Source organism: Pelobates fuscus, chromosome 9, assembly GCF_036172605.1.
Source record: "Pelobates fuscus isolate aPelFus1 chromosome 9, aPelFus1.pri, whole genome shotgun sequence".
In the NCBI taxonomy this organism is placed as follows: Eukaryota; Metazoa; Chordata; class Amphibia; order Anura; family Pelobatidae; genus Pelobates; species Pelobates fuscus.
The window spans coordinates 21,928,543-22,072,721 of NC_086325.1; the positions used below are offsets into that span (position 1 = coordinate 21,928,543).

At 43.2% G+C, this 144,179-nt stretch overlaps 1 protein-coding gene across 1 annotated transcript; it reads right to left on the reverse strand.

The window, feature by feature from the left end:
* Positions 1 to 19,005: 19,005 nt before the first annotated feature.
* LOC134572483 (complement factor B-like) lies at positions 19,006 to 118,413 on the reverse strand. Its single transcript, XM_063431472.1, has 18 exons — positions 118,178 to 118,413; positions 108,230 to 108,421; positions 105,356 to 105,541; positions 102,483 to 102,656; positions 91,520 to 91,618; positions 91,130 to 91,263; positions 88,632 to 88,770; positions 84,327 to 84,458; positions 76,137 to 76,226; positions 73,867 to 74,004; positions 71,111 to 71,250; positions 65,588 to 65,708; positions 54,215 to 54,356; positions 50,903 to 50,982; positions 49,353 to 49,456; positions 35,441 to 35,573; positions 27,090 to 27,139; positions 19,006 to 19,398 (listed from the first exon to the last, which is right to left on the reverse strand). The coding sequence occupies exons 1-18, from the start codon at positions 118,215 to 118,217 to the stop codon at positions 19,237 to 19,239; spliced, it is 2,256 nt and encodes a 751-aa protein (XP_063287542.1). The 5' UTR covers positions 118,218 to 118,413; the 3' UTR covers positions 19,006 to 19,236.
* Between the last annotated feature and the right edge of the window lie 25,766 nt (positions 118,414 to 144,179).

A 144,179-nucleotide genomic window follows, 5' to 3' on the forward strand; every position in this document is an offset into this window, starting at 1 on the left:
TTAGTATACGGCTGGTTTGGACACACTCTCATTGTGTGCGTTATGAATTTATGCTCGGATGAGACATCCCACCGGGTAGGACAGGAAGGTACGAAGATCCTCCTCGGTTTCCATTGCGATTTTGGTGGTGGTCTTCGGGGCATTCCTTGAGATTGGAGATCTCCCTGCAAGGCCGCATCACCGAATGGCCCTGGCACGATCGGAGGAGCCGCCTTACGGATCATGAGTTGAGACTTGGTGTCAGTTTTCTTCTCACGACCCTAAGTCCTAGTTCGGATTTCGAAGCTATACAACTACAGGAATGTGGCTAATAGGTCGGCTTGCCAGCTCATGGACCGACTTCTAGGAAACAGGTTAGTACACCAGGTGCAATGGATTTACCGGCGGAGGGTGCCTTTTTCCGTATTTGAGATACTTCGTCGGTTGGCATCTCCTTTGACCCGTCGGCTGTCGTTTATCGTATTTGGAATGTCCAATTAGGATTACTCTGATATTTCCTGGAATAATTACCAGCGACACAAACAGCGTTGGATTGGTGAACTGAGCGTTGAAACAGCAAATACGAAGCCTCCTGTCATGTTATAAAATTGTAGATTATGCTAGCTTTAGTGTACCTATAATCTTAATTTTATTAATGACAGGAGGCGAGTATTTCCCACCCACTCTTGTCCCTCCCTTGTTTAATGTTATAGTTTAAATTATCAGGTAAGTGTGCAACTCTGTTTGTTGTCTCTGCTACCTGTCTCTTGTTCCTTATGTCTGTTTTTTTCCATAAGTAGGGTTGGGATATTTTCATATTAGGTTAATTTGGTTGCTACGTTGAGTACCTACATGTTTATTCAGAGTACATTTCATTGGATAATCAACCTGTTCGATTCTGTTTTCTCTCGTTTCAGTTTACAGTCCATCTACACTATCTAGTTTGACGGTTACACTTGGATGGTGGACATCGTTATATTCATCGTATCTAGGACTTTGTTTCTTCCCCATGATGTTCTCTGCCTTTTATTCTGTTTTGTCGCAGCTTGAAAGAGGAAATGATGCATGGGGAGGGGAGTTTTATAGTACCTAACTTTTTTCTGATTGGTTGTTTTCTGTGCTGCTGTGGAGTTCTAGTAAAGAGAGACTTAAGCAAATACTCGCCTCCTGTCATTAATAAAATTAAGATTATAGGTACACTAAAGCTAGCATAATCTACAATTTTAAAACGTTAGTCCCATAAAATGAAGTTTTGCAACACTGAAATCCAGCATTGGGAGAGATGCACATTGTAAATAAGCAGATTTAGATCATCCCCAGAAAAAGTGAGATATAGTTACCCTATTATCTTAATTAGCATTGTTTATATAGCACCAACATTTTGTGCAACACTTTACAATTATAGAAAGGCGATAGATAGGGTTGAAAAAGGCCTTTCTCAAATTATATGATTGGTAAACCCTAAATGTAGTACACCCTATGAATGGTACATCCTATAGTACACACTATAAGTAATACATCCTATAAGTGGTACACACTATAAGTAATACACCCTATGAGCGGTACACACTATAAGTAGTATATCCACACAGATGATAGGATATCCCATTACTTACCCGCTACATGGATGAAAAGGTGTATGAGAAGCATCTTCATTGCAGACCGTGATGTCTGGTAAGAATATACAGCAATTCTCCAATATTGTATTAATGTATTTTTTTTTTTTATAAATTAATAATCTCTCCCAAGTAAAAATGAAATTCCCCCTGTATAACATCCACACTCTCACCTGCTCTCACTATCACACACACACCTTCATTCTCCTGCTTTTTGAAGGGTTGATGTATTTTTACAAAGCGGAGGAGGGATAGAGAAATGAACTTTGGGAAGAGAAGATTAGATCAGTTCAGTTTCCGTTAATTCTAAAATAAATACTTTGGTTTCACAACAGGTGATTGTGCAGGGGGTGAATGTTTTATTACACAATCAGAGACAAACACACGAGGTTGGTTGGATCATTTGGTTTTGGGACTTTTGTCTGGCTGAGACTAATGGGAATTATACTCCACAGCATCATGAAGGAGGCTGGCTGGCTGACTGGACTACAAAAACATAGGAGAATGAGCCTCCTTTCCTCTTTCCTCTACCCTATATCTAGCCCTTCTCAAAGCTAAACAATCCATTTCCTTAGTCCCATTAAAAGCCTAAGCCTGAAAGGAAAAAAAAAAGTTTTCCTTAATCCAACGTTTCACTTCACTTTAAAACTAAACACCCCATGTACCCCAATACTAAATATCACTATATCCCTAAACCCAGTCATCAAAAACACCTCCTATGCCACCACTATAACTTCTCTAAGACTTTAACCCTTATAAAACGAAACACCCTAAATCTGACAACAAGCCCTCTCAGACCTTAAATCACCTTTACCCTAACCAGGGCCGGATTAACATAGGGGCTGATGGAGCTGCAGCTCCAGGCCCATGGAATAGGCCCATTGATTTTGAAAAAAAAAATGTTTTTTTTTTTTTTTTTACACATTACTCTTAGGGTTGCCACACGACTGGTATTTTATGGTATTTGAGGCTGCCTGGCCAGTGCCAGTATTGCAGTAAAACCGGCAATACAAATGCCGGCATATTTCTATGTATAAACAGAGATTACTCTGCAAAACCTGCGCCGGCCAGTAGGGGTCACTGTGTGTGGAGAGAGGCAGGGATAGGTAGTTACAGCATATCTCTGCCTCTCTATACACATTGATCTGATCCATGGGGGATCAGCCACACAGCCCAGATAGTCCAGACAGCAGCCCCCAGCCTGCAGAGACAGCCTACAGCTCAGGGAAATGAGGCATGGGGTAAAGGCTTCAGGGAGACATGGTGACACTAGGGGACACTGGGTGACCTGGGAACACTGAGACACTTGGGGACACTGAGAGACCTGAGGACACTGGGAGACATGGGGACACTGAGACACTGTGTCCCTAGCGTCTGTGTCCCCATGTTTCCTAATGTTCCCAAGTCTCTCAGTGTCCCTAGTGTCTCAGTGTACGCATATCTCCCACTGTCCCTATGTCTCAGTGTCTCCCAGTGTCCCCTAGTGTCAAAATGTCTCACAGTGCTACCATGTCTCTTAAGTGTCCCCTAGTGTCCAAGTGACACTGGGCAACATGGGGACACGAGGGGACACTGGGAGACATGGGGCACTGAAACATTGTGATACATTGGGACACTGTGATACATACAAGACACTGAGACATGGGGACACGAGGGGACACTGGGACACATGGGGCACTGAAACACGTTGATACATAGGGGACACAGACACTAGGATACTGGGAGACATGAGGACACTGGAAGACTAGGGGACACTAAGACACTGGGAGACAGGGAGACACTGGTAACAATCCATCTTTTATGCAGCAGAATAAATGTGAGTAGTTTTTCGGTGATTTTACAGAATTTTCTTTTAGGTCACTTATTTACATGCATACATAATTAATTATGCAAATTAGTAAGGCCGGTATTTTTTTCAAAGAAAGGTGGCAACCCTAACTATCCTTCAAATACTCTTGCTTAAGTATGGAAACTTTAGAGGGATGTAGGGGAACAAAACTTGTGCGGACGGGCTGACAATGAAATTAGTTAAGGTAAAGCTGACTTTGTGCACAATGCAAATGATCTTGCTGCTTCAGTCTCTCTAACACTGTGACATGTTCCCTTTCTTCTACACTCACTACACACTTTTCCTATGTCCCAGACTGTATACCAGGAGCTTCTGCCTGCTAGTAATGAGGTTAGGAGAGGAATGGACCAGCGAGTGCTACGGGACAGTCCTTAGAAATCGTGGCACGAACTCATCGTTAGACACATTTATGCCAAGCTCAGGGTGCTGTCTGCATAGTTTGCCCTTAGTTGGCCAGCTGCATGATTGGCAGGCAGCCTGACATGCATTCATGCCATTCTGGCCTTCCAATTCTTTAGGCAGGCACGCCTGCTTTTTAAGGCATGTTTGCCTGTTTCGGCAGTTCTGATTACATGATTTGCGTCAGTGGCCCACCCTTTTACCCCGTCCTGCTTCACTGGACACTGCTGTTAGAGATATGCATTTACTTGAAAGATAAAAGCATAAATTAGAGAAGGATTAGCATAGAGTGTGTTTTCTCATAGCTGCACCCTATGAATTTCCCTTCAGCACCACTTCCGCCAGATACATGACGATTGGTAGGTATGACTGTTTTAGTGTTTTTGGTCGATAAGATTCTGTAATTAGGCACATCATAATTGTCAGCACCAGGCCCACTGGGCTCTTAATCTGGCCCTGATTAGAGCTGATCCTTTGTACATATTTTTACCATCATTATATATTGCAAGGCTGTTACCATAGGAGGTTGTGTCTGCAGTCTGGTTTCCTTAGTTTATTTGTTTCATATTTTAAGGCCAATTCTGTTTGCTTGTACTAGTTGCTGACCGGGCCTTGCTAGATATAGTGACTAGTTTGTTGATCCTGAGCTTCTGACCTTACCTGTTATAAGCATGTCTTTGTCCTGTTTGCCTTTCCAAATCCCTGGCCTGATCTGTCCTTACTCCTGACCCTAAGTCTTGTCTGATCGTGTTCTTTCACACCAAGTTGCTTCAAATATTGTCTGATCCCATCTGTCGATTCTGAATTGGTGACTGTTCCTGACTATCTGACATGTCTAGTCCCGTCCAGTTATTTTTGATGAGATTTCATATTCCTGACTGCAAGTATAATACTGTCTACAAATATTACATGCCTGATTCATAATTTTCTTGATTGTGTGAGGCCTGTTCCTGAACATGTTCATTTATCAAAGGCATTTTCCATCGACCTTGCCATTTGTCCAAGTGGAGTATGAACTCCTGGTGAACACCACTAATGATGCAATCCACCAAGATAAACTGGATATATGATGTGTCTGCTTGTTCAGTGAGCTGACAAAATCATCAGTTATCTATCGTACACACCATTGAATAAAACACTCACACCTATATCTTGTGTAAATCTTTTTCATGAGGTGTTACATTTTCTTTTAAATCATATTAAAGATTTAGCATATTACATCGTAAAGCACAGTTTTATTTCTCCTCTACTCTCTTTCTCTACACTGACTGCCAAGTACAAAGCCTGTAACAATGATAGACATGGAGCTAAGATGGTGGCACCCATAGAGAAAAGTAAACATATTATTACAAATCAGTTTCCCTTTAAGGTGCGTCTCAGAAGATCAGATGCAAAAATAATACGAAGCAACTCATGTTCATAATTTTTTATTCATCATCATCGATGTTGGTTAAGGTACACTATTTTCAATATACGGTAATAAAAATAATATGAGGACCTATACATACACGTATTTAACCTTTAATTGCCACAGAGTACTCTGGCAGCAGTAGGGTTAATAGCACTGCGAGTCATGTGTGAGCAACAAATAGGAACCGCCAGCATCACACTGCGATGGGGGTGCGGAGGGGTGATTGATGAACCCCAGCTTGTGAAAGACAATGTGAGAGTTGCTATGACTGGAAAATGGACAGACACACAGCTTCCTTTTTGTCCATTAGCTTTGTAAGATATATGGCTCGTGTAGTCATAAAAAAATTATACTTAGATCATGGCAGAATTTAATGTTAGAAAAGGAACCATAATACTTTAATCATTTACTAGACATTACGTATTGATGTATTCCAGTATTAAACAGTTTCTGTTGTGAATGAGGGGTACGTTGTAACAGTGTTGGCATTTATTGTCTAAGTCCTGGGAAGAGATTCACAAAGTTGTGACATGTTGGAGGATTATCTCTCTGACTCTCGGATTCCTGCTATTCTCTATAGCATATTTACTAAACTATCTCAATATGGCCATAAAGATAATGAGAACTACTGCAAATCACTACATCGTGAATCGAGTGAGTTCAGGTCTCTGATGGCTGTAAACGGTCAGTTATAGAGCAGTATAACTGACAGTGTGTGGTTTGCTTCTCTGTATATGTGGTGCTAATCAAAGGTGAAGTCAACATATAGCATATTAATAAAAAATTACTTTTATTTGAAAGGGTTCTTTGTACTAATCAAAGCCCTGCCTTATCCACCTCTATAGAGAGATATGTTAGAAAGATACAAGTGACTGTTTCCACCAGATACCATTTTCTTCTAAAACGATAGCGTTGATGTAGAATTATTGAAAATCTTTATTTTCTATTGAATCTGTGTTGAATATTGCACTAACTCCATTTTAACCCACACCTCCATGACAGACCCTCCATTTTGTCCACATTACATGACAGAATTTCCTAACAGCATTTAGTGTGATGAATAGAGACTGTATTTTCTATAAAGACATGACTAACCCCGGAATTGCTGAATCTCCTGTAATTTGCAACATAGTATAATCTGAAGGCCATGAGAACGCCGGCCTAATGAAATGTTCTATTCATAAAAGAACCTTGCACCTGACCACGAGACTGACATCAATAACTACGCAAAATGACGCCCAAGCCCCCCTTTCCACCGAGTAAGCCTCGTGCTGGGAAAGATGGCGCTTGAGCCATCCGTCCACACCCGTGTCCAGAACAACACCACCTCTCGGTGGGAGGACACCTAGCTAACCACTTAGTTTTTGAGCCAATTAATCATATTGATGGGTGGACATTGACATAGCCACTTAACAATTAATCCAATTAATGATGTTTATTTACTGATATCTTGATAATCAATGATGATGCAAATTCACCTTTATAAGGGCCTGCGAGACCGCTTTTTCTTCAGATGCTAATAAATTTCCTCGAAGTTATTTTAACCTGAACTCCTGTGTCAGTCTGAATTTACTTCTGCGTATACGCAATTTAATCATCTCAGATTTGGACAGGAACAGAGACATTTAAACATATTTGTTTATTTCTAAATTAATCTACATCAATTTGGCGCATCCAACGTGGGGCACCGGGCTATGGCCTCTGGTCGGTAAGCCGTCCTAAGGAAGACGCTGTTGGACGGAGGAATCCGGGGGGAAGGAAGGGAGACTGATCACCTCTGATTACACGGTAGAGACTTCTGCAGAGCCACCGGTATGTTCCAGCCCCTTTGATTGACCCGTCCACGTGTCTGTGACTGCTTCCCGGGAGGACATCAAAGACAGGTAATATCTTGCCCGGTGTCTTGTTACTCACTTGTTTACCTGCATTTAGTCTATCTGTTGCCTGGGTGTGTTTGTATTGGCCTGTTTTAGCTTAAATACCCGGGTAGAGTGTTTGTGTGTTTACCCCTTTTGGGAAAAAGGGGGGTGGACCTGTGGGTGTTTGCCTGGGGGTCCTTTGTTGCCTGTTTACTCCTTTTAGGAGCCACGTGGCTGTGGCTGTAGGGAAAAAGGGGGGTGGACCTGTGGAAGTTTTCCTGGGGGTCTTCTTTGCCTGTTTACCTCTTTTAGGAGCCTCGTGGCTGTGGCTGTAAGGAAAAAGAGGGTGTTGGATCTGTGGAGATTGTGTAGACTCATAGTTTCCTGGGGGTCCTTCTGGTGTCACTTTGATAGCCTAGCTAGCCTCATTGTGCACATAGCTCTGCTTGCAGAGAGGTGGTACCCTCCAGCTTCGAGCGCTGAGGCTGGTGGCATTCCAATTGTTATTTGTGGTGCGTGGATTCGGGCAGGCATTGCTGTCTCCATCACCACGGGGTAGTGAGACTTATGGGTGGGTCCATAGGGGCACTACGAGGGTGAGGATAGAGGTGGCCACACTTAGTGGACTGCTGTAACGAGGGAGGCTTACGGATCTCGGGCCGGTGTTAGTTGTTTTCCGTGGCCGCTGGTAGTGAGACTTACGAAAGTCGTTCTCCGAGCGGAGACACTACGAGGTTGAGGGAGGTGGCTTTGGCCACATGAGTAAAGGAAAGGGATTACTGTTGATTTTATTTTAACTGTGATGCATGCACTGTATTTCAATTGAATTGTTGTGTTTTTTGTTTTATTGGGAGTCATTCAAACTCCCGTGTCTGTCTCTACTCTCACTTCACTTTGACTCTTACTTTATTTCCTGTATTATTTACACTATCCACTCCTATTTCTCTTGTGAGAGAAGTGATTGGTCACACACTTCTCACCCCGCTCCAATCCGTGGCTACCACCTCGGGTACACGGATTCAGTGACTAGTCTACGTTTTGGGAAGACTCACTTAGGGGGGACCCACCCTTCCTAGTGGCAGTCGAGCATTGTAGACGTTCTGTTTCAGTTTCCTTTACCTATATCTGGGACGCCTTGTATAGGGGGATATGGGACAGGAATTGAGAAAGCCCGGTAGGGGCTGGCTCGCGTGTGATTTAGTTGAAGACAGAGAGGGTGAGGAGATGGTTAAAGGTGTTGAAAAGATTGCTAAAGTGTGTAAAATTGCTGTGCCTTCATGTGGTAGATTGCAGCCAGAAAGCTGGCGTAGATTACTGACAGAGAAGAAAGGCAAGCTTACAGATAATGATTTATTACGTACTGCAGAAGCCTGGTATAGAGTAGCAAGAGCTATTCAGCAGGAAGGTTGGGTTAAGGAAGAAATAAATCATAAAGGTGTAAATCTGTATGTATATCATAATAATTGTGTTGCTGGAGCATTCCCTCAGCCAGCGCCCCAAAATGTCGCCCAGGGGATGTCCATTCCCAAGGTTCAGTCAGCAATAGGTGATAGCCAGCTGACCATGTTCCCCACTCCCAATCCTCCCAACACCCATCCCGTCACTTCCCCTGTTTGCCCGGTCCTGAATTCTGATGGATCTTTATTTTCCCCTTCACCATCCCTAACATTCCCATCATACTCATCCATCCCTGCACTACCTTCTGTGTCTAATCCAAACATTTCATCTACCATTCCTTCCCTACGCTCTCTCTCCGTTGATAATCCTACCCTCCCATCTGCATCCACCCAGTTCACTAACCCCTCCTCCCTTGCTACTGCCAATCCTACTGCACCCGCTCCGGCTCCTCCTTCTACACCCACCTCTACTAATCCCTCTCCGTCCTCTCCCTTACCCACTCCTCCCACAGCCCAGGTTCCCACCTCCTTCCCTAATCCTTACCCAGCTATCCCGCCCTCCCCAGGTTCCGCCCTAGCCCCCACCCAGATGGCCTGGCCATACCCCTTCCCATACCCCATGTCCCTGCCCTATCCAAATTATCCCTACCCCCTTCCCCAAGCCACTCCCCAGACCCCGGTCATGCCCTGTCCGGCACAGTCTGCCCCGGATGTGCCCACATCCAACATGGCGCCACTTCCTCCCTTAACCCTAACGCAGCTTCCTTTCACGCCTCCAATATGGCGGCCCCCAGTCATCCAGCACCCCTGATGCCGGTACTTCCCGGTGACTATTCACCCCAAGCTCATAACCCACTAGCCACTCCAGCATCTGGGAATCCCTCATTTCCCCCGGTTCTGACACCTCAGGTGGTCCCATTACGCAGAAGGGCCCAGACCACAGATGAGGATGAGGATGAAGAGGGATCCCAGGACTCTCTGGAGGTCGCGGGGCCCCCGCACCGCCGTTCCCTCGATGATCCTTTTGGACATACAGGCCGGGGGGATCGGGCCCCTCCTAAATATGTTGCTTTTAATCCTACTCAAGCTAGTGCCCTAATGAAATCACTCCCTGACCCAGAAAAGCAACCTATGCCTTTTTACCGAGGGATAGTTCAGATTCAAAAGACTTATTCCGCAGCATGGCGTGATTTACTGAGCATTTGTGCTATTAAAGCCGGGGATGCATATTGGCCCAGCATGGCCCGCCACCTCAGTACAGATCTGCTTATAAGTGACATTGATTACCCCTCCGGAGTAACTTTTTGCAACCAACTAAAAGAGTGGGCTAAGGACAAACTTGCAGATCAGGCTGCTGGCCTTACTGAACAATATACACACTCGAATAGACTGTGCAAACACAATATAAATAATAAATAAATAAAAATAAACTTAACTTAACAACAGCTTCCCAACGGCAACTTTCCACATAGGTGCCAAAATAGAACAAATGGGTATACAAATAGGGGAAATCGCTGTATGAACCTATAAAAAATTAATAAAACATAGTGAAGACTGTTACAAATATGAAATAACAGACACGTTCTTGAGTGCACTCACAAGATGTAGGAAGGCAAATCGCTCTGAAATAGCCACCACCTACTCCTGTAGGGGGGTCACACTGAGAATACACTGGATCTTATAGATATTAAAATCCGGAAACCAAAAGTAGAGCAGGAACAAAGTATGGTAGAAAAAAGTATTTATTCATAAATACAATAAAAGGCACTGGTCCTCGCGTTTCGTTCAAACAGAACTTCATCAGGGACCTTTCAAGTTAAAAATAATCATACAAATACCATACATAAAAATTCCCGCTGTACCCTCCCTTATCCCACAGTCCCAATATATAAGACAGCTACTAATCCCATTGGTGGTGTGGTGGGTGTGTTCGAACTTGGTTCCGGATTCCTCAATCACTTGCCGACTCACAGCTGATCGTCAAATTCTTTTCCCGCTTCTCGGGTTTCCAAAGTGTCGCCGGAAGTGACGTCTGCGTTCCAAAATCACACTTCCGTGCGTTCCATCTATGATTTCACGTCCGCGTGAAAAGTGGTCCTCGTGAGTCCCCATAGTTATGCATGCACATGCGTGGTCGGCAGAAAGCCAAACTTAGACAAAAAATGATCAGTAACTTGCTATTAACATAGCCCATTGGAAAAAAAGAAAAAAGTATCAATATCAAATCGTAAAAATGTATCAATTGCAATCATTGCTTCAAATTTAATTAATATAGTGTCTATTTTCAATAGTTTTAAACCCTTTAATCCAATGCATAAATATTGGAAGATATGTATAATAATAATAATCATTATATGCACTCTGAATATTCAGTAGTACATGAAAGAAAATATAAATAAAGCTAATAATATGTAATGCCTTAACTATGGTATCCTCTTACTTCCTGGTTCCACGGAGCCTAGCCACACCCCTGTATGACACGGTCTGCCTATTTAATCTGACTGCACCAGCTGATCAAGGCTGGATTATTGAACTACGTTCCTTACTCACAACCCGGCTACAACTTCGTTGTGAAAGCCTCTGCTACCAGACCGGACTGAAAGACTCTGCAAAGTTCCCTTCACCTCTCCTCATCCACGACTAAAGATTAAACACTCTTCATACGCCTCTGAGGAGATCTCGGGAAACCAGTGTTCTATGTGCCGGAAGCTAAGTAAAACCAATGTGATAAGAGTTTCATCTAAAAGCTGTTATTACCTGTCTCCAAAAGTCCTTCGGTAAAAACAATTCCGTTACAGCTAACTTCAACTCATACTTTATCTCAGTTAGCTGCATCTGTCTTGCTTTGGTTAAAGTCTATGGAACAGCTATTGTGACTGCTTATCACCTAAACCGTTGATTCTACTAAGAGACTCTTTATTGATTCAGTGTCTGCAATTTACTATCGTTTACTCCTTAAAGCTACAGTGCCTGTAATTGTGGACTTCAGTTATCATTTACTACTTAAAGCTACAGTGCCTGTAATTGTGGACTTCAGTTATCATTTACTACTTAAAGCTACAGTGCTTATAATTGTGGACTTCAGTTATCGTTTATTACTTAAAACAACAGTACCTGTAAATTGGAATTAAAGTCTTTACCTTTTACTTTCTTTAATAAATATTCAAACTATACGAAATCTGCAGTTGTGTTCCTTCATAACAAATGTTTAGACGTGACATAATAATTCCCATAAAATTAAACAAAAATACTCCATACAGCTCAAACAATAATTATAATACTACAAACACCTAGTCATCAAGAAAACAAATCAAATCAATGTCCACATTTAACCCCTTTGGCTCCAGTGTCTGTAAACAGTGTATCCAGTAAGTTTCTTTCTGTCGAAGTCGTTTTAATCTATCACCTCCTCTCCAGTGAGGGGGATATATTCAATGCCCTTACACAAAAAATGTTTAAAATTAAATGCAGGACATGACTGACAGTGTAATGGAACCGAGTGGGTTGTGAGACGCTTTTTAATATTATTTAGATGCTCCATGAATCTGACTTTCAGCAATCTCTTGGTGCGTCCCACATATTGCCTGCCGCACGGACACTGCAGTAAATATACTACAAAATCCGTGCGACAGCCAATCAGGGATTTAATGGGAAATGAATTCCCTGTGGTGGTACTCTGAAAGGAGTCAGAATCTAGTAAAGAGGCCGTGCCACATGGATCCCAGAAGCCTCTCTGCTTATGCAACCACTCTATGATGCACTCAAGTCAGACCCATTCTGCCTGACCAATGAAGCACTGGACAATTTCCATACTCTAAAACGTGCCATTGCATCTGCTCCTGCTCTGGGCCTGCCAGACTATACCAAACCCTTCAAATTATTTGTCTCTGAAAGACAAGGCCATGCTACAGGAGTCCTTACCCAAACAAATGACTTAAGAGGCCGCCAGAGGCCTATTGGATTTTTCTCCTGCCAGCTGGATATCGTGGCCAGAGGGACCCCTTCCTGCCTTAGGGCTGTTTTTGCTGCAAGAGAACTTATTGAAAGAACTGCAGACTTGGTCCTTGGCCACCCTCTGGTTGTATTGGCCCCTCATGACATCTCTGCCATCATCAACCAAGTTCAGCTCAAGCATGTGTCTCCTGCCAGACACCTACGTCTACAGTGTCATCACCTGCTACCTGACAACATTACCATTCAAAGATGTCAAGTTCTTAATCCATCCACTCTTCTTCCACTCCCTGAGGGGGGTATCTACTATGGGTTTATCATGGATGAAACCTACATCTACCTTCTCGCTGGTACCATCAAGAGAATGCATCCTGATTTAACCTTTTATAAAGAACGAACACCTCTCTGTGAGGGTCCAGATTATGCCTTCTGTACCATGTGGTACAAGCCAAACATCACTCCTGAACCTTGCTATGAAGATGAGCTCTATCATTGGGTGGAGGTGAAACTCACTGCTCAGGACTTCTACTGTGACTCTGACGGCAATAGCATGGTCCTGATCCAACTACCTCCAGAACTCAATTACTTGTATCGTCATTGGGATACTGCTATTCCACATGTCCCTGTTACCAAGTTGAAAACAAAATCATGGAATGATCTTGGGCCCATGGCAAAATTGTGGGCCACCATGGATGAATCACAGCTTCAGGAAAATGGCATTGCCAAGTACCCAACAACTGACCTTCTTAAAGCATGGCCACGCCATTTCCTGGAAAATGAATTTCAAGATCTGGTCATAGTGAATGAATATGACCCAGAAACACCTCATGACTGCTTTGAACAGATGAAAATGGAAACAATACACTTACCAACTGTACATGAGAATCCATTAACAGATCCTGATCTCACTCTGTTTGTGGACGGCTCAAGGTATGCTGATGAAGAAGGAAAATACCACACAGGATATGCCGTAACCACAACAGATGAAGTTATCAAGTCATCATCTCTACCACCAGCAATGTCTGCACAAGAAGCTGAATTACAAGCCCTGACTTCAGCATGCAAAATCTCCGAAGGAAAACGTGCCAACATCTATACAGATTCAAGATATGCTCTGGGTGTGGCACATGACTTCGGCCTCATTTGGAAGACAAGAGGATTTCTTACCACTGCCGGTACACCAGTCAAACACAGCTCTGCAATCAAGGAACTAATGGATGCCCTCCTACTCCCTGAAGAAGTGGCCGTCTTGAAAGTCAAGGCACATGGGAAGTTGGATACAGATGAAGCAAAGGGCAACCATTTGGCTGATCAGGCTGCTAAGCAAGCAGCAAGAAATTTGCAGGAAGTGGATGAAGAAGTGTCCGGACACGAAGAAATTCCTATTTTTACCTTGCAGACCCTTCCTACTGACCTAAGAATTTTGCGGGAACAGCAAGCTGCAATTACCCCCGAAGAAATCCAGAAATGGAAGAAGAAAGGAGCTGTCTTAAAGGACGGAATATACTACAACAACTTTAGATTCTGCCTTCCTAAAAATGTATATCCAGCAGTTGTCCAATGGGCACATGGACCTGCACATCTGTCAAAAGACTTAATGGCTGCCCTCATTCAGAAGTATTATGAAGCACCTGGAATCACAACATTGATCAACAACTTCTGTAGGGCCTGTGTCATTTGCCCAAAATGCAACCCAGGAAGCCAACCAAAGTGCCCTCAAAACACCTGGCTAAGCCCATGTACCCATTCCAGAGAATTCAAATTGATCATATACAAATGCCCAAGAGTGGGCCTCATGAATATGCACTAGTAATAGTGGACATGTTTTCAGGCTGGCCAGAAGCCTACCCAGTGGCCAATATCACTGCCAAGACAACAGCAAAACGTCTACTTGCAGATATTGTATGTAGATTTGGACTTCCAGAAGTCATTGGAAGCGACCAGGGCCCAGCCTTTACAGCAACAGTGACTAGAGAAATTTGGACTGCTCTGGGAGTGACCCTAGCCTTTCACACCCCTTACCACCCACAAAGTAGTGGCAAAGTGGAACGCATGAACGGCACTCTAAAAGCCAGAATGCTAAAAATGTCACAAGAAACAAAGATGCCCTGGCCAGAAAGCCTGTCAATAGCTTTATTCAGCGTTAGGCACACACCTAGAGGGAAGCACTCACTATCCCCATATGAGATTCTATTTGGGACTGCACCCAGACTAGGTTGTTATTACCCGCAACAGTTGCAGCTTCAAACTGATGTTTTAGTAGACTATGTAACTGAACTTGCAAGTGCCTTGAACAAAATACATGCCCAAGTTTTCTCTTCAATTCCAGATCCCGATTTGGATACAGGTACCCACAACCTGCTTCCCGGAGATTGGGTTCTGGTCAAGAAATTTGTGCGGAAACATACCCTGGAACCAAGATTTGACGGACCATTCCAAGTTCTCCTGATCACTGCAACCTCCGTCAAATTGGCCGGCAGGCCACACTGGATCCACGCTTCCCATTGCAAGAAGACTCCTGCCCCAGAGGAAGCAGATACCGCACAACCATGTACCTCTGGTACATTATCTCCTTAATTAGCTTAATTAAGGCCCAGCAAGTAGCCATCACCAAAGATGCCAGTGGGTACACCTTCTGGTACAATTCATCATGTACCCGTGTGGCTACTTATACTTTTGATTACTGTGACATCGTAGAATGCCCATTCCCTACATCACAAATTCAAAATATCTATAGAGATATCCCTCATTCAAAGGACCCCTATGTTTGTGTAGTTGACAAACAATGGGGGCACAATTGTAACCATTGGGGGGCGGCGGGATGGAATGCCGGGCCTGCCTGGGGTTACAAACCAAAAAGTGCCTTATCTAAGGTAGATGATCACGGTAGATCCCTTCTCCAAAGAATGACTCTGAGAAAGCCTGGAGGAGGTATACCAATGAAATTAATCCTAAATATTGAGCATCCCAGTCCAACAGATGCAGACCAGTATGTAATGGGAATGTATTGGAAAAAAGGTTCCTATAACAAGCTAGGGCATTTCTACCTTAAAGATATGTGCAACTCTTCAGAGTGGCAAGGGACCACCCATATGGTCTCAAATCCATTAAAACCACACATCCAGTCCTTTAAAGACATGATGGCCATTGCTAACCCCACCTTTGAAGATACTATGGCCGCTGAAACAGGTTTTAATGATGTTAATCTATGGTTAGAATGGATGAAATATAATGCCAACAAGCATAACAGAACCGCTTGCTATGTGTGTGGCGGTGCCCGGCCTCACCTGGGCACCGTGCCTTTAACCTTGCCGGTAGATATAGAAGAATGTGTTTTGAGTCTTTTTGCCTACCACTACGATTTCAATAGGTCCATATGTAAAGCATGGACAGTAGAATATCCTCTTCTAGCCAAGGATGTCAAACCCCCAGATAGTGTTACAGTCTATAAAGGTAATTACACCAGTTATGCTAATTATGATGGAATTGGTAAATTTTTGGGTAACTTCTCTAAAGGGTATTGTGCCACCTACAGAACTGTCTCCATGAACCTTCTACAATTCCATACTAGGTCATTGGGGGATATTTACTGGTTGTGTGGGGATTTACAGCTAAGATCCAGGATGGACAAGGAATGGTGGGGGGAGTGTACTCTGGCTAAAGCCATCATGCCTATACATATTATCTCTGACACACACCCCGACACCCATGAGTCCAAACACACACCAACCAAGGTAAAGCGTGAAGCCCCAGTAAAAGGCAGTTTTGACCCTCATATTTACATTGATGCCATTGGGGTGCCTAGGGGGGTACCCAATGAATTTAAAGCAAGAGATGAAGTTGCTGCAGGGTTTGAATCACTTTTCACCATAGTTACTGCAAACAAGAATTTAAATTGGATAAATTACATTTATTACAACCAACAACGCTTTGTTAATTACACCAGGGATGCCCTCCAGGGTTTAGCCGAACATCTGCAGGCTACATCCCAAATGTCCTTCCAGAACAGAATGGCCTTAGACATGATTCTAGCTGAAAAAGGAGGGGTATGTAAAATTTTGCCCGACACCATGACATGTTGTACTTACATCCCAGAAAACACAGGCCCTAATGGTAAAGTTACTTTAGCCATAGAAAAATTGAATGAGCTCTCTGAAGAGTTAAAAAGGAATTCTGGGATAAAAGATCCCTGGGAAAGATGGTTTGGTTGGATGACAGGATGGCAAAAGGCTTTAATGCATATTGGTATAGCAATACTAATTTTTCTTTTTATCTTTGCTCTTCTCGTTTGTTGTGTCCTCCCTTGTCTGAGAAAATTCCTCCTGAAGACTGTAGACCAAGCGGCACCCACTTTCGCACATCTCACAGTTGATGACCAAGATTTCCAAGACCTCAACTCACCCTGTATACCGCTGCAAACTATCCCTTTTATTGATAAAGTGCGAGAATTCTAGGTAGGGACCAGCTTAGGGACAGCATCTGTCTGTATGGGAAAAGACTACCGTGTGGAGAAGTGGTGGGTTAGCCATCATGGGCCACCCATGGTAGTGAAGCGTTTGAGTGCCATGCAGACGGATGAGTTAGCCTACTAGGGTCAGATGAAGGGACAGAATTGCACTTTGCAATAACACCTAGCTAGCGGCCACGGGGTTTCTGTGCCTTTGGGCTAACACGTCTTCTGATACTAACTAATAAAGTTTATCTTTTAGAATCTAACATTTCATAGGGGGGACTGATGTAGAATTATTGAAAATCTTTATTTTCTATTGAATCTGTGTTGAATATTGCACTAACTCCATTTTAACCCACACCTCCATGACAGACCCTCCATTTTGTCCACATTACATGACAGAATTTCCTAACAGCATTTAGTGTGATGAATAGAGACTGTATTTTCTTTAAAGACATGACTAACCCCGGAATTGCTGAATCTCCTGTAATTTGCAACATAGTATAATTTGAAGGCCATGAGAACGCCGGCCTAATGAAATGTTCTATTCATAAAAGAACCTTGCACCTGACCACGAGACTGCCATCAATAACTACGCAAAATGACGCCCAAGCCCCCCTTTCCACCGAGTAAGCCTCGTGCTGGGAAAGATGGCGCTTGAGCCATCCGTCCACACCCGTGTCCAGAACAACACCACCTCTCGGTGGGAGGACACCTAGCTAACCACTTAGTTTTTGAGCCAATTAATCATATTGATGGGTGGACATTGACATATCCAATTAATTATGTTTATTTACTGATATCTTGATAATCAATGATGATGCAAATTCACCTTTATAAGGGCCTGCGAGCCTGCTTTTTCTTCAGATGCTAATAAATTTCCTCGAAGTTATTTTAACCTGAACTCCGTGTGTCAGTCTGAATTTACTTCTGCGTATACGCAATTTATTAATCTCAGATTTGGACAGGAACAGAGACATTTAAACATATTTGTTTATTTCTAAATTAATCTACATCAGCGTGAGCTGTAACTAACTGGGTTACTGTGATACCAGGCACATATCCATTATTTGTGGGGCCATGCTGATATTCGAAGGAAAAACGAAGCACTATTAAGTAATACTGTAGATATTAACAGATAATAACAGAAGTAAAAAACTAAATAATGAAAATGTAAACAAATTAGTCCCATTTTCTCCAGCAGAGTCGCTCCCTGTGCTGCCGCAGCCTCCTCTTACAGTGATATCATCCTGGAGATATAATTCCAGGATTATGGGCCAACTCAATGCTCCTCAGAGTAGCATTGGGCACCTTAGGCGCATGTGCAGTGCTCGCCACGATCCGCCTAAGATTCTGCCTTAGAGAATATTGAATACAATGATTCATTATGGCCGACTGTGATGGCACTGTGCATGCTCACATGACACCACGGTATTTTACAATATGAGAACCAGGAAGTAATATTCCAGGCTCTCGTAGCCAGAGAATTTGGAGGTCAGGCTTGAAGCGGCGCAAGTACAGGGTTTTGGGGGCGAGGTGAGGGAGGCCAGCACGGCAAACTTTATGAAAACTTCAATAAAGTTCAAAAAAGTTATTAAAGTGCCTACAGCGTGCCTTTTAATAAAAGGGACAGGGCACTGGGAGTTAATGGTGTTTGACAAGGCTAATTAATGTAGCAAGAGGAGATACTACCAGCTCTACCTGTATTGAAGAAGATAGCACTCACAGGTGGATCCCGATTAATACTGGTCTGTTATTTCATGACTTTAAAAATAACAAAAAATATAGGACAGCAAAAACATATGAAAACATCCACCTTTGGGTGTTTTGTCTTTGTCTAATCAAATTCTATAGTTTAGCCAAATTGTCAGTAGGCGGCTGTTTTCATTTGATTTTTTTCTTGCGTTTTGGGAAAGAGTTACCCCAAATTTTATTTGTTTTAAGATTCCAAAAGAGATTTTTTTTTTCTCTGCTGCAAATTCCAGTCTCTAAAGGACAGATCTTTCTAACACTGCTTCTAGTAGTTAATAATATACTTTGAAAGTTCTGGATACCTTCCACACGTGTGCTTACTATTAGTGGATAACCAATGTATTTATTTATAACCAATTATTTTATTATAATTTTATATACAATTGAGCTCACATACCTTTTACTGGCAAAACTGTAAGTGACTATTAAATTGTTACTACATATGTCATAAGCACAAAATATAGATTTTTTTTTTGGAAGCTGTTTTATAAAAAGAAAGTACATGGCTCCATTTTCATTCCTTCCATCACAGAGTCACCCGGCTGTGTCCAAGATCACCCAAGATCATGGTGTTCATTTGGGAAGGTAGGTAAGTTCTTCTGTCACAGTGTTCTCTATCCAGGGCAGCATGGACAAAATGCTGATATGGAAATCCCTGGAAAGTTCTGGGACAGGAGTTGTTTTCCTTTTGGTGCCATTACAATGGTTCACAGATCCCCAGCTTATAATTCCTACCTATAGAAAGAGACAGGAGACAGATTGGGAATTAAGGAAACGTGAGAGTTTTCGAATATCGTCTCACTGCGCAGTCTGAAGCTCATCTATGGCTTCTATAGTTCACTGGATTAAGGCATTTACAACATAAACAAGCCAACTAAACAATAAACACCTGCTAACCATAATCCCTAACTCTCCCTGAACCTACAGGACAGGATACACTGTATTGCTGTTTTATCCCTTCACGTTATAGCACCAGGTACAATAGTGTCTCTCCACCTCTATAATGATGCCCATGACAGATGGCACTATAATGATGCCATTACTTTTTAAAGGCTTATACCAAGCACCATGACCACTTCAGTGGTTTAAAGCATTCATGGTGCCTGGAGTCTGTATGTGCAGCGGTTTGCTATTAAGCACATTCAGTGTTTTATCCCTATTCTGCCTCATAAATACATCTCAGGCAGTTTCATTGGGGCCTCATTAATCATCCCAGGACAAGAGTTGCAGGCTGGCTAATGTCATTTATTCACATTCTTCTATGCACAGTTACATTTATTGACCAAGAGCAGTCAGTTGATGCGTAAGGGTAAGGGTACGTTTCTAAAATAGTTTGCCCAATTACAGGAGACAGGGCCAGGATACTTTTAGCTGGACTGTAGTGGTTATGTTGGTTGGAGTAATCCAACAAGGCTAGATATAACATTTTAAAGAGACTCTTATCTGTTCACATTACTAAGGGTTCAATTACAGTCACTTGTTTGATTATTATCAACATGTAAATGGTTGTCTATTAGTCGTTAACAATGTTGACACCAATACAATCCCACTGTTACAATACTTTTGTACCTGCATGGCTTTTTCAATTATCAGATCAGTGTAACAGCCCTTGTTTGAACAAACACCACAGGTACCTCCTCCGAGTTGAGAATATGTGCAAAAAATGCCACCAAACCTTTACTAACAACTGCATGCCAATCAGTTAAGCCAACTAAAGGACAAATAAGCACTTTAACAACAAAATAACCTAGAAAAATATATACTATATCCAAAACGTCTGATTGAAAGCTTAAAAAAATATTCACACATACCAATGTTAATTTGGAACACAATATCTTACAGACAAACATGCCACCCATTATCATAACTATGGTACTGTAACCTTGTTCTTTTTGTGTCTCGGGCATGTTGTTTCTTTAGATTATTATAAATACATTTTTTTTTTACTCCCCTCACTTCCTCCCTGCCTCCCCGCCCCTGTCCCTCTTTTCCAAATATCCTTGCCCTATTTCTTCATACTCGGCTATATTAGTTTGTAATATTTATTGATACTGCATTTATAAATGTTAGAGCTTCTTTTATTGAAGGCATTCACAGAACTAGACTCGGAATGTAAGGGTCTGTTGCAAGCTTTTAAATCAGTGGTGTCCAACCAACGGCCTGTAGCCCCATGTAGCTAGAGCGCAGCTAAGCGGAAAAAGGCCTTGACAGGGGTTAGGAGGCGGGCTTAGGAGGAAGTAAGCGAGGGTTGGAATTATGGGTAAGTGGGATTGGCTATTTAAATGAGCAGCCATTTTAGGTGAGTCATTCTAACTTCCTACCTGGTCGAGTTTGTCCCACCCACCCTCCCTTTGTTTGTTTTGTGTTTATTTAACCCGTTTCTTTTACAGCGGCGGGACGGGGAGCTGAAGGAGAGGAAATAGGCTCCCCTGGATGAACGTGAGGTGGAATAAACAGATTGTGGTCATCGGTGGTTGAGAGGTTTCGAGTCCTGGAGGTGGCTCAGAACCTGGTGGGGCAGGGGTATCCGGGTATACCCCTGCCGTGGTTAATGGTGGTTGGCACTTTGATATAAAGTTGGTGTATGTTATAATTATGTATATATGTGTTATTATATGGGGGTCATTGCCTTTTGTATGGTAGCCGAAGGAACAGGATGCGAGGGGGCGGAGTATAGGGGGCAATGACCCATGTTTACCTGTTAATTTATTATCGATATTATTATTATTATTATTATTATTATTATAATTATTGGTTAATAAAGCTGTGGACAAATTTCCCCATACCACTTAGTGTCTGTGTATTATTGGGTTAGGTTATGGGGGTGGTTTGTCCTGGATTCCGACTGCCCAAATGGCGACTATAGACCTGTCATGTAGTCCACATGAGGCCCAGGACTGCTGGCAGTGTGGCCCGGCTGCCGTCCGCGCTGCAGGGCAGCATGGGAGGCAGGGAGCCCATTCCATTCTGTGCTCCTCCTTGACAGCTCCTTCTTGTGCGCTGCAGTGAGCCGGCTGCCAGGATATGATGTCATCCCGCCATCGGCATCACTGCTGGGGGCGCATGGGGGGCCTGGGCAGGAAGAACGCAGAGGTCCCAGCCCAGCAGCAACCGTTTGTCACCAAGAGCAGAGGATCCATTCCAGCCCTCCCTGAGCAAGGTAGGGAGGCTGGGTGGACCTCTTTAGTACTAGATGTGTGTGATTTTAGTGCATGTTTTGTCAGTGATTGTCTGTGTGTGTGTGTGGGGGGGGGGGGGGTCTGTGGATATGTCTGTGATTGTGTGTGTGGGTGTCATGCCTTAACTATGGTATCCTCTTACTTCCTGGTTCCACGGAGCCTAGCCACACCCCTTTATGACACGGTCTGCCTATTTAATCTGACTGCACCAGCTGATCTAGGCTGGATTATTGAACTACGTTCCGTACTCACGAACCGGCTACAACTTCGTTGTGAAAACCTCTGTTACCAGACCGGACTGAAAGACTCTGCAAGTTCCCTTCACCTCTCCTCATCCACAACTAAAAGCTTAACACTCTCCATCCAGGATAAACGCCTCTGAGGAGATCTCGGGAACCAGTGTTCTATGTGCCGGAAGCTAAGTAAAACCTCTGTGATAAGCGTTGCATCTCAAGCTGTTATTTCCTGTCTCCAAAATCCTTCGATAATACAAAACCGTTACAGCTAACTTCAACTCATACTTTATCTCAGTTAGCTGCATCTGTCTTGCTTCGGTTAAAGTCTATGGAACAGCTATTGTGACTGCTTATCACCTAAACCGTTGATTCTACTAAGAGACTCTTTATTGATTCAGTGTCTGCAATTTACTATCGTTTACTCCTTAAAGCTACAGTGCCTGTAATTGTGGACTTCAGTTATCATTTACTACTTAAAGCTACAGTGCCTGTAATTGTGGACTTCAGTTATCATTTACTACTTAAAGCTACAGTGCCTGTAATTGTGGACTTCAGTTATCATTTACTACTTAAAGCTACAGTGCCTATAATTGTGGACTTCAGTTATCGTTTATTACTTAAAGCTACAGTACCTGTAAATTGGAATTAAAGTCAATACCTTTTACTTTTTATAATACATATTCAAACTATACGAAATCTGCAGTTGTGTTCCTTCATAACAAATGTTTAGACGTGACAGAATAATCCAGCCTTTGTAATGGATCCAGCAGATTTCGATTCTACTATAACTACGCTGAATCAAAGAGTTAATGCACTAGCCCAAAGTGTGCAAGACCTGCAAGTTACTAACGAAAGACTTCTCACTTATATCAGAGATTTACAAACTCATACTCCTCATACTACTCTGCACTCTGCTAGTGATCCTGCTGTGTGTAACCCTGAAAAGTTCTATGGAGATCGTTCAAAATACAGGGAGTTCCTCAACTCTTGCAAACTTTTAATTGCTTTGAAACCTAGATCCTATCCTACAGAAAGAACTAAAGTTTGTTCGGTTATTTCCTTTCTAAGAGGTGAACCTATGTCATGGGCTCATTCCTTTCTGGAAAACGATGACCCCATTTTAAATTCACTAGATGAATTTTTTGAAGCCATGTCTCTTCTCTATGAAGATCCTAACAAACAAGCTACAGCTGATTTAACAATCAGAACACTACAGCAAAGAAATAGACCCGTTGAAGATTACATTGCTGAATTCAAAAGATGGGCTATAGAAACGCAATGGAATGACATCACATTGCGCAACCAGTTTCGAATTGGTTTATCGGAAGCTGTAAAAGATGAATTATCTAGAACAGAACTCCCTACTAATTTGAACGCTCTAATTCGCCTATCAATCAGCATTGACAGAAGATTAAGAGAAAGAAAGGCCGAAAAAGCCCTTTCACATTCAAAAGACCGCAAACCTTTCACTCCCTCAAAAGCTCCAGATAAGAATTCCATACCAAGTGAACCTATGGAAATAGGGGCTCCAAAGCCTCCTGACAACCCATCTGAACCAATCGAACCTATGGAAATAGGGATAATAAGAAGTCCCCTCACTCCTGAAGAGAAAAATCGAAGACGTATGTTAAACCTCTGCATGTATTGTGCCTCTCAAGTTCATTTAGTCTCTGATTGTCCTTCATTAAAACGGATAAAAGGCAGAAGGCAGTCTCATGCCTCTTCCATCCTAAGTGTACTTCCCTCTACAGCAAATACTCAAATGTCCCCTATCGTTCTTGTATTACAGTGGGACAATAAAAGAATCATAACCAAGGCTGTTATCGATTCCGGTGCAAATGGAGTATTCATCGACTCAGCCTTTGTAACAAAGAATAAAATTCCTTGTGTTCGTAAAAGAACTTCTGTACCTGTTAAAGTGATTGACGGGTCCCTCATCTCATCGGGACCAATACTTCATGAATCCGTCCCTCTAAAAGTAACCATCAATCATACTCATACGGAAAGTCTTATATTTGATGTTATCTCATCACCATTTGTTCCTATTATATTAGGGATCAACTGGTTAAGGAACCACAACCCTCAAATCTCATGGTTTCCTTTCTCTCTCACCTTTAACTCACATTATTGTAAAGAAACATGTTTACAGCAAATTCCAATTCTTCAGTCTACGAAAGAACCAGCTAAAACCTCATGTTGTTCTGACACCGAACTGGAGTCTCCTCCTCCTACAGTCATTGGTGAATTAAAGAGAAAGTTTACAACAGCTCCTATCCTTCAACTTCCAAATCCTTCATATCCTTATGTCCTTGAAACGGATGCTTCGGAATTTGCAATTGGAGCTGTCCTTTCTCAACACAAAACTCCTCAAGAACCTCCTTTGCCTAAAGTCATTGGAATCTTATCTTCTCTTATAGACGACATTAAAGGTCTCAGTGAAGATGCTCTTGAACTTCCTAAATCAATGAAATTATCCAAGAAAAACGGTCTCTACTATTTTAAAGACCGGATTTATGTACCTCCCTCTTTCAGAATTAAAGTACTTGAATTTATTCATGATTCTCCTCTGGCAGGTCATCCAGGTATGAAAAGGACCCTTGAATTGTCTAAAAGATACTGTTGGTGGCCTCGTCAAGACCAAACTATCGAATCTTATGTCAAATCTTGTTCTGTATGCCAAAGATCCAATCAATTGTCCTTGTTGAAGCCTCATCATCCTGACCCTTTCCAAAGAAATGTCACTACTTCTCCTGATCCCATATTGGTCCAGGGTGAAGAAGAATACGAAATTCAAAGTATACTGGATTCAAGGATCCATCGTGGCTCCTTACAATACCTCATCAGATGGAAAGGATATGGAATTGATGAAGATACATGGGAAAACTCCTCTGTCGTTCATGCTGACATATTGATTTCCAAATTTCACAAGCGTTACCCTTCTAAACCAAGTCAATAGCACCCAGAGGTTGCTCATTAAAGAGGGGGTACTGTCATGCCTTAACTATGGTATCCTCTTACTTCCTGGTTCCACGGAGCCTAGCCACACCCCTTTATGACACGGTCTGCCTATTTAATCTGACTGCACCAGCTGATCTAGGCTGGATTATTGAACTACGTTCCGTACTCACGAACCGGCTACAACTTCGTTGTGAAAACCTCTGTTACCAGACCGGACTGAAAGACTCTGCAAGTTCCCTTCACCTCTCCTCATCCACAACTAAAAGCTTAACACTCTCCATCCAGGATAAACGCCTCTGAGGAGATCTCGGGAACCAGTGTTCTATGTGCCGGAAGCTAAGTAAAACCTCTGTGATAAGCATTGCATCTCAAGCTGTTATTTTCTGTCTCCAAAATCCTTCGATAATACAAAACCGTTACAGCTAACTTCAACTCATACTTTATCTCAGTTAGCTGCATCTGTCTTGCTTCGGTTAAAGTCTATGGAACAGCTATTGTGACTGCTTATCACCTATACCGTTGATTCTACTAAGAGACTCTTTATTGATTCAGTGTCTGCAATTTACTATCGTTTACTCCTTAAAGCTACAGTGCCTGTAATTGTGGACTTCAGTTATCATTTACTACTTAAAGCTACAGTGCCTGTAATTGTGGACTTCAGTTATCATTTACTACTTAAAGCTACAGTGCCTGTAATTGTGGACTTCAGTTATCATTTACTACTTAAAGCTACAGTGCCTATAATTGTGGACTTCAGTTATCGTTTATTACTTAAAGCTACAGTACCTGTAAATTGGAATTAAAGTCAATACCTTTTACTTTTTATAATAAATATTCAAACTATACGAAATCTGCAGTTGTGTTCCTTCATAACAAATGTTTAGACGTGACAGTGGGTCTGTGATTGTGTGTGTGGGTCTGTGATTGTATGTGTGTGTGGGTCTGTGATTGTGTGTGTGGGTCTGATTGTATGTGTATGTATGTGATGGTGTATAGGTATGTGATTGTATGTGTGTGTGTGGGTCTGTATATCTGTGGTTAGGTGTGTAATTTTCTGTGTGTATAGGTTTGTATGTGATTGCATGTTTGTGTGTAGGTGTGTGTGTGTGTATGATTGTGTGTATAGGTTTGTGATTGTATGTATAGGTCTGTGATTGTGTGTTGGTATATCTGGGATTGTCTGTACAGGTCTGTAAATGTATGTGTGTGGGTCTGTGATTGATTGTGTATGTATGTGATTGTATGTGTGTGTGTGTATTTGTGATTGTGCGTATAGGTCTGTGATTGTGTGTGTGTCTATGATTGTGTGTGTATAGATTTGTGATTGTGTGTATAGGTCTGATTGATTGATTGTGTGTGTGTGTGCCATTATGTGTGCCTATGTATATACATGTGTCAGTGTTTTGTAGCTAGCTCCCTAAGTTGGTAAATATGCCAATCCCACATAAGGTTAACAAATAAGGGAGTTATCTACTAAATAATTACAATATCAACATTAAGAAAAGAGCTTTTAAAGTTATATTACTTGTATACATTATCTGTATTATATATTTGATGTGTGGCCCAAAACAATTCCTGTGTGCTCAATGCGTCCCAGGGAAGCCAAAAGGTTGGACACCCATTTAAAGGGTTACTCTAAGCACCATAAGCACTGCTGTAGTGGTTATTGTGCCAGGAGTCCCTGGAGCTATCGTAGGGTAAGCTGTCAAACAATTTATGACACTCACCGTCATTCTGATCTTCAAAGCTATGCTAAAGCTGAATGCATAATTCCACATTAGCACACAATATTTTGACATTCATTTGTTCAGAGTGTCCCTTCAAGCTTGTAATAAAAATAATACACCAGTTTTCTGCATTAATGTAAATTTAGATGAACCAAGAAAAATTAGAAACAAATGATTCTGACAAGCCATTTTTGTTTCTCCACGAGCAAGTCTACTGGATTTTATAGTTTCAAATTCCAAAGAGAAAAAAATGGGGAAATTATCTCTCACAGCTAAACAGACAGAGACAGACATACAGATAGAAAGATGCCTTGTTATTGTCTTACCTGAATGTATCGTTTTTTATATTCAATGATCAGGGGACCACCAGAATCTCCTGTAACAAGTGGATACGATGGAACAGGTAAGTATTGAGAAGTCAGACAAATCAAGGAAAAAGCCGAGTGGCAGATATTATGTGTGATATAGGATAGAATTAATGCAGTGAAGGATTCATGGGAATCACGGGATTCTAATGGAAAATAATGTGTTCTATGGGCATAGAGGGACTAAGAACAATGAATGAAATGGAAAACAAATGTAGGCGAGAAATGGAAGCAATGAAATAATATACAAGTAAGTAGAAGTATAGATCAGGGTGTTGCAGTGGATGTGATCTACTTGCATTTTGCCAAGGCATTTGATACGGTTCCTCACAATAGGTTAGTCTTCAAACTAAAATAATTTGGTCTAGATGAATATTCTTGTTCTTGGGTAGAACATTGGCTTAAGGATAGAGTACAACGAGTTGTCATTAATAGTATATTTTCAAGCTGGACAAAAGGGGTAAGTGGTGTCCCTCAGGGTTCTGTTTTGGGACCGCTTCTATGTAACATATTTATAAATGATCTTGAAATGGTCATTGAAAGCCATGTATCAGTGTTTGCAGATGACACAAAACTTTGTAAAGTAATAAAATGTGAGCAGGTTATTGCTTTGCTGCAGAGGGATTTGGATAGATTGGGGGACTGGGCACTAAAATGGCAGATAGAAACATAGAAACATAGAATGTGACGGCAGATAAGAACCATTCGGCCCATCTAGTCTGCCCAGTTTTCTAAATACTTTCATTAGTCCCTGGCATTATCTTATAGTTAGGATAGCCTTATGCCTATCCCACGCATGCTTAAACTCCTTTACTGTGTTAACCTCTACCACTTCAGCTGGAAGGCTATTCCATGCATCCACTACCCTCTCAGTAAAGTAATACTTCCTGATATTATTTTTAAACCTTTGTCCCTCTAATTTTAGACTATGTCCTCTGGTTGTGGTAGTTTTTCTTCTTTTAAATATAGTCTCCTCCTTTACTGTGTTGATTCCCTTTATGTATTTAAATGTTTCTATCATATCCAGGGGTGTATCCTGGTTTTGTGCTGCCCTAGGCAGGACAAAACTCAGGCGCCCCCCTCACCCCCACCCCCCCCCCCCGCCACCCCCACCCAACCCTTCCCCCGCCTTCTAAATACACACACACTGACAGATACGCATCCATTAGCTAACTGTTAGCTAATGGATGCGTATCTGTCAGTGTGTGTGTGTGAGTGTATGAGTGTGTCTGTTAGTGAGTGTGAGTGTGTCTGTTAGTGAGTGTGTCTGTTAGTGAGTGTGTGAGTGTGTCTGTTAGCTGCTAACAGACACACTCACACACTCACTAACAGACACACTCATACACACTGACATACACACACTAACAGACACACACAGTCAGACACACACACACTCTAACAGACAAACAGACACACTCACACACTCACTAACAGACACACTCACACACACTGACATACACACACTAACAGACACACACAGTCAGACACACACACACTCTAACAGACACACTCTCACACACACACTCTAACAGACAAACAGACACACTCACACTCACTAACAGACACACACTAACAGACACACTCACACACACTAACAGACACACTCACACACACTAACAGACACACACACACACACACACTAACAGACACACTCACACACTAACAGACACACACAGTCAGACACACACACACACACACACACACTAACAGACACACTCACACACTAACAGACACACACACACACACACACTAACAGACACACTCACACACTAACAGACACACACACACACACACACTAACAGACACACTCACTCACATTAACTCGTTTTTGTTTTTTTTAATTTACCCCCCCAGCCTCCTTACCTTTGGGAATGCTGGGGGGGTTCTCCCTCTCCCTGGGGTCTAGTGGGGCTGCCGGTCGGGCTGCTGGGCTGGTTGCTGGCGAGGGAGCACTTCCTCTGAGCTATCTGCTCAGCTCCCTCGCGCGCCGCAGAGTGAGGCTGGGAGGCGGAGCCGGAATATGACGTCATATTCCGGCTCCCAGCCTCACTCTGCGGCGCGCGAGGGAGCTGAGCAGACAGCTCAGAGGAAGTGCTCCCTCGCCAGCCGCCCGCCCGCCCGCCCAGCAGCCACCAGCCCAGGGTGTCTGTTAGCCGCAAGGCTAACAAGGCATTTGCCCTGGGCGTTTGGGGGCGGCTTTTTTTGCCGCCCCCTGGAAAATGCCGCCCAAGGCAAATGCCTTGTTTGCCTCGCGGCAAATACACCCCTGATCATATCCCCCCTGTCTCGTCTTTCCACCAAGCTATACATGTTAAGATCCTTTAACCTTTCCTGGTAAGTTTTATCCTGCAATCCATGAACCAGTTTAGTAGCCCTTCTTTGAACTCTCTCTAAGGTATCAATATCCTTCTGAAGATATGGTCTCCAGTACTGTGTACAGTACTCCAAGTGAGGTCTCACCAGTGTTCTGTACAATGGCATGAGCACTTCCCTCTTTCTACTGCTAATACCTCTCCCTATACAACCAAGCATTCTGCTAGCATTTCCTGCTGCTCTATTACATTGTCTGCCTACCTTTAAGTCCTCAGAAATAATCACCCCTAAATCCCTTTCCTCAGATGTTGAGGTTAGGACTCTATCAAATATTCTGTACTCTGCCCTTGGGTTTTTACGTCCAAGATGCATTATCTTGCACTTATCCACATTAAATGTCAGTTGCCACAACTCTGACCATTTTTCTAGTTTACCTAAATCATTTGCCATTTGGCTTATCCCTCCTGGAACATCAACCCTGTTACATATCTTAGTATCATCCGCAAAAAGACACACCTTACCATCAAGACCTTCTGCAATATCACTAATAAAAATATTAAAGAGAATGGGTCCAAGTACAGATCCCTGAGGTACCCCACTGGTGACAAGCCCAAGCTTCGAATATACTCCATTGACTACAACCCTCTGTTGCCTGTCACTCAGCCACTGCCTTACCCATTCAACAATATTGGAATCCAAACTCAAAGATTGCAGTTTATTGATAAGCCTTCTATGTGCAACAGTGTCAAAAGCCTTACTGAAATCTAGGTAAGCAATGTCTACTGCACCACCCTGATCTATAATTTTAGTTACCCAATCAAAAAAATCAATAAGATTAGTTTGGCATGATCTCCCTGAAGTAAACCCATGTTGTCTCTGATCTTGAAATCCATGTGTTTTTAGATGTTCAACAATCCTATCCTTTAACATGGTTTCCATTACTTTCCAGACTACTGAAGTAAGGCTTACTGGCCTATAGTTGCCCAACTCCTCCCTATTACCTTTCTTGTAAATGGGCACAACATTCGCTAACTTCCAATCTTCTGGGACTACTCCTGTTAACAATGATTGGTTAAATAAATCTGTTAATGGTTTTGCTAGTACACCACTAAGCTCTTTTAATAGCTTTGGGTGTATTCCATCAGGTCCCATTGACTTATTTGTCTTTACTTTTGACAGTTGAAATAGAACCTCTTCCTCTGTAAACTCACGTGTAATAAATGACTCATTTATCCTTTTTTTAACAGAGGTCCCTTTCCTTCATTTTCAGCTGTAAATACCGAACAAAAATATTCATTGAGGCAGTCAGCTAGACCTTTATCCTCATCTACATACCTTCCTTCTTTTGTTTTTAATCTAACTAATCCTTGTTTTACTTTTCTTTTCTCATTTATGTATCTAAAAAAAGTTTTGTCCCCCTTTATAACTGACTGTCCTATTTTCTCTTCTGTGTGTGATTTGGAAGCTCTTATAACTTGCTTAGCCTCTTTCTGCCTAATCTTATAGGTCATTCTGTCTTCCTCACTCTGGGTTTTTTTATAATTACTAAATGCTAACTTTTTGTTTTTTACTATTTTGGCCACATCTGCGGAGTACCACAGTGGTTTCTTGAATTTTTTGCTTTTACTGACAAGCCTAATGCAATTTTCTGTTGCCTTCAGTAGTGCAACTTTTAAATAATCCCATTTCTTTTGGACTCGATTTAAATGGCTCCAGTCTGATAATGACTCCTTTACACATATTCTAATTTTAGAAAAGTCTGTTTTTCTAAAGTCTAAAACTTTTGTTTTTGTGTGGTGTGACTCTGTCACTGTTCTTATATTAAACCACACTGACTGATGATCACTGGATCCTAAACTTTCACCTACAGTAATATCTGATACCAAATCTCCATTTGTTAACACTAAATCTAGTATGGCCTCTTTACGAGTTGGCTCCTCAACGACTTGTTTTAGAGACAATCCCAGTAGGGAGTTTAGAATATGTGTGCTTCTGGCACATGTAGCTATTTTTGTTTTCCAATTCACATCAGGAAGATTAAAGTCACCCATGGTGATAACTTCCCCCTTCATTGTCATTTTAGCTATTTCTTCAACTAGTAGATTATCTAACTCTTCAATTTGTCCTGGGGGCCTATAAATCACACCTACACGAATTACTGTGTGATTACCAAATTCTAACGTAACCCAAATAGACTCTATGTTCGTCTCACTAACCTTTATTAGGCTAGATTTTATGCTATCCTTCACATACAGGGCCACCCCTCCCCCTTTCTTGCCTTCCCTGTCTTTTCTATATAAAGAGTACCCTGGTATTGCTATGTCCCAGTCATTTTTCTCATTATACCATGTCTCAGTAACAGCAACTAAATCTACACTATCAGTTGCCATTATTGCCACAAGTTCATGGATCTTATTCCCTAAACTGCGAGCATTTGTAGACATGACTCTAAGCTTATCATTTTTTAACACACTTGCTACAGGCACCTTCTGTCCTTGTTTTGGGGGACAATTGGACTGATGTTTTATCACCCTTTTGCCCCCCCCTCCTAGTTTAAATACATCTTAGCAAAACCTCTGAACTGCTCACTGAGAACATTTGTTCCCTTTTGAGAAAGATGCAAACCATCTTTTTTGTACAGTTTATTTCCATTCCAAACAGAGCTACCATGAGCAATAAAGCCAAATCCTTGCTCCCGACACCATTCACCAAGCCACAAGTTAAAGTCCCTAATACGCATCCGCCTGTCATTTTGAGTGTTATGCACAGGCAGAACTTCAGAGAATGACAGTGTGGAAGCAACCTGCCGTATATCATTGGCAAAAACACTAAAAACTTCCTTAACCTCTGAAACCTCATTGCAAGCCAAGTCATTTGTCCCTAGATGGACAAGTACATCCAATTCCCCTTCCTGCTTTGCTTGCTTAACAATATTACAGATACGTCTCCTGTCTCTGTGAGCAGTAGCTCCGGGAAGACACCTCACAAGACCACCATTGTCCATCTCCACACCTCTTATGATGGAATCCCCCAACAACAACTGCTTTCTATTAGGCCTCACCATAGTCTTCAAGCCTCTCTGCACAACACCACTAGCCTCGGTGCCTCTCTGCACAACACCACTGGCCTCAATGCCTCTCTCCACAACAGCACTAGCCTCAGTGCCTCTCTGCACAACACCACTAGCCTCAGTGCCTCTCTGCACAACACCACTAGCCTCAGTGCCTCTCTGCACAACACCACTAGCCTCAGTGCCTCTCTGCACAACACCACTAGCCTCAGTGCCTCTCTGCACAACACCACTAGCCTCAGTGCCTGTCTCCATGACACCATTACACTCTGAAAGTGCAGAAAATGAATTATGTAGAACAACAGACTGTGCAATATGCCTTTTATCCACAACTCTAAGTCTACCAGATCCTACAGTAATCCATCTGCCATTCCTAGTATGTCTCTGCGGCAGTGGCTTTGCAGCAGTTCCAGCCTGAGTTTGTTTACCAGATAATTTACAAATCTCAGACTTCAAAAATACAATCTCCTGCCGCAAGATAGAGAACTGTCTACAGATTAGACAACAACAGAACCTCCAAAAAGTGGAACGTGAAACAAATGCAAAGCAACTATTACACTGAACTAAGTCTGCCATTCCAATGAGATCAATTATTTAAATCAAACGAATCTTAACTTTTTATTTATCCTCCTGAATACCTCAGATTACCTCCAGTTTATCTCCAGAATATCTCCAACCACAGACACTTAGAAGCAACACTCTCCAGAATATCTCCAACCACAGACACTTAGAAGCAACACTCTCCAGAATATCTCCAACCACAGACACTTAGAAGCAACACTCTCCAGAATATCTCCAACCACAGACACTTAGAAGCAACACTCTCCAGAATATCTCCAACCACAGACACTTAGAAGCAACACTTAGATGAAGCAACCAAGCTCTATTAGCCAAGCTAATGACAACAGCCCTTATATACTCCTAAAATCACCTCCCACTAGGAATGTTTAACACCTGGGTAGGCCTCTGCTTATTAGCAAACAATAGCTAATTTACACAGCAATCAATAGCAAGTAGCTAACTAATCTAATCAAATGCCTTATAATTACCAACAGGAAATCAAACCTTGTGCAATCAGTAACCTTTTCCTACAGATGAATCTTACCTGTAACAGTAAAAAAGAAAACTCTTAGCACAACTCTTAGACAGTTGAAGCTTCTGTAAAACTCTCCAGAATATCTCCAACCACAGACACTTAGAAGCAACACTTAGATGAAGCAACCAAGCTCTAACGTAGAAAAATGCACTTCGGGGTTAAGAATGCACAAGCAATTTACACCCTAAATGGTAGTGAACTAGGAATAACCACACACGAGAAGGATTTGGGAATTGTTATAGACAACAAATTAGGTAGCAATATGCAATGTCAATCTGCCGTTGCTAAGGCCAGTAAGGTTTTGTCATGTATAAATAGGGGCATACATTCTCGAGATGAAAATATAATTTTGCCTCTTTATAAATCGCTGGTAAGACCACACCTTGAATATAAAGATATCATGGCACTAGAAAAAGTGCAGAGACGAGCTACAAAATTGATAAAAGAAATGGAGCATTTTAGTTATGAAGAAAGGTTAAAAAATTTAAATCTCTTTAGTTTGGAAATACGGCGCCTGAGAGGGGATATGATAACATTATACAAATATATTCGGGGCCAGTACAAACCATTATCTGGAAATCTATTCATAAACAGGGCTATACATAGGACACGAGGTCACACATTTAGGCTTGAAGAAAGGAGATTTCATCTAAGGCAAAGAAAAGGCTTTTTTACAGTAAAAGCAATAAGGATATGGAATTCTTTGCCGGAAGAGGTGGTTTTGTCAGAGTCTATACAGATGTTTAAACTGCAATTGGATAAATACTTGCAAAAACATAACATACAGGGATATAATTTATAATTAGTGGGGAAATAGCTGCTTGATCCAAGGAGACATCTGACTGCTATTTTGGGGTCAAGAAGGAATTTTTTCCTAGTTTGTTGCAAAATTGGAAGCGCTTCAGACTGGGTTTTTTGCCTTCTTTTGGAGTCTTGCGGTAAGCCCTCTCATGATGGTGAGGAGATCAAAGATCTCCCTCACCGGCCCACTGGCACTTAGTTCCAGCAGAGGGAGGGAAGGGCCTGGAAGACCCCACATACACAACACCTCACACACACACACATCACCTCTAAGAAACACACTGCACCCCTCACACACACACAACACCCTTCACACACACACACAACACCCCTCACCCACACAATACCCTTCACACACTGCACTCTTCACACACTCTTCACACACACACACACTGCACTCTTCACACACACTGCCCCTCCCACACTGCTCCACCTCACACACACGCAGCACCCTTCATACACACACAGCACCTCACACACAGCAACCCTCACACACACAGCACCATTCACACACACACACACACACATAGAAAAAAAGTAGAATAGAAAAAAAGGGGAAAAAATAGATTAATTTAAGTACTTTTTTTGTTTTTTTTCAAACCTCCCACCAATTACTGCAGCACTGGTGGGCGGTAAGGAAATTTTACATTCAACAAAGCAATAAGGATATGGAATTCTCTGCCTGAAGAGGTGGTTTTATCAGATGTTTATCAGATGTTTAATCTGGATCAATACTTGCAAAAACATAACATACAGGGATATAATTTCTAATTAGTGGGGTAATAGCTGCTTGATCCAAGGAGTCACCTGGCTGCTATTTTGGGGTCAAGAAGGATTTTTTTCCTTGTTTGTTGCAAAATTGGAAGTGCTTCACACTGTTTTTCTTGCCATCTTTTGGATCAACAGCAAAAGCATATGTGAGGAAGACTGAACTTGATGGACGCAAGTCTCTTTTCAGCTATGTAACTATGTAACTATACAAGTAGAAATACATGAAAATATACATTAAGTAAAACAAATAGAAGGCATTACCTTTACATGTTGGGGGTTCCACATGTGGATCTGTCCCCCCTGTGCAGAGGAACTGATCAGTCACCATGTCACGAATGTCAGCTATATCCTTGAATTCCTTGACTTGTTCTGTAGCTCGGAGGCAGGCCAACCTCTGTGGAATGATACAGTGTAAATTCAGGGTACAAAAAAAGCTCAACAAACAGGAACAGAAAACTAAATGATCAGTCTTTTTTCAGTAAAATGACTATGCTATAAAACGGAATGGCTAACCAGGTAATTAGCTGATGCCATAAGCCCATAAAGATGAATTAGAAATGCAAAATGCTTAGTAACACCAAGTTTACACGTTGGTAAAACATTTCAATCAGGTGGGATGCAGTAGCCAGCTCATTCAAATTTTAGGAAAGTGTCAGCACTAACATGGCTCTCCGCTCCCCACCATGATCTCCTTACCATGTTCTTTGTTTATTTGCCCTGCTTGGGAACACTCCTGTTCATGTCACTCCATTCCAGCAGTGGCTCTCCTGGCTCTCCCTGTCTCCCGATGCCAAGGAATTGGGAGACAGATGAGAGAAAAACTTATTTTAAATAGGTTATCCTAAAAATCTAGACATTTGCTAGCAAAGCAATTGTAATCTTTTTTAAAAAAAGCTGAAGTTGTTTTTTTTCCAGGAAAGGATCCCTTTAACATCTACTTCAGCTAAGTGTAAAGTAGAAAAGTTAGTGACATTATAATTTAAAATCATTTATATCGCACCAACATATGCTGCAGTTCTGTATAATAGGTAGACAAGAAACGATACTAACAAAATATGTTTAGCATGCGGGAACACTAGGTGAAGAGCCAAATAAGCTTACATGACAATGAATTGCAAAACAAGCTTTTTGTTTCCTTAAATGGACACTATGGTCACCAAAACAACTTTAGCTTAGTTAAGCAGTTTTTGTGTATAGATAGAAACATAAAAATATAGAATGTGACGGCAGATAAGAACTATTCAGCCCATCTAGTCTGCTCAATTTTCTAAAAACTTTAATTAGTCCCTGGCATTATCTTAAGTCTAGGAGAGCCTTATGCCTATCCCACGCATGCTTAAAGGATCATTATAGTGTCAGGAAAACAAATCGGTTTTCCTGACACTGTTGTACCCTGACGTCAGCGGAGCGGAATGCGCATGCGCGACAGTGCTGCGCGCGCGCGCATTCAAAGTGTCCATAGGAAAGCATTTTTTAATGCTTTCCTATGGATGCTCTGCGTGAAGGAGGCATTAAATGCCTCCAGCGTCGCAGATGCACCTCTAGTGGCTGTCCGGAAGACTAGAGGCTGGCTTAACCCCAAATGTAAACATAGCAGTTTCTCTGAAACTGCTATGTTTACAGCAGGCAGGGTTAGCACTAGAGAGACTGTAGTGTCCCTTTAAACTCTTTCACTGTGTTAACCTCTACCACTTTAGCTGGAAAGTGTGGTGTATTACCAAATTATATACGCATACACATATTAACTCTGGTGCGTATACTTTAATAAATATTTATTCAGAGACAAAACAACAAATGTGGTGACATTATGTCATCCAAGAAGGCTATTCCATGCATCCACTACCCTCTCAGTAAAGTAATACTTCCTGATATTATTTTTAAACCTTTGTCCCTCTAATTTAAGACTGTCCTCTTGTTGTGGTAGTTTTTCTTCTTTTTTTTTTAATTTAAAGATTTTTATTCTTTTTGTGAGTAACAAATAATAAATACATCAAAGAAAATTGCATATTACAGGATTCATAGCAATCGTGAAGGAAATAGTCATTAACATAAACATACATTCTTTTTCTTTCTGTACGTGGTGATTATACAGTAAATAGGTATGGTGTGAGTAACAAATATAAACACAAAGCACATTCATATTATTTGAGTGTTATACATGTCCAAAAATAAGAGTATAATATTTAGTATCAAATACAACAATGGGAATTGCAAGTTGTAGGATTTTTTTGGCAAATGATGAGAAAATAGACATTAGTATACATTCTTGTTCTTGCTGTGTGTTGTGAAATTAGAGTAATCAGGTGTGTTTAGGATATACATTTTTACACAAGTCATAGTTATACAACACAAAGTATATAGTGTAGATGTTATAAACTTAATTAAAGAGGGTTGGTAGAGCACGAAATCATTACTTACTTTTGTGGCCTAACTCTGTGTGTGAAGGTGGAGTATTGTGCCTGTGTAGGCTTGAGGTGGGTATTGATTGTTGTTGTTTCGGTTAGGAATCTTGTCCAAGGTTCCCAAATAGTGTAGTGTGTACCTAGGTCTTTGGAGATAGCGTATGATATTAGTTCCATTTGTCTTATGTTCTCTATTCTTGTTATCCATTCCCTAACCGTGGGGGCTTGAGGTGTTTTCCAGTGTTTGGGGATCAATTGTGCGGCGGCCATAGACAGGAGCTTGAAAAGTGAACTCTGTACCTTATTTAGGGTATGGTTAGACGGGGATACTTGAAAAAGGTATTGTAGAGGTGTCATACTAAATGTTATACCCAAAATGGATTGGGTAAGAGTGTGAATTCTATTCCAGAATTTGTTTATGATCGGGCAGAGCCACCAGATGTGAGCGTGATTTGCTGAGGTGGTGTTGCATCGCCAGCATGTGACTTTGTCTAGGGTATGTATTTGTTGAAGTTTCTTAGGGGTGTAGTGCCATCTCGAGATACGTTTATAGTTACTTTCTTGGGCCATCAGAGACGTAGATGTTTGGTGGATGGCTTTGTAGATATCTCGCCATTGGTCCACTGAAATATCAATCTGTAGTTCCTGTGACCATTTTTGTGTATAATTAGGCATTTCTGTTTGTTGTAGATCCCTGGTTATTTGGTATAGGGTAGACAAATGTTTTTTTGTGAGTTTATGATGTGAGCATATATTTTCAAATTCTGTCAGTTGGCGGGTTCCTCCAGGTAGTAGGTTATTAGCGTTAATGAAATGTTTTATTTGCGAGTATTGAAGTAATTGGTTGTTGGTTGGTGAGGTGGAAGGGAAAATCTGGTGGAGGGTTTTTAATGTGTTGTGTGAAATCATGTCTCGTAATTTTAGTGTGGAACCCCTATGGTAATTGAGATATGCCTTCCCTGAGTGACCTCCCTGGAAATTTGGATTATTAGTAAGTGGGTAGAGTGGCGAGGGGAATGGGGATATATTCGTGGTGCGTATTAGTTTATACCAGAGCTGGATGGTTGGTTTAATTGTAGGGTGTGCTCCACTGAGAAGTGGAGTATGTGTGCTTGCCTTGGGAAGCCATGGGCATTCGGCCAAGGGTATTGTACTGTATTCGTTCTCTATTTGTACCCAGTGGTGTGCTGGTGAGGGTTTTGTCCATTCATATATCCTACTCAAATGGACCGCTGCATGGTAAGATTTTATGTCAGGTAGGTTCAAACCACCCTTGTTTCTGTTTCTAATTAGAGTTTCGTGGGCTATTCTTGGTTGGGAGTTTGACCATATGTATCTGGTGAGTGTCGTTCTAATCTTTGAGAAGAAAGTCTCATTTAGTTGAATTGGAAGGGCTTGGAGAGTGTAAAGTAATCTTGGGAGGATATTCATTTTGATAATATTGATCCTACAAAACCATCCAAAACAAGGCCTTTGCCAGCCTTGGAGGTCTTTAGTGATGTTATCTAGAAGTTTGCTGAAATTAAGATTGTATAACAGTTTGAGGTTATGTGATATGTGGACTCCTAAATACTTGACTGAGGTGGGTTGCCACGTAAAATGGAATCTTTGTTTGAGTTGAGTATTTAAGTATTTTGTAGAGTAGATGGGCATCAAGTCACATTTGGAAAGATTTGCCTGAAAGTTAGAAATTGTGCCATAAAGGGCCATTTCAGAGATGATATATGGAATGGTTGATAGTGGGTTCGTTATTGTAAAGAGGAGGTCATCGGCAAATGCCATGACTTTATATTCCTGATGCTTTACTCTGATACCTTTAATTTGTGGATTATCTCTGATCCCTTGTAGAAAGGGTTCCAGAATAAGTATAAACAGGAGAGGTGAAAGGGGACAGCCCTGCCTCGTCCCATTAGTGATTTGGACTTGTTGTGACAATTGGCCATTAACCCGTATCCGTGCTGTGGGTTTCGAGTATATAGCGGCTAACCATTCCATCCAGCGTGGTCCGAAGCCAAGGGCTTGTAAAGTGTGTTTAATTAAGGACCAGCTAACTCTATCAAATGCCTTTTCGGCGTCTATAGCGAGAAGTGAGCTATGGGTTTTGTGGGTTTGAGCCCAGTGGATTAAATTGAGGACTTTCGTCGTATTATTCTTTGCTTCCCTACCAGGAACAAAGCCTGCCTGGTCTGGGTGTATCAAATTTGGAAGGAACATTTTTAGTCTGTTCGCCATTATTTTTGTTAGTATTTTAAGATCTATGTTAATTAGAGATATTGGTCTATAGTTTCCGCAGCCTGTTGGGTCTTTGCCCGGTTTCGGGATCAGTGTGATGGTTGCTTCCAGGGAGGCTTTGGGGATGAGGAGTGAGAGTTTGTGAGTGTTGTATGCTTTAATGAATGGTTGCGTTAGTAATGATGAGAAGGTCTTATAGTACTTCCCTGTGTACCCATCTGGGCCGGGACTTTTACCTGAGGGTAGTGATTTGACCACATTGTAAAATTCTTCTTGAGAAATGGGTTCATCTAAAAATGCTATCTCATTATAAGGGATTGTCCTTTTAATTCTGGGTTGTAAAAATGCGATAATCTCTTCCCTAGATGGATGGTCTTTCGAAATGTTATATAGGTTTGTGAAAAATTTGTGGAATTCATTGATGATTTCTGGCATATTTTTAGTCGTTTTCCCTGATTCCAATTTAATTTCTGGAATGAAGGTAGATTGCTTTTCTGGTTTCAGTGATTGTGCAAGTAGTCTCCCTGCCTTACCTCCTTTTGTGTAATAGCGGTGTTTTGTCAAGGTTACCTTACGTTTTGCATGTAAAAGTAGTGTTGTTTGGAGTTCTGATCTTTTGGAAAGGATTAGTTTGTAGGTATCAAGGGAAGAGTCACAGTCATGATGTTTGGATTCTAGTGATTTTAATTCACGTGTGAGTTGTGAAATTCTGTGTTCCCTATTTCTTTTGGCCGAGGAGGCAATTTTGATAAACTCTCCCCTTAGTACTGCTTTGTGAGCTTCCCATAGGAGTGGAGGTGAAATGTCTGGATGTGTATTTTCCTCAAGATAACTGGTAATAGCTTTTTCAATAAGCTTAACATTATTTGCGTCGTTTAGGAGTAAGTCATTAAGTTTCCATTGTGTGGATGGTTGGGGCATTACTGGTATGTTTAACTCCAAAGTCATTGGTGCATGGTCTGACCAAGTAATTGGGCCGTAGGACGCCGCTGTAACTAGGGGTAGATATCTATGTTGGAGGAAGATCGTGTCGATCCGAGAGTATGTGCCTGAGGGTGTGGAGTAAAATGAGAAATCTTTTCGTGTAGGATTTATTGCTCTCCAGCAGTCATAAAGTTGTGCTGTAAGGAGTGTAGAGTTTATCTTGCTTCTAATTTGCGTCATTTGTGGGTTTAATTTTGCGGTGGAGTCTAAATTTCCGTCTAGGGAGATGTTAATGTCTCCACCAATTATTAGTATACCTTCATGGAAGTCTGAAAGTTTATGTAGGATTTTTCCCATGAACTGATTTTGTTTTTTGTTAGGTGCGTATAGATTGACCAGTGTTACTAAGGTGGGGCCCAATTTCCCTTTCAAGCATAAAAATCTACCGGAGTCATCAGTGAGTTGGTCCTGGAGGGTAAATGGAGTATTTCTGCCAATCAAGATTGCAACCCCCCTTGATTTGGATTCGGAGTAGTGGCTATAGTGGCCTTGTGGGTACTCTTTACTTCGTAGTTTGATTTGTGTACCTTTACGTAAGTGTGTCTCTTGGACGAAAACTATATCGGCTTTCTGTCTGCTAAAATCTGACAGAGCAAGAGACCTTTTTTCTGGGGTGTTCAGCCCTTTGGCATTTTGTGTTAATAATGTTATTGAGTTCATTGTTACTTGAATGGACTGTGTTGTGATATGATTTGTAAAACACAGATCTTATTATATAGGTGGGGAGGGAAAAAATGCCTGTGGTCCTGACCTTGGGTATTTGTTGAAGAGATTGTAAATTAGGCTTCCCTTAACTCAATTTATTATTAGCAATCACTAACAATTTCCTTTTCAAAAGCGCGTTTTCCTGTAATTATAACAGAGTGAGGTGTAGTCGGTTATACTATTGAAATGAGATGAACTAAAATAACATAAAATACAAAAGAAAGGTTATAACAACTATAGATTTATACAACAGCCCCTTCTGAAGGGGTATCTCTCAATTAGCGAGAGTTTAGGTGATCTATCTGGACACAGCGATAGATACCTAAGAAATTTGGGGAGAACCTTGTGGCATAAGCAAGGGTCCCAGATCTGCAATCCTATATTACCAATTAATTTAAATAATTTTTGAGACATTTGATGAACTTAATGAGAGGGCAGAAACTAGAGGTATCTATAGTGATACAACAGGTGGGAAAGTAATTAAAGACGAAAGTCTTAGAGTTGTAGGATGTTTAGGGCAACGTGGAGGGGAAAGGGGGGGGGGGGAAATGGGAGGAGGGAAGGAGAGGGGGGGGAGGGGAGAGGGGGAAAGGGAATGGAGGATAGCGGAAGTTAAGCGGATATTTATGTAGGTAGGTAGTATAATACATCAATAACATTAACATATTTGTCCCATTGAGATTACAGTGAACATTGACAGTATCTGTGTATCTTAGTGCCATAGTCTAAACTTATATATTCCCTTCACCCGAGGGTGCAGATCAAAATATCTAACAAAGCTTAACGTGAGTGATACACCTGTGGGAGGAATATAATGTTAGGAATTACGTGTGGTTATCTGATGGGTTGAATTGAATTCAGGCGAATGCATTGCGTCCGGTTGACATAGTCTGCTTGGTTCGTGTGAGTCTTAAACCGATACTGATCGTCCCAACAGGCCGAAACTACCATCTGTAAAGCAGTCTGGGATACTTTAATGAGAAGATATCAGGAGTAGTTATAGTCAATGTTCTGGATATTGATGGTGATGGTTGTCGTCCGCCCTTGGTGTATTTGTCCTCTAGTTAGTCCCTGTAGTAATTGAAACATGGAAGCGAAAAGTTTGGGAAAAAGTGAGGCTTTGGGGCTTCCTATCATTCCGGAGATTGTAGGATCTGTTGATCCGCGATGTCTGAGGAAATTCTTGATGACTGTTGTGGTGAGACAAATCTATGGTCGTTTCGTCGTTTTTTAGCAGGTGTAACCCATCTTTGTCTCTGTGGAAGGCTGGTTGATTCGTGCTGGAACTGTAGCCCATTCCAATCCATTACCGTGGTGTGTGGTAAGTCTAGTGCTTGAAGGAACGGGGGAACGTCTAGGATAGAGGATATCGATAGTATTGTGCCTTTATTATTGACAATTAAGGCAAATGGGAAACCCCAGCGATATCTGATGTTTCTGTTTCTTAAGTGTTCAGTGACAGGTTTCAGAGCTCTACGTGCTTGTAGAGTGTATCGAGAGAGGTCTGGGAAGATTTGTATTGGGTTGCCGTGGAATAGTAAGGGCTGTGAGGTTTCCCTAAGAGCTTTGAGTATATTCTCTTTAGTGGAGAAGTAATGTAATCGGCATATTGTGTCTCTTGGGGTGTCGGTAGACAGGCCTCTGGGGCGTAGTGAGCGGTGGGCTCTGTCAAGTAGGATATTATTATCCTGTTGTTCCCCTAAGATGAGATTAAAAAGCTCATTTAATATGGAGTCTAAGCTCTCACCTTGGGATTCTGGCAGGCCTCTAATTCGCAGGTTATTTCTCCTCCCTCGGTTGTCCAAGTCGTCTATGTGCCTTTGTGTGGCCGCCATGTTAAAGGCATGAGAATTAAGCGTTGTTGATATATTTGTGATTAGGGCTTGTGTGGTGTCCCTTTCTTCCTCCAGGTCTGACACTCTGAGGTTTAACTGGCGGACTTCCGAGCCTATCGCCTCCATTTTTTTGTGGAATGTGGCCTCCAGCTTACCCATCGAGTTTTGAAGATCGTGTTGCATGTTGTACAGATCGTTTTTGGAAGGTAAGTTTTTAAGGATGGTTTTTATATCAGCCTCATATGTTATATCTGCCGAGGTGTGTGAGATTTCTGATGCTGAGGGACTAGCGGGTTGCTGATCGTTTTCCGCCATTACGTTAGTCGTGGTCGCGGCCTCATCCTCGCGGTTCGAGTTTTCTTTATAATAACGGGTCAACGCTCCCGATTTGGTGGTAGGGGTTTTCCCTGTGTGTCCATGAGAAGGACCCTGCTTCTTGTGGTTGCCCATGTTTGTATTTTTGTCTCCGATTAGTGTGGATTGGAATCTGGGTCCGCCGGAGCTATGCTAGTGTGCGTCCATTCAGCTCAGCGGTCGGCCACGCCCCCCCAGTTTTTCTTCTTTTAAATATAGTCTCCTCCTTTACTGTGTTGATTCCCTTTATGTGTTTAAATGTTTCTATCATATCCCCCCTGTCTCGTCTTTCCTCCAAGCTATACATTGTGGCGAAACCGACCTTGCCACGTGTCCTTGGAGGGGGCTGCTTGCCCGCCTCTTGCCTTTAGACTATGGCCCCTGTTCTTTTTCCCTGGTTTGTGCCTTTCTGCGGACTGTTAAAGCCATGAGTGCCATTCATCTAATAATGTGCGCTCAGATCTCAGATATCTGGGGATATGTAGAAATGTGTGCCTTATGTACTAAATGTATCAGTATGCAATTTTATGTATTTTACTGTCATTTTGTCTGCCATGTGGGTAATGGAGTTTTGCCTCTGTCCTTGGAGATAATTAGATTCCTTCCCCAATTATCTCCAGGGCAGAGAGGAGGGATTGTGAGGCATTGTGGGAGGTAACCCTTGTGTGATTGGTGTATTGTGTAATTGTTGTAAATCCCTCCCTTGCATGGGAGAATCCTTGATAAGACAGTTTGTGTGAATAAATCATTAGTTCCTGCTTAACCCTCAAAGTGAAGTGTTGTCTCATTCTTGGAGGGAATTTGACTGTATGCCGATTGCCAGGAGTGTAAGCTGTTCGTATTGCTTTTCCTGTTCGGCTGCTTCCAGGGTTCGTGTGTTTCTTGTTCGGGAGTTGGTGATTTTGTGCAGTTTGGAGTTCGGGAGGTTGGTGATTGCAGTAGCTGCTTGTCTATCTGGAAGGGGATTATCGCCTAAACGGTTTTTATCCTCTTGTGAGCGAAACGGTCCGTTACAATTGGTGGCAAGCGACGGGATCAATTCCACAGCCCAGAAGGACAGCTACAGAGTAACACCATTCCTTGGATTAACAAATTGAGAGCAACGCCAGTACCAGTACAGCGCCCCTATCTACGAAGGAACTCATAAAATGGAGGAGAAGTTGCAAGATAGATTGTACTGTTACGTATCCCTGAGGTCGGGAGCAGTGTCAGAGGAGGACATGTTGAGGTACAGAGAGAGTGCCAGAGCTGGGTTGTGGGACGTAGCCCTAGAGGAAGTACAGTATTAGCGAGGGGATTGGCGCCGCAGCAGAAGGCAGCGAATCCTGGCTCGAATGGCAGAGCGGATGCCCCTCCTGAGGAAAAAGACCGAAGAAGCGTGGGTGATTAGACTCGAGATTTTAGTATATGCAGAACTTGCTCTCGACGACGCATACCAGGCGATACAGTGGTAGGCAGCTCAGTGTGTCCCCGAGATGGCAGAGTATGAGTTCCCAGAAGGCGGAGGTTACGCTGGCCCTGGCCTATTTTGGGATAATAATGACGATGAGGACTTTGGGAAAGCTACCGACTCTCGTTTTTGGGACCTGTGTTACGACCAAGAAGACATGCTGGGGCTCCATAGCGCTATTGACCTCGAGGCAGACATACGGTATTTGGTCACCAAGGAATGGAACCTGGAGTGGGATTACCTGCGACTCATCAATGAGGCCCGGAAAGAGACAACCGGTCCTCTTTCCCAACAGCAACCAGCGGTACCCGAGGTAGCGGACCTCCTAGACTGGTCCTGCAAGGATCCCCAGCGGCAGTGTGTGTCCCAGGGAGCAGAAGGTGCCGTCCTTCCTCCCCAGCGGCAGTGTGTACCCCAGGTAGCAGAAGGTGCCGACCTTCCTCCCCAGCGGCAGTGTGAGCTACAGGGAGCTGAAGGTGTCGTCCTTCCTCCCCAGCGGCAGTGTGTACCCCAGGGAGCAGAAGGTGCCGTCCTTCCTCCCCAGCGGCAGTGTGCGTCCCAGGGAACTGAAGGTGTCGTCCTTCCTACCCAGCGGCAGTGTGTACCCCATGGAGCAGAAGGTGCCGTCCTTCCTCCCCGGCGGCAGTGTGTGTCCCAGGGAGCAGAAGGTGCCGTCCTTCCTCCCCAGCGGCCGTGTGTGTCCCAGGGAGCAGAAGGTGTCGTCCTTCCTCACCAGCGGTAGTGTGTACCCCAGGGAGCAGAAGGTGCCGTCCTTCCTCCCCAGCGGCAGTGTGTACCCCAGGGAGCAGAAGGTGCCGTCCTTCCTCCCCAGAGGCAGTGTATGTCCCAGGGAGCTGAAGGTGTCGTCCTTCCTGCCCAGCGGCAGTGTGTCCCTCAGGGAGCTGAAGGTGTCGTCCTTCCTCCCCAGCGGCAGTGTGTAGCCCAGGGAGCTGAAGGTGCCGTCCTTCCTCCCCAGCGGCAGTGTGTACCCCAGGGAGCAGAATGTGCAGTCCTTCCTCCCCAGCGGCAGTGTGTACCCCAGGGAGCTGAAGGTGCCATCCTTTCTCCCCAGCGGCAGAGTGTTCTGCAGGGAGCAGACACCATCAGTCTCGCACCCCAGCAGCAGGACAAAATATTGAAAGGGGAGACAGCTGGTCCCCCTCTCCACCAGCAGAGAGAGTGTCAGGGAGAGGAGCCTGCTACCCCCTCTCCCCAGTGGCAGGTTACAGTTTAGAGAGAGGAGCTTGTTACACCCTCTCTCCAGCGGCACCCTAACCCACCAAGGGGAGATGTTACACCCCCCAACAGTGCAGATGGGATCGTAGTCTCTGTACTTGCAGCACAAGTGGTAGGGACAGTTGGCCCTGTCCCCCAGCCACAGTGCTGTGTATCCAGAGGGGAGACGGTCGGTCTCCCCCTCCCACAACCAGGCTCCAACCAGGCTACTTCAGTGGTAGCGCTGGCACCAGGGCAGAGTACCGCTGGTCTCTGCCTACTCCGCAACCCACCAAGGCAGTCGACCAGCTCCCCGCACAGCCGTGGTGAGGCACCTGGACATGGACAAGTTCCCACGTTACGTGTGGGTGGGCTGTACTGCTGTTTGTACTTCATGGGTGGGTTGCTGGACTAACCAGGGCACTGACCAGCAGGAGGTCAGATACCCTGTTAGTCTGGGGGGTAAAGGGGAGAAGTGTGGCGAAACCGACCTCGCCACGTGTCCTTGGAGGGGGCTGCTTGCCCGCCTCTTGCCTTTAGACTATGGCCCCTATTCTTTTTCCCTGTTTTGTGCCTTTCTGCGGACTGTTAAAGCCATGCTACCCAAGATAGCTATGCCATGGAGCCCAGCCGTATACTGAAAGACTGTATGAAAGACTTTGGCTCCATGGCATTTAAACTGTATGTATGTGATCTGATTGCCATTCATCTAATAATGTGCACTCAGATCTAAGCTATCTGGGGATTTGTAGAAATGTGTGCCTTATGTACTAAATGTATCAGTATGCAATTTTATGTCTTTTACTGTCCTTTTGTCTGCCATGTGGGTAATGGAGTTTTGCCTCTGTCCTTGGAGATAATTAGATTCCTTCCCCAATTATCTCCAGGGCAGAGAGGAGGGATTGTGAGGCATTGTGGGAGGTAACCCTTGTGTGATTGGTGTATTGTGTAATTGTTGTAAATCCCTCCCTTGCATGGGAGAATCCTTGATAAGACAGTTTGTGTGAATAAATCAGTAGTTCCTGCTTAACCCTCAAAGTGAAGTGTTGTCTCATTCTTGGGGGGAATTTGACTGTATGCCGATTGCCAGGAGTGTAAGCTGTTCGTATTGCTTTTCCTGTTCGGCTGCTTCCAGGGTTCATGTGTTTCTTGTTCGGGAGTTGGTGATTTCGTGCAGTTTGGAGTTTGGGAGGTTGGTGATTGCAGTAGCTGCTTGTCTATCTGGAGGGGATTATCGCCTAAACGGTTTGTATCCTCTTGTGAGCGAAACGGTCCGTTACATACATGTTAAGATCCTTTAACCTTTCCTAGTAAGTTTTATCCTGCAATCCATGAACCAGTTTAATAGCCCTTCTCTGAACTCTCTCTAAAGTATCAATATCCTTCTGGAGATACGGTCTCCAGTATTATCAGCAAAAAGACACACCTTACCATCAAGACCTTCTGCAATATCCCTAATAAAAACATTAAAGAGAATGGGTCCAAGTACAGATCCCTGAGGTACCCCACTGGTAACTAGACCTTGCTTCCAATAGACTCCATTGACTACAACCCTCTGTTGCCTGTCACTCAGCCACTGCCTAAACCATTCAACAATATTGGAATCCAAACTTAAAGATTGCAGTTTATTGATAAGCCTTCTGTGTGGAATCTAGGTAAGCAATGTCTACTGCACCACCCTGATCTATTATTTTAGTTACTGAATCAAAAAAAGATCAGTTTGGCATGATCTCCCTGAAGTAAACCCATGTTGTCTCTGATCTTGAAATCCATGTGATTTTAGATGTTCCAAAACCCTACCCTTTAACATGGTTTCCATCACTTTCCCCACTACCGAAGTAAGGCTTACTGGCCTATAGTTGGCCGACTCCTCCCTACTAGATAATGCCTCTGAAGTTTCACTGCTCAATCCACTGCCATTTAGGAGTTAAATCACATTTGTTTCTATGTACGCAGCCCTAGCCACACATCCAATGGCAGTGATTGACACAGTCTGAATGAAAACAAAATGGTTTCATTTTTAATCAGATATAACTTACTTTAAAAGTTTATATCTCCTGCACAGTATATTGAACTTTAATCACATACAGGAGGCTCCTGCAAGGTCTAGCAAGCTATTAACAGAGCAGGAGATGAGAAATTCTAAATTAAACAGACTTTGCAATAAAGGAAGTGTTTGGGAAGGCTGTGTAAGTCACATTCAGCGAGGTGTGCCTAGGGCTGCATAAACAGGGTGATTTATCTCGTAAATGGCAAAGAATTGAGCAGTGGGAATGCAGGAGTATGATCTATACACCAGAACTGCTTCATTAAGCAAACATTGTTTTGGTGACTATAGTGTCCCTTTATTGAATGGTGGCCGGTGTCACTGGAAAAAGACAAGAGTGGTGCTTAGCAAACATTAAAATCAGTGCTGGACCAAGGAAATCTATCATTTTCACAGCTACTACATGAACCTACTGTTAGTCTTAACACTATGTAACAGATTTTTTTTTGTTAACTAAAATATGGAAACATGCCTTTAATCTCTGCACTCAAGTACAAAAGAAAGGCAGTCAGCTGCGTGATGTGTGAATGTGAAAGGAATATGAGAAACGACCAAAGAGATCTGGGAAATTGGGGAAGATGTATGTGATCACAAAGGAAAATGATCAATCATTTTATGGGTTAATAAACCTGGATCAATTACTATTGCTTACTTTAAAGTTTCTATTCTAAAAACGATATATTGTTACTCTAACATGTCTGCTACATTCCTTTTCTAAGATATAAAAATATAATTTACTATACAATTTCCTTGTGCTAGGATAAAGTTGAATCAGATTTTAATACAGAGTAAAGTTTCAGACCAATTTTACTCAGCGTTTAGTAGCCAGGGACAAACTATCCTATCTGCCTCCTTGACAATCCCACCGCTGAAGACTATGGATTGATAAAAAGTTTATAAAAACCTAGAGGATTCCTTACGAAAGCGTGTGTCTTAACTCTGCCCTTACCGTATTTCCTGTCTTTATTGTCACATCCTTCTGCTCCATTAATTTCTTGTCTTCCTCCGCTATAAATAGTGACTTGATCTGCTCTTCCTTAAATAAAAAGTCCTCTGTGGGAGAAAAGATTATTATTAGTCAAGGAATTAACACCATTTCATCTTAGCTTTATTTCTTATTAATGGTGTCTGTTTGCTGAGGTTTTCTCTCCTTTAATCTCACTATTTGTCCAACTTCCTTCTATTCCGGCTGCTTTCTTTTTACCACCTCACTTTTTTCTACCACTTTTATCTTCAAAATTGTGGTGCCTGTCTCTCTTCACACACTTACTCCCCTGCTCTCCATCCTCCTTTATTCAATCCCTATGTTCCTGTTCTCCATTGTCCTTTATTCAATCACTATGTTCCTGTTCTTCGCCCTCCTTTATTCAATCATTATGTTCCTGTTCTCAAACCTACTTTATTCAATCACCAAGTTCTAGTTTCGTATGATAGCATGTTGTATTTTTTTTCACTTCATAACTCAATCACTATGTTCCTGTTCTCCATTCTCCTCTATTCAATCACTATGTTCCTGTTCTCCATCCTCTATTCAATCACTATGTTCCTGTTCTCCATCTTCCTTTATTTAATCACTATGTCCCTGTTCTCCATCCTCCTTTATTCAATCACTATTTTCCTGATCTCTATCCTCCTTTATTCAATCACTATGTTACGGTTTTCCATCCTTCTTTTTTCAATCACTATGTCCCTGTTCTCCATCCTCCTTTTTTCAATCACTATGATGTTGGTCTCCATCCTCCTTTATTCAATCACTATGTTCCTGTTCTCCATTCTCCTTTATTCAATCACTATGTTCCTGTTCTCCATTCTCCTTTATTCAATCACTATGATGTTGGTCTCCATCCTCCTTTATTCAATCACTATGATGTTGGTCTCCATCCTCCTTTATTCAATCACTATGTTCCTGTTCTCCATTCTCCTTTATTCAATCACTATGTTCCTGTTCTCCATTCTCCTTTATTCAATCACTATGATGTTGGTCTCCATTTTCCTTTATTCAATCACTATGTTCCTGTTCTCCATTCTCCTTTATTCAATCACTATGTTCCTGTTCTCCATCCTCCTTTATTCAATCACTATGTTCCTGTTCTCCATTCTCCTTTATTCAATCACTATGATGTTGGTCTCCATCCTCCTTTATTCAATCACTATGATGTTGGTCTCCATCCTCTTTTATTCAATCACTATGTTCCTGTTCTCCATTCTCCTTTATTCAATCACTATGTTCCTGTTCTCCATTCTCCTTTATTCAATCACTATGATGTTGGTCTCTATCCTCCTTTATTCAATCACTATGTTCCTGTTCTCCATTCTCCTTTATTCAATCACTATGTTCCTGTTCTCCATTGTCCTTTATTAAATCACTATGTTCCTGTTCTCCATTCTCCTTTATTCAATCACTATGTTCCTGTTCTCCATTGTCCTTTATTAAATCACTATGTGCCTGGTCTCCATTGTCCTTTATTCAATCACTATGTTCCATTTTGTATAACTCACCATGATCTTTGCATGTTATATGTTCTCCCTTCATCCTTAAGGCCCACGATGAGCTTTTAGTGCAGGGAATGCAGATGGGTCTGAAAGACAGAGGTTAGATTGTCACATAAACAACAACAAACCTCATCATTTATTCTTATCTTTCATTTAAAAATATTATCCCCGTGACCCAAACGGCCTGTGATAGATGTGTTTTATGTGTTCTTTTCCATGTTTCCACCCTGCACCCAACCAAGGAGTGGACCGAGAGAAAACTTCAGCCTGGGTATTTAAAGGCAGAGCAGCCCAATATGAGGGGGCATGTCGTGTCATCACCAATGACGCGCGCACACTCCCAAAGTGATTATGTCAGTTAGACTCCCCTCCAGGGCAGCTCATGCACAGAGCCCTACTGAAGAGCTGAATGTGTTTATTTAGTGTGTTTGTTTTTTTAAATGTATAATATTTTGTTAATTTTTTCAAACAATCAGGGAAACAACATGCAGGGACATACAACACAATGTTGGTATGGACATTTACGCAGAAGCATACATCACACCAAGTACATACACTTTCTCTAGTGGAAGCAAATTTAATGACACCCTTCTTATGCTTTTTCTGGCAACTTGTGTTTGGTGTCCCCATGACAGGATTGCCAGAGGACAAGAGGGAAAGTTTTGGGAGAATGTCTGTGGGCTGCCTGTGGTTTTGTATGTGTTTGAAGACTGCTTGTGATGTTGCTTGTATAGAGTAGTAAGTGGGAGCAAGAAGGGCTGTGATATACGGGGGCGATAAAGGCCATAGTGTATGTGAGTATAGGAGGTGTGTTAGGAGGATAAGAGCGGTCGTATATGGGGCATATCGGTTGTAGTGTTTGAGGGACAGGGGCTGCAGTATATGGCAGCAATAAAGGCTGTAATGTATGTGGGGATATGGCATGTAGTAAAAACAAAGAGAACGTTACCTGCGCTCTGGCCTAAATCCCCATGTGCGTTTAAACAAAATGGAGGCTCTTTAGTTGTATTCCAATGGCCATTTGAATATATAAGCTCACCAGCCACGTCAAGGCAAGCCTCAATAGGTGAGTCCTACACTAGCCATTAGATATGCTGATATCAGCCAAGAATCTCCAGTGAGACAGGAAGGGGTATTTTAAAAACCCTTTAACATGTAACCCTTTATAGGGCTTCTACACACACAATAAACTTTGCTGGTATCAGACAAAGTGAGACAGAAAGGGGTGTTTTATAAACCCATTAACATTTAACCCTTTATAGGGCTTCTACACATTCAATAAACTCTGCTGGTATCAGACAAAGTTTAAACGTCTCTAATGAGACATGAAGGGGTGTTTTATAAACCCCTACATACTTTACCCTGAATAGGGCTATAACATATACAAATCACCTTGCTGGTATCAGCTAAAAGGCAAATTTCTCTGATGAGACAGGAAGGGGTGCTGCCCCTACATACTTATAAAGTCTTAATAAGACAACGTGGGGAGGCTGGCAGCAATGTAACATAGCTGAGTGATACAAAATTCATATACAAAACACAAAGATAAAGCACCGCGCTTACAGCAGCAGTAGCTTAGTATCCAACAGCTTAAAATAAGAGTTTATTGAATGTGTAGAAGCCCTATAAAGGGTTACATGTTAATGGGTTTATAAAACACCCCTTTCTGTCTCACTTTGTCTGATACCAGCAAAGTTTATTGTGTGTGTAGAAGCCCTATAAAGGGTTACATGTTAAAGGGTTTTTAAAATACCCCTTCCTGTCTCACTGGAGATTCTTGGCTGATATCAGCATATCTAATGGCTAGTGTAGGACTCACCTATTGAGGCTTGCCTTGACGTGGCTGGTGAGCTTATATATTCAAATGGCCATTGGAATACAACTAAAGAGCCTCCATTTTGTTTAAACGCACATGGGGATTTAGGCCAGAGCGCAGGTAACGTTCTCTTTGTTTTTACTATGTATTTTAAGCTGTTGGATACTAAGCTACTGCTGCTGTAAGCGCGGTGCTTTATCTTTGTGTTTTGTATATGGCATGTAGTGTTTGTGGAAACATGGTCTTAAGTGTGTGGTGAAACAGGGGCTGTAGTATGTGGGAGATGAGGGCTGTCAAATATGCTGAATACAGGTTGCAGAGTGGGGAAGAAAGCAGTGGCTGCAATTCTGTTGATGTGTAAATATAAAACTGATATATATATATTTTTTTTTTTTAAAGAATCAAACCTTTATTCCCCTCTTCCTACCTTGAGCCAGGGAGGGGGTCAAATCTATCCTAGTGGTCCAGTGGGAAAGGCACCTAGTCTTCACCCACTGCGGATCCTGACAGCTGTGTGTACTCATGAAAACTATTGGAAACCATAGTGATGCTCTGGCCTCAAAGCCAGTGCATAAACCCGCCAGAGGTCCAATCTCTCCCACAACACTCCTGAAGGTATGGGCTTTGAACTCTTCACGAGATGTTAAGCTCCCTCTATGGGCCAGCCCTACTTGAGTAGATCATTTGATCTGCCCTGTCGGTCTCAGTCCATGTCCATCGCTGCCTACTGGCCATTCACTCAGTTTGCCCAATAGCCATTCTGGGCCAGCACTCAACCAATTATGCATCTTGATTTAGACTGTATAGCAAAATGCATGGATCATACATGAGAACTCACAAAATGAGTTCCCACCGTTTGCATTTAAAATTACATTTTGAGTCAGACAGTTTTTCTGTGACGATAAATATCTGTAAAATTGCGAGCAATTTATTGTTTGCAATTACAGAGATTTCCTGTGCTTGCTCACAAAAAGCCCAGATGCCGTCCATGGACTTTTTCTGTAGCAAGAAGCACACAGTAGTTACAGCCAATGGAATCTCCTACAGCTCAGATCAGTAGGAAACTATGAAGATCGTTTGCCAGGATACCCATTTTTTACAGCCATGTCCAGCTTACAAATCCAGCCACATTTCCATTGCCATTGCCCTACCTGAGAAAGCCATGCTTTAAATGTTTCATTTACCAGAAAATCCCAGCAAGTATGCCATAAGCCCAATGAAAAGCCACAGTGAGCAAAAGTAAAAGTAATTGACAAACAGCTCCATGGATTTTATGGGAATGTGGGGAATTATGTGAGAAAATGCTTGGCTCTAGAACTTAAACCTTAAGTAATGTCCAGGAGGATTCTGCTGCCATCTTTAAATAGCATGTAAACTCCGTGCCACATTTATATGGACTTACAAAAGCAAAACAATGTAACTTCCTCCATACTATTTAATTATAACTGACTCTGATTTAACTGATCATCTTAACTGCTGGTTGAATTTGGCTGATCTCTAACCTGGCTGTTGATGAATAGGAAATCTTCCGACCTAGTTCGAGAAGTGCGACATCATAGTCAAATGTACTGTTTATGTTTTTATCCTTCTTGGCATTTTGGTCAAACTGAGGATGTCGGTAAAGGTTTTTGACCGGCAGGCTTTCTGTAAAACAGAAAACAAAGAACATGTGTGAGAAAGAAGGAAAGATACAAAAGTAGAGACATGGAAAAAAATCCAACGATATTTGGCTCAAATCCATTGTTACCAAATCTTATTCACTTTCTAATCCCTTTGTCCCCTTTGCCTCCAGTCCTTCCAGTGATGTAAGGTATCCTAGCACTGACAGTCCAAGCCTGTGCCAGCACTACCAAACTACCGATGGCCTGGCAGCACCCTGCAATCTATAGGACCCCGTGCAATCACAAATAGAATGCATGAGATGTGGATACCTTTTGATAGGTTCACTCTTAACCCTAACTTAAGGACCAATCATACTTTAGACTGCCATAACCATCATTAAAGCATGGAACGTCTCTCTTATATAACATCATCTGGTATCTTTGTGGAGCTCTACTATTGAGAAATTATAAAGAGTTAGGCATATTATTTCCATAGGATATCTTTAAAGACTGCCCTATTATTATTTAAATATTTCGGCCTTAAAGGGACTCTCCAGTGCCAGGTAAACAAACCCGTTTTCCTGCCACTGCAGAATCCTGTGTTGCACCCCTCCCTCCCACCCCCCATCCCATGTTGCTAAAGGGGTTAAAACCTGTTCAGTAAATTACCTGAATCCAACGCCGATGTCCCTCGGCGCTGGGTCAGGCTCCACACACGCTCCTCCCCCGCCAGCTGACGTCGGCGGGGGAGAACTAGGACGATTCCGGCGACGCTGGAGGTCCTCATGCATAGCGTGAGGACGTCCAGCGTCATATAAAACACTTTTCATGTTTTAAGAACCCGGAAGTCCCTCTGGTAGATAGTCACTAAAGGAGGACTTAACCCTGCAAGGTAATTATTGCAGTTTATAAAAAACTGCAATAATTACACTTGCAGGGTTAAGGTTGGTGGGAGTTGGCACCCAGACCACTCCAATGGGCAGAAGAGGGCAACTTAGCCCAGTGCTCTCAGCCTCTCACTCCTGTCCATGTTGAACTGAATGGATAATTGTAATACAGGAGTCTACATTTTTCACATTATCAATGAGGTTGGAGAGAGGGCTGGCTATGGGTACCAGGGAGAGGCTGCTCCCCAACAGACCATTAAAATAAATGTGGGATGGCTCCCACAGCCATAGTGGTTATGGTGGTTAAAGTGTCCTCCTTTATCAGACAAAACATGTGGTTCAATAAATTTAAAGTGAAATTAATTTATTTTAAATTACATGTATTTTTTTTTTACATGAAAAATTTACAAAAATAATGAAATAAGAAATGTTGCAAACAAAATAAACAAAAAATGCCTTAAATATATGTTTTTTTTTTAATTGCTTTCTTGGGAACTTAGCCTTAACGAGTATTTATGTCAAACTCTCACTACATGGAAGGTTTTAACAATATTTACCGAAATGACTTGATAGTTTTATAAGGTTCTAGTATTTATTCCTTTGACTGTGTATAAAGAAATGACTCAGCATTTACAGTGAGGGAAATGTAGTATTTGATCCCCTGCTGATGTTTTACATTTGCCCACTGACAAAGGAATGATATGTCTATAGTTTTAATGGTAGGTGTATTTTAACAGTGAGAGACAGAATAACAAAACAAAAAAAATCCAGAAAAACACGTCCAAAAAGCTATAAATTGATTTGCATGTCATTGAGTGAATAAAGTATTTGACCCCTTCGACTTAGTACTTGGTGGCAAAACCCTTGTTGGCAATCACAGAGGCAGGACTGCCACCAGAAATTTTGGGGCCCCTGACACAGCCCACCATCTGGGCCCCCCGGGGCCCGCCCCCCAAGTCAGTCCACATGACCGGCCCCAAGTCTGCCCACATGACCCGCCCCCAAATCCACCCACAGGGCCCATCTTAAAGGACCACTCTAGGCACCCAGACCAGAGAAACTGCTATGTTTATACTGAGGGTTAATCCAGCCTCCTAAACCTCTAGTGGCTGTCTCATTGACAGCCGCTAGAGGCGCTTGCGTGATTCTCACTGTGAAAATCACAGCGAGAGCACGCAAGCGTCCATAGGAAAGCATTGTAAATGCTTTCCTATGCGACCGGCTGAATGCGCGCACGGCTCCTGCCGCGCATGCACATTCAGCCAATGACGTCGCAAGGAAGAAGGAGAGGAGGAGGAAAGCTTCCCGCCCAGCGCTGGAAAAAGAGGTAAGTTTAACCCTTTCCTCTCTCCAGAGCCTGGCGGGAGGGGTTCCCTGAGGGCACTATAGTGCCAGGAAAACGAGTATGTTTTCCTGGCACTATAGTGGTCCTTTAAGTCCACCCACAAGGATGAAGTGTGTGTGTACTGAATTTGTTTGTGTGTGTATAGTGGCTATAGAATGTGTGTAGAGGATACAAAGTGCGCGAGTAAAGTGGATACGCTGTTTATAGTGGATTCAGATTGTATGTTTGTGTAGTGGACAGAGTGTGTGTGCATAGTGGATGTATTGTGTGTGTATAGTGAATGCAGTGTGTGTGTTTGTGTACTGGATGTAGTATGTGAATAGTGAATGCAGATTGCGTGTTTGTGTAGTGGATGTAGTGTGTGTGTATAGTTAATGCAGTGTGTGTGTTTGTGTAGTGGATATAGTGTTTGTGTGTATAGTAAATGCAGAGTGTGTGTTTGTGTAGTGGATATAGTGTATGTGTGTCTAGTAAATGCAGTGTGTGTTTGTGTAGTGGAAGTAGTGTGTATATAGTGACTGCAGAGTGTGTGTTTGTGTAGTGGATGCTGTGTGTGTAGTGGATGATGTGTGTAGTGGATGCAGTTTGTGTGTGGTTGTGTAGTGGATGCATTTTATGTGTGGTTGTGTAGTGGATAGGGTGTATGGTTGTGTAGTGGATGATGTGTGTGGTTGTGTAGTGGATGATGTGTGTGGTTGTGTAGTGGATGATGTGTGTGGTTGTGTAGTGGATGATGTGAATGGTTGTGTAGTGGATGATGTGAATGGTTGTGTAGTGGATGATGTGAATGGTTGTGTAGTGGATGATGTGTGTGTGGTTGTGTAGTGGATTATGTGTGTGGTTGTGTAGTGGATGATGTGTGTGGTTGTGTAGTGGATGATGTGTGTGGTTGTGTAGTGGATGATGTGTATGGTTGTGTAGTGGATACATTTTGTCTGTTTGATGTATGTGTGTGGTGGATGTGTGACAAATGCTGCTGGGAGGTATTTTTTTTAGGTAGAATTTTATAATTTAAAACAAAAAAAAATATATATATATATATATATTCCCCCCTCCCTGCCTCTTACCTGTAGCCAGGGAGGAGGGACACTGGATTCCGTGGTGGTCCGGTGGCTCTGCTTGTTGGGCCAGCAAGGAGGAGCCCAGCAGACTCCCTCCATGTTCTCCCTCCTGCAGCCAGTACTCTAGTTCTTACGCGAGCCAAGCATGCATTGCGTGCCGTGGAGCATTGTCATGACAACCCGCGGCAACGCTTTACTGCTGTGGCTCACGAGAGTGCTGTAGGGGAAGTTAAGTATATACTGGGCCCTGCTTGGAAGCCAGCAGGGCCTGCAGAGGCATATATACAGAGCGGTACTCGCTATATATATATGCAGATTGAAGGGCTGGGGGCCAGGGCATGCAGAGGATTACCTGTGCAGTCTGGGCCCCCCAGGACCGCTGGGCCCGTGACAACCGTCATGGTTGTCACCCCCTGATGGCGGCCCTGCACAGAGGTCAGACGTTTCTTGTAGTTGGCCACCAGGTTTGCACACATCTCAGGAGGGATTTTGTCCCATTCCTGTTTGCAGATCCTCTCCAAGTCATTAAGGTTTCGAGGCTGACATTTGGCAACTCAAACCTTCATCTCCCTCCACAGATTTTCCATGGGATTAAGGTCTGGAGACTGGCTAGGCCACTCGAGGACCTTAATGTGCGTCATCTTGAGCCACTCCTTTGTTGCCTTGGCTGTGTGTTTTGGTTTAAATACTTTTTATTTCATTATAATTTACAAACACATATATGCAATTGATATTTATAGACCTCACCAATAAAATTTATATAAATTGACATCCAAATTCATCAAAATCATGAAAAGACCTAATATGGCAAACAACAAATAACACATAACATGACAAAACACAATAACATAACAATATACCAGTCACCTTGGAATTTCTCCCTTGAAAAAGCCAAATCTAACATCAAGCTCAGTCAATTCTATCATTAGGGAAGAAGCTAAAGAATATATTATACAAAATAATTAGTTGAACTAAGAAGGTTTGAATATAAAATATGAATTTTATCTTAAATCAGATATCATGTTCAATCAAGATAATTCAGTCTATCCATCCATTCTGCTATCCAACTGCTGTTCTGATCTGCCTTTTTATTAATCCACTTAAGGCCCTATTCCATTTTACACTGGAATACAATTTGCTTTTTTAGAATACATCTATTTTTAGAATGCATCTATAATACACGGATACATCTATTTTCCAGTATCTGGCCAATAGTAATTTTGTAGCCACAAAAAAGTGAGTTGACATTAAAGCTTGTCTAGGGTGTAGAACTGGCCAGTCAAGATGTAGAATTGCTATTTCAATTATTTTATCTATTTTAAATTTCCCCAATGCCTGGAGTTTTTCATAAGCTATATTCCATAAATTAGCTGCTACTTCACATTTCCACCACATATGTAAAAAGTCTGCCTCAGCTTTATCACATCTCCAACATTTGGTGTCCTTATTATGAAAAAAGTTGGAATTTTTTTTGGATCCAGGTACCAAAAATGTATCACTTTGTATTGATTTTCCACTATATCCATACAATGTATATCTCGACTAAATCTCCTTATTGCCGCCAGCCATTCTTTCTCATATATATTAATCTGTAAGAGCTCAGCCCATTTATTCATATACTTATTTTTCACACCTGCTGTTAAGCATGATATTATAGCATTTGATTTGTCCATTACCTTGGGAATTATATGTTCGCAAAATATCTTGTTTAAAATAGTCATTAATTGAATCTCTCCTTTCAAAACTGAATTTTGTAAAAAAAAAAAACCTTTACCCTAAGATAAGAAAATAACTCTTTACAAGGCAAATCATATTCAAGACTCAAACTTTCAAGGTTTTCATTATCCCATCTTTATATAGGTCTGAAACCTTCTCAATACCAAAGCTCTTCCAAGTAGATAGTGATAAATCCTGTATATTGTTTTCCAAAACTTTAATACTAAGGCTATTAATAATTTTTTTTTTTCCTCCCATCTTGTTCTTTAACAAAGCCCAAAACTTTCTGAGATGCCAAATAATAAAACAATGCTCGTCTATTTCCTTTTAATTCAGATCATGAATATTCCATAATAGACAAGAAAGATCTTTTATCTGAGTTTTGTTGGCTCTCTATATGATACCAACATTCGTCAACAGCCTCTGGAATTTGCATCAAATAAATGTGGCTAATCATATTTGCATAATAATAATTTTTCAAAATAGGCATACCCAGACCCCCTTCTTTTATTTTATATGCCAAATGTCGATTATTTATTCGAGGTTTTTTCCCATGCCAGATAAATTTAGAAATACTCGTCTGAGCCATAGTTAGCCAGCTGTCCGATATTTGAATGGGGAGGTGTCTAAATATGTATAACCATTTAGGAATAATATAAGCCTTTATCACATTAATCCTGTCAATCCATGACATAAACATAGTATTCCATCCTTTAAGTGTATAATTCATCTCTTTTAATACGGCCATAAAATTAATTTCCATTATATTATTAACATCAGGTGAGATTTTAATTCCCAAATAATTAAATTCTGTATCTGTCCATACAAAATCATAGCTTTGTTGCATTACCGCTTTAGATAACTCATCCAAATTAATACCCATGATCACGGTTTTGTCTGTATTTAATTTGTAGTTAGAAAATATTAAATAAGCATTAATCACTTCCATCAAAGCAGGCAGGGATTTATGAGAATCCGTAAGTGTCACCAATATGTCATCCGCATACATGCTAATTTTTATTTCTCCCTTAGAAATAGGATATCCATGTATACTATTACTTTCTCTTATCTTAACTGCTAATATTTCTATTGTTAAAATATAAAGTAAATCTGACAATGGACAACCTTGTCTAGTCCCATTACCAAGGGCAAACCAGTCAGCACAAATATGTTGTCCAATAGTTCTAGCTATAGGGGTGCTATATAAAGCTTTAACTGCCTTACACAACTGTTCTCCAAAGCCGTATAATTCTAGAATCTGCAACAAAAAGCCCCACTCCACTCGATCAAAAGCTTTTTCTGCATCTAAAGCAAGGATGACTAATTATTTTTGCTCTTTTTTTAGCCAAATCTAAGATATCAATTATTTTCCTGATATTATTTACTGAACTATGTCCAGGGACAAATCCCACTTGATCTTTAAAAACAACTGATTCAATATTTTTTTTTAAGTCTGGCAGCAATAATCGATGAGAAGATCTTTGTGTCCGTATTAATTAGAGATATCGGCCTATAATTTTTTACATATGAAGGATCTTTATTCTGTTTAGGGATAAGAAGAATATTAGCCACAAGAAATTCCGCCGGGCATTTGGCCAACCTAATAAAGTCATTAAAAGCTTGTGTCATTTCCCTTACAATTTTATCCTTAAAAGTTTTATAAAAGGATTCCCTAAACCCATCGGGTCCTTGAGCTTTTTTAATCTTAAGTGCGTCAATAGCTTCTGCGACCTCCGATTCCTCAAGGTCTCTATCTAACGCTTCCTGTTTTTTTTTTATTAATAGTAGGTATATTAAGACCCTTAATACAATCTGTCAAATTTTCTAATTTGGTAGTATCAGCACTATTATATAAGGATTTGTAATAATCATTAAATATCTGACCAATATCATTAGGGGTTTTGTATATCTTATCTTTATGTATTATTGTATCAATCCGGCACAGAACTTGCTGTTTTTTCAATTTATTGGTCAACATTCTATCTATACGATTTCTTTTCATATACCATTTTGTTCTAATTTATCTAGGTTATTAGATATTCGATTCATATTTAATACATTAAGGTTATTCTTACTAGTTCGAATTTGTTCTGTCCTTTCTTTAGTTGGAAATTCTTTATTACTTTTTTCTAACTTATATAAAGAGATATACATATCTGCCCAAATTATTTCCTCTTTTCTTGTTCTCATATGCCCCTAACTTAATACAATGTCCCCGTATGACAGCATTATATGCTAACCACCTACTCCCAGGTGCAGAATCTTTAGTAAAAATCTGTCATTTTGGTAATATATTCTCTATTATAGTCACTTCTCTAAAGTGATTCATTCAATCTCCATTGTCTAAAAGTTTGTTTCTGATTATGTTGTACTTCCCACAGTACCGCGTTATGATCTGACCATATTATTGATTTAATACCTTTTTAATGGAGTTAACCAATTAAATATTACCTAACAACATATCTATTCTAGCATATGAGCAATGTCTGTAAGAAAAATGCGTAAAATCATATTTCTGAGGATGGAAAATTCTCCAAACAGCATACATAGTGTAATGCTTACATGTACTTAAATGGAGCACAACTGCAGATCTCTTAGGACTCAGATTGATGAATAGGATACTAGAGGACAGTACAGGAGCTGTATCTTTAATTACGGATAATACAGGTACTGTATCTTTAATTACTTCGCTGTTTGTTTAAACGGAGTAAGCAGCTTCTGGCATACATGCAGTATAGTACTTTGGAGTTTGCAAGTTCATGGAAACGGAACAAAATAGAAATGAAGTTGTAGCAGGAGTGATTAGTTTTTTGGAGTTCGAGGTAAGCAGGCTTGAGAGCAGGCTGTAGCAGGAATGCTTAGCGGACTTGAGAGCAGGCTGTAGCAAGAAGGATTAGCAGGCTTTAGAGCCGGTAATCTCCTATTACGGATATAGCAATTGACTTAGCTTTCAATGGTGAAAGATCAGGTTTCCCGAAGTTCTCCTCCGGGGAGGGAAGTTGTAAAGCAGGATGAGGAAGATCCAGTTACTAGCAGTGGTCGAGGAGAGGAGGAGGAGGGTTTGTAGATTTCCAGTCCGGTTCGGTTCACAATTAAAGGTTGGAGAAATCTTTTAGCCGGTTTGATCTCGCGGTAACGCTGTTCAATAATCCAGCGTCTTGTATCTGGTGTGGTCGCATTATGTAGCGTGGGGAGATCGCGTCAGAGAAGGGGGTGTGGCTAAGCTCCGTCAACCCGGAAGAGACAAAGAAATACCGGTAGTTAAGGCATGACACATAGCCGCCTTTTTCAAAACAGTGGAAAGGGCTTTCGCCTTTCGATGTAATGCTGTATCAAATTGGACCCCTTTTTTCATTCTTTTATCCCATTCGGTGTCCAAGACACAGTTAAAGTCACCTGCTATTATCACCCTACCTCTTGAGATTTTATCTAATTTATCTACTACCTCCCTCACAAAAGCCACTTGTCCCGAATTAAGCATAAATATTGGCTAGAGTATATATCTCATTATCTCATTTACATATCAATATAATGTATCTAGCCAGTGGATCAGTTTCCTTATACAAGACTTCCCATGACATATCTTTCCCAATCCAGATAGCTACTCCACTCTTTTTCCCTTCCTTCGAAGAAGCTTTAACCATCAAGGCAGTTTGCTTCCCCAGATAATATTCCTTATTAGATTCCACCTAATGGGTCTCTTGTATAAAGCAAACCTGTATTCTTTCCTCTTTAAGCATCTCTATTAGAGCCTTTCTTTTTTGCGGGCTGTTAAGACCCTGGGTGTTTATCGTGAGCATCCTAACCATGCTTTAAATCATCTTTTTTCATTTTTCCATCGGTAACTGGTTTAGACAAAACAAAACTTACAAACAAGACCCTACCAGACTCTTTGTAAAACCCAAACCCACAGTCCTTAATCCTCCCATAAGGACTATCAACATGCATATCCTGCATGCTCACAAAGAGTACTGAAACTACGAACCGTAGCTACTCTTTACTAGGTGGACCAATCTAGCTCATCTCAAACGAGTTTTTATTCTTAAAATTACATATATAAGAAAAAAACAAAAACAAAAGGCAAACCCGACACTGCACTGTTGGAAAAGCAGCATAAGGTTAAGAGAAGTGAGGAGAGAGGAGAAAAAAAAAAAGTATAATGGACCCTATGTATATGTTATCTATAATGATTTATCCCTTCTATCCCTTTTCCCATATAATAAAACTAATCGTTACTTACAGACACTGCAAACTTCTCGTCAATATATATATTCAAAAAATATAATCTAAATTACTATATTGCAATACATTTTTCTATAAGACATAATAAGACAAATTAGTGATCGTTGCCCTATTCATTAGTACAAATTAGCCACCATTACTATTTGTAATTCAAACTATAGGTACAACCACAGTTTTAATTACTAATGCCCCTATACACTATTCATGTGTTTACTTAACCCTGTTTACATCCGCCTTAATCATTTATCATACATTAGTAGAGATGTCCCGAATAGTTCGCTGGCGAATAGTTCCTGGCGAACATAGCTTGTTCGCGTTCGCCACGGCGGGCGAACATATGCGATGTTCGGTCCGCCCCCTATTCATCATCATTGAGTAAACTTTGACCCTGTACCTCACAGTCAGCAGGCACATTCCAGCCAATCAGCAGCAGACCCTCCCTCCCAGACCCTCCCACCTCCTGGACAGCATCCATTTTAGATTCATTCGGAAGCTGCATTCTTAGTGAGAGGGGGGACAGTGTAGCTGCTGCTGATTTGATAGGGAAATCGATAGCTAGGCTAGTGTATTCAGTGTCCACTACAGTCCTGAAGGACTCATCTGATCTCTGCTGTAAGGACAGCACCCCAAAAAGCCCTTTTTAGGGGGACATACTAAAAGGAATGACAGATTGGAATGCCCATAGACTTTAACAAGGCAGTGGAATGCCCATAGAGAATAATTGAAGTAAAAGGAATGCCGATAGAGAATAATGGAAACAAAAGATTTCAATTAGAGACAAAACTATTACACATATGAAATACATATATTGCCACAACACTCTCCAGATTCAGTGTCAATTTTTTAAATTGAGATTAGGTGGGATTATCATTGTTTTCTATAGAATTACAATGGTGAATGACTAAAGAGAATACCCATAGAGTACAATGGGAGGCAACACATAAACTCATTTGCAGGTAAACATGTGTTATGTAGCAAATTCATCTTAACCACAGGTGTTCCCCCAAGTACAGCAGTAGATTGTAAAATGAAAAGTAACTGGGATTATAACTCTTTTCTATGGAATGACAGGTAAATGATACAATGGAATGCCCATTAACAAGATCCTCCCGTGTAGTTCTGGGCTGATTCCTCACCATTCTCACGATCATTGAAACTCCATGAGGTGAGATCTCGGAGCACCAGACCCAAGGGAGACTGACAGTTATTTTGTGTTTCTTCCATTTGCGAATAATCGCACCAACTGTTGTCACCTTCTCACCAAGCACCTTCTCATGGTCTTGAAGCCCATTCCAGCCTTGTGTAGGTCTACAATCTTGTCCCTGACATCAGTGGACAGCTCTTTAGTCTTGGCCATGGTGGAGAGTTTGGAATCTCATTGATTGATTGCTTCTGTGGACAGGTGTCTTTTATACAGGTAACGAGCTAAGATTAAAAGCACTCCCTTTAAGAGAGTGTTCCTCATCTCAGCTTGTTACCTGAATAAAAGACACCCGGGAGCCAAAAATCCTGCTGATTGGTAGGGGATCAAATACTTATTTCCCTCATTGACATGCAAATCAATTTATAAATTTTTGACATGAATTTTTCTGGATTCTTTTTTTTGTTACTCTGTTACTCACTGTTAAAATACACCTACCATTAAAATTTACAGACTGATCATTTCTTTGTCAGTGGGCAAACGTTCAAAATCAGCATTAGATCAAATACTTTTTCCCTCACTGTAGCTCCAATTTTTAATTGAGATTTTGTACCTTAGTATTAAGGGAAAAACCTATACAATCATTGACTATTTTACTGATTTTGATGTGATAGAAGATTATTTGCTTATTTTTGTTAGGCCAAAATAAGTGGATATATAAAATGTTTTGTTTTTTCCAAACTTTTAAAATTCACTTTGAATTCACTCTGAATTTTCAACCCATTATCATATTTATTAATGGTCCTGCTGTAAACCCATGTTAGTAGTTGTTTATGACTGTATGTTGACATGCTGAATGGATAAAAAAGAATGGGCACTCACCAGTCCCAACTTGCACGTTGATATGCTTTGTTTCGTCATCAAAATGGAAGCAGTGCGCAGCCGTCAGGATAAAGTTTTTGGTCAAAATTGATCCTTTGCAAGTTTCTTGAGACCCAGGACGCTGGATTGAGGACAAGGTATAAAAATAATGTATGGCCGTCAGTGAGTTCAGTAATGTCTGGCAATCTGTCAGTAAGAAGTCTTATATCTGTCAGCATAAAGGTAACCTGCGTAACTTTAGCGTTAGTAACGTAAATTTTGTCCAGATTTGGATGCTAATGATTGGCTTAGACTGTCAGCTGACACACACAACAATCAATGCATCCAAATATGGACAATGTTCATATTGCTAATGCGTTACTGTAAATTCTTCATTATGGCAATGATGACAAAGAGGGAGCCGGGCCAGGGGAGCCTGCGGATGGTTTGATGATGGTTTGGAACAGAACTGGGGGACAACGCCATTAGCCTACTAGACCTGTAAGATTTTCCCATTAACTAACTATTTAGATCTGCTGTGCTTACAACTAAAGCAATTTTACCATTTTAACAGACAAATATGTCTGTCCTCTAGGTAGTGGGGTGTAGACTACATATCTGGTATCCTCTCTTGTTTGGATACACCCCTGTTTAGCGAGTATCATCGGGTGGCCGCAAATCAATACACAATTAACTATAAATCACACACACACAATGTGACATACATTGTATGTGTGTGATTTCCTGGATATTGTATATTATTTGCGGGTGTGTGGGAGACTTCCAGAACCTCTGGGAGAGTTAGGATGTCTGCACAGTGTATGCACACACAGCCATCCACACTGTACTCACATCTACCTACAATGTACACACACATCTCAGTTCCAACGCTGTACACAGACACAGTTAACCACACTGTGCTCACACAGCTTTTCTCCCACACTGTACACACACAGCTACCCCCACTGTGCACAAACACACAGCTACCCAAACTGTACACACAGCTCAGCTACCCACACTGTACACACAGCTCGGGTACCCACACTGTACACATATCTCACCTCCAGTTCTGTACACACACACACACACCTACCCACGCTGTACACACACATCTCAGCTCTGATACTGAACACACACACAGCTACCCACACTGTACACACACATCCCAGCTCCAATGCCGTGCACACACATCTCAGCTACCCAACCTGTATACACAGACATACTGCTACCCACACTACTCACTGTTGCACATATTGATACTACACACATACTGCTAAACAGACTACTGCAAATGCTGTCACCCTCACTGTTACACATAGACACTCACATACTACAATGCACACTGTACACACACACACACACACACACACACACACACACACACTGATACCCAAACTACTGCACATGCTGCTCTTCACACTGTTACAAACACACTACTGCACACACTGTACACAAGAACACAGAAATACATGCAGACACTGCTACAAATAAGCACACGCTATACATATATACAAACACACCCTCAATCTATATGTGTGCAAATTCTGTGCCTGCAGGAGCTCGTGTGTAAATATGACCTTGTTCGTGCAGTATGTCTTATTATATACATTATCTCACAAAAATGAGTACACCCCTCACATGTTTGTAAATATTTGACTATATCTTTCATGTGATAACACTGAAAAATGTACACTCTGCTACAATGTAAAGTAGTAAGCCTGTATAACAGTGTAAATTTTCTGTCCCCTCAAAATAACTCAACACAACCATTAAAGCCTAAACCGTTGGCAACAAATGTGAGTACACCCCTAAGTGGAAATGTCCAAATTGGGCCCAAAGTGTCAATATTTTGTGTGGCCACCATTATTTTCCAGCACTGCCTTAACCCTCATGGGCATGGAGTTCACCAGAGCTTCATAGGTTGTCCTCTTCCACTCCTCCATGACGACATCACAGAGCTGGTGGATGTTAGAGACCTTGTGCTCTCCCACCTTCCGTTTGAGGATGTCCCACAGATGCTCAATAGGGTTTGTAGCAGAGGGGTTTCAACCGCTGGAGGGTGTCCTTTTCCTGATCAGTGAGGAAGATTCACAGCATCCAGTCGTGTTCCAAGTGAAGAAGCTCTTACAAGAGCTAGTGTGAATAGCTGTATAGCGGCTACCCCCAATAAGAGACAGGACTCTAGATTGAGGGTGAAGTAAAACTGATGTTTAATGGCAGGTACTCTGCTTTTATGCAGTGCTCCCCTGCAAGGGAGATGCCCACAGTCAATTAGACATTAACCAACCAGACAACGGTTACATCCCACAGATTCCCTCCCCTCTGCTTTTGAGATAATTGAGTTTCTTACTGTATCTACTCAATTATCTCCAAGCTAAAACTTATACTTTTTTTATGCATTTTTATAACTTTATGATTTTTTTATCACACAGGAATAAAACTTATATTTTTATGAACAACACAACTTGGGGACAAACATATTAAAAATTCGTACAAATCGGTTCAGTGGTTCCAGAGTTATTGAAAAGTCTCTTTGGACCGACCGCACGCCTGTTTGCATGCCCAAAACAGTGCCACAGATTCAGGCTGTGCGGTCGGTCTATTTCTGCCTTGAAAAATAACAAAGTCCCATCCGAAGGCGGCGTTCGAATAGTCGAACGCAATTCGACTTCTGTCGAAGTGTCGAAGTAAAACGAGGTTAAACTTCCGCGGTGGTCGTTAGTCGAGTGGCAGTGTATTTCACATGAAAAAGATGACAAAGTCCCATTCAAACGTGTGTTCGAATCTTCGAATGGGACTTAGTCTCCAGCCGCAGTGTCGAAGGGTAGGGGAAGGTACAGGTCAGCGGTGTTCGTTGAAATGTGTGGCTGATTTCAATTCCAGGGATTTGATGGCACACACCGCTGACCGCGTTCGACTGCATTAAAATAGCTGCCGCCACGTGTTCGATTGTCTAATGGCGGCCACTTCAACTACTTAGGCTGTATCCGAAGTGCCATATCAAAAGTACCCATTCTTTGCACAACACAGTTAAAGGGCCAGAAACAGTTTTTGTCCTTAGGTGCAGGGCAATGTGGATGATGGCATTAAACAAAAGGTAGAGGTTCCCAGGCAACATGGTAGGAGGCTGGTACAACATATATTGCAGATCCAATGCAAAACAGGGGGATCTGTTACAGGGTTTAAGTCTGCAGACATGCTTGGTCAGTCCATCATCTTTACATTCAGATTTTTTAGCAAGGCAGTTGTCGTCTTGGAGATGTGTTTGGGGTCATTATCATGTTAGAATACTGCCCTGTGGCCCAGTTTCCGAAGGGAGGGGATCATGCTCTGCTTCAGTATGTCACAGTACATGTTGGCATTCATGGTTCCCTCAATGAACTGTAGCTCCCCAGTGCTGGCAGCGCTCATGCAGACCCAGACCATGACACTCCCACCACCATGTTTGACTGTAGGCAAAAACACACTTGTCTTTGAAGTCCTCACCTGGTTGCCGCCACACATGCTTAACACCATCTGAACCAAATAAGCTTATCTTGGTCTCATCGGACCACAGGACATGGTTCCAGTAATCCATGTCCTTAGTCTGCTTGTCTTCATCAAACTGTGTTTGCTGGCTTTCTTGTGCATCATCTTTAGAAGAGGCTTCCTTCTGTGATGACAGCCATGCAGACCAATTTGATGCAGTGTGCGGTGTATGGTCTGAGCACTGATAGGCTGAATGGGGGTGCGACCATTATGCGGTGTGCGACCATTATGTGAAACTTTTTTTTTTTTTTTAAACAGCTTTTTAACAGTTGCTGATAATATTATAGTTGCTAATAACATAGCTGCTGAGAACATGCATATTACATGATCAGAGTTCATTACAAGAAATACGATCCTGATTCCTGTCTCCCAATCGTGACCCTGATCTCTGTCCTCCTGTCAATTTAACTAAGAACATACACATTCCTAATGCATTGCGTAGATAAAATGCACTAGAATACAATAAACTGATAGGAAAGAATGATCTTGAGTTTAAGATCAGTAGGTTTGCCATCAGTTTTAAGAATATGAATGTCTTACAACAAAAACAGCAATGGTCATGTATGCGACTATTACGTGATGAATTAGACTTGAACCAATTTTTGGATTGAAAAAACATGGTGCGACTATTATGTGGTGGCGACTATTATGCGGTGAAATACGATATTTCCCAAAGACATCCTCTGGATATGACGCTGAGCATGTGCACTTAACTTCTTTGGTCGACCATGGCGAGGCCCGTTCTGAAGGAACCTGTCCTGTGAAACCGCTGTGTGGTCTTGCCCACCGTGCTGCAGCTCAGTTTCAGGGTCTTGGCAATCTTCCTATAGCCTAGGCCATCTTCATGTAGAGCAACAATTCTTCTTTTTAGATCCTCAGAGAGTTCTTTGCCATGAGGTGCCATGTTGAACTTCCAGTGATGAGAGTGTGAGAACGATAACACCAAATTTAACACACCTGCTCCCCATTCACACCTGAGACCTTATAACACTAACGAGTCACATGACACTGGGGAGGAAAAATGGCTTATTGGCCCAATTTAGACATTTCCACTTAGGGGTGTACTCATCTTTGCTGCCAACGGTTTAGACATGAATGGCTGTGTATTGAGTTATTTTGAGGGGACAGCATATTTACACTGTTATACAGGCTGTACACTTACTACTTTACATTGTAGCAGAGTGTCATTTCTTCAGTGTTGTCACATGAAAAGATATAATAAAATATTAGCAAAAATGTGAGATACTGTATACTGAAATCTGTTGGAAACAAAACCTTTTTAAAAATGATGTATCTATAGAAGTCACCATGAAAGTCTATGGGTATATCTGTAAGTAAATAATAAGAAAAGGGTTTACTAACAGATTTATAAAATGTTTGAATTTCAAATGAAATCAAGGCCTCTGAGCTTGAAGTATAATCACCAATTAATGTTAAAATATGTAAGAGATGGTGAGTTTGTGGGTCAGAGGTGTACCTAGATTATCCAGGACAAAAATGTATTTTGGCACTCCCTGCCCCTCCCCCCCCCCCCCCCCCCCCAAAAAAGGAGGGGAAAATTACATGCACATACACACATCCACAAGGACACATATACAAACACACACACACATACACAAACACACACAGATACTTCTACAAACACATTATTTTTATTTAATTTTTTGGCAACAGAAGTCAACCAAGCCTCCATTTTCTTACCTTGAAAGGGAGTTTGAGTTAAACCTCATCCACGGAGTGCAAGGCTTCGTTGCTGGGATCTATCTGTACTGATTGTCTAACTCCCAACAGGTCTTTACTGATGCAGGGACTGCAGAGTGATCAGCAGCCCAATACAACAGCCTCAGCACCTGCCATGCAACACCCCCACAAGCACAAACTATGGAGACAGGGGGGTGCACTGTTCTACCCACTTCAGCCTGTCGACCCCCCTTTCTGAAGAGAATGCCAATAGTATGGGTATTAGGGAAGGACTTAACTGGTCATGAGTTAGTACGATTTCTCCAGAATACATACAGTTATGGTGATTTTAGCAATCCAAGGGAACTTCTCATTGACAAGAGTTTTCTTCTTATTTTCATCAGTATTTGTATCATTAAAAACGGCATCTATAATCTCTTTGTTGAGTCCGCACATATCCATAGCGTCTGTCTCATCTGGGGGAGAAAGTGGCAATCTCTAGTGGGAGGAAGGTCAATGACAGACTGTAGCAATGAAGGAAATCAGATAGGTCACTAGGGAAGAAGGATTTGAGTGTTTAAAACAGGCTTTAGCTCTCTGCAGTGATTAAAGGGTTACTCCAAGCACCATGACCACTTTAATGATTTGACGAGGTCATGGTGGTATGAGTCAGTATGTGCCATGTTTCTGCATGAAACATTGCACATACAGAGTTATTGTTCATAGTATGCTGTATGCACTGCAACATCTCCGATCCCTCAGTCTCCTCGCTGGCCTGAGCCAGCAAAATGGTCCAATCACATGCTCTGTGAGAAGCATGTGATTAAACAGCATGCTGCTTCAGTGACCTCAGGAGTGCTTCATCTGGCACTGGATTCAAGGTGAGTAAAACCTTTTTATATTTGATTTTATTTCAGGTTTACAGGAAGTTGGGAGGAGAGACCATCCTCATAGCACTGGTGGATCCGGGGGGTAGGGGTGGGGAGGGGGAGGGAGGGGGGCAACAGGATAATTGAACCCCTGAGGCTCTCCCTTGCCAGCTAATACAGGGCTGGCACTGTCCAAGCGCCAGCCCTGCAATGTGCCTTCACGGACCGGAGAAGAGATCAGAGCATCATGCTGGCAGCCGGCAGGGGAGAGAGGACTAGGGAGCTCAGTCTGCAGCTCCTACGGGTCCTTCTCTCGTGAGCACGGATCTCGCAAGAGTAAACTTTAGCCCTGGAGCTGCGGGCTAGAGTTCACTCTCACCACTGCGACCACCAGGGATTCCCCACGGACCACCAGGGATCGAGAAATGTCCCCCCTCCTCCCTCTATAAAGGTAAGATGGGAGGGAATCATACATTTATTTATTTTTCTTTAAAAAAAAGAATTATAAAAAAGCCGCCCTACCCTCCTCATCACACATTCACACACTACTCCACCCTAAACACATTGCCCCCCATACACACACTGCCCCACACACACCTACACTGCCCCACACACATATGCACATTGCCCCCCCTACACACACACACACACACTGCCCCCCATACACACTGCCCCCCTACACACACACACAGTCCCCCCATACACACATTGACCCACACACACACACATACACAGCCCCCCCATACACACACTGCCCCCACACACACCATACACATTCACACACTGCCCCCACATACACCATACGCATTCACACACTGCCCCATACACAAATTGCCCCCCACACACACACTGCCCCCACATACACCATACACATTCACACACTGACCCCCATACACACATTGCCCCACATACACACACTGCACCCACACACACCATGCACATTCACACACTGTCCCATACACAAATTGCCACACACATACACATACACTGCCCCCCACATACACCATACACACATTGCCCCACATATACATACACTGTCACACACACACATACACTGGCCCACACACAGCCCCCCATACACACATTGCCCCATACACACATACACAGTGACCCATGCACACATTGCTCTACACATTCACACACTACACCTCCCACACACACACACTGAACCTTTCACACACACTGCACCCCTCACACATTGCACCACTCACACACCACTGCTCCTATTTCCAACTACAGCCCCATATCCCAGCAGACCTCAGGTAAGTTGTCAAACTGTTCTTAAACGGCTTTAATACTTACTCTGGCACCATAACCACTACACATAGTTGTAGTGGTTATTGTGCATGGTTTATTTATTTTAATAATCTACAAGTGCCCCTCCCAAGACCAGTCTCTGGATCCGCCACTGCCTCATAGTGCCCAGGAGGGCATGTTACACTGGAAGGATCCCCCTCTCAAAAGGGTTATAGTAACCCGTTAAGTTACTTTATGTGAACCTTTAAAATGACCATTATGCCTAAAGGCAATATATATATATATATATAAAGGTGACAGGGGATATTTAAAGGAAACAACACCGCCCAAATTTTTTACAAATCATTGTTTAGTAGATATACCTCTAGATTGTAAGCTCGTGGGAGCAGGACCCTCATTGACCAGTTGTTTCTGTAACTTTTTTTATATTATGTCATTTTTTGTCAAATTTTTCCTTTTTAATATTGTAAAGCCCTGCATAATAAGTTGGCGCTTTATAAATTCCAAAAATAATAATAATATATGAAAACATGCATGCATTTAAGTATGCTGTCTTTTATTGGGGCTATATCGAAAACAGTTTACAAAGCTGCAGAAATCTTGTCTGCAGCCTTTGCAAACCCTTCCCTTTTAACCCTGTCCAGACTTTCCGTGGCTTCCCAATGCAGCTCAATGAGAAGTCTGAGCAATTGCTGGCTCTCCACTGAGCTAACCAAACCAGGAAGTAACTGGACCGGTACTCTGCTTGAAAGCCAGGGGACTGTAACAAGGTTAATTTATAAAAGTGCCAATTTCTATTGAAGTTAATGTGCTTTAGGGGTCAGAGTGTCCCTTTAAGGCTGTATGGAGTGTGCATGTGAGATGGGAGAGACACAGTAAAGAGAGAGCTTAGATACAGAAACTTCAGACAATGTATCCCAGGAAAGACAGGCCACGTAACAGGTTGGAATACAATATTATTTGTACCTATTATGCTGTCAAACGCCTTCTTCATGTGGTCTATATTCTGCAGGCGAAACGTGTGCTGTTCATTAGGCTTCTTTGATGCAAGAACGTTCAACTCGTTGTTATCGGTACCGTCCCCCAAACCAAAGACATACACATCTGTAAATTAAATAGCAAATAATATCAGACAAGAGTGAGCCATGAGAGGGTTTGCAAGGGGGTGGCAATATTGACTCACACCGTTCTGTAATGTGTAGAAATAACAAGTGTTACATTGGGATGCCTGTTGGTACAATACTACAGGAGGGAGGCAGCATGAAGAATTATCCATCTCAATGTTCCACAGCCTTGCACTGGTCTATTTTAATATTTTCTAGTAGTAGAATCCAGTATTTGGGGCTGACAAGGCATGAAAATACATATGGTGCCCCCAGGAAGTGTTTATACATTACTACAATCTGAGAGGAGACTGCTCTGAATATACATAACACGCTCGGGCTGTCATTAGATTCATACAATATACAGAGTGTACCTGGGCTATTGGATTGTACATGGTATGGTTTATATAATATACACAATGTGTCTATGTTACACAATTTTATGAGGCATGGTTTATATAATATGTTTTATTGTAAAAACAGAATGTGACGGCAGATAAGAACCATTCGGCCCATCTAGTCTGCCCAATTTTCTAAATACTTTCATTAGTCTTTGGCTTAATCTTATATATAGGATAGCCTTATGCCTATCCCACGCATGCTTAAACTCCTTTACTGTGTTAACCTCTACCACTTCAGCTGGAAGGCTATTCCATGCATCCACTACCCTCTCAGTAAAGTAATACTTCCTGATATTATTTTTAAACCTGTGCCCCTCTAATTTAAGACTATGTCCTCTTGTTGTGGTAGTTTTTCTTCTTTTAAATATAGTCTCCTCCTTTACTGTGTTGATTCCCTTTATGTATTTAAATGTTTCTATCATATCCCCTCTGTCTCGTCTTTCCTCCAAGCTATACATGTTAAGATCCTTTAACCTTTCCTGGTAAATTTTACCTTGCAATCTATGAATCAGTTTTGACATTAGCACTTCCCTCTTTCTACTGCTAATACCTCTACTTGTACAACCAAGCATTCTGCTAGCATTTCATTTGGCTCTATTACATTGTCTGCCTACCTTTAGGTAATCTAAAATATTTACTCCTAAATCCTTGTGCTCAGATGTTGAGGTTAGGACTCTATCAAAAATGCTATACTCTGTCCTTAAGACATTAAATGTCAGTTGCCACAACTCTGACCATTTTTCTAGTTTTCTTAAATCATTTGCCATTTGGCTTATCCCTCCTGGAACATCAACCCTGTTACATATCTTCATATCATCAGCAAAAAGACATACCTTACCATCAAGACCTTCTGCAATATCACTAATAAAAATATTAAAGAGAATGGGTCCACGTACAGATCCCTGAGGTACCCCACTGGTGACAAGCCCAAGCTTCAAATATACTCCATTGACTACAACCCTCTGTTGCCTGCCATTTAGCCACTGCCTTACCCATTCAACAATATTGGAATCCAAACTTAAACATTGCAGTTTATTGATAAGCCTTCTATGTGCAACACTGTCAAAAGCCTTACTGAAATCTAGGTAAGCAATGTCTACTGCACCACCCTGATCTATAATTTTAGTTCCCCAATCAAAAAAAATCAATAAGATTAGTTTGACATGATCTCCCTGAAGTAAACCCATGTTGTCTCTGATCTTGAAATCCATGTGATTTTAGATGTTCAACAATCCTATCCATTAACATGGTTTCCATTTCTTTGCCCACTACTGAAGTAAGGCTCGCTGGCCTATAGTTGCCCAGATGCTCCCTAATACCTTTCTTGTGAATTGGCACAACTTTGCTAATTTCCAATCTTCTGGGTCTACTCCTGTTAATGACTAGTACACCACTAACCTCTTTTAATAACTTTGGGTGTATTCCATCAGGCCCTATCAACATATTTGTCTTTCCTTTTATTGTATGAGGTATTGTTTATATAATATATTTATTTGTACAAGGCACAGTTTATATAATATATTTTACTGTATGAAGCATAGTTTATATACTATATTTTATTGCATGAGGTATAGTTTATATTATATATTTTATTGTACAGTATACGGTTTTTGTGTTATTGTATTATACACATAGTGGCTGTGCGATTGTATCTTACATGGTAGATTTTATATAATATTCAGCATAGAATACATAGTATTATACGATTGTTGGCACATGATTCTTTTCATACCCAGAAAGTCTTCCCGTGATTTTCCAATTTCCAGGAAAAGTTTGATTTTCTCTAGCTCCACATTAGGATCTCCACCCATATTATACTTTCCTGAAAAGACAAACAGTAAGCGGTGTAATTAAGCATCTGAGAGTTTAGAGGAGGTTTGATCTGAGTTGAGTACCCGTGTGTAAAGAGAATTTTACCACATGACAGGAGGCTTCATATTTGCATATCTTTCTTTACTGAAAACTCCAGCAGCATAGAAACCGTAACAACCAATCAGAGAAAAGATATGCTGCCCATAAAAGGGTCTGTCTATGACATAATTTCCTCTTTCTTTGCTGCTCCAGCCATCAACAGGTCAGAGTATTTTTCTACCTGGTATTTCATATCGATTATCTAATGTTATTCTGTATGGTACACTGCATCTCATTTGACTTTCCATTTCTTTTAGTGTGTACTGCTTGGTATTTACTTCATTCCTTTACCCTGTCTACCTGTACCCGTTTTTTCTCCCCTCTCTATTAGCCCCTGTACACTGTATTATTTGCTTTCAGGCGATCCGCGGACGGCGTGGCTCCCCATGCCTCGCTCGCCGCGCGGACCTGTCTGCTCTCAGGGGTTGGGTGGGGACGGGTGGAGGGTAGCCAGGGTTGTACCTAGTTCTGTTCCTCGTTTACCGCGTCCCGCGGGTTAATCGTGGCCGCAATCGGGAGCTTTTTCTCCACGCGGCCGGCGGCCATCTTGGATCTCGCGGTTGTCGCGAGATCCGCGGCGGCCGTCTATTGTACCTCGCGGCGGCTCGGTATTCACCCGACCGCCGCCACGGTACCGGGGATCGCCCTCAGGGGGCCCCCCGCTCTCTCCCCTGCCTCCTGCGTTTCAAAGGTGCAGGGGAAAGCAATAATTTTTTCGGGCAGTCTGTCCCTAAGGCTGCAGAAGTGTAACACGTTTATGTGTATCTGCCTCAGGGAGGCAAAGAGAAATGCATGCATATGTGTATATATATTTTCACAATGGTATTTGAAGGCTTATATGATACATACTATCGCTGAATATTATACAGCAATTTAAAGGGACATACCCCTATCTCCCCTCCCTCAGGGGATTGTCTGTGATTACTTTAACCCATCCAGGGTTTTACTATATGGTTACCCCTTACAGGGTCATACCTCTATACTGCACCCAAGGGTGAAATCTATGTGGGTGTCCTCTGGGTATTATTTCATGGCACACCACCTGGGGTGACCCCCCAGTTACGCATGCAGGGCGATACGGCCCATGTTTTTTGGTTGATGTGGGTGTCCTCTGGTTTCCACGGCACACCACCCGGGGCGAACCCCGAGAATATGCACTAGGGCGTACCTAATTCTAAAACCTAGCCCTTTGGATAAGATTACGTGCATAAAAGCCTTCTATACATGCAATCCCTACGCCGGATACCTCGGTCGTAGCGAGACCCGACAATATTGTCTATATTTTGCATACGATAAATCACCGCGGTTCCCCCCACTGAACCTTGTTCTCGTCCCACAGGTTTAACGCTACATTTGATCATGGAAGATACACAAAACACAGATTTTCAGGCCATGATCAATGCCGCCGTGGCGGCTTCTGTGGAAAAGGCCCTCTTGCGAGTCCTCCCCCACAGCCATGGTGATGCTAGCCCTCCAGAACGCATGGAAGCGTCGGGCTCTGAGGCGTCCAAGGCCAAGAGACTCAGAAAGCCTTCGAGCCCCCCCTCCGCCATGGCGAAGGGCAGGGTCAAGAGCGCGGACCGACAACCCGCGCCCTTCGCACCCCTATCCTCGGACGAGGACGATGCCTACGACCCACACCGCCTGAATGTGGTGGATGAATGGAAAAGGGACGGTTCACCCTCGGACGACGAGGAATGGCAAGACCTGCCACCCACTTCTTCGACTTATGTCAAAGAGACCTTTTTGGACAAAGAGGCTGACGACGACCACACCACCGGTCCGTCCGGAGACGGCGTCTTTATGGACGATCAGGGGATGCCGTTATTTGACCCACGCACCATCCGACACCCTCGCTCCTCGGAGTGGACACTGCCAGAACACCTGGCAAAATTTATACATTACTGGCTACGCAAGCCATTGGAAAAAGAGGTGCGGACGCGCCTCCGGGCCGAATGCCCCAGGCCCCTGATCCCCGACAAGGTGGCACTAACGCCAGAATTTGATGACACTATGGTAGTGTTTATGTCACGCTCGGGCAGAGACCTGCGCAAAGGGGTTGAAAAAGGCATAAAGGCGGCACAAGACAAGGTGCTAGATCTGCTGGGTCCCATAGCTAAGATGCTGTATCTCGCTGACATGGCCCTCAGCCAAGAATCTCCACTGGACCCTCATGTCATACGCGAATGGGCCCAACGCGCAATATGTCTGCTGGGCAACGCTAACGCAGCGCTTTGCGTCGAGAGACGCAGATCGGCACTGATCAGAATAGACGGCAAGCTCCTGGAACTGGGAGCCAAGGAATTTGGACCAAAAGCCCAGGGTCTACTATTTGGCGATGCCTTCATTACGGAGCTAAAACGGCATGTGAACTTATTCACAACCTTAAACAAGGCCCAGACTTCCCTCAGACAGGTGTTCCACACTCCTCCCACTAGAGGTGTTTTTGGGAGGGCTGGCCGACAGCGGAACCGTGCCGCCAGCCGATTTTGGACCTCAGGTTCCAGGGCGTTTCCACAGACGTCAACCTTCTTCCCGTCCTCATCACAAAAGCCTTATTAGGTGGTCCCATGAAGGGGAGGGACACACACAGTAACGTACATTAACCAATCACACAATAGTTACATCCCACACATAGCCCTCCCCTCTACCTGTAAACTAATTATCTGTACACACAGGAAAATACAATTATCATAGGTAGGGAAAATACAGTTTTTACACAACATTCATAACTCCCAAAATATACATCACATTCGCATAAAAATACATATTCACAATCAATCCATTCAGGGGAACAACATACTCAAAAATCATACGAATTGGAGCAAGGGTTCAAAAGTTAGTACAAATGTGCATTTGACCTTCTGGAAGCATGGTTTTACAGGGCCCTCTATCCTGGAGACAATGGGGGGAAGTAATCCAATTATCCAGGACTAGAGGCAGACTCCATTAACCACATGGTTGCAAAACGACATAAAACACTTTAAAAATACATAAAGTCACATTTTACACATAACACACAGACATTTCACATATCCCCAGATAGCTCAGGTCTGAGTGCACATTATTAGGTGAATGGCACTCAGACCAACCGAATACAGTTTAATCGCCATGGAGCCAAAGTCTTTAATCACACGAATAGGCTCCATGGCATAGCTATCTGGGTTACTACAGCTCACACAGGGCAAGTACCAAATGACCCCACTGTATTTAAAGGGCCAGAATGAGTGACATACACTCTGGTATGGCCGAATACTGTTTTTAAAGGGCCCAATCTCCCAGGGCCATAGTCCAAAGGCAGCAGGCGGGCAGCCAGGCTTCTCCAATGCAATGTGGCGAGATTGCTCTCGTCACAGCCCATATTGCATTTTATCAAGAGACACACTTCCAAACAAACAAACAACCGAAATTCCTCTCCTAACACTTCCCCCTGGGATTTCATAGCACCTACAAAGCGAAAAAAAGGGGAGTATCAATTCTAATAAGCAAAACAGTGTCTTTTCAACTAGTCAAACTAATCAAAGACAAAGAAGGTAGATATCTCCTTATACAATGCATTATAAACAACGTTCAAATGACCTTAGTAAACATATACGGCCCTCACAATGACCAACACACATTCCTAGACAAAATTTTCACCTTATCCGAGGCCCACAAGTATGGGGATATCATCTTAGGGGGAGACACTAATTGTCTTTTAGACCCCACCTTAGACACTACATCTACGGACACAGCAGACACATGAACTATTAAGACAAGACTACGGTCCACATCCTTGATAGACCAGACACTCACAAATCATGGCATCTTAGACGTGTGGAGAACACTAAATCCGGCAATTAGAGACTATACGTTCCACTCAGTAACTCACACTTCATACTCTCGCATAGATAGATTTTTTCTACCGGCCACGTTACTGTCCAAAGTCGCAAAGACCAGCATTGGAGAAATAACGTGGTCTGACCATGCCCCCATTACCCTAGCAATCCTGACACAACACCCTACCCACGGAAAAAGAACATGGCGCCCCAACGACACTTTGTTAGCAGACCACAATCTAGTAGCACAAATCAAAGGAGAATTAGAAACCTACTTTGAAATAAATAATGATGGAGAGGTTGGGGCCGAAAATCTATGGCAAGCACATAAAGCCGTTCTTAGGGGCCAGTTCATCAAACACTCAAGCTACAACAAGAAACAAAGACTCCTGCAGTATACAAATATACTCACAGAACTCCAGGACCTATCACGCACAAATAAACGAACTCCATCCTACGAAACGACTTCGAAGATCCTCCAATTACAAACACAATTGAACGACCTTGAAACAGCCAAGACCACTTACTACCTTATGAAAATGAAACACAAATTTTTTAAAGAAGGCAACAGAGCTGGGAAGATTTTGGCCGCACAACTCAAGACTAGAATAGCAGCCACAAGAATTGCTTATCTTCAAACGACTAGCGGTCGCAAATTAATGAACCCACAGAGCATAGTAGATGAGTTTTGCAATTACTACGGCAGGCTATACAATTTGGGCACAGAGGATCCCTCCTCTCAACCCAAGAAAGAAGACATTGATGACTTTCTACGAGATGTCGACTTACCTCAGATAACAAGGGAGGAATGCCTGAGCCTAACCCAGACTATCACAGTAGAAGAAACTCTCCAAACTATAGCTCAACTCCCCATGCACAAATCACCGGGGCCAGATGGTTTCTCAAACCGGTATTACCGAACCTTTGGACATATCCTAGCTCCCTATATGACTAAATTATATAACCACTGCTTTTGCACGGGCAAGATGCCATCTGACATGCTCCAAGCGCATATATCGACACTCCCAAAGCCAGGAAAACCCCCCACCCAATGTTCTAACTTTCGGCCTATCCCTCTGCTCAATTGCGACACGAAGATTTATGCAAAACTCTTAGCTAATAGGCTAGCACCAATCCTTCCCAGAATTGTACACACAGACCAATCAGGTTTTATTAGAGGCCGACAGGGCTGTGACAACACAAGGAAGATAGTAAACATCCTATCGCATATGGAATCACACAATTCAGAAGGCCTACTATTGGCGTTAGATGCAGAGAAGGCCTTCGACCGCCTGAATTGGTCTTATATGACGACAGTCCTAGAAAGGTACGACTTCCCACAAGAATTTATACAAGGAATAATGGCACTCTATGGCACACCATCCGCACGAGTTTCTAATGGGGGTTTCATATCCACCCCTTTCAATTTGACTAACGGTACGCGGTAAGGATGCCCGCTATCTCCACTATTGTTTATTTTATCACTAGAACCCCTAGCACATAAAATCAGAAAAGACCCGAGGGCATCCAGATTCACACACACAATTATCGTTTAGCTATGTTTGCTGATGACATCTTTCTATCCCTCAGTCAACCAGAATCCTCATTACCTAGACTCATGAGTCTACTACACACTTACGGTTTAGTCTCGTTCTATAAGTTAAACACAACAAAAACACAAGCTCTATTGATTAACATTCCAGTACATCGCCTGCAAGCTTTACAGACCGCCTACCAATATGACTGGAGGCACGACTATATTACATATTTGGGAATCAAATTAGCACTACATGTCCGGAAAATGATCTCATTAAACTATACACCGTTGGTTAACATGTGCACCTCGAGTTTCCAAACATGGAAAACAGTTCAAATATCATGGATGGGTAGAATACAAACCATCAAGATGATGATACTACCGAAAATACTCTGTGTTCAGGATGCTACAGCTACAAGTCCCACAATTGTGGTTTAAGAATATGCAAAGCACGCTAAACAGATTCATTTGGGGCAAAGCGAAACCGCGCTTACTACTCTCCCTATTACAAACGACTCCCAGGGAAGGAGGGGTAGGGTTACCTAAACTGCTCACATACTACAGAGCAGCCATACTAGAAACAGCAGTCCGACTCCATGCACAGAAAAACTCATATCAATGGGCGGATATGGAAAGAGAGAGGATGAGCCCACACTCTCCAAAAAATATTTTATGGACCCCCAAGCCATACCGACAACAGGGGATCTCACTATACCCCACAACTGCACTAACGTTGCGAGTCTGGGATCTAGTCCACAGAGACTTAACTGATCACAAACGCTTCGACTCCCGCACTCCCCTATTGGCGCTAGAAGCAATTTCTCCCTGGCTATCACTGAAGCTTTGGACTGAAAAAGGCATACAGCATATTGCAGACTTGGATGGAGCCCAGATATTGCCATTCCCCGACCTTCAAGAGAGGTACAAAATTCTGAACTCTTTTATCTTCTCATATCTACAACTAAAGAGTATAATCAATACTAAAGTAGAGTTCCCGCACACAGGGCATAACTTTAGACAGATATGTAAGGCGAATCTTATTACTAGATGCCAGACGAACCTGACAAAACCGAAAACTTTATCCCTATGTTATCGAACGCTGCTAGATTGCCATTCCCCGCAGCTCTTCAAATATACTTCCCAATGGGAAAAGGAGGGTATCCCCAAGCTCACAGATGAACAATGGCTCAAATCGTTAGATGCCCTGAGGGGTATCACAACCTGCTTCACACACATTGAAGCTCACAAGAAAATAGTGTATCGATGGTACCTCACACCACAACGCCTACACAAGATCTACCCAACAATTGGAGCCAACTGCTGGAGATGCCAGAAAGCATTGGGACACATGACCCACATATGGTGGGAATGTGAGTTGATTAGGCCGTTGTGGACACATGTCGAAACACTGATAACTTCAGGTGCTGGGCGATGCCCCACTCTCACCCCCAAAACCGGTTTGCTGCTTCTTTTCTCAAATGATTGGCCACGAAACTCCAAACAGGTGGCTACTATAATTATCCTAGCAGCTAGAAACTTATTGGCACTCAATTGGAAATCCGCGTACTGTCCTACAAAAAAAGAATTAACACGGAAAGTTCACCAATATTATAGGTACGAAATATTTTCTTCGGAGTCCCATCTCAGAACTGCAAGACTAGAATCCATATGGAAACCATGGTTACAGACACACACATGACCAATCCTGAAGAAGACAAGCCTGAAAGAGCCAGGAACGCTCTTCAGAATACATCGAGATATTACGAAACATCACGTTAGAACCGCCGAAGAAACATGATACGAACACAAGAAACTGATGGCTCCAAACCTTACTCACTATATTCAATCCACCAAGTTTCGCCTGCCGGTCAACCTACGAAGACGCTGACAAAGCTCCGAGTTGTGGTCCTACTCCCCTCCTACTCCCCTCCTCCCCCTCCCCCCCTCTAAACCGAGGACAAATAGACACAATGATCCTATAACAGAGGCAGATAGCAACCTACAGGTTGATTGTACTACGCACCCAGGCTTGAATTGAGACTGCCATTGATTGATTGTACCATGTAAAGTGACTTGTCCTACTTGTCCTACTATGTCCCCCTCCTATTTACTTTCTGTATCCCATTCTTTACCTTGCAGAAAATAAAACAATATATTTCAAAAAAATTAAATTTCCTTTTGCAACAGGGGATTGGTTATCCTGGAGGCTGGGCTGAGGAAAGACCAAGGCACCCCCAGTGAAGGGTGTGCTGTCATTGGTTGTTAATTACCAGCAGGCTATGTGTACTGATGACGGATGTCTTTTATGCACAGAACTGATATTAGCAGCCCAGAACTCTTATCCAGCTTTGTTCTACTCAGAGCTGCTCACTCAGAGACAAGTGATCTGAGATAATTGTTTAAAGGGCCCTAGAGTGCAGTATTTATTATTGGTTATCTATATAAACTAGGTGGAGGCTTGTTAGTAAGAGTTGATGTCTAACTGTGGTATATATTCCCTGTTAATGTGCTTTTAAAATTCAAAGATTGAAAGCCAGGTAGTGGTGAATGGTACTGTTTGGAAATCATTGTTGATGTGGGTGTTGGTGTAACATGCTGTATCAAACACTGCTGTAGCCATTCGTTACTTGATTGATAACTATAGGAGGTGTGTTACCATCTGTCATGAGCAGAATGACATTTCGGATCTTCATGAATTGAGCTTTCTCTCTCAGCTCCTGCAAAACCAACATCTCATATAGACTACGAAAGGCAGATCTGGTGTTAGTTCCCTTCATATCTCCATGGGCTGAAAAGGTGAGACAGATAAGAGCAGTTGGAAACATTGTTCTATTTTTAATTTCTTTTTTATTAACGGATTCTAATATAGAGTTATAGCAACAGGACTGAGTGAAAATTTGACTTGGTTAAATCCGAGCTCAGTACCCTACTTTCTAATCTGGAATCCTAAAATACAAGTTTTTTCTTTTTCCTATATTTTTAATTTCCTTAACAGCCTATTGTAGGCTACCATAATTAGGGTAATAGGTGGATTTATAATGTTTGCTATCACAATGGATGTCTATGGGTGAATGTAGGATGTTTGTTATCTCAATGGATGTCTATGGGTGAATGTAGGATGTTTGCTACCTCAATGGAAGTCTATGGGTGAATGTAGAATGTTTGCTATCTCAATGGAAGTACAGGGAGTGCAGAATTATTAGGCAAGTTGTATTTTTGAGGATTAATTTTATTATTGAACAACAACCATGTTCTCAATGAACCCAAAAAACTCATTAATATCAAAGCTGAATATTTTTGGAAGTAGTTTTTAGTTTGTTTTTAGTTATAGCTATTTTAGGGGGATATCTGTGTGTGCAGGTGACTATTACTGTGCATAATTATTAGGCAACTTAACAAAAAACAAATACCGTATATACTTGAGTAAAAGCCGACCCGAATATAAGCCGAGGCCCCTAATTTTACCCCAAAAAACTGGGAAAACGTATTGACTCGAGTATAAGACTAGGGTGAGAAATGCAGCAGCTACTGGTAAATTTCTAAATAAAATTAGATCCTAAAAAAAATATATTAATTGAATATTTATTTACAGTGTGTGTATAATGAATGCAGTGTGTGTATGAGTGCAGCGTGTGTGTATGAGTGCAGCGTGTGTGTATGAGTGCAGCGTGTGTGTATGAGTGCAGCGTGTGTGTATGAGTGCAGCGTGTGTGTATGAGTGCAGTGTGAGTGTATGAATGCAGTGTGAGTGTATGAATGCAGTGTGTGTATGAGTGCAGTATGAGTGGTGTGTGTGTGTGTGTGTTGCAGAGCCTTGGTGGGGGGTGGGCAATTTTTTTTAATATTTTTTTTTTATTATTACTTATTATTATTTATTTATTTTTTATTTAATTATTATTATTTTTGTATTATTATTTAATTTTTTTTTTATTATTACTATTTTTTTTTTTCGTCCCCCCTCCCTGCTTGATACATGGCAGGGAGGGGGGCTCTCCTTCCCTGGTGGTCCAGCATTGGCAGTTCACTGGTAAAAATAAATAATTGAAATGGATATATACCGTATATACTCGAGTATAAGCCGAGTTTTTCAGCACATTTTTTGTGCTGAAAAACCCCAACTCGGCTTATACTCGAGTCAATAGTCTGTATTATGGCAATTTGCATTGCCATAATACAGACTGGGGCTGTGGGGGCTGGCAGAGCTGTACTTACCTGTCCTGCAGCTCCTGTCAGCTCTCTCCTCCTACGCGCCGTCCGTGCAGCTCCCTCTGTCAGCTCCCAGTGTAAGTCTCGCGAAAGCCGCGGCTCTCGCAAGACTTACACTGGGAGCTGACCGAGGTGCTGAATGGACGGCGCGGAGGAGGAGGGAGCTGACAGGAGCTGCAGGACAGGTAAGTAACGCTCTCTGCAGCCCCCACAGCCCCAGTCTGTATTATGGCAATACAAATTGCCATAATACAGACTATTGACTCGAGTATAAGCCGAGTTGGGGTTTTTCAGCACAAAAAATGTGCTGAAAAACTCGGCTTATACTCGAGTATATACGGTATATATCCATTTCAATTATTTATTTTTACCAGTGAAACCAATATAACATCTCAACATTCACAAATATAAATTTCTGACATTCAAAAAAAAAACAAAAACAAATCAGTGACCAATATAGCCACCTTTCTTTGCAAGGACACTCAAAAGCCTGCCATCCATGGATTCTGTCAGTGTTTTGATCTGTTCACCATCAACAATGCGTGCAGCAGCAACCACAGCCTCCCAGACACTGTTCAGAGAGGTGTACTGTTTTCCCTCCTTGTAAATCTCAAATCTCACATTTGATGATGGACCACAGGTTCTCAATGGGGTTCAGATCAGGTGAACAAGGAGGCCATGTCATTAGATTTTCTTCTTTTATACCCTTTCTTGCCAGCCACGCTGTGGAGTACTTGGACGCGTGTGATGGAGCATTGTCCTGCATGAAAATCATGTTTTTCTTGAAGGATGCAGACTTCTTCCTGTACCACTGCTTGAAGAAGGTGTCTTCCAGAAACTGGCAGTAGGACTGGGAGTTGAGCTTAACTCCATCCTCAACCCGAAAAGGCCCCACAAGCTCATCTTTGATGATACCAGCCCAAACCAGTACTCCACCTCCACCTTGCTGGCGTCTGAGTCGGACTGGAGCTCTCTGCTCTTTACCAATCCAGCCACGGGCCCATCCATCTGGCCCATCAAGACTCACTCTCATTTCATCAGTCCATAAAACCTTAGAAAAATCAGTCTTGAGATATTTCTTGGCCCAGTCTTGACGTTTCAGCTTGTGTGTCTTGTTCAGTGGTGGTCGTCTTTCAGCCTTTCTTACCTTGGCCATGTCTCTGAGTATTGCACACCTTGTGCCGCGGCTCTCGCAAGACTTACACTGGGAGCTGACCGAGGTGCTGAACGGACGGCGCGGAGGAGGGAGCTGACAGGAGCTGCAGGACAGGTAAGTAACGCTCTCTGCAGCCCCCACAGCCCCAGTCTGTATTATGGCAATGCAAATTGCCATAATACAGACTATTGACTCGAGTATAAGCCGAGTTGGGGGTTTTCAGCACAAAAAATGTGCTGAAAAACTCGGCTTATACTCGAGTATATACGGTATATACCCATTTCAATTATTTATTTTTACCAGTGAAACCAATATAACATCTCAACATTCACAAATATACATTTCTGACATTCAAAAACATAACAAAAACAAATCAGTGACCAATATAGCCACCTTTCTTTGCAAGGACACTCAAAAGCCTGCCATCCATGGATTCTGTCAGTGTTTTGATCTGTTCACCATCAACATTGCGTGCAGCAGCAACCACAGCCTCCCAGACACTGTTCAGAGAGGTGTACTGTTTTCCCTCCTTGTAAATCTCACATTGTAAATCCTTGTAAAGGATTTGCTATCTCAATGGATGCCTATGGGTGAATGTTTGCTATCTCAATAGAAGTCTATGGGTGAATGTAGGATGTTTGCTATCTCAATGGACGTCTGTGAGTGAATGCAGAATGTTTGCTGTTTCAATGGAAGCCTATTGGTGTTTGCTATCTCAATAGAAGTATATGGGTGAATTTAGCGTGTTTGCTATATCAGTGGAAGTCTATGGGTGACTGTATGGTGTGTCTATCTTAATGTAAGTCTATGAGCGAGTGTGGATCCTAATTTTGCTCTAAAGTTTTAAATTAATTTTTGATATGTGAATTCTGTATTTGAAGAAAACATGCACTTTACTTATATAAAGATTCATAATTTTTTGTTATCATGTCTCTGGCCTTTAGATTTCTTTTTATTGATTGTTGATATGTCTTGAGATTTTCTTTAGTGACATATCCATACTATGCACATTTTTCTACAGGATGTATTGAGATTTTGTGCTTGTTAACCTTTTTTCTCTTTACCTAGAAACCAGTCCATAAGTAAGAGAGAGACACACATAGGGCTTTGGGGGGAGAAGAGACACACAGAGGGGCTGGAGGGAGAAAGAGACACCCAGATAGGTTAGGGGGGGAGAGACCAACAAAGGGGCCGAGAGAAAGTAAGAGATACACAAAGGTTTGGAGTAAGAGATACACAAGGGGGCGGGAGGGGGTTCAAACACACAAGGGGGGGTATAAGACACACAAAGGTGAAAATCGGGGGAAAGATACACTAGAGCGGAAAATACAATCAAAAAAGTGGATGAGAAACACAAAAGGGAGTAAGAAGTTCAAAAGGGGGGTTAAGAGAAACACAGGTGAAGATGGTTTTTGTTTGCTTTTTTGCAGAAGGGAGAGCAGAAAAATGCATCTTTGCCTGCGTAGCAAAAATTGTGGCACCAACCCTGAGTAGAGTGTCTCTCTTAATTTAGTTCCTGGTATAATATTATTTAGCTCTGTATAACATGGACTAACACAGTATGCTATACATTACTAAAGGAAATCGAACAGTACTAACCTCCATACTTAAACTCATACAGTTTGTCTATCACTTTATCTGCTTCCACACTCTCTTCATCAGACAGACGGACAACTGGGATTGCCTCAGAAGCATAAGAGATAATTGAGTATCGGGGATCGATATCAAAGCTGGAAACCTGCCAATAATTTATAAAATCATACAGTGATTTATATACAGTCAAATGCATTGATGCTGCTAATAGGTGACCGGTACACAATTAACCATAGGGACATTGCAGTTTATGTCTCTTTAAGGTGTTCAAATTATATTTACGATATCGTGTACATGTGTTTTTGTCATTACAGAAGTAACTACCCTGACATACGCCCTGTTTAATCTAGAGCAGGGGTTCCCAATTAATTTTTGCAGTGGAACCCTTTGACATAGAGTACATAAATTGTGCATCGTAAATTGCTGGCTGGCCGCTGGTGTGTGAGGTCGGCAGCAGCTCTCTTACCGTCTTTCTGACCGGGCCCCTGTTCAGCTACACCCACCGGGTGTCCGTAAGTGCTTGGACCAACTGATGGGCAAATCGTGGCGGAACCCCCATTTTGTTCTCGTTGAACCCTAGAGTTTCACGGAACATCAATTGGGAAATGCTGATCTAGAGGTATCTCAACTTACAGTAAGACTAACCTAAATAACCTCTACCCCATTCTAATTTTTTTCTCATGTATTTATTTTTTTTTTCTCTTTATTTTTTTCTTACTATTGCCTCTGTTATATTCATTATCCCTTTCTCTTTTTTTATATCCTTAACTTGCACAAATAAACATGAATAACATGGAAGAAATATACTGTTTATCTGCAGCAAAAGCTGTATATTAGACCTGCACAGAGTGGATTCGTTATGCTAATTTTTTTTAATTTTTTTTTTATAAACTCTTTGTTAAACTTCAATAAAGATTGTAAAAAATAAAACACTGCAGGCACTATAACCATCTCATTGAATTAGTTATAGTACCTCCAATCTCCTGGCTCAGTCACTCTATTCAGTGTTAAACCATTTTTTGACTAGTTTAGTTAGGGCTCCCTGGCCACTCACAGTGCGCCCCCTACTGGCAAGGCAGATATTACACTCTTTATTCTAGCCATATAAATTCATACCAGCAATGAGCCTTGTGATAGGATGTAAGGAACGATTGTTATTGAATTCTGTGCTTACTACTCACCAAGTCCCTGAGGAAGTCCAAATCCAGGACGAAACGCGTAGGACGCCCAGTGGTGATTGCTGATTGCTTTATACTTCTATGTAAGTTATTAAATACATTTTATGCCTTACTTTGGGAGTGTGATGATGGAAGAATCCATTTGAATAGAAGCAGGAGTTTTATTCAAGGCTGTTTAACAAGTGTAAATCTGTGAGTGGCCACTTGTTAACACCATCTATGTGATTCATCTCCATCTCCAGGAAGTCTTTGGGGATTCATCTGGATTCTTCACCTAATACAGGGAAGTTCCTGTCTGCTAATATTCATATTTTTTCACTGGGTTTTGTTCACACGCTTGTTTGTGGTTTTTCTGTATAGGATGTAATTTGTCAGTTGACACTCTCAACCATTCACAGAGGTTGAAGCTAAGGCTAATGTTTCCCATAGAGGGGATTGGCTGTTGTGGACTCTTGTTTAGCATTACAACATTAAAACTGGTTTAACACTGAATGGAAGGAATGCACTATTCACTTTTCCCAATACCCTTTCCGTGTGTCATTACAGATTTTGCCTTTTATCTGAAAGCAAAGTTGAATTGTTAGTGTAGCACTCACCTACGAGGTTGACCTTGATGGTGCAGGTGAGCTTACACTTTAATGGCCATTGGTGTGCCGCTAAAAACCTCCCATTATTTAAATGTGCTAAGAGAGAGAGAGAGTGCTATGGGATAGAGAGCGCAGGTAACTGGTTTTTTTTCTTTTGTTTTATTTATTTGGGTGGTGGAAACTATAGCCGCTGCTGCTGCCCAGGAGTGATGGGAGTGTGAGCGCAGGATTTCATTTTGTGTGTTTGTTACAATAAGCTATAGGGTGCATTTTCTCTGATCCAATAATGTCTAACGTGTGATTGTGATCGTATTAACATCATGTAATGACATGTCACCAGGTTGGGTTTGGATCACCAGATTTGAGTAGGTGGATTTGTGGACCAGACTGAGACTATCCAGGTAGAAAGCAGAAATTGCTTTATAATTATCTAAATGATCTGGCTTTGCTGGGTACAGATAGCATACCAGCAGTATCATTGTGTGATCTTCGACTGTGGATGCAATATGTGTTTACTCTATTTAATGTGTGGATTAGGGTTACATGGTTCAGGTATGTGGTGGTTCCCTAATGTCCATTTCTGCTGATTCTAAGTAAAGACACTGCAATCCCACAATCTCCCATATTTATACTTCCCACCTGCTGCACAAATGCAGGTTATTGCTGAGTGATAGAATCTTCAGAAACGTTAGGAACTAACACACCCAGTCTGTGATACAGTGTTACTCTGCCAGTATACCTTCTCTATGAACGTTATGCTGCTCTGCTTGGCAGTATTAAAGTCTTTTTCTTGAACACTTTTTGATGCATCCAGGATAATAAATATATTCATGGGATCTCCCTTCTTTATACGAACTTTTCGTTTGTTGATATCTGGTGGGGGAATATGAGAACATTAGAAATTTGGGGGAGGGTGGAAATGGACACAGATATATGTCAGCAGAGGGAGCATTACAATATTAGTGATATTCAGAGTAAAATATGAGTCGAAGGAATAAGATGTTGGGTTGACTGTAGAAAAAGATTAAACAAACGGTACATTGAAAATCATAGCATTTCTCACACTCTGCCACTTATAAATAGTTTCAAATAGTGGAAAAAAGAAAACTTTGAATACTAATTCTCCTACCTTTCCCTTCTTTATCTGGGTCAGCCGCTTCAATATTAGCTGCCAGGGTAGCAGAGAACATCTCGGCCACTTCCTCTGGTGTGTCAAATGTGTACCACTCTGTGGATAAGAGAAAAAAAAATGAGAATTTGCTCATCACTTATGATTTTTCATCATAAAAGAAGCTCGCCATCACCAGAATGTCTCTAAATAAGTTCTACTGAGACCACCAGGCTCTAACGAACGTTTTCCCTATCGCTTGTTAAATTAAAACCGTGTAGAGCTGGGTATATATGGGGCTACTCAGTTTTATTTAATTCTCACAATTGTGTGTTTAAATTGCTGAGTCTTGATTATTGCTGGACACTGTGCACATAAATAGGTACATACGTACATATGTGACGAGGATTGCCCAAAGGAGTCCTCTATAGGGCCAATATTCAGAAGTTACAAACCAAGTTGTTAACCCTTACTCCTTTTTGCTGTTAAAGCTTGTAGAGGCTTTAATGGCCTAAAATAAAATAAAATGAAAAAAATAGCAGAATTGCATTTGCAGCAGGACAAGCCCTTGCCATGGTATGGCTACAAAACTTCCCATAACTATGCAGATAGTACTTCAAAGAAGCGACGATACCAGACTAACGAGTGACCTGACCACCACAGTGCGTAGTACTACCGCTAGCTATAGAAAGACTTGGTCTCTGGTTGAAATATAAAAACATAGGCCTTGATTCCATATTTTCAGATAAGGTTTCTCAATCAATAACAAAGTATTTAACCCCTTAAGGACAGAGCTTCGGAAGCTTGTCTTTCACTTTATGACAACGGCATTTTTTGCATTTTTTGCTGTTTGCGTTCAACTGCAATTTGCATTTGACTAATTTATTGCACCGACGCATATTATATACCGTTTTTTAAAGGACAGAAAGGGCTTTCATTTGATGTAACATATATATATATATATATATATATACATGCTTATTTATTATAAAAAAATACAGAAAAATGCAAAAAAAATGAAAAATTGTTTTTTTTTACAGTTTTTGCAATAATAATGTGTGCCTAATTAGTGCAGTGTGGCAAACCTGGCCACTTCTGACTTATATTCCTTACAGGTTGTCCGTAGGCTGAATGTATAATGTGTACCGTTAAATGTATATGTACTGTACTATGGCCGTTCGCATGCTGGCAGCCGTATGCTGCCAGCATACAAAGCATTCGTACGACGAAACACGGCTATCCTGGCCGTTCGCCATACGAATGTGGGCTCCCCAGGTAGACCACACATTCACAGGTCGTGTGGCACCAATTAACCGATTGCAACATTGTTGCAATCGGTAATTAAGGGCTCTCCTAGGTGGCCGTCGTTCGGCTACCGACCATGCGGCGGTCGGCCATCTTGGATCCTTTGTCTCTGCAGCGGTGTTCGGTCGTCGAGAGCCTGGAACTGGAAACGGCTACTCAATGATCCGAACACCGCTGGACTTCCAGAGCGTTCGGGAGTTCCGCGTTCGGTACATTTTGTTCCCCATCCTTATTCGGTACTTTTAAACCGACTTCAATGTTTAAATGTATTATGTGCGGCGTTCGGTTTATTCAGCTGGGATCAGAGCGGTATTTCCACGAAGTAGGCGCTTCGACCCCAGCTATCTACCGAACGTTCGGTTGTTCCAAAATACCGAATATTGGGGGAAATATATATTTTTAAGTAAATTGTCAGTTTTGCTGCACGAGGGGATAATCCACTTAATCGTCCATTTTAGTGGGAGTATCCTTCTCGTGCAGCAGTGCCTGTTGGGAAAGTCACAATGCATGTTGGGAGAAAACCCCTGGATTATCTGTACAGAAACCCCTTGCATGGGGAACTGCTTAAATACGCTGCTTGTGAATAAACTGAGTTAGTTGACTCCCAAACTGTGTTTCGTCCGGTTATTGGGAGGATTGGGGATATTGCCTTGCTTTCTACTCTGACTGTGGATTTCCTGAAGATACCAACGGATATCGTGTACCATTATACTGCCTTCCGTTACAATTGGTGGCAAGCGACGGGATCCGAACCTTACAGCCGAAAAGCAGCGTTCGTGTAAACTGGAACTACTGAACAAGGAAAGCAAGGGCAATTCGTATGGAGATTGATTATACCATACTGAAACGACAGACTTTAAAAGAGCTACTGGAAGCCAGGGGTAAGATAGCCAGCAACAAATCTAAGGCTGTGCTGATCGCGGAACTGATGGAGGGAGACGGAGCTCGCAGCGCTACACCTCCACCAGCCATGGAAGAGACCCCATTCCAGAAAGAGCTACGGACCAGGTTGGCGTTTCTGCCGCAACCAGTACCGTTGGAAATATTGACCGTGATGGTATCGGATGTACAGGATTATCTGATGGCAACCAACCCACCAGCGACACCGCCTAGGGCAGAGTCTGTTACTGCCTCCACCTACGGACAGGTAAAGCCCAAAGTCCCACATCACGCATTTAAAGCTTTTTGTGAAGAAAAGGACGAAATTGATGGGTATTTACAGGATTTTGAGCGGCTGTGCGATTTGCACGATTTGGAACCCGCAGTATGGGTGCCGCTGCTGGCAGGCAAATTATCGGGTAGGGCAGCTGAAGCCTACCGTGCTGTGCCCCGAGAGGACAGCAAAGATTACCCTAAAGTAAAGAGGGCGATCTTGGAGAGGTATGCTATTACCCCAGAGGCGTACCGGCGCAAATTCCGGGGCTTGCGCAAACCTGAGAAAGATTCTCATGCAGAGTGGGCGCACAAGCTGGATCAAGCATCACTAGGCTGGATACAGGCCAGCAACGCTACTAATATGGAGGAGTTGCGACAGCTAATGCTGCTGGAACAGTTTTTTAATGGTTTGTCCCCAGAAGCACAAGAATGGGTGAGAGATCGTAAACCACTCACCCTACCCGAAGCCGCTAGATTGGCGGATCAGCATTTTGATGCCAGGAGGCATCACGGATCACAGAATAAGACTCTCCCTCGGATTACAGGGCCACCCAATAATTTTACTCCTACCGGCCCCACCGTATCCCTACACAGGCCAGCACTGAATACTCCACCACCCCCCTCCCGATACAACGGCCGGGCTAACATTCAGTGTCACACCTGCAAGCAGTGGGGGCACATTTCTCGAGAGTGCACCCAAAACCGGAGCCGGCAAGCTTGGAATCAGGTGCGACAAAATTTGGCACCAAGGGCTGCTGCGCACCATTACCAGGTAGCACCCGCCACCCAAGAATTGCTGAGCGCTCAAATTGAGGAGCCTCTAGGGGTGCTCCACGAAGTAATGTCGGTCCGAGCCACCGACAACCGACAACATCATCGGCAGCTAGTAACCCTGGAGGGGAAGGAGGTACAAGGGCTCCGGGATTCGGGAGCCACTTTAACTTTGGTTGCACCACATTTGGTACCAGGCGCAACCTACACTGGCGGCTCAGTGGCAGTACGGGTGGCCGGGGGAGCAGTATACCGGCTACCTACTGCCAAAGTACATTTGGATTGGGGTGTGGGAGAGGGAACTGTGGAAGTGGGGCTTATGCAGAATTTACCTGCAGATGTTGTGCTGGGGAATGACTTGGGCCAAATGACTTCCGCTTTTATTCCCCAGGCTCCATACCAGGAGGCCCACCCCGTAACCACCCGGCAACAGGCTCGCACCACGGCTACACCGATACACTCTGAGGCTCAGGTAAGAGACCATGTTCCCCAACCTACCCCCATGTCCTGGGATACCCCGACTACCTTTGCGACCGAAGTCCAGACCGATCCCACCCTCCAAGTATATAGGGACCGGACACAAACAGACCAAGCAGGGCTAGAGGGGGAGCGGTACATCTGGGAGAAAGAGTTGTTATACCGTGTCACGGCAAAAGATGTGGGGGGGTCTGTCACCTTGACTAACAAACAGCTAGTGGTACCGCAAAAGTATAGGCAGGAGCTGCTTAGAATTGCTCATGATATCCCCTTGTCAGGACACCTAGGGATGACCCGTACCCGATACCGTTTAACGCATGCCTTCTTCTGGCCCGGGATCTCGCAGGATGTGCGCCAGTATTGCACCTCCTGCGACGTCTGCCAGCGAGTAGGTAAACGAGGGGATCGCCACAAGGCCAAGCTATGTCCCCTACCCATCATCGCAGAACCCTTCAGCCGAGTAGCGGTGGATATCGTAGGGCCCCTGCCAAAACCCAGTCCCTCTGGCAAAAGATACATTTTAACTGTAGTGGACTACGCCACTAGGTACCCCGAAGCTGTGGCCCTCACTAATATCCACGCTGAGACCGTAGCGGAAGCGTTAATGAAAGTGTTTTCCCGGGTAGGTTTTCCCCAAGAGATAATCTCAGACCGAGGTACCCAATTTACGGCCGAAGTTACCCAACATATGTGGAAGGTGTGTGGCATTAAGCCAATAGTTAATTCCGCCTACCACCCCCAGTCCAATGGGCTATGTGAGAGGTTCAACGGGACGCTGAAGCAGATGCTTCGGACGTTCGGGGAGACCCACAAAGACTGGGAGAGGTTTCTGCCTCACCTACTCTTTGCTTATAGAGAGGTGCCCCAGGAGTCGACAGGATTCTCCCCGTTTGAGTTACTATTTGGGAGAAGGGTGCGGGGACCTTTGAACTTGATTAGGGAACACTGGGAGGGAGAGAGTACTACTAACGAAACCCCTATCATATCATACGTCCTGGAGTTCAGGGACCGTCTGGAGGCGCTAACTCAGGCTGTACACACCAATCTCCAGGCGGCCCAGCAACGCCAGCGACGCTGGTACGATAGAGGAGCCAGGGACCGCAGCTTTCAGGTGGGACAGAAGGTTTTGATCTTAAAACCCGTCCGCACAGATAAGCTGCAGGCCATCTGGCAAGGCCCATACCAGGTAGTGGAGCAGCGCTGCGACACTACCTATGTGATCGGCCCCTGCTCAGGGGTAGGGAAGAGACGCATGCTCCACGTGAACATGCTCAAGCCCTACCATGAGAGGATCGAGGATGTGACGGCAATCTGTGCCTCCTCCTTAGAGGATCAGGAGAACTTACCCTTACCTGACCTACTAGAACCAGAGGAACCGATAGAGCCCTCCCGGGGAGTTCAGCTGGGGGAGCGGCTAAGCCCTCAGGAGCGTGCCCAGGTACAAGCGCTGATTGTAGCCAAAGGGGCTACCTTCTCCAATTTACCTGGGTACACTCCGCTAGCCACCCACCGAGTGGAGACCCTGGGACAGCTACTTATGCGGCAGGCTCCATATAGGGTTCCGGAATCAGTCCGTACCCATATGAAAGCCGAACTAGACGAAATGTTACAGCTAGGGGTTATCGAACCCTCCGATAGCCCCTGGGCATCGCCGGTAGTCCTGGTACCTAAAAAGGATGGCACCACCCGATTCTGTGTCGACTACCGGAGGCTAAATGACAAAACGGTGTCTGATGCCTACCCGATGCCCCGGATAGACGAGCTGTTAGATAAGATGGCACGGGGCCAGTATCTCACTACCATTGATTTGTGTAAGGGGTACTGGCAAATTCCTCTAGCCGATGACGCCATCCCCAAGTCGGCGTTTGTCACTCCGTTTGGCCTGTACCAGTTCAAGGTCATGCCTTTCGGAATGAAAAACGCTCCGGCTACCTTTCAGCGGATGGTAGATCGGCTACTGGACGGTTTTCAGGAGTATGCCTGTGCCTATCTAGATGACATAGCCATCTTTAGCCAGACCTGGGAAGACCACTTACACCATATAGGGGCGATCCTAGATCACATTGGGGAGGCTGGGTTAGCGCTAAAACCGAGCAAGTGTCACATAGGTATGGCCGAGGTGCAGTATCTGGGCCACCGTGTAGGGTGTGGGCAGCAGAGGCCCGAGCCAGCCAAGATTGAGGCCGTAGCAAAGTGGCCTACCCCCAGGACTAAGACTCAGGTACTGGCGTTCTTAGGGACGGCAGGCTATTACAGGAAGTTTGTTCCCGACTATAGCACCCTGGCCAAACCCCTAACGGACCTGACGAAAAAGAACCTTCCCCGACTGGTTGTCTGGGCCCCAGAGTGTGAGCAGGCCTTCCAACGACTCAAAACAGCTCTCACTAATGCTCCTGTACTTACTGCTCCTGATCCAAATAAAGATTTCTTGTTCACACAGACGCTTCAATGTTTGGATTGGGGGCAGTACTGAGCCAAGTGGGAGCCGATGGCGGAGAACACCCCGTAGCCTATTTAAGCCGCAAGTTGCTGCCCCGGGAAGTGAGCTACGCCGCCATCGAGAAAGAATGCCTGGCCGTGGTGTGGGCCCTTAAAAAGTTACAGCCATATTTGTACGGACAACCTTTTTCCTTACTCACAGATCACAACCCGTTGGTGTGGCTAAACCGTGTGTCTGGAGACAATGCCAGGCTGCTGCGCTGGAGTTTGGCGCTGCAGCCCTTTGACTTTACCATCCATTACCGGCCAGGAAAACAAAACGGTAACGCTGACGGGTTATCCAGACAGACTGAACTCGAGAAGTGATCTGTGAGTACTCTCCCGGACATCCCCAAGCCGATCCGTTGGGATCAGACTGTGTATGCCGGCTTGGTTCTGGGGGAGCATTGTGGCAAACCTGGCCACTTCTGACTTATATTCCTTACAGGTTGTCCGTAGGCTGAATGTATAATGTGTACCGTTAAATGTATATGTACTGTACTATGGCCGTTCGCATGCTGGCAGCCGTATGCTGCCAGCATACAAAGCATTCGTACGACGAAACACGGCTATCCTGGCCGTTCGCCATACGAATGTGGGCTCCCCAGGTAGACCACACATTCACAGGTCGTGTGGCACCAATTAACCGATTGCAACATTGTTGCAATCGGTAATTAAGGGCTCTCCTAGGTGGCCGTTGTTCGGCTACCGACCATGCGGCGGTCGGCCATCTTGGATCCTTTGTCTCTGCAGCGGTGTTCGGTCGTCGAGAGCCTGGAACTGGAAACGGCTACTCAATGATCCGAACACCGCTGGACTTCCAGAGCGTTCGGGAGTTCCGCGTTCAGTACATTTTGTTCCCCATCCTTATTCGGTACTTTTAAACCGACTTCAATGTTTAAATGTATTATGTGCGGCGTTCGGTTTATTCAGCTGGGATCAGAGCGGTATTTCCACGAAGTAGGCGCTTCGACCCCAGCTATCTACCGAACGTTCGGTTGTTCCAAAATACCGAATATTGGGGGAAATATATATTTTTAAGTAAATTGTCAGTTTTGCTGCACGAGGGGATAATCCACTTAATCGTCCATTTTAGTGGGAGTATCCTTCTCGTGCAGCAGTGCCTGTTGGGAAAGTCACAATGCATGTTGGGAGAAAACCCCTGGATTATCTGTACAGAAACCCCTTGCATGGGGAACTGCTTAAATACGCTGCTTGTGAATAAACTGAGTTAGTTGACTCCCAAACTGTGTTTCGTCCGGTTATTGGGAGGATTGGGGATATTGCCTTGCTTTCTACTCTGACTGTGGATTTCCTGAAGATACCAACGGATATCGTGTACCATTATACTGCATTCCGTTACATGCAGGTTAAGGAAAGTAATTAAAAATAAATTCATTTAGTTGTTCTGATTCACAGAACAACTAATGTGTCTGGGATTTTAAGTTTTTTTTGGTAGTTACAGGTCACAAAGCACAAGGAGTAAAATAAACTTTTAATGTGGAGCGATTTTAGAATTTGGTATGTTTGTCTTGTAAGCTTAATAGCCATAAAAGAAAACAAAATTGCCACACAAAAGTATATATTTATATAAAGTAGACACCACAGGCTCTTTACCTAAGGTTGTTTTGACACTTTCTACGTAGCCATTTTACCGCCAACCTCTGCTAAATATTGGAGTACAATTGTGTTTTTTGGGGGTTTTCGCACACAAACTTATAACAAAGAACTTCTCATGTGTATTTTGTAAAGTTGGTGTGTGCTATTCCTGTACAAAGTTTTATTATGTGTTCAGTTACTTCTGCTGAGTACAACGGTACCCCCATTGTATGTCTTTGGCACTATTTCGTGAAGCTACAGTGCCATATAGGAGACCTGTCCTTTTCAGTATTCACAGTAGAATTTTGAGAGACGGATTTAATGAGCCTATGCTTCCATTTGGGGTATTATAACAGTTTGACTGTTCAAAAAAACCCCACAAAGGCCTACCATTTGTAAAAGTAGACACTCCAGGGTATCTCATAAGGTGCATATTGTGCCTTAACATGCCCACACTTTTTTACCATTACATGCCAAAGTATGTGGTAAAAAATAATTTTGTGCATTTTTTACCTACGGATTGCATTTTTGCTGGGCATTTTGTATATTTCATATGTGCCACTAAGTTCAAACCCCCCAAATTATGCTCAGCTAAGTCTTCTGAGTAAAAGGACACCCCCATTGTATGTCTATGGCACTATTTCGTGAAGCTACAGTGCCATACAGGAGACCTGTCCTTTTCAGTATTCACAGTAGAATTTTGAGAGACGGATTTAATGAGCCTATGCTTCCATTTGGGGTATTATAACAGTTTGACTGTTCAAAAACACCCCACAAAGGCCTACCATTTGTAAAAGTAGACACTCCAGGGTATCTCATAAGGTGCATATTGTGCCTTAACATGCCCCCATTTTTTTACCATTACATGCCAAAGTATGTCTATGGCACTATTTTGTGAAGCTACAGTGCCATATAGGAGACCAAGCCATATCAGTTTTTACCGAACTTTGAATTTTGACGCCGGGCCTATGTGCAATTTCCAAGCATCTTCGCAGGTTTTAAATTCAAACTACCCCACAAAGGCCTACCATTTCTTAAAGTAGACACCGCAGGGTATTTCAAAAGGCATATTTTGAACCTTAGCGTGGGATCATTTTTCCGCTAGCGTGTACCAGGTGTAGTGGTAATAAGCGTTTTTTCTGCCTTTTTGACACACAAAGTGAGTTTGCACAGTATATTTTGCAAACCATATGTGTACTACCACTGTATAATACTTCATATGTTGCTCAGCTATGTCTGCTGAATACAAAAATACCCCCGTATGTACCTTTGCCAGGTATATGTGGACATCGGAGGGGCACATTTGGGACACAGCCATTCCATTTTTTTTCAAACTTTAAATTTTTACGCTGTGCCCATGTCCCATTTTAGAGTATTTTACCAGGCTATATAAACCAAATACCCCATAAAGCCATACCATTTCTTAAAGAAGACATCCCAGGGTATTTCAAAAGGCAAATTTTGAACCTTAGCGTGGGATCATTTTTCCGCTAGCTTGTACCAGGTGTAGTGGTAATGAGCGTTATTAAATGTATTTTTTTACTTTCTAAAACTTTTTTTACTTTTTAAAACTATTTTTTAAACTTTTGTTTTGCTTATTAATTTTTTTAACGTTTCCTAAACTTTTGTAAAACTTTTTTTTACAGATTTAACATTTTTCTAAGCTTTTTTTTTTACGTTAACCCCTAACTAGCAGTAAGCAGCACTAACAGTAAATTCCCCATTTTCCCATAACTCCCACCCACCCCAGCTAGCAAAATATTTAATTATACAATATTTAAATTAGTTAATTAAATAAATTTAACCCCTGAGGGTTAAAAAATAAATAAAAGTTAATCGTCAGGGGTTAAAAAAAAATTAGATCACAGTATAATACTGTGATCTGTATTTTGATCACTGTAGGCAGTGATCGACTGGCAGGGAAGGGGTTAATTTTTATTTGGACTGGGTAAAGGGTTTATTTTTTTAATTTTTTACTTAAACGTTATTAAAACTTTTTTTAACTTAATTTTTAAACTTTTTAAAGCTTATTTTTAAACTTTTTTTAACGTTAACCCCTAGTTAGCCTAATACTAAATCCCCCAATTCCCCACTAACTACCACCCTCCCCAGCTAGCTAAATTTATAATTTTAAAATATTTAAATTAATTAATAAAATAAATTTAACCCCTGAGGGTTAAAAAAAATAATAATTAACCCTCAGGGGTTTAAAAAAAAAATCAGATCATAGTAAAATGTAGTCCCTGCCAATTGATCACTGTAGTCAGTGATCAATTGGCAGGGAAGGGGTTATTTTTTTATTAAAATGGGTAAAGGGGGGTGGGATTTTAAATACACTTTATTTTTTTGTCACCAGGGGGCAGGATCAGCACTGATCCGTCTCCCTGCACTTCACACTGAACCCGGAAGTGCAGGGAGGCGGAGGTGAATATAGAGAGCACATGTGCCCGCTCAGACATGCTGTCAGAGTGGGCACATGTACTGGGGCAGCCGGATCCGGTGCTCCTGGTCTGCCTCTAATGCAGAGGCAGACCGGAGCACCATTAACCCCACGATCGCCCCACGTCATTAACGCATTCCCCTGAGTGACGGACCTCGTCCGTCACTCGTCGTTAAGGGGTTAACCAGGAAAACCACATTCCGATTACTCTGGTTTTTAAGTACATCCTGGGGATTACCCTGATGGGATTCAAACCTGCAACCCAAGAGTTGAACAGATTCTACTGATGACGCATTAGCCCACTGAGCTCTCTAACAATCTGTTAGAAAAATACTTTTCAAATTATATATCTACAAAAATTCCCATTGATATTTATGGTGACTTCAGTAAAAAAATAAATAAAAAAAAATGTGAAAACCTTATCCAAAAATGTTAAAGCGAGGCCATAGCTGGAGTGTCTTATTCGTCCATCTCCTGAGGGGATCTCCTCTCCGTCTTTGCCAATTCATTTCTCTCCTTGTTCTTCTTTATCTTGTCTTATAACTTTTGTGAGGTCCCTTTTGCCCTTCTAAAGTTTAATTAGAAACTTTGAGACACTAGTGTGTCTATGTGCCTTGTCCTGTATTGGTCAGCTGAATATAAAGAATTTAAAAACAAAATGCTAAAACTCTACTAGTGGCAATTAACTACCCCTCACTCTCCAGTGCTATTGTTGCAATGCCTCAGACAGCGTTTCACTTTGATCTGTAATCCTCCTACCCCTGCATGAAGGTTCCGTGCCAGACCAATACTTGTCCTCTGTGCATTCTCTCACACTTGACCCAAACATATCGAATCCTGGTTTACACTTGTAAAACACTTTGTTTTCCACTCCATAAGTAATTCCCGTTTTAGTGGTGCCAATCGGGACTCCAGGGTTAGGACAGTGTCCACCTATGCAAAGAAAAAAAAAAAAAGACAAAATGATCTTAAAAGTGAGGTTAAAACAAATAAATGGTAATGGTCACAGGAGAATGAAGAGTCATAGTTTTGCCAAAATTATATTGCAATCTAGAAACTTTATTCTGGCCACATGCTAGCCCGTGTTTCACTTATTAAATGCCTTTTCACTTCTCACTTGTTGCCCTGTTTTCATTAACTATTTAGTTCCCAGTTGTTAATATTGTGACAGCGCGCATCGTACATTGTTATTGATGGTGAAAGTGCCGCAATGCAATGTATCGTCTAATATCCCCAGAAAGGATGTTTGTTTTTGTCACGGCAATTCTGTGATTTAATATGGGTTCCTGGGGTGGAGTATTTGAAGTGAAGGGAGGGCCAGTGTTCCACTACAGAGTTTGCAGTCAGCACAGCGCGTGAGGAATCCAGTCCACCCAGGTAGTTGCTCACCTGTTAGCAATGAGCAGCACAAGGCTGATATAAGATTTCCCCGTCAGGGATTCAGAATGAGAAGGTCAAGCAGTGAGTGCGACTGCATGCCTTTTCAAAAGTGCCTGCTGGGAATATTGTATTCTTAAGAACAAAAGAAATATTTAAGTTGGAAAAAGGTCTGTGCTCAATTGTCTTTGATTGTTTTGTTTATAGTTAGAAGCAAGTGTTCAGTTAGTGCTCAGAAAAGCAAGGTTTTCTTTTTGTTTAATTTTATTTAAATTTATTTGTCAGACCAATTAAAAAAAGACAGTGTGGTTATATGGTTCTAGGTTACAATATGTAATATTGATATAGATTATTTTAAGCAAACAAATATGTTTGAATGACTATCTGTTCCTGTCCAAATCTGAGATGATTCAATTGCGTATACGCAGAAGTAAATTCACACTGACACATGGAGTTCAGGTTAAAAGAACTTCGAGAAAATTTAATGGCATCTGGTTAAAAAGCGGGCTCGCAGACCCTTATAAGAGCAATATTACATCATCATTGAATATCATGATAACAACAAATAAACATCATTAATTGGTCTATGTGTTAAGTGGTAAGTTAAATGCCCTCCCATCTATATTAGTAATTGGTTTAGGGGTTAAGTGGCTAGTTGGGCATCCTCCCATCATGGGATGTCGTCATCTTTGACAGGGAGTGGACATAAGATTCAAGCGCCATTGTTGTTTAGCACGAGGCTCGCTCGATGGGAGGGGGATCTGGCAGCCAGCCATTTTGAGTAGTTAGTGCTGTTAGATTCGAGGTCAGGTTCAAGGCTTTTTAGTGAATGGACATTTCATTAGTGCAGTTTCTCATGAACTAACTAGGGCATACAATGTTTCATATTACAGGAACTTGACAATTCCGGTGTTAGTCATATTCTTCTAGAAAATACATTCTCTTTCTAATATTCTAAATGTTGTTAGGAAAATCTGTCATATAATGAAGTTAGATGGAGTTAATACAGAAATTTAATACAGGTTTTAATAATTCTACAACAATATGACTATACCCTGTATAAGTTGATCCACCTAATAATGTATTTGTTATTGATACATTGTCTGCCCCAGTAATGTGCCACAAGTTATATTATTATACTCATGTCTTCTTTGTCCACGTATATATTTTGTGACAAAAAAAGGTTAGTTATAATAAACAATGTAAAAAACAACTATAAGCCTACCTTTACCGTTATTGTTGAAGATTCCTGTATTAGCGTATTACACTATTTAGAGAATTCTCTATACATCTTGTTTTATTTACACCAATGTTGTTGATTATGTTGGCTGATCATTTTTATAATTTTTTTTATTTTTATTTTTGCAATAAAACATTATACCACACACAAACAGATGGTAAAGGAGCACTATAGCGTTAGGAATACAAACCCATATTCCTAACGCTATAGTGTTCTCCTCAGCATTAAGATTCAGGCTCCTTCTAAATATATAATTTTAAAAAATTAAAAAATGGTTTCAGAGTATAGTACTCAGTCTTCTTGTCCAATCCAGTGGTCCTCCTAGAGAAGAGACGAGCAGTGCATGCACAGCCAGCGCCATACTTCTCCAATCAGATTCATGCTATAAGAAGCATTTGAGGAGGCCAGCTGTCAGGAAAACTGCCACTAGAGGTGTGTTTAGCTCTACATTGGAAACAATCTTCTAAACGGCAATGTTTTAACATTGCAGGGCTAAAATGACATTAAGATTAAGTGGTTGGGAGCGTTTAGTGTTCCTTAACCCCTTAAGGACACATGACGGAAATATTCCATCATGATTCCCTTTTATTCCAGAACTTGTGTCCTTAAGGGGTGAAGGGTCGTGCAACAGAATGAATAATCTCTCAGGCTCCATATGTAAATGTGAACACGTGCTTTTGGGATGCATTTAAATGACGACCCATTTTTGGCCAAATTTGATTTGGTAAAATGTTGCATAGTTAACCACCACAACTAGTCTAGGGATATTACTGTGAACTCAAGGTATAGTTGTGAGTAAAGCTCCATAAACTTTTAATGGTGTCACCAAGCACAGTTAAAAAGAAGCTAAAGGAGTGTTTATCTCAATATGTCCCTTTACGACAATTGCCCAACATCCTGTCCTCTGGTATTTTGTTCATCATAGGAACTTGTCCATGTCCTCCCCTATTCATTCATCTAGTTTGCATTTTTTTTTCCCCACTTGCTACTTCCCCACTCCGGTATTTAGTCTTACCATTGTCCTCACAGATAGCTGTTTTTCCACTCCATTTTCCATTCACTTGACAAGTACGGTTTACTGACCCTTTCAATTCAAATCCTGACCAGCACTCGAATTGAAGAACATCTCCGATATTGTATAATTTTTTTTTTGGGTCATACACTCCATTCTCAAACATTGCAGGACTGGGACAGCGAATGTCTGGATAGTAAGAAGAATTTTTACAGAGGACAGATCAGACGGTAATGGACAGACACACAACAATCGAGCAATCTAATGGGATTCCATAGCTACCCAGCACAGTATGCACCACTGGATAAATATTTTTTAAAAAATCTGAATACTTTCGGTACTACTTGCTGTAGGTTATAACTATTATACACATTTATTACAATATTATTTAGATTTTTTAAAATGTAATTTTCACATAAGTTTAATTTGAAATCTGTCTCAACAGCTGGCACACAAACTAGGGGAAAAACTATTTCATGTATATATTGCCATTAATTATAAAAAAAAAAAAAAGTGGGGGGGGGATTTGATTCTCTACCCAATATGTTGAACTTCGGTGAAGAAAAGTGGGAAAATTAAATTGTGCTTTACTTACTAAGCTGAAATAACGAGGAGATAAGTGGTACTTAACAGGCTAACTGGAGGTAAGTCGGACCTAAACCTGAAATTGTGTACAATGGATATGGAAACATTCTCAAACTCAGTATACTTCCATCTTTTCTTATCTCCTTAGATTTTGGTTTAATGTTTAAAATTAAAAACAGGTTGGAAGCAGATATAAGCAGTAATGGGTTTCCGTTCATTGAGGCAACAGGGCTTCAGACCCACAGTGACCCCTACAATGCAATAACAGGGCTTCATACCCGCAGTGACCCCTACAATACAATAACAGGGCTTTATACGCGCAGTGAACCCTACAATGCAATAACATGGCTTCAGACCTGCAGTGACCCCTACAATGCAATAACAGGGCTTCATATCCGCAGTGACCCCTACAATACAATAACAGGGCTTCATACCCGCAGTGACCCCTACAATGCAATAACATGGCTTCAGACCTGCAGTGACCCCTACAATGCAATAACATGTCTTCATACCCGCAGTGACCCTTACAATGCAATAACAGGGCTTCATAACCGCAGTGACCCCTACAATGCAATAACAGGGCTTCATAACCGCAGTGACCACTACAATGCAATAACATGGCTTCATACCCGCAGTGACCCCTACAATGCAATAACAGGGCTTCATACCCGCAGTGACCACTACAATGCAATAACATGTCTTCATACCCGCAGTGACCCTTACAATGCAATAACAGGGCTTCATAACCACAGTGACCCCTACAATGCAATAACAGGGCTTCATACCCGCAGTGACCACTACAATGCAATAACATGGCTTCATACCCGCAGTGACCCTTACAATGCAATAACAGGGCTTCATACCCGCAGTGACCACTACAATGCAATAACAGGGCTTCATACCCGCAGTGACCCCTACAATGCAATAACAGGGCTTCATACCCGCAGTGACCACTACAATGCAATAACAGGGCTTCATACCCGCAGTGACCCCTACAATGCAATAACAGGGCTTCAGACCCGCAGTGACCCCTACAATGCAATAACAGGGCTTCAGACCCGCAGTGACCCCTACAATGCAATAACATGGCTTCAGACCTGCAGTGACCCATACAATGCAATAACAGGGCTTCATACCCGCAGTGACCCCTACAATGCAATAACAGGGCTTCAGACCTGCAGTGACCCATACAATGCAATAACAGGGATTCAGACCTGCAGTGACCCATACAATGCAATAACAGGGCTTCATACCCACAGTGACCCCTACAATGCAATAATATGGCTTCATACCCGCAGTGACCCCTACAATACAATAACAGGGCTTCATACCCGCAGTGACCCCTACAATGCAATAACAGGGCTTCAGACCTGCAGTGACCCCTACAATGCAATAACAGTGCTTCATACCCGCAGTGACCCCTACAATGCAATAACAGTGCTTCATACCCACAGTGACCCCTACAATGCAATAATATGGCTTCACACCCGCAGTGACCCCTACAATGCAATAACAGGGCTTCATACCCGCAGTGACCCCTACAATACAATAATATGGCATCAGACCCGCAGTGACCCCTACAATACAATAATATGGCATCAGACCCGCAGTGACCCCTACAATGCTATAACAGGGCTTCAGACCCACAGTGACCCCTACAATGCAATAATAGGGCTCCAGACCCGCAGTGACCCCTACAATGCAATAATAGGGCTCCAGACCCGCAGTGACCCCTATAATACAATAACAGGGCTTCATGCCCACAGTGACCCCTGCAAAGCAATAACATGGCTTCAGACCTGCAGTGACCCCTACAATGCAATAACAGGGATTCATACCCGCAGTGACCCCTACAATGCAATAACAGGGCTTCATACCCGCAGTGACCCCTACAATGCAATAACATAGTTTCAGACCCGCAGTGACCCCTACAATGCAATAACAGGGCTTCATACCCGCAGTGACCCCTACAATGCAATAACAGGGCTTCAGACCTGCAGTGACCCCTACAATGCAATAACAGGGCTTCATACCCGCAGTGACCCCTACAATGAAATAACAGGGCTTCAGACCTGCAGTGACCCCTACAATGCAATAACATGGCTTCATACCCGCAGTGACCCCTACCATGCAATAACATGGCTTCAGACCCGCAGTGACCCCTACAATGCAATAACAGGGCTTCAGACCCGCAGTGACCCCTACAATGCAATAACAGGGCTTCATACCCGCAGTGACCCCTACAATGCAATAACAGTTTCAGACCCGCAGTGTCACATTGGAGGGACTTACTTTTGCAGACAAACTTTGCATTCTGTTTTGTCCATCCATAACTCAGGCACTCTCGTATGGGTCCTGGGTGGGGGTACATTCCACTGGGGCAGCTGTATGTGACGACATTACCATCTTCATTTACACTGTAACTACCTCCAGAAATTTGTATTTTATCGAGATTACAGTTTGCCCTATAAGCAGGAATGGAAGCTGGGGATAAAAAAGGAAGAGATTGAGTGAGATAAGATGGAGGTATTAAAAGTACAAACAGAGTGTTGCATAAATATTCACACCCTTGGATGTTTCCATGTTTTGTAGTGTTACAACCTGGGATTAAAATGTATTGTACAGTTTGATGGTGTTAATAAATAATGTAGCCCCATGTAGCTAGAGCGCAGCTAAGCGGAAAAAGGCCTTGACAGGGGTTAGGAGGCGGACTTAGGAGGAAGTAAGCAAGGAGTGGAGTTATGGGTAAGTAGGTTTGGCTATTTAAATAGGCAGCCATTTTAGGTGAGTCATTCTAATCTCCTACCTGGTTGAGTTTGTCCCACCCACCCTCCCTGGTTTTGTTACGTGTGGGGTTATCCCGTTTTTTCACAGCGGCGGGATGGGGAGCTGAAGGAGAGGAAATAGGCTCCCCAGGATGAACGTGATGGGAATCAAACAAGTTGTGGTCATCGGTGGTTGATAGGTTTCGAGTCCTGTCGGTGGCTCAGAACCTGGTGGGGTAGGGGTATCCGGGTATACCCCTGCCGTGGTTAGTGGATGGTTGGAACCTTAAGTTGGTGTTTTGGAATACTGTTGGTGTATGTTATATATATATATATGTGTGTTATTTATATGGGGGTCATTGCCTTTTATATGTTAACAGAAGGAATAAGATGCGAGGGCGGAGTATGGGGGGCAATGACCCATGTTTTACTTGTTAATTTATTATTATCGTTGTTATCATTATTATTATTATTATTATTATTATTATTGGTTAATAAAGCTGTGGACAAATTTTCCCATATTCCTTAGTGTCTGCGTGTTATTGGGTTAGGATATGGGTTTGGTTGTCCTGGATTCCGACTGTCCAAATGGTGACTATACACCTGTCAAGTTTGTGTCACAATTTTGCACCATCAGATTGTCAGGTAAACTGTGTGGAAATAAGGTAGTAAAAATATTTTTAAAATCCATTTTAATTCCAGGTTGTAACATTACAAATGTGAAATATATATATATATATATATATATTTATTTATAAAATATTTTATCAGGACATATATATATATATAATGAGAAGGAATGCTTATGTTAGATGCTAACATAGATGCTAAGATGTTTCTAGCTCCCTCCTCTTCCAGGTACATGATTTACCACTGTTACACGGTTTCCTCACTTCCATCTGAAGTGTAGCAGAAGGTAGGCAGCCATTATGCTGGCAAAGCATCAGGGGAGATGTAGTTCACAACATCTGGAGTGCCGAAGGTTTGCCTACCCTTGGTGTAACACATGGAGACAGTTATTTAAAAAGAAAATCAAGGTGGAGGTTGGGTAATGGCAGAATTACATAGTTACATTATGGATTACTGTAGGATCTGGTAGACTTGGAGTTGTGGATAAAAGGCATATTGCACAGTCTGTTGCTCTACATAATTCATTTTCTGCACTTTCAGAGTGTAGTGGTGTTGTGCAGAGAGGCACTGAGGCTAGTGGTGTTGTGCAGAGAGGCACTGAGGCTAATGGTGTTGTGCAGAGAGGCACTGAGGCTAGTGGTGTTGTGCAGAGAGGCACTGAGGCTAGTGGTGTTGTGCAGAGAGGCACTGAGGCTAGTGGTGTTGTGCAGAGAGGCACTGAGGCTAGTGGTGTTGTGCAGAGAGGCACTGAGGCTAATGGTGTTGTGCAGAGAGGCACTGAGGCTAGTGGTGTTGTGCAGAGAGGCACTGAGGCTAGTGGTGTTGTGCAGAGAGGCACTGAGGCTAGTGGTGTTGTGCAGAGAGGCACTGAGGCTAGTGGTGTTGTGCAGAGAGGCACTGAGGCTAGTGGTGTTGTGCAGAGAGGCACTGAGGCTAGTGGTGTTGTGCAGAGAGGCACTGAGGCTAGTGGTGTTGTGCAGAGAGGCACTGAGGCTAGTGGTGTTGTGCAGAGAGGCACTGAAGCTAGTGGTGTTGTGCAGAGAGGCACTGAGGCTAGTGGTGTTGTGCAGAGAGGCACTGAGGCTAGTGGTGTTGTGCAGAGAGGCACTGAGGCTAGTGGTGTTGTGCAGAGAGGCACTGAGGCTAGTGGTGTTGTGCAGAGAGGCACTGAGGCTAGTGGTGTTGTGCAGAGAGGCACTGAGGCTAGTGGTGTTGTGCAGAGAGGCACTGAGGCTAGTGGTGTTGTGCAGAGAGGCACTGAGGCTAGTGGTGTTGTGCAGAGAGGCACTGAGGCTAGTGGTGTTGTGCAGAGAGGCACTGAGGCTAGTGGTGTTGTGAAGAGAGGCACTGAGGCTAGTGGTGTTGTGAAGAGAGGCACTGAGGCTAGTGGTGTTGTGAAGAGAGGCATTGAGGCTAGTGGTGTTGTGCAGAGAGGCACTGAGGCTAGTGGTGTTGTGCAGAGAGGCTTGGTGAGGCCTAATAGAAAGCAGTTGTTGGTGGGGGATTCCATCATAAGAGGTGTGGAGATGGACAATGGTGGTCTTGTGAGGTGTCTTCCCGGAGCTACTGCTCACAGAGACAGGAGACGTATCGGTAATATTGTTAAGCAAGCAAAGCAGGAAGGGGAATTGGATGTACTTGTCCATTTAGGGACAAATTACTTGGCTTGCAATGAGGTTTCAGAGGTTAAGGAAGTTTTTAGTGTTTTTGCCAATGATATACGGCAGGTTGCTTCCACATTGTCATTCTCTGAAGTTCTGCCTGTGCATAACACTCAGAATGACAGGCGGATGCGTATTAGGGACTTTAACTTGTGGCTTGGTGAATGGTGTCGGGAGCAAGGATTTGGCTTTATTGCTCATGGTAGCTCTGTTTGGAATGGAAATAAACTGTACAAAAAAGATGGTTTGCATCTTTCTCAAAAGGGAACAAATGTTCTCAGTGAGCAGTTCAGAGGTTTTGCTAGGATGTATATAGAAAAGACAGGGAAGGCAAGAAAGGGGGAGGGGTGGCCCTGTATGTAAAGAATAGCATAAAATCCAGCCTAATAAAGGTTAGTGAGGCGAACATAGAGTCAGTTTGGGCTACGTTAGAATTTGGTAATCACACAGTAACTCGTGTAGGTGTGATTTATAGGCCCCCAGGACAAATTGAAGAGTTAGATAATCTACTAGTTGAAGAAATAGCTAAAATGACAATGAAGGGGGAAGTTATCATCATGGGTGACTTTAATCTTCCTGATATAAATTGGAAAACAAAAATAGCTACTTGTGCCAGGAGCACACATATTCTAAACTCCCTACTGGGATTGTCTCTAAAACAAGTCGTTGAGGAGCCAACTCGTAAAGAGGCCATACTAGATTTAGTGTTAACAAATGGAGATTTGGTATCAGATATTACTGTAGGTGAAAGTTTAGGATCCAGTGATCATCAGTCAGTGTGGTTTAATATAAGAACAGTGTCTGAGTCACACCACACAAAAACAAAAGTTTTAGACTTTAGAAAAACAGACTTTTCCAAAATTAGAATATGTGTAAAGGAGTCATTATCAGACTGGAGCAATTTAAATGGAGTCCAAAAGAAATGGGATTATTTAAAAGTTGCACTACTGAAGGCAACAGAAAATTGCATTAGGCTTGTCAGTAAAAGCAAAAAATTCAAGAAGCCACTGTGGTACTCCACAGATGTAGCCAAAATAGTAAAAAACAAAAAGTTAGCATTTAGTAATTATAAAAAAACCCAGAGTGAGGAAGACAGAATGACCTATAAGATTAGGCAGAAAGAGGCTAAGCAAGTTATAAGAGCTTCCAAATCACACACAGAAGAGAAAATAGCACAGTCAGTAAAAAAGGGGGACAAAACCTTTTTTAGATACATAAATGAGAAAAGAAAAGTAAAACAAGGATTAGTTAGATTAAAAACAAAAGAAGGAAGGTATGTAGATGAGGATAAAGGTCTAGCTGACTGCCTCAATGAATATTTTTGTTCGGTATGTACAGATGAAAATGAAGGAAAGGGACCTCAGTTAAGAAAAAGGATAAATGAGTCATTTATTACACGTGAGTTTACAGAGGAAGAGGTTCTATTTCAACTGTCAAAAGTAAAGACAAATAAGTCAATGGGACCTGATGGAATACACCCAAAGCTATTAAAAGAGCTTAGTGGTGTACTAGCAAAACCATTAACAGATTTATTTAACCAATCATTGATAACAGGAGTAGTCCCAGAAGATTGGAAGTTAGCGAATGTTGTGCCCATTCACAAGAAAGGTAATAGGGAGGAGTCGGGCAACTATAGGCCAGTAAGCCTAACTTCAGTAGTGGGGAAAGTGATGGAAACCATGTTAAAGGATAGGATTGTTGAACATCTAAAAACACATGGATTTCAAGATCAGAGACAACATGGGTTTACTTCAGGGAGATCATGCCAAACTAATCTTATTGATTTTTTTGATTGGGTAACTAAAATTATAGATCAGGGTGGTGCAGTAGACATTGCTTACCTCGATTTCAGTAAGGCTTTTGACACTGTTGCACATAGAAGGCTTATCAACAAACTACAATCTTTGAGTTTGGATTCCAATATTGTTGAATGGGTAAGGCAGTGGCTGAGTGACAGGCAACAGAGGGTTGTAGTCAATGGAGTATATTCGAAGCTTGGGCTTGTCACCAGTGGGGTACCTCAGGGATCTGTACTTGGACCCATTCTCTTTAATATTTTTATTAGTGATATTACAGAAGGTCTTGATGGTAAGGTGTGTCTTTTTGCGGATGATACTAAGATATGTAACAGGGTTGATGTTCCAGGAGGGATAAGCCAAATGGAAAATGATTTAGGTAGACTAGAAAAATGGTCAGCGTTGTGGCAACTGACATTTAATGTGGATAAGTGAAAGATAATGCATCTTGGACGTAAAAACCCAAGGGCAGAGTACAGAATATTTGATAGAGTCCTAACCTCAACATCTGAGGAAAGGGATTTAGGGGTGATTATTTCTGATTACTTGAAGGTAGGCAGACAATGTAATAGAGCAGCAGGAAATGCTAGCAGAATGCTTGGTTGTATAGGGAGAGGTATTAGCAGTAGAAAGAGGGAAGTGCTCATGCCATTGTACAGAACACTGGTGAGACCTCACTTGGAGTACTGTACACAGTATTGGAGACCCTATTTTCAGAAGGATATTGATACCTTAGAGAGAGTTCAAAGAAGGGCTACTAAACTGGTTCATCGATTGCAGGATAAAACTTACCAGGAAAGGTTAAAGGATCTTAACATGTATAGCATGGAGGAAAGACGAGACAGGGGGGATATGATAGAAACATTTAAATACATAAAGGGAATCAACACAGTAAAGGAGGAGACTATATTTAAAAGAAGAAAAACTACCACAACAAGAGGACATAGTCTTAAATTAGAGGGACAAAGGTTTAAAAATAATATCAGGAAGTATTACTTTACTGAGAGGGTAGTGGATGCATGGAATAGCCTTCCAGCTGAAGTGGTAGAGGTTAACACAGTAAAGGAGTTTAAGCATGCGTGGGATAGGCATAAGGCTATCCTAACTATAAGATAAGGCCAGGGACTAATGAAAGTATTTAGAAAACTGGGCAGACTAGATGGGCCGAATGGTTCTTATCTGCCGTCACATTCTATGTTTCTATGTTTCTACATAGTTACATAGTTGAAAAGAGACTTGCGTCCATCAAGTTCAGCCTTCCTCACATATGTTGTTTCTGTTGATCCAAAAGAAGGCAAATAACCCAGTCTGAAGTGCTTCCAATTTTGCAACAAACTAGGAAAAAATTCCTTCTTGACCCCAAAATAGCAGTCAGATGTCTCCTTGGATCAAGCCGCTATTACCCCACTAATTGGAAATTATATCCCTGTATGGTATGTTTTTGTACGTATTTATCCAATTGCAGTTTAAACCTCTGTAGTGACTGACAAAACCGCCTCTTCAGGCAGAGAATTCCATATCCTTATTGCTCTTACTGTAAAAAAAAACAACTTTTCTTTGCCTTAGATGAAATCTCCTTTCTTCCAGCCTAAATGTGTGACCTTGTGTCCAATGTATAGCCCTGTTTATGAATGATGCCCCTCAGACAGCTATGTCAGGGTTAATTAATGTGCATTGTGGGCTGGTTTGTAGCTGCCCACATGGAATGAAGGTCAGTGCTTGGTATGTCAGATTGTCCTAAGCCTCTCCCATTATCAGAAATGAGCCAACTAATACCCATGGGTTGTCTTAATGAGACTGTGGTGGAGCCATCTCACCCTAGAAGTCAGGACTGCTGTTATGTTTGTGGACGGTAATATTATTTTTGATGATTCCATTCTCCCAGAGAGTTAAAGGACCACTCTAGTGCCAGGAAAACATACTCGTTTTCCTGGCACTAGAATGCCCTGAGGGTGCCCCCTCCCGCCCGGCTCTGGAAAGGGGAAAAGGGGTAAAACTTACCTTTTTCCAGTGCTGGGCGGGGAGCTCGCCGCCTCCTCTCCGCCGCGTCGCCTGAATGCGCACACGCGGCAAGAGCTGCGCGCGCATTCAGACGGTCGCATAGGAAAGCATTTACAATGCTTTCCTATGGACGCTTGCATGCTCTCACTGTGATTTTCACAGTGAGAATCACGCAAGCGCCTCTAGCGGCTGTCAATGAGACAGCCACTAGAGGATTAGGGGGAAGGCTTAACCCATTAATAAACATAGCAGTTTCTCTGAAACTGCTATGTTTATAAAAAAATGGGTTAACCCTAGCTGCACCTGGCACCCAGACCACTTCATTAAGCTGAAGTGGTCTGGGTGCCTAGAGTGGTCCTTTAATGGTGGTCCTGTCAAAGTAAACATCCAGAATATAGGTAATGCAAAAACAGAGCAAGAAAGAGTGTTAAGAACAGGGCCGGCCTTCAGGCTCCCTGTGCAAAAAAAATCTTCACAGCGCCACTCCCAGGTCACAGTCGCTCATTCATATATAGTGTGTGTGTGTGTGTGTGTATAGAAATGTATTACATTAATCATTCTAACAATTTATATATAATAATTCCCCCTCCCTGTTACCTTGCAGGGAGGGAGCATGCAGATCTCTGGCAGTCCAGTGTGCTGAAACGTGGTCTGTGCCTCAGTTATGGGTGTACTTGTGATATTTGGGATGGGTATTTAATTCAGATTTAAAAAATGCATGAAGGTCTATGTGTGAATGCAGGTGTGTATTTTTGCAGTGGCACATGCACAATCTGAAGTACACAGTTATACACATATAGTGTCAAATATAATCACACCCCAGTCACATAGGCACTGGCACACAATCACACACGCAGTTACAGGCAGTCAGTCATAAACACAAAGTTACTGGCAGCGAGTCACACAGACGGTTACAGGTCAACAGTCGCACACAGTCACAGTGGCAGGTGGACAGTCACACACACACAGTTACAGGCAGATCGTCACATACACACAGGCAGACAGACAGACAGTCACACTGTAAGACATAATAAGGAACAGAGCACTCATAAAAACAAATTTCTTAATTCTATAAGGCTACTTATAAATGTCTATGTCAGCAAACAAATATGGTGAGTCAGTTCCACAATGTGGCCATATTGTGTTAAGCCTACCACTCCTTCACAGTACCCCAATATTGGTGGTTCCTACATTAATTCCAACGTGGGAGACGAATCAAACAGTGCTAGTGCTAAATAAGTAAGTTTTTCCTTAATCTGTATTATGTATGAATGCATTTTGGTCACTATGACAGCTCCATTCCTGCAAGATGCATGTTCCGGGTGTCCCCTCCATTCTCTTTTCTTTATACACACAGCTATACGCAGTCACACACACAGTCACACGCACAGTCACATGCACAGATTTAAAACCAGGCATGCACAGTCACAGCAGTCACTGGTGTCAAGTTGTTGGGGAAGCATGGGCTCCTTCCTGCTTACCCCTCAGTGAGCAGCAGTAGCCGGGTAGTGGGTTCAGGCCGCATTTAGCTTTACCCCAGTGCCCATCTAGCATGGTCCACCATGTAATTAGCCCAGCCTCTTACTTGCAGATGGCTTTTGAAACTAGGCCAGTGCAGCACAGGATTTGTTCTTTAGACACAAAATTCCGGTAGTGACTCTCACTCAGATGCTCTCCTACGTGTATGAACTGTATCAGCCTGCAGGTGGCAGTGTTTCATCTGGATAAATATTGTAGCGCGTTCATCTGTATGTAACCTGTCTGCTAACGTTATCAATGTATCTAATCAGGAAATAGGATAACATTATTATTATTGCCATTTGTTTAGCACTAACAGATTCCGTAGCGCTTTACAATATTCTAAGAGGGGGGATTTAGCTATAAATAGGACAATTACAAGAAAACTTACAGGAACGATAGGTTGAAGAGGACCCTGCTCAAACAAGCTTACAGTCTATAGGATTACCATAGTGCAGTGGTTCCCAACCCAACCTCCCCCCACACCCCCCTTACCAGTCCATGATGTTTTTAGAAAAGAAAAAAAAAATGAAAAAACACCTTAGACATAACAAGGTAATCCCTAAATCCTGGACTGGTGGGGGTGGGGGTGGGGGAGAACTTGAGGACTGGGTTGGGAACCACTGCCATAATGTTTAGAATGTTTGGGGCTGTAATGATTTGTATGGCTATTATAAATAGTGTGCTGCTGATCCAATCATCGTGGAGTTCTGCAGACACACTTAGCAAGCAAACACTGTTTGAAACACATTTTTCTTAACTACGGGATGGGTTTTGACTCAAAAGGACCAACGATCAAATTGTGGGGAGTATTGTGTTCGGTCTCATCACAAGCTTTTTGCCATTTTTTTGTGTATGCTAATTTTCAGTTTTCTGCTGCAGTGGTAAGTGCTGGTTTTTATTATGAGGGTTATGGGAGAGATGCACATTGTAAGTAAGCAGATTTATATGGGGATCCCCATTAAAAAATGTGAGATATTTGGGTTTATTTACTAAAGTGAGAAATCAAAATGAATTCCATTTTAAGGTCAAAATAGTTGAACTTGAAAGATTTTCCAAGCTGTCTATGCTTTCAGTGCAGCTACTTTGGCCTTAAATTTAAAATTCACTTTCACTTCTTAATTTAGTGAATAGTCCTGACAGTCAGCCTATGAGTAGTACACTTTATGAGCAATATAATGCACACTACGAGTGGTACACACTATATATATATATAACACACTCTATGAGTGGTACACACTATATATATATAACACACTCTACGAGTGGTACACACTATATATAACACACTACGAGTGGTACACACTATATATATATAACACACTCTATGAGTGGTACACACTATATATAACACACTCTACGAGTGGTACACACTATATATAACACACTCTACGAGTGGTACACACTATATATAACACACTCTACGAGTGGTACACACTATATATATATAACACACTCTACGGGTGGTACACACTATATATATATATATATAACACACTCTACGAGTGGTACACACTATATATATATAACACACTCTACGAGTGGTACACAGTATATATAACACACTCTACGAGTGGTACACACTATATATAACACTCTACGAGTGGTACACACTATATATAACACACTACGAGTGGTACACACTATATATAACACACTCTACGAGTGGTACACACTATATATAACACTCTACGAGTGGTACACACTATATATAACACACTACGAGTGGTACACAGTATATATAACACACTCTACGAGTGGTACACACTATATATAATACTCTACGAGTGGTACACACCATATATAACACACTCTACGAGTGTTAGACAGAGATGTGCATTACAGATGATAGAAAATCCCATTACTTACCCGCTACATGGATGAAAAGGAGTATGAGAAGCATCTTCATTGCAGACCGTGATGTCTGGGGAGACTATACAGCAATTCTCCAATACTGGATTAATATGTTGTTTTTTTCCAATAAATAAAAAATCTCTCAAATAGAAATGAAATTCTCCCTGTATAATGTCCACACTCTCACCAGCACTCACTTTCACACACACCTTCTCTCTCCTGCTGTTTGACTGTCTCTGCACCCTCTGAGGGGTGATGTATTTTTACAAGGAGGGGGAGGGATGGAGAAATGAACTTTGGGAAGAGAAGATTAGGTCAGTTCCCGTTAATGCTAAAATAAACACTTTGGTTTCACAACAGGTGATTGTGCAGGAGGTGGATGTTTTATTACACAATCAGAGACAAACAGAGGTGGAAGGAGGAATTTTTGGAGAAACACAGTGGCAGACATACATTGTAAAGAAGACCATTATATGTGACAGTGATGGTACCCTAGATTTTTGTGAACTACAATTCCCATGAAGCTCAGCTAGAAACTAGGCACGGTAGGCAACCTTCGGCTCTCCAGATGTTGAGGACTACATTTCTCATAAAACGTCTACATCCATAATGCTGGCAAAGCATCAGGGGACATGTGGTCCACAACATCTGCAGTGCCAAAGGTTGCCTACCCCTGATTGGTGGTGTCATGGTTAGCTATCATTAGTATAATAAGTCTTGGCTGCCTGTACAATTGGATGGCAATGATTGGACTGCCATTTCTTCTATCATACCAGTTTCTTTCTGTTGTACTGATAGTAACCGTTCTCTTTTAGCAGTTTCTCTATTCTAAAAAAAAATTGTATGAAAACATTGTTTTGGGGAATAAACTCATTGAGTTGAATGTAAACCCCAGTTTCCCCATTTATCTTTTTTATAGAGCCATCACCATTCAGGGTCCTCAAAGCTTTGTGTGTAGATTACCTCTAAGAAAATACAATTGGGAAGATCTTTTCAGACATTAAAGGGACACTATAGTCACAAAAATAATGTCAGCTTAATGAAGCAGTTTTGATGTATAGATCATATCCTTACAGTCTGATTGCTAAATTCTCTGCCATTTAAATCACCTTGTTCAATGTTCATGCAGCCCTAGTCACACCCCACTGAATGTGACTTACACAGCCTTCCTCAACACTTCCTGTAAATTGAGAGCTAATGTTTACACTTCCTTTATTGCAAATTCGGTCTAATTTTGAATTTCTTATCTCCTGTTCTGTTAATTGTCTTCTAGACCCTACAGGAGCCTCCTGTATGTAATTAAAGTTCAATTATCTAAAATACATGCGCACAATTATACACCGTCCGAGTTATTTAATAAAGTGAGAATTCAATGCACATTTCAAATTTAAGGCCAGAGTAGCCAAAATGAACATATAGCTGACTTAGAGATTTTTTTTCCAGTTCGGCTATTTTAACCTCAAATTTTAAATTCACTTCAAATTCTCACTTTAGTGAATAACCGTGTTAAAATATAGCCCTGCAAGAATCATGTGTGTGCATTGCATGTGAATTCACAAACATCATATGCATGTGTCTCTCTCAACACTATGCTCATTGCTTCTCATACATTTGCATGGAAGAGCTCTGATTGGTTGAGAAATGATCACCTACTTCCTTGTGGTTACAAAGTGAATAAGAGATCCTACAAAGTGCAAAGTTTGCAATACCATTCTATTTACTTCCATAATAGATTAAAAATTAGAATCATATCTAATGTTATGCATGGGTGTAGGAACCGGGGGTGGGGGGCTATTTAATCATTTATATAGCGACTGCAAATTCCGTAGCGCTGTACAATGGGATAAACAACTCCTAGTTTACGGAATAAGAATATACCCGGCGAGTAAAAATGCTATCCCCCCAGATTTTTTTGGGTTCCTACGCCCATGATGTTATGTGGATAACTAAAAGGCATGTGTACATTAGCACCCAGCATACAGCTCCCTTTGTACGCGAGAGGAATGGAGAGCTGGAGTCTAGGCCAGAATACAACTGTTAATTATCAACGAATATGTCACTGTATAGATTATACGAGAATAGAGGGGCAAAGGGAACCGTGACACCTGTAGTTATTTAGGTGTCCAGGTAACCCCTATGGTTTAAAATCCATGTACTCCAATATATGTTCTGCTGGGTGAGGAAAGACCCACATGTTTTTATTCATTAATTCAACATTATTTTTTCTTTGTTCCTATAAATGTAATTTATTTGAATGTTATACTAATATATTTGTCCTTTGGGGGCATTTTTTTTTTAATTTATTTTTTAGAACATCACAAAGCTGAGAGGGAAAAACAACATTGATTTTGCAATAAATGCAAACCAGTGGGGTAGAATTTATGTCTAAACAAGATGAGAGAGGTATTGTATGGTTAAAGGATCCATTTTCATTAGGAGGAGAGAAGGATGTAGACAGAATATATTGATAAGGAACATTTTCGCAATCTGGGCTGTGGAGAGACCATCTGGTGCCCCGTGTAAACACAAATATATTCTCCTACATTGTTAAACAATACATGCATTGTGATATCTATGGACAGTTCGTGTATATAATGCCACGTGTACTCAGGAAGAACTTGCAAGATACACAGAACAATATGTTGACATGAAATCCTGTGTGATAGGTGGTAGAGATATGCTTGTGTACCTGAAGACTAGCATTTTTCAGGGAAACACAGGTTATAGGTCATCTATTAGCACAGTTTACCGACGGGAAAATCTAACAAAGTTGTGTCACAAAATGTTATTTTAACGATCAGTCGTTAGAGTCATTCTCACAGACCGCATTCACTGCAAGCAGAGGAGCTGACAGTTCATACTTTGTATTTTAGATAAGGAAGCTGGACACAGTGCCATTAGCCTCGATGAGCAAGTGACCTTTGCCTGTCTCTTGAGCAGAAGTTGGTTTGTAGCAACATAGCTACTTGAGGGGGGTTGATTAGGGGCCGATGCCCTAGATAATAGAATATTTAGCCCAGATCTCAAGGGGGTAATTATTCGTTACCAATTGAAATCCAACTACAGTAACCTAATTAGTCACATGCCGTTGGGTCTGATGCCACTGCGGCCCACGAATGGAGAAGCCAGGGGACTGCCCCAGGCTTAGGTGGGTTCAACCATGTTTTATCGTATAAGTAAATGGTGCTAGCTCGTTGCTAATATTTTTGGAAATGTGAACGTTTCCCACCGGAGTCTGTGATAAACTGTTCTATACTCTTAAAACAAAACAAAAAAAATATTATCAGCGTTAATCACTAAAGTGAGAATTCAAAGTGGATTTTAAATTGAAGGTCAAAATAGTTGAACCAGAAAAATTCTTTAAGTCAGCTATGCTTTCCATTCAGCTACTCTGAACTTAAATTTGAATTCTCACTTAGATGAATAACCCTGTGATTTAAACTTAAAATTACAAACAGGAGGGTCGCTAATTCTAAATGAAACAGAATTTGCAATAAAGGAAGTGTAAACATTAGATCTCTCATTACAGAAAGTTTTTAAGAAGGCTGAGTAGGTCACATGCAGGGAGGCGTGGCTAGCAGGGGTGTATTTACCCCGAGGCAAACAAGGCATTTGCCTTGGGCGGCACTTTCTGGGGGGCGGCAAACAAAAGCCACCCCTCAATCGCCCTGGCAAATGCATTGCTAGCCTCTTGTCCTGGGGGGCCCAGGAGCTGGCTGGGTGGCCACCCCAGGGCCCCCCCAGGCTGGCAGCAGCAGCACTTTCTGGGCAGGCGGCGAGGGTGCACTAATCCTCCTGTTCAGCGCCCTCGCGTGCACCGCAGTGATGCCGGAGCCGGAATATGACGTCACTCAGGCTCCGGCATCACGAGCTGAACAGGAGGATTAGTGCTCCCTCGCCGCCTGCAGTGACCAGCCAGCCGCCCAGCAGCACCACTGGACCCCAGGGAAAGTGATAATCCACTCAGCATTCCCAAAGGTAAAGAGGCTGGGGGCATTGAATTTAAAAAAAAAATGTGTGTGTCATGCTCCTAAGCAGGTCAGAGAGGAGATGATTGCAAGGGTTATTGGTTAAAACTTTATTTGTCGTATTAGACATAAATTTACTGAAAATAAAGAATAAAGGGCAGTCTGCCACAAACAGGATACTTTGTGAGAAAAAACAGGGCTTAGGTGATGTGCCACAAACAAGATCTTTAGAAAGTAAATTAATAACGTTTTTGTATACAAGCAGGCTTGAAGTTATACCAAGTAGTTAAGGATTTCCAGGATGCAATGCAGCTAGTTATAGGTAAATACCTTTTTAGGATAAAGCAATACAGGATCATGCAGAGTTGCAGAGGTTGAAACAGGTAGGTATATTCCAAAATAATATAATGCAGGTTGCTTACGAGATCATGCAGTGATGCAGCAATTGAAGCAGTTAAGATTCTTCAATTAAGGCAACACGCCACAAATCAGGATTATTGGAAGCTGATAAGGAAAGTCTTTTGGTAAGATGTAATTCAGGCAAGTTCAGGATGAAGTAATGCAGGTTACTGCCTTTCAGTATGAGGAAATGCAGGTAAGTTCTCTACAGAATGAAATCATGTAGATAAAATACATGACTGCTGACTCCTTCGATCACCAAATCCTGTTACCCTTCCATTCCCAATAAGTAACGCAACACCATGTTAAGTGGGTAAGGGCAACGGCCACAGCTTTATTTAAACCAGCATAACCAAATACTGTCAGCGGCTGGTTTTACCCAGCAGACAGGTACACTTTAAACTTCTTCCAGAGCCTCTTCAGCCTGTCCTTCGTCATCAACCAAATTCAGGCTGCGACTCCCCAAGCCCGTCCGGGCATTATTCATTTACCAAACTTGCTGGCGCAGGAAACCCGCAGCTGTGACAAAATGAGAGCAAAGAAAACACAACACAAAACAACAATTCCAGAACAGAACTGTTGGGGGGGGGGGGGGGGAGGGGGGGGAAAGACACTGCCAGGCTCCCTCAGCATTGTTCACCAGTAGTCTGGTAATTTTTCCCAGAATTCCATGCTTTCAACTGTAAAACCAACTGTATCCTTTTGGTTGCTATGCCAGCTCCTCAGGGCAGCAGTCATGCTCCCTCCTCCCTATTCGCTCCGGGGGTTGGCCTTGACTGCTGACTCCTTCGATCACCAAATCCCGTTACCCTTCCATTCCCAATAAGTAACACAACACCATGTTAAGTGGGTAAGGGCAACGGCCACAGCTTTATTTAAACCAGCATAACCAAATACTGTCAGCTGCTGGTTTTACCCAGCAGACAGGTTCACGTTAAACTTCTTCCAGAGTCTCTTCAGCCTGTCCTTCGTCATCAACCAAATTCAGGCTGCGACTCCCCAAGCCCGTCCGGGCATTATTCATTTACCAAACTTGCTGGTGCAGGAAACCCGCCACCGCAGACCCCACCCCTACTAGAGGGAGGGGGAGGCATCCCCCAAAGCCAGCGCCTGTGTCATTATTGCTTGTAACCACATTTTAAATGTATCCAAACCAACATGATTAAGATGTACCAAATGAGTATGCATAGCATTATGGTTATCTCCTTCTAGTTCAACATGAGGAATCACCAATCCACCCAAGCATTGTACGAATCGTGATATTGTCATGTTGAAGCAACATCCACTTCATTATATCCCTTTTTGCGTTGCGCGCTCTTGACCCAGGTAATAACCACCAGCGTGGATCAGTAGAATCAGCAGTATAACTGGTTCCGTCACATATCGCTGAAGCGATCTCTCCAGATAAAATTGCTGCCAGCGCAACCCCCTGATCCAACACCACCTAACATTGACCTGGTGATGAGTAATCCCAAGATCCTGGTCATACGACCTCTGGTCTACCTGACTGTAGCAGAATGCAGTAAGCCTGTCCTGTAACATGCCTGTGTGACTGTATTCGGTATATTTTGCCTGTGTTAATTTTCCTATTTCGTATGTTTTCTGTGTGAATTATATGCTATTCGGTAGTTTCCATCCGTACTATATACATATGGAAACTACCGAACGGAGGGACCACCCCAGAGAGAAGTGTGTTGTTAGCAATTAAGGTTCACATATTTCCTAAACCGCAAGTTAATAAGCTCGTTAGGACTGTATCTGGGTGGCCGCCATTCGGCATGCGTACACGTGGCGGCGGCCATCTTACGCATGAAAATCTCAGCGGTGTTTGGTCGTCGAGTGTCTGGAACTCAAATCGGACACTCAAACAACCGAACACCACTGAGACCTCCAGAGCTCCGTAACTACCGAACGGAGAGTCCTAACGAATCCCCATTCGGTAGAAACAAAGTACCGAATGAGGGAACCAATATCTAGGCGGATGGAAGTATGGATGGCAATTGTAAGCGTATGTTTTAACTGCCGAATGGAGACCGACCGCAGGGCCCAATCTTATGGAACCCTTTTCGGATACCAACTCGTGTGCAGTCGGTCAAACTTTACCTCCACGTAACTACCGAACCACTGGTCCGATCTGGGTGAATTTTGGATATTATAGTCACCCAGATCAGGGCTACCTAGCGGTACCCTAATATTAATGTTATGTGATGGTTTAGGGGTACATCCAGGTTTGGGGTAAATTGCTGTGCCAGTTAAGGGGATTATGAGTCACTCTGAGGGGAGGAGATGTGTGGGAGGTAACAAGCCCTGTATTGGTTACTGTCCTAATTACTGTGAATCCCTCCCTTGCATGGGAGCAGGCTTTATAAGAAACCTTGGAATAAACGATTGTCAGTTCTACTCCTGAAACTGTGTGTCGTCCAGTTATTGGGAGTGTCGTGGGGATATTGCTGTACCTTTTACCTGCTGGAAACTCTGCTGTGGATTTACTAATGACTTGTTCCTGAGCCTCCCTGGGATCTTAAGTGGAGAATAGCTGCGAGAAATCAGTTCTCCGCTACATTGGTGGCAGCGGTGGGATCCAGACTCACAGAGGAACAAGGATTAATGGAGATTGACCTTTCTACTCTAAAGAGAACCACATTGAAAGACCTTCTGGAAGCGAAAGGTGTTTCTGCCAGCAGCAAATCTAAAGCGACACTTATCACTGAAGTAATGGCAGAATACAGAGCAGAGGAGGTCCAGGCCACGGAACAAAGACCTGAAACAGAACAGGAGGAGTTCCAAAGACAATTACAATTCAGGCTGGCTTTTTATGGAGAAAACCCACCAACAGAGATCATCTCTAAAACGATGACAGAGGTGCAGGAGTTTGTGATGAGCAAAAGGAGACCACAAACACTGGAAAGAAGTGCAGCAGGAGCTGTGACACAAGAGGGTAAGCCCAAAATTCCCTATCAAGCTTTTAAAACGTATGTGGAAGCAGAGGAGGATATAGATGCCTTCCTCCAAGACTTTGAAAGACTATGTACGCTGCATAACATACCAAGGGAAGAGTGGGTACCCATATTAGCAGGACGGCTGTCAGGGAGGGCAGCTGAAGCCTACCAGATATTGAAATTAGGAACTATAGCCGGGTAAAAGAAATTATCCTGGCCCGGTATGCAATAACACCAGAGGCATACCGGAGGCGCTTCAGGGAACTGAAAAAAGCTGACAAAGACTCGCACGCAGAGTGGGCTTGCCGACTAGAAAGGGCAGCTCTTGGGTGGATGCAGTCAAGTAAAGCGCGGTCCATGGAGGACTTGTTACAAATGTTGCTATTGGAACAATTTTATGAGGGGATATCCGCAGAACTGCAGGAATGGGTGAGGGATCGTAACCCCACCTCCCTCACCGAGGCTGCCAAAAAGGCAGATGATTTTATGGATGCTCGCAGACAAACCAAGGCAGTGAGTACTAAACCTGCCATGCGGCCGCTGGGGGGAAATTCCTTCTCCCCTAACCCTCAGCCCCCACCAAGACAACTCCCTCCACCAGCAAAACGTATGTGGAAGCAGAGGAGGATATAGATGCCTTCCTCCAAGACTTTGAAAGACTATGTACGCTGCATAACATACCAAGGGAAGAGTGGGTACCCATATTAGCAGGACGGCTGTCAGGGAGGGCAGCTGAAGCCTACCAGATATTGAAATTAGGAACTATAGCCGGGTAAAAGAAATTATCCTGGCCCGGTATGCAATAACACCAGAGGCATACCGGAGGCGCTTCAGGGAACTGAAAAAAGCTGACAAAGACTCGCACGCAGAGTGGGCTTGCCGACTAGAAAGGGCAGCTCTTGGGTGGATGCAGTCAAGTAAAGCGCGGTCCATGGAGGACTTGTTACAAATGTTGCTATTGGAACAATTTTATGAGGGGATATCCGCAGAACTGCAGGAATGGGTGAGGGATCGTAACCCCACCTCCCTCACCGAGGCTGCCAAAAAGGCAGATGATTTTATGGATGCTCGCAGACAAACCAAGGCAGTGAGTACTAAACCTGCCATGCGGCCGCTGGGGGGAAATTCCTTCTCCCCTAACCCTCAGCCCCCACCAAGACAACTCCCTCCACCAGCACCAGCAGCAGCGCAACCGAGATATCGCACACCTGCTTCTGTGCAATGCCACCGGTGCCAGAAGTGGGGACATTTCCAGCGAGATTGTCCGCAGTCTAGAGACCGCACCACCTGGATCCGACCAGGGCCTCCACCACCACCACCGAGAGCAGCAGCGCACCACTACCAGGACAAGGTACCACTTCCCTACAGCTCTGCAGTTCCAGTCACGACTGTGGAACAGTGGGAAGTGCTGCATGAGGCCAACCCATTACAGGCACAGGCGGACAATCGACAGCACCATAGGCAGACCGTGTATCTAGAAGGGAAGCCTATGCAGGGGCTCAGAGACTCGGGAGCCACCATCACCTTGGTTCAGAGTCATTTGGTTTCGGACAAGGCCAAACTGAATAAGACTGTGGCTGTCAGGGTTGCAGGGGGAGCCGTGTATCGGCTAGATACAGCCAGGGTACACTTGCATTGGGGTGCGGGGTTCGGGAATGTAGAAGTGGGATTGATGCCACAATTACCTGCTGAGGTGTATCCCTTGGGCCCCTCCTGACGAGTTTGTAGCCGAGGTGATCACTGACCCTACCCTACAAGTATACCGAGACAAGGTCACCTCTAACCAACCGGGGGCGGAGGGGGAAAGATTTGTGTGGGACAGACAGTTATTGTACCGAGAGACGAGTAAACAGATAGCTGGGTCAGACCCCATTGCTGCAAGGCAGCTGGTAGTACCCCAGAGGTACCGAACCGAATTACTCCGGATAGCGCACGATATTCCGCTATCCGGACACTTGGGGGTCAGTCGTACCAGATATCGGCTGACCCAAAGTTTCTTCTGGCCAGGGATTAGCCAGGAGGTGCGCAGATATTGTAATACCTGCGATACGTGCCAGAGGGTAGGAAAGAGGGGGGATAAACGTAAGGCTAAGCTGCACCCACTACCCATAATCGAAGAACCCTTTCATAGGGTCGCAGTAGATATTGTAGGCCCCCTCCGGAAGCCTAGCCCATCGGGCAAACGGTATATCTTGACCGTAGTGGACTACGCCACTCGCTACCCCGAGGCGGTAGCCCTAACTAACATACATGCAAAGACGGTGGCTGAGGCGCTGATGCAGATTTTCTCCCGGATGGGGTTACCCAGGGAGATCATCTCGGATCAGGGCACTCAGTTCACGGCAGAAGTCACCCAACAGCTCTGGAAGTTCTGTAAAGTTAAGCCCATAATTAGTGCTCCCTACCACCCCCAGACTAATGGGCTCTGCGAACGGTTCAATGGCACCTTAAAACAGATGCTCCGAACCTTCGCAGAGACCCACCGAGACTGGGAAATATTCCTGCCGCACCTACTGTTTGCTTACCGGGAGGTGCCGCAGGAATCTACGGGATTCTCCCCCTTTGAACTGCTATTCGGGAGGAGGGTAAGGGGGCCCCTAGACTTGCATAGAGAACACTGGGAGGGAGACCGTAGCGCCGACGGCACCCCTATTGTACCATATGTGTTGGCCCTCCGAGATCGCCTGGAAGCACTCACGAAGACGGTAAAGGAAAACCTACAGGCGGCTCAGACACGTCAGCGCACCTGGTACGATAGGGGCGCCAGGGACCGTAGCTTTCAGGTAGGGCAGAAAGTTTTAATTTTAAAACCTGTCCGACACGATAAGCTACAGGCCGCCTGGCAAGGCCCTTATAAAGTGGTAGAACAACGATGTGACACCACTTATATAATTGGCCACTGCGCAGGGACTGGGGGGCGACGCATGATCCATGTGAACATGATGAAGCCCTACCAGGAACGTTCAGAGGAGGTGACAGCTATCTGCGCACCCACCTCTGAAGAAGGCGACAGCCTACCCCTCCCCGATCTGTTAGAAGACGGACAGCTGGCTGGGGATTTAGGAGCAGTTGTATTGGGGGATCGGTTGAGCCCACAGGAGCGTATCGAGGTACAACAACTACTGCACGAAAAGCAGGAAACCTTTTCTAATATACCTGGATACACTCCTCTGGCTACCCACCGAGTAGAAACCCCAGGACAACTCCCCATGCGCCAGACACTGTACCGCATCCCTGAAGCGGTACGGGAGAATATGCGCAAAGAGATTGAGGAGATGATTCAGTTAGGAGTAATTGAACCCTCAGATAGCCCCTGGGCTTCTCCAGTGGTCCTCGTACCAACGGCACGACCCGCTTTTGCGTAGACTACAGGAGATTGAATGAGAAGACAGTATCCGACGCATACCCGATGCCTAGGATAGATGAGTTACTGGACCGGATGGCCAGGGGTCAATACCTTACCACGATTGATTTGTGTAAATGGTATTGGCAGATCCCCTTGGCCCCGGACGCCATCCCTAAGTCCGCCTTTGTCACCCCATTCGGCCTGTACCAATTCAAGGTCATGCCTTTTGGGATGAAAAACGCGCCGGCTACCTTCCAGCGGATGGTGGACCGCCTCCTAGATGGGTTCCAAGACTATACCTGCGCATATCTCGATGATATTGCCATATTTAGCGATACCTGGCAGGAGCACTTGGCCCATATAGGAGCGGTTCTAGACAGGATCAGGGAGGCTGGTTTAACCTTAAAACCAGCTAAATGTAGCATTGGGATGGCCCAGGTACAGTACCTGGGCCACAGAGTGGGCTGTGGTAAACAAAAGCCGGAACCAGCCAAGGTAGAGGCGGTAGCACAGTGGCCTACCCCGAAAACTAAAACCCAGGTGTTAGCCTTCCTAGGGACAGCAGGGTACTACCGGAAGTTTGTCCCCAACTATAGTGCCCTGGCCAAACCCCTCACTGACCTGACACATAAAAATCTTCCCCGCCAAGTAACCTGGACCCCGGAGTGTGAGCAGGAAAGATGCACTTGTTAATGCCCCTGTCTTGGCCGCTCCCAATCCAACTAAACGTTTTCTTGTTCACACAGACGCTTCTATGTTTGGATTGGGGGCAGTACTGAGCCAAGTCGGGGCCGATGGCGGAGAACATCCCGTGGCTTACATCAGTCGCAAACTTTTACCCCGGGAAGTAAGCTACGCCGCCATCGAGAAGGAATGCCTGGCTGGTGTGTGGGCCTTGAAGAAGTTGCAACCCTATTTATATGGACAGGCTTTTTCTCTGCTCACGGATCACAACCCGTTAGTCTGGCTGAACCGGGTGGCTGGGGACAATGCCAGGCTGCTGCGCTGGAGTTTGGCGCTGCAGCCTTTTGACTTCAACATTCAATACCGCCCGGGTAAGCAAAATGGAAACGCCGACGGGTTGTCACGACAAACTGATCTGGAGAAATGATCCGTGAGCACCCCGTTCATCCCCAAGCCGATCCGTATGGGATCAGACTGTGTATGCCGGCTTGTGGGCAAGGGGGAGCAGAATGTAGCTGAGAGCTGATTTCTCGCAGCTATTCTCCACTTAAGATCCCAGGGAGGCTCAGGAACAAGTCATTAGTAAATCCACAGCAGAGTTTCCAGCAGGTAAAAGGTACAGCAATATCCCCACGACACTCCCAATAACTGGACGACACACAGTTTCAGGAGTAGAACTGACAATCGTTTATTCCAAGGTTTCTTATAAAGCCTGCTCCCATGCAAGGGAGGGATTCACAGTAATTAGGACAGTAACCAATACAGGGCATGTTACCTCCCACACATCTCCTCCCCTCAGAGTGACTCATAATCCCCTTAACTGGCACAGCAATTTACCCCAAACCTGGATGTACCCCTAAACCATCACATAACATTAATATTAGGGTACCGCTAGGTAGCCCTGATCTGGGTGACTATAATATCCAAAATTCACCCAGATCGGACCAGTGGTTCGGTAGTTACGTGGAGGTAAAGTTTGACCGACCGCACACAAGTTGGTATCCGAAAAGGGTTCCATAAGATTGGGCCCTGCGGTCGGTCTCCGTTCGGCAGTTAAAACATACGCTTACAATTGCCATCCATACTTCCATCTGCCTAGATATTGGTTCCCTCATTCGGTACTTTGTTTCTACCGAATGGGGATTCGTTAGGACTCTCCATTCGGTAGTTACGGAGCTCTGGAGGTCTCAGCGGTGTTCGGTTGTTTGAGTGTCCGATTTGAGTTCCAGACACTCGACGACCAAACACCGCTGAGATTTTCATCTATGTGAACCTTAATTGCTAACACACTTCTCTCTGGGGTGGTCCCTCCGTTCGGTAGTTTCCATATGTATATAGTACGGATGGAAACTACCGAATAGCATATAATTCACACAGAAAACATACGAAATAGGAAAATTAACACAGGCAAAATATACCGAATACAGTCACACAGGCATGTTACAGGACAGGCTTACTGCATTCCGCTACACTGACAAGCTGCCCAATAAATAAAAGAATGCCCAAAGATCCAAACATATAGAGAATGTCTAGCAATAAAGAAATCAACCGAACATTAACCATACCCAGGCACCTATTAAAGGCCGAACATACAATCGAAAACCTGCTCATTCCCACCGACCCACCCGCCAAATGGAAGAGTCTGACAGACCTAACCTGCTAGCCTGCAGAGTCAGACCGATGCAGAATGAATGAGTTGAATAACCACTATCATTTTTTATTTTTGTTTGGGAGTCCACTCCTAACAAGCGCAATACAGTATAATCCACTCCTAACGAGTGCAACACCAACATAAACATTCTAGTGAATGGATAATAACCCATATGCATGCACTGGAACGTGTAGAAAATTGGCATTCCGTGAGATCTTTGTTTGTCACATACCAGTTTTCTTAACAAATTGAATCAAGTACCGTATATACTCGAGTATAAGCCGACCCGAATATAAGCCGAGGCCCCTAATTTTACCCAAAAAAACTGGGAAAACTTATTGACTCGAGTATAAGACTAGGGTGAGAAATGCAGCAGCTACTGGTAAATTTCTAAATAAAATTAGATCCTAAAAAAAAAAAAAATTAATTGAATATTTATTTGCAGTGTGTGTGTAATGAATGCAGTGTCTGTGTATGAATGCAGTGTGAGTGTATGAATGCAGTGAGTGTATGAATGCAGTGAGTGTATGAATGCAGCGTGAGTGTATGAATGCAGCGTGTGGATATGAGTGCAGCGTGTGGATATGAGTGCAGCGTGTGTATGAATGCAGTGTGTGTGTATGAGTGCAGTGTGTGTGTATGAGTGCAGTGTGTGTGTATGAGTGCAGTGTGTGTGTATGAATGCAGTGTGTGTGTATGAGTGCAGTGTGTGTATGAATGCAGTGTGAGTGTATGAATGCAGTGAGTGTATGAATGCAGCGTGAGTGTATGAATGCAGCGTGGGTATGAGTGCAGCGTGTGGGTATGAGTGCAGCGTGTGTATATGAGTGCAGTGTGTGTGTATGAATGCAGTGTGAGTGTATGAATGCAGTGTGTGTGTATGAGTGCAGCGTGTGTATGAATGCAGTGTGTGTATGAGTGCAGTGTGAGTGTATGAATGCAGTGTGAGTGTATGAATGCAGTGTGAGTGTATGAATGCAGCGTGAGTGTATGAATGCAGCGTGGGTATGAGTGCAGCGTGTGGGTATGAGTGCAGCGTGTGTATGAATGCAGTGTGTGTGTATGAGTGCAGTGTGTGTGTATGAATGCAGTGTGAGTGTATGAATGCAGTGTGTGTGTATGAGTGCAGCGTGTGTATGAATGCAGTGTGTGTATGAGTGCAGTGTGAGTGTATGAATGCAGTGTGAGGGTATGAATGCAACGTGAGTGTATGAATGCAGCATGAGTGTATGAATGCAGCGTGGGTATGAGTGCAGTGTGTGGGTATGAGTGCAGCGTGTGTATGAATGCAGTGTGTGTGTATGAGTGCAGTGTGTGTGTATGAATGCAGTGTGTGTGTGTATGAATGCAGTGTGTGTGTGTATGAATGCAGTGTGAGTGTATGAATGCAGTGTGTGTGTATGAGTGCAGCGTGTGTATGAATGCAGTGAGTGTATGAATGCAGTGTGAGTGTATGAATGCAGTGTGAGTGTATGAATGCAGTGTGAGTGTATGAGTGCAGTGTGTGTGTATGAATGCAGTGTGAGTGTATGAATGCAGTGTGTGTGTATGAGTGCAGTGTGTGTGTATGAATGCAGTGTGAGTGTATGAATGCAGTGTGTGTGTATGAATGCAGTGTGTGTGTATGAATGCAGTGTGTTTGTGTGTGTGTATGAGTGCAGTGTGTGTGTATGAGTGGTGTGTGTGTGTGTGTGTGTGTGTGTGTGTTGCAGAGCCTTGGTGGGGGATGGGGATTTTTTTTTTATTATTTTAATTTTTTTATTATTATTTATTATTATTTTTATTTTTTTAATTTAATTATTATTATTTTTGTAATATTATTTATTATTTACTTTTTTTATTTTTTATTATTACTAATTATTTTTTTTTTCGTCCCCCCTCCCTGCTTGATACATGGCAGGGAGGGGGGCTCCTTCCCTGGTGGTCCAGTGGGATTGGCAGTTCAGTGGGGGGAGAGGGGGGCTGTCAGAGAGCTGTACTTACCTTTCCTGCAGCTCCTGTCAGCTCTCTCCTCCTCCGCGTGGTCTGTGCAGCTCCCTCTGTCAGCTCCCAGTGTAAGTCTCGCGAGAGCCGCGGCTCTCGCGAGACTTACACTGGGAGCTGACCGAGGTGCTGAACGGACGGCGCGGAGGAGGAGAGAGCTGACAGGAGCTGCAGGAAAGGTAAGTACAGCTCTCTGACAGCCCCCCTCTCCCCCGGTCTGTATTATGGCAATGCAAATTGCCATAATACAGACTATGACTCGAGTATAAGCCGAGTTGGGGTTTTTTAGCACAAAAAATGTGCTAAAAAACTCGTCTTATACTCGAGTATATACGGTATCTTGCAGTTAAAACAGTTAAAACCAAAAAAGAAGTGCTTGGTCTATCTACTACCCAATGTAACAAATGTTTTGAAACCTACGTATGGAATGCCGTTGGGGTACCATATGTAAGCATGTAACTACTATAAGCACTGCAAAAATAAAGATTTATAAAAAAAAAACTTATGTTTATTCAAACATACACATCATCCGGTAACAACATAAGTCATTAACAGTCTTTGTCCAATACAGAGAAATGTTCCAGATGTTATCCATTTTTGATGTTAAAGGTATTGGCCACGAATTCTAAACTACAATCAGTTTTATGGATTTAAAATTCAGTTACAGAGGGGAGTATACATAAGATTGCCTTACTTTAAAATAAGTGGCTATCTTAGAAAGAGGGGAGTTACTTAGCATAATTTAAAATCTATGATTAAAGCCATACGTTATATTTTTGGCGGTAAGCTACACAAAGAAGTTATATATGCATGGTAAATGAATAGATGCCTTTAGAAATGTGAGACATCCCAGGGAGTCTATCTTGCAAAGCTTAGGTCAAAGGTTACTATAAACAAGCCCTTCAACTATCACTCTTAAAGTGAACCAGATGTGGTCTCCATTCCTATGCAATGAAAGTCTGTAATACTATAGGCCTAGGTATGGCTTCTCAATTTCAGTGTTCTGGAAGCAATCTGAATAAAACTTATAATATTTCTATCAACACATTAAATACATTTAAAGTTCATAAAATATATTTCATTACGTATCTCCAATTAATGACGCTCCAATCCTAATCACTCTACCACTACCCGCTTGATCAGTATTAGATCGCCAAATTAGAAATTTCACTTCTTTTGAAACTAAAGAACCTCCTTCCTAAAAAGGGGTGACTGAGCTCTAGAACTCCACCAATCTGCCGACGCATAGAGTTGCATAAAAACACACAGAAAAGGCTATTATTGTATTATTGAAAAGGTTATTAATGTATTGTATTTTATTATTGCTTTTTATACATTTGATTGCTGTTGCTCCTGATGAAGTCTAGTATCTAGACGAATCGCGTAGAGCTGCTTCATAAATCCTGTAACCTGCTTCTTCAATTTACCATCTTTGATGAGCATTTTTACTTCTGATTGTCTGTAAGTTTTTCCATTAAATGTGATTTTTTATTTAATTAAGATTTCACACTATGTCCAGTTTTCTTTTCTGCATGTACTCCTGAGGAATTATACTCCAGGATCTAAAGACATCTGATGGGCTTGAAATACTCCTTGATTTTGTGAGTGCATAATATTCCCAGTAGGGATATATACACTAAACGGTGTTACCCTATGAGTGTTCTCTGCTTCCATTTTATCTAGGCGTATCTTGCTTTACATATTGATTTGTGAGGATCCGAGGAATCCTTTGTTACAGCCTAGACTCAGAGGGAAGTAATCTATCCCCCTTTTTTTAATTCACTGCTGCACCTGGGTGGTCTACTTTTTGTCTATATACACAGAAAAGGCTACCCGAAACAGAATTGCCTCCAATGGGAAAACATAAATAGCAGGCAGGATCCCACCTATGTCTACCAGAAAGTGCACAAATACAGGATGCCCAACGACCGCCACCAGTTTACGTCTCCAACAGTGCAATACCCGCTGAAACACAAATGCTTTAGTCACATCTTCCCCTCACATGAAGTGCATTAAGATTGAAAGAGCTGACATACCCTGTTCCACTGACACAGATGTCCCTCGATGCCGCAAGTCAGAAAGAAAGGCTAAGTGGATAACAACCTACTTTCTGAAGAAGACCAACCAAATTGATCCCACACCTTTAAGTATGCTGCCCAAGACTTAGGAGACAGGGATCTCTCAATCAAGTCAGTCAAGTTCCAAAACTGCGGTTGCAGAAGAATTCAGGGCCCTCCACAAGCTTCTGCCTCTGGAGTCACTTCCTGAAATTCATCCTCCTGGAAGCGAGAAAGAGAGTCGGCAATACATTAGACACACCTGGCACCTGCACCCAAACAAATATTAAATTCCAAGCAATGCAGAACCAACCGTCGCAATAAAACCCATCCCAGAAGAGAACCCAAAGATAACTGGTTAACGACATGAACCACACTAAGGTTTTTTGCATGGAAAAGAACCTGCTTCTTTGCCAAAGCTGAGACCCAGAGCTTGGCCGACACTACAATCGGGATAGCACCAAAATGGAATCTGACCATGCCAACATCATAGCCCTCAGAAAAAAGCACCAAAACCAACTGAGTTGCAGCCTCCGTAAACAGCTCAAAGGCCAAGTTAGACACGGTTTTACTGCGCCAACATGTCTGACCATTGTAACCCACGAGGAACAAAACTCCAAACTCCCAAAAGGCAAGTAAAGTTAAAAGGTAGATGAATACCAACCACAGTCAAGGAAAGTAAGTGACTGAAAGCACGCCCCATGGGCATGACTTACAGCCAAAAATCAAATGGCCCTGTTGGGATTGCAGAATTCAAATAGCCCAATAGGGAGCCCCCTAGATATGACAACCTGAAGCTTAGTCTGTATCTAAATCCCCAGGAAGAAAAATCGTACTAGTTGGAACCCCCAAATCTGCCACAACCCTATGAAAGTGAAACAACAAGTCCGTACAAACCTGAGAACCTGACTAGTGCAGAAAGAGATGTACAAACCACTACACTGTGATGAATTAGAAAACCGACAAACAAGAAGTCATTGAGATAGTGAAGGAGGGAAGAACAGCCCGACACTTACGCCACAATCCATTCCAGCAAGGAACTGAAAAACTTAAAATATAAAAACAAGAAATCGAACAACCCATGAGAAGGCACATGTCGAGGAGAAATCACCCTGAAACTGACACCCCAACAGATGAAAACAATCTGGGTGACCTGGCAGCACCCGAAAAGCCGACTGGATATCAGACGTCGCCAACAGGGCCCCCGGGTACTACTCCACAAACCAAATCCAAAGCTCGATCAAAAGAAGCGTATCGCACCCAACAGTCCTCCTGTGAAATCCCATCATGAACCGAGGACCCCGACGGATAAGACAGATTTCCTACAGCTCCACCTCCTCCCCTAGATCGGCTGCCAGGACCCCCTCCTTACCCCGAACCGAGGACAGGCTAGGTGCAACGACGCCTCCCCCGATGGAGTAAATGGGAACACCTGAGACAGAGTGAGAGCCATGGCACCTGTCTTTCTGCCCTCAATGGCGTCCTCTCCCCAAGGAACATAAACCTTGGACTCCGACATCGGTGGGGTTTTCACCTCTTAAAACAACGAACGGCTGGGTGAGCCCCACCACAGTGGGAGCACTCATGCTTAAACGTTAAAGAGCCAACAGATGCCCTTCTTGTGACCCGCCGATGCTCCTCCGGAAGTGCCGGCGGCCGACGGAAAGTAAGAACCCGACGGACGACAGGGATTAATGAGAAGCAACCATAGGTTTGGCCTAACTGCTGTGTTTTTTTTTTTTTATATTTATTTATTTTAACTGCTGGTCATATTTAAACCAGCATTGCCCCCTGTACACCTTATAAGCCCTCCAAATCAAGTCCAGATGCAAAAAAACGTGACGGGGCCTTTTCCGGAAACCTAGCTGATAGGATGCAACCAATTCCCTGAGGTATGGGGGATCTGCTTACCTTTTCGCCCTCAGCTGCGTCACACCGACGCAGTCTATCCGCCTACTCCTTGTCGAATGGTACCAAGGATAGTAGATCCGCATACACACCCTTAAGTATCTTTTCTCTCACCTCCAAAGACACATGTAACCCCAGGGGTGCAATGTCACAGACAGTTCCCCCTGAAGTACTCACCTCACTTGTACCTAAAGGGGGAGCCCCAGAGGGAAGCGCTGAGCCCTGCGCATGTCTGCTGCCCCAACGGTCCCTGCAGGTGCCGACCGGCCAAGCGCTAAGCGCAGCAATTACACCAAGTCTCCTTGACCCTCCCCCACTAGCCCTTAGTCCCCCCTAATTCCTGCCAAGCACAAGCACACTCCAACTCACGGTTCAGGAGAAGGGGTCTCTCTATCCCAGGCTATAATTCCGGTCCTACTTGCTGTGAGGGTTCTGCAGTCCGCCTACCTGCTGTTCTGCCAGTGGAGCGGAGGCTCACACCCCAGGGAGTTCCAGTCCGTCCATGCCAGGCATGTGGAGGGGAATCCTGCGTCCCTCCCTGGTGCTCCTTGGCCTCCGGTCCAGAAGCTGGTGAGATCCTCCACCAGCACGTCACCACCCGCTGGCCTGCCCCACTTGCCGGGAGCCAGCTGTGCTTCTCCTCCGATTCCCCAGTCCAAGGAGTTCTGGGAATTCCGGATTCGGCGGGGGCCTGTGACGTCTGCGTTGCGAGATTTGCAGACGTCACGTACGTGCCCCCCGAGTTCCGGCGAGAGGCTCTCTGCCTCTTCCTGCGTGCGGCCGCACATGCGACGTCACTTCCACAGCCACCGGAAGAGAAGGGTGAGGACTGTGGGACCTCACCTCACCTCCAGCGCCATCTTGGGGACCGCTATCTTGCTGCCCAGGCCCATCCCGGCCATCTTGACTTCTGCAGCACCTGCTGCCATTCCTCCGCCTTGCGCTGCCCGCATCCTGCCGCCTGGAGCCAGCCTCACTCAGCCCCGGACCCTTTTGTGGTACTCCGACCCTGGACCTCCGCACTGGACGAGGGAACAGTCTGGAATGCAGTCTGGAACGGTGGGCCGGATGTTCAGTCCACTCCTAGTCTGCACTTCCTTCACCGGCCCCTCCTAAGCAGCCTGCTCGCCCTGGGCACTGTGGAGCAGCGAGTTGAAGGATTCAGCCCAATGGGTCCTCTGGAAGGCCTGCAATAGGGTAAGCAGGACCTCCATAGACCAAGCAGGGGTGTGGGCCATCCTGTACTCCCAGTAGAAGGTAAAAGTAATTTCTGTCTTTTTTTGGGGGGGGGAGAAACAGCACTGCCAGGTTTCCTCAGGGAGGGAAATTGAAGATTATATTAACTTTAGTGTACTAATAATCTTAATTTTAGTAATGACAGGAGGCGAATATTTGCATATCTTTCTTTACTGAAAACTCCAGCAGCATAGTAACAGTAACAACCAATGAGAAAAAAGATATGCTGCCCATAAAAGGGTCTGTCTATGACATCATTTCCTCTTTCTTTGAGGCGAAAAAATAACAGTTAACATATAAACAGATCAAGTTAACAATTCAATAACATGGTAATAGGATAAACTTTGGTAGATCCATGATATGGCTGTGTCGAAGGTGATTCTTTATCCCGCAGTAGAGATTTTCACGCTGAAAGGAAAAGAAAAAAATGAAAGGTTTCTGGCGTGGCAGTATGTCCGCATATCAAAACATTAATCTGAGCACTAATGACTATTAGGTTGCCTAGTCTACAGTTAGATATAATACTGTATAATACAACGTGAGACAATATGACAAACCCGCCATCTATTTGATGAAGTCTGATAGGTTATACAGTTCATACATGGTTAAGAAACAGCGTCTAGATCAGAAAACATATATAGACAATCGTCAGTATGCTTACCTGAGCACTAATACCTGATCCTGTCAGATCCGAGAATAACCTGGGTGGGATACTATAGGGTGGGAAATATTCGCCTCCTGTCATTACTAAAATTAAGATTATTAGTACACTAAAGTTAATATAATCTTCAATTTTACCACATGACAGGAGGCTTCATATTTGCATTTTTAAAGCTTAGATTTAATTAGTGTGAAGGAAGCATGAGATGTTTGACGGAAGTAGAACGTCCTGAAAGTACTTTCTCGTGACCAGTCTGCGCAGCCCATGATGTCAGTTAGCGAGGCGCCCGCCGTGAAGGCTTGGGATGCAGCCGCCCCTCTGACTGAGTGTGCGCCGAAATGAGCATCAACTCCTGCCAGCGATAGTAGCCAGCGAACCCATCTAGCCAGTGTGGTCGTAGACACCGGTCCGTGGGGTCTTACGTAGGAAATCAAAAGTTGACCCTTCGAAATGTTTCGAAGGGGGGCTGTGCTTTCCGTATATCTCATCAGCGTCCTAACGACGCATAGTTTGGGATCTGATCCAAAATATGGATAAGATACCGAGGTGGAATCCGATTTGGTCCGTCTTGTAATGGAGAAGGTAACTCCTTCTGGAGTGAGGGAGAAACCGTCCACGTCGAATGCTCTAACGTCTGACACTCGTCGGAACGAGACGAGGCATAGCAACAGGGTCAGCTTGGCTGAAAGTTGCTTCAGAGACAGATAAGGGTTATCTGGCCATGTCCTAAGAAAATCCAGCACCATGTTTACCTGCCAGAGGTTAGAGTATTTGGGTGCTGGTGGTCTCGTTAGTTTAGCGCCCCGTAGTAATCGGCATACTAGTGGATCTTGACCCACTGGTCTGCCTTGTACCGGGACGTGTGCCGCTGATATGGCTGATCTGATCACGTTGAGGGATCGGTAGGATCGCCCTAGCGCGAATAGATGGGCTAGGTAGTTAAGGATCAGCGTGATAGGGGCGTTAAAGGGATCGGCGTACCGTTCCATACACCAATCACTCCAGGCTGCCCAGGGGGATATATAGCATTTCCTGGTGCCTGGAGCCCATGAGTCCCATAGGAGGTCTTTAGTCGATTGTGATAGGCCGTGTACTGACCAGGCACCCCTGAAATCGTCCAGGCCACCAGTTCTAGTTGTCCGTCCAGGATGAGGGGGTGTGGTTCTCCCCGAGGCCCTGTCAGAAGTAGTGGGAAGACAGGGAGTAGTAGGGGGTGTCCGTGGGACATCTCCAGGAGATCTGGGAACCACGGTTGGCTCTGCCAAACGGGGGTTACCAGTATGAGAGAAATCCTGTGAGTGCGTACGTATCGTATTACTCGTGGTATCATGGAGAAAGGTGGGAAGGCGTAGGCTCCTAGGGTGGGCCAGTCCTGTAAGAATGCGTCTGCGGCTTCGCCCTTCGGGTCTGGAAGCCAACTGTAGTATCTCGGTAGTTGATGATTGGTCCTGGAGGTGAATAAGTCTATTGTTAGCGGGCATGTCCCCCGTTGTAACTCTTGGAACATTTCTTTGTTGAGTTTCCAATCGCTGGTGTCTCGCCAGTGGCGTGAGAACCAATCCGCCATCAGGTTGGAGGTTCCTGGTAGGTATTCCGCCTGTAGTGTGATGTTCCGTCGCAGGCAGAAGCTGTAGATGTCCTTTGTGGCTTCTGTCAATGCTCGAGACTTCGCTCCTCCCAGGCGGTTGATGTATTGCACCGCTGAGATGTTGTCCATGCGGAGCAGGATACAGCAATTCGACTTGTCCTTGGCCAGGCTGCGGATGGCGAAGGATCCTGCAATCAGTTCCAGGCAGTTGATATGAAGGTTGGTCTCCTCCTCCTGCCATGGGCCTCCCGTGGAGGCGTCTGTGCAGTGAGCACCCCATCCCCACAAGCTGACGTCCGATTCCACGATGAAATCCGGGGATGAGCCGAAGATCGACTTGCCATTCCAGGCTTGTATGTGCAGTAACCACCACCGAAGTTCCGTTCTCACTTCCGACGACAATGGGATCCAGTGGTCGTATGAGTGTCCGGTGCGGAGGTATGCCGCCTTCAGCCGTTGCATGGCCCTGTAGTGTAGCGGGCCTGGGAAAATCGCCTGTATGGAGGAAGAGAGGAGCCCCACAATCCGGGCGAGCATCCTGAGTGGTAGTGTGTCCCTCCTCAGAACCCGTCTGATCTCTTTCCTTATTGAGGCTATCTTTGCTGAGGGGAGGCGTAGGACACAGTCTTTCGAGTCTATGTCGAAGCCGAGGAATTGAACTGACTGGGAAGGAGAGAGCGCCGATTTTTGTCTGTTCACTATGAAACCCAAAGATTCCAGCAAGTGAACGACAAATTTCGTCTGCAATCGTAGTCTGGAGGCCGATTCGCAGAAAATTAGCAAATCGTCCAGATATACGAGACATCGTATGCCTTGGGTTCGAATGTGAGCCATCACCGGTCTCAGGAGCTTCGTGAAGCACCACGGGGCCGAACTGAGACCGAATGGCAGACATGTGAACTGGCACGTCCGTCCTCTCCACAGGAAGCGTAGGAAACGTCGGTAGTGTACGTCTACTGGCACGGACAGGTACGCGTCTTTGAGGTCCAGACGTGTAAACCAGTCGTCTTTGATGAGGAGGTCCTGTAGCAGGTGGATTCCCTCCATCTTGAAGTGCCTGTATACTACAAATGAGTTTAGTTGCCGGAGGTTGATAACCGGTCTGTAGTCGCCTGTTTTCTTTTTGACCAGGAAGATGTTGCTTATGAAGCCTCCTCCTTCTGGCGCGTATTGTACTGCGCCTTTCCTGAAGAGTGTGTGGATCTCCTCGTCTACCAAGTGTTCTTGTTCCTTTGACATGTGGATCGGAGGAGGGGTTCCGATTTGAATGGGGTCCTCGAAGAAGTCTATGACGAAGCCTCGTACTGTCTGTAGTACCCAGGGGTCCTTGGTAATCAACTCCCAGTTCTGAAAGAAAAGGGACAGGCTGCCTGCAATAAAATGTGAAACATTTTGGGGTGTATGTGAACTCACCATTGGAGAAACGGCCGCGTCCTCGGCCTCGAAATCCTCTAGATCTCCCAGTTCCTCGGAACACATAGGGTCTCTGCGTCGTAGATGGGAAGAAACTTTGGGATTGTGTGAATGGTCTGGAACCTGAGGACCAAAATCGGCTGGTGGCACGGTTCCGCTGCCGACCAGCCCTTCCAAAAACACCTCTTGTAGTTGGAGTATGAAAAACTTGTTTGAGTGATGTTTGGGCTTTATTCAAAGTGGTGAATAGGTTTACATGTTTTTTCAATTCTGCGATGAAGGCATCGCCAAACAGTTGTCCTTGGGCTTTCGGCCCAAATTCCTTCGCTCCGAGGTCCAGGAGCTTGCTATCGATGCGGATTAAAGCCGATTTGCGTCTTTCTGTGCATAATGCGGCGTTAGCGTTGCCCAGTAGGCAGACCGATCTCTGAGCCCATTCCCGTATGATATGGGGATCTAGTTGGGAGCCCTGGCTGAGGGCTAGGTCTGCGAAATAGAGTATGTAACGGATCGCCTGGCACCCCGACTGGGTACCTCCGTTAAAGGATGCTCCTAGCGCTCCCTGAGGACTCCAAGCACTGCAGCAGACACCACAACCACCGAATGCTGTAGACAGTTGAATAGGAAACCATACGAATAGGTTTACACTCCTAGCAGTCATACTGGAACAGCATACAATAAATCCTCCCCCAATAATGAGACGACACTTCACTTTGAGGGTTAAGCAGGAACTGAGGCTGGCACTCCCAGCCTGGTTTTTATTACAGTTGTTGAGAATACAGGTCCGCCCACAGGGAGGGACAAAACAACCAATCAATCGGTACAATACACACAGACACTCCCACACAAAATCCTCCCCTCTGCCTGTAATAGGATTACTGAACACGGGGGGGCGGAGCCTGACAGCCAAACGAAGCAGTCGCACAGCAGTAGAGCTCCTGGCTCAAAAACCCGAAATCGACAAAAAACGTTGAAATTACTCACTCATAGACGGTTTTCCAGCCTCAGCAACGGTGGTAGGCGATGGCGAAACCGCTATCTCGCTCCACTGAGCAGCGACGGCGACTGCATCCAGAAAACGGACCCGAGGCCTGCATGCGGCCTATGCTAGCGGCATGGGGGAGGCGGCCGATCCCCCAGCCGATAGGTACCCGCTGCGCCGGAGGCTTATTTAAAGCACCTTCTCCCACCCCCCCTGCCGGTGAGGGTCATCCCGGCAATCGCACAAAGCAGCTTCAAGCAGGATTACTGAACACAATGGGTAATCTCATTATCACAGGCAGAGGAATACAGTTTTATAAAAAAAATATCACAGGGACCCCAAAACATGCAATAACCCCATATAAAGTATATCCTCAGAACCAGGGGATCTGGGTGAACCACATATCCAAAATTCCAGATCCATTCAGTAGTTTGGAAGATACAGTTTAATGCAGATTCCGCAGAACATATACAGATTATATAAAAAATTATTACTGTATAATGTGTCCCCTGTTGTATAGTTTAAAACTACTGCACGATGTCTTTGTGTGCCAAATACCGGTGAGATGGCACCGTGTAGAAAAGTCACAACAATGTCTGTGAGTTAAAATGGCCGCCATCCATTGTTCTCAACATGTGCTTCATCCATTGTTCTCACCATGTGCCTCTGATACATAAAATGGTGGTCACCCAGTAACTCCACAGTATGTCCCCAGATGGTTCTTAAAGGGCCAGTAAGGTCATACATAATCCATTATGCCCAAATATTGTACTTGCAGGGCCATATCTCCCAGGGACCATAATCACAGGGCAGGAGGCGAGCAAGCAGTCCCCTCCAGGAAACTGGGGCAGACTCTGGTGCAGGGTCCAGTCCGCTACATTTCTCCCCTTTACCAACTAGACTAACAGGGTATCTGACCTCCTGCCGGTCAGTGCCCTGGTTAGTCCAGCAACCCACCCACGAAGCACAAACAGCAGTACAGCCCACCCACAATAAATAGTTACTGCACCTGGATGAAGGAGAAACTTGTTCAGGTCCAGGTGCCTCACCACGGCTGTGTGGGGGACTGTTAGGCTGCCTTGGTGGGTTGCTGAGTGGACAGAGACTAGGGGAACTCTGCCCTGGTTCCAGCGCTACCCCGGAAGTAGCCAGGTTGGAGCCTGGTTGTGGGAGGGGGAGACTGACTGTCTCCCCTCTGGATA

Excerpts from the sequence above, each read along its gene's own strand:
- LOC134572483 (XM_063431472.1), bottom strand. The coding sequence starts at position 118,217 with ATGAAGATGCTTCTCATACTCCTTTTCATCCATGTAGCGG. Across the intron at positions 91,264-91,519 it reads CCCAGATAAAGAAGGGAAAG|ATATCAACAAACGAAAAGTT; the intron begins GTAGGAGAATTA and ends TTCCCCCACCAG. Across the intron at positions 76,227-84,326 it reads CATTCTGCTCATGACAGATG|GAAAGTATAATATGGGTGGA; the intron begins GTAACACACCTC and ends TTGTCTTTTCAG.